Source organism: Periophthalmus magnuspinnatus, chromosome 6, assembly GCF_009829125.3.
Source record: "Periophthalmus magnuspinnatus isolate fPerMag1 chromosome 6, fPerMag1.2.pri, whole genome shotgun sequence".
NCBI classification, from domain to species: Eukaryota; Metazoa; Chordata; class Actinopteri; order Gobiiformes; family Gobiidae; genus Periophthalmus; species Periophthalmus magnuspinnatus.
The window spans coordinates 11387033-11504176 of record NC_047131.1 but is presented as its reverse complement, the minus strand read 5'-3'; the positions used below and the strand labels follow the sequence as shown (position 1 = coordinate 11504176).

The 117144-nt window shown below is 39.3% G+C and overlaps 3 protein-coding genes across 4 annotated transcripts; 1 reads left to right on the top strand and 2 right to left on the bottom strand.

Moving 5' to 3' along the window:
• Positions 1-14229: 14229 nt before the first annotated feature.
• Positions 14230-22011, top strand: fam174b (family with sequence similarity 174 member B). Of its 2 annotated transcripts, XM_033968099.2 has the most exons (4): positions 14230-14433; positions 14509-14847; positions 17939-18070; positions 21116-22011. In XM_033968099.2, the coding sequence occupies exons 2-4, from the start codon at positions 14549-14551 to the stop codon at positions 21117-21119; spliced, it is 435 nt and encodes a 144-aa protein (XP_033823990.1). In that variant the 5' UTR covers positions 14230-14433; positions 14509-14548; the 3' UTR covers positions 21120-22011. The 2 variants fall into 2 exon arrangements, with proteins under 2 accessions (XP_033823990.1, XP_033823991.1); XM_033968100.2 differs by having other exon boundaries at positions 14230-14847.
• An 11600-nt stretch (positions 22012-33611) lies between these two features.
• On the bottom strand, positions 33612-44361 carry st8sia2 (ST8 alpha-N-acetyl-neuraminide alpha-2,8-sialyltransferase 2). Its single transcript, XM_033968383.1, has 6 exons — positions 44264-44361; positions 43976-44017; positions 39695-39823; positions 38547-38804; positions 36489-36782; positions 33612-33930 (listed from the first exon to the last, which is right to left on the bottom strand). The coding sequence occupies exons 1-6, from the start codon at positions 44359-44361 to the stop codon at positions 33612-33614; spliced, it is 1140 nt and encodes a 379-aa protein (XP_033824274.1).
• Positions 44362-46348: 1987 nt separating this feature from the next.
• Positions 46349-98210, bottom strand: slco3a1a (solute carrier organic anion transporter family member 3A1a). The gene is made up of 10 exons (XM_033968501.2): positions 97587-98210; positions 83503-83959; positions 54447-54545; positions 53299-53565; positions 52837-53001; positions 52335-52533; positions 51132-51297; positions 50736-50908; positions 50000-50064; positions 46349-49910 (listed from the first exon to the last, which is right to left on the bottom strand). The coding sequence occupies exons 1-10, from the start codon at positions 97755-97757 to the stop codon at positions 49558-49560; spliced, it is 2115 nt and encodes a 704-aa protein (XP_033824392.1). The 5' UTR covers positions 97758-98210; the 3' UTR covers positions 46349-49557.
• Between the last annotated feature and the right edge of the window lie 18934 nt (positions 98211-117144).

The window sequence follows — 117144 nt, the reverse complement described above, 5'->3', positions numbered from 1 at the left end:
GACCATGAAAAGCTGTTTCTGTATGAAAGTTTAGATCAGTAAACTATTGCATTTAGTTTCATCTGTAGCATTGTTAAAGCTAATGAAATAAAGCCATGGAAAAGATTCGATCATTTACTTTATTAAAAAAATACAGAAATAGTAAATATACAGAGACTGATTTTGTAGTAAAAAGTACAGTCCAAGTTTCACCAAATCCACTTGCAGCAAAGCTTTAAAAGATTCCGCACAAAAAAAAAAAAAAAAAAAAAATCCAAAACGAGAAGCCAGCCCGAAAACATCCCGCCAAAAAAAAAAAATTAGCGGTTTAGCCAACCGCTATCTTCACGTTAATCAACGCGTCTTCCACTCCTCCGTTATCCAGATGGGTTCTTGACGGCATAAAAAGAAGGAAAATGTGTAAGCCCACATACGATCTTAAATGTGCAACCTAAAAACATTTTCACTTGAAACTGAAAAGCCAACATGATTGCGAAGAAGCTAAGCAAGCTAGCTAGCTAGCTAGCATCATATCTCGTACAAACTTTTTTTTTTTTTACATATTCTATTACATCGGTATCTAGACCAAACATCATGGTGTACGTGCAAACCACCACGATCACACATCGTTATCATAATTAACCATTAACACATAAAACTTATTGTACTTCAAGGCCAACCCAGGAGAATTTGAATTCTCAAAATTGGTTGTGAATGATGCATTAAATTTGCACATTTAATAAAGATTTTGTTTTTTGGTCAAAAGATTCCACAAATGACCACTAGGGGTGCAATGCAACATTTGAAAGAGACCAAGATTTATCACTGCTTAGTTGGCATCAGAGGGTTCAGAACATCAATAAGTGCAACTGAATTTACAAATGGCCACAACAGTAAAGTGTTAGCAAATGGACTAAAATTAGCCCAATATTAGTAGTTAGGGATTCCTTTTCTAATCTCCACGTGATTTGAAGTGTCCTCAAATTCAACTACTCATACCACTCATGTTAAGTTTTCGAGCACTTTAAGAAACATGATGCAGGAAAAGCCTTAAACTAAAAAGGTCCATGCGTTGTGGTGGAACATCTCGGCCTTACCTACACAGTTGTCTTCTGTGAGCAGAAGGGCTTGCTGCATTAAAAAGTCTCCCTCTGTGAAAGAAAGAACGAACGACATCAGTCCCTTGTGTACAGTACCAATGAAATGGCACAACAGTTGAATACTGTCGTGTCGTCACTGTTCGTATGCAGTTTCAGCACGATTTTCAAATGTCGTCATTATTTAGACTTGTATTTTAGTTCCATTTTATCAGAGTTCAGTTCTGTAACGAAATCCAATTTCCTGATACTGAACTAATATGCGTGCAATTTGGTGGCTTTCCCCAATGCTTATTGTATTTAGTCCATGCCCTCTGGTGGCCACTTGAGGTGAAAAGATAAACTGCAGGTTGATCTAAAGCAGGTTTATAAAAGTTTTGCATTTTTGAAGACCTTGTGTGCAATTATTTGATATTTGGGACAAAAATTGCCAAATTGATTAAAAAAAACACCTGACATTTATGGCGACATACCGTATTAGTGCACAAATGAATCAATCCCGAAAGTCAGGTAACTCAGTTGGGTGGTTTTAACAAGCGTCAGAAATCCCTGTGGGCTTTTTTTGGATTTAGAAAAATCTTAAAACACACCAACGGAATCTGGGATTTTTACTGTTCAGAGGGAAAAGATGATCACAAAAGTTCTCCAAAGCTCACCTAGGACTTATTAATGTATTGCAATTGCTGTGAACTTGCATTTGACCATCAATAAAACGTTTGACCGTTTTTGTAACTTCTATTTGGCAGTCATGTGCCAATTGTGCATAAAAAGTCATACAATTAACCCCACATGAAGGGTTACTGAAGGATGAATGAACATTTATTTATTATTATTAAAATCAATTAAGCTTATTCAGTAAGGTAATTATGCACAAAAACCTCAGCCAATGAGTGTGTCCATTTGGATGTGACAGGATTCAGAAACAAGTATAATAGACTACCTTCTATCATGGACCTAAGAACTGTGGGTGTCGATCCCAAAACCTGTCACAAGTTACATCAATGGCCATTCCACAGTACTGCGGAGTTTGACCAGTGGACAATCTGTGGTACTGCAGTGTGACTGACCTGTGACCATTCCACAGTACTGTGGAGAGTTTGACCAGTGGTTAGCCTGGCGTACTACAGCGAGTCTGACCAGCGGCCAGTCGTGATATCGATACATTTTTTATTTTATTTTTTAACATTTGCAGACATTGGTTTTGTTATTTTAAATGATTTTTTGGGTGATATTAATATAACTGTGCAATGCTGAATTTAGCTCCCACTTGAATAAAATAGGCCTATTATAACTATTATAAAGAGGCCATTACAAAATGTTTTAAACCCCTCCATAGTATAGCAGCTTCAGAGCCTTATTTTCCCCGAGACATTAGGTGATGTTTTAGCCCATTTCTAAAGTCTTTACAGGCCTCAAACATAAATGGGGAAAAAACTGCCAAATCAGCCTCAGAGCAAATTCTGCCCTGATCTGTTGATGTAGTTCTTTAAGGTTCTGAAGGCATTGCAGAGAAAACAAATACCATCTGTCATTAGCAATGTTTTTTTTTCCCCTCAGTCAGTGGCTGCAGCGTTGTCGACGACGATATTCGCTGTATTGCCCCATCTATTCACCAAATCCGATCCAAGTTGATACACTGAAAGTGCCCAAATCGGTAAATTATACCAGTATCAGATAAGGAGACCCCTAGTCTGGGGTACTGCAGTAACTCTGACCAGTGGACAGCCTGGGGTACTGCAGCAAGTTTGACCAATGGACAGGCTGGAGCACTGCAGTGACTTTGTCCAGTGTACAGTCTAGGGCACTGCAGCAAGTTTGACCAATGGACAGTCCATGGTACTGCAGTGACACTGCAGCGAGTTTAACCAGTGGACAGTCCATGGTACTGCAGTGACACTGCAGCGAGTTTAACCAGTGGACAGTCCAAGGTACTGCAGCGACACTGCAGCGAGTTTGACCAGTGGACAGTCCAAGGTACTGCAGCGAGTTTGACCAGTGGACAGTCCACGGCACTGCAGCGAGTTTGACCAGTGGACAGTCCAAGGTACTGCAGCAACACTGCAGCGAGTTTGACCAGTGGACAGTCCAAGGTACTGCAGCGACACTGCAGCGAGTTTGACCAGTGGACAGTCCAAGGTACTGCAGCGACACTGCAGCGAGTTTGACCAGTGGACAGTCCAGTCCACGGCACTGCAGCGAATTTGACCAGTGGACAGTCCATGACACTGCAGCAAATTTGACCAGTGGACAGTCCACGGTACTGCAGCGACACTGCAGTAAGTTTGACCAGTGGACAGTCCAGTCCACGGCACTGCAGCGAATTTGACCAGTGGACAGTCCAAGGTACTGCAGCAACACTGCAGCGAGTTTGACCAGTGGACAGTCCACGGCACTGCAGCAACACTGCAGCGAGTTTGACCAGCGGACAGTCCACGGCACTGCAGCAACACTGCAGCGAGTTTGACCAGCGGACAGTCCGTAATACTGCAGCAAAAAAACACCTCTTCAGCCATTTTTCCCATGTCACACAATGTTAAAACAAGCAGCTCATGTTCAGCTGGTAAGGCTCTTAATGACTTTCAAGAAGACCAGGTTTTACACATTTTCAAATTAGAGATTGATCTGGATTCTAAACAAGCAGCATCAGGTGTGAAAAACGCGTACATCGATCTCCATATCCGACTACTGATGTTCTTTCACACATTTCACAGAGATTTAGCTCCTCAGTAGCCCGATACCACGGTGATATATCCCAACAGACATGTGGTACGCAAGCCCATTTCCTTGCAGAAGGGTGGATGGTTTGGCATTGTATTTGTAGCACTACTGTGCGTGGCCAGTAGGCTGCACAGATGCTGAATGTACTAAGCCACTAAGGGCCTAATTATTTGTGTGTGCATTTGAGCATGGCCATCTACAAACAGGCCAGGTTATATCACTAGGGCTTGCCTTGTACCAGGTGAATTATAAACAAATTGAACAAATAAACCTTTATGTCATGAAGAACTTTGTACCAAGCCTAAAACCCAAAGTAGCGGGGATAGGCTCCGCCCCTCACAGAAGAAGTGAAGTAAAGATAGCAATTCAGGTTGAAACATATTAGAACTTGGTAAATTAGTGGAGTCGTAACGTAAACAAAGGTATGTTAAGACATCAAAAATATTATACTTACACAGCGGTATTGTGACAAAAATTTGTGCCATCCGTTTACTCGGAAGAACTCAAGTTCAACCCTTGAAACAGACAAATAAAACGTTCACTCAGACAACAGTGCACTCTTGTGGTCATGAATATGTTGCAGTTATTTGAAAACAGTAGTGTGTGAAAATATACATAATTTAGAATTTCACATACCGTTTTAAGTGGGTTAGGTCATCCAACGTCTTCTTTGACAAAATCTATGAGACAGCAAAGGTATACCTGTAAAAAAAAATTTAAAAAACATATTACCAATCTTTTCAAATTCAAAATTAGAACCACCATCTATAGTCATTTCAAAATATTTCTGTAGGAATATATAGTACTATTGACATTTTCAACATAGAACTTTATTTAAAATGATAAGTATTACAACTACAATACAACTGTTGGTTTCGGAGTATTTAAGTATTTAACCATGTTCTGTGTTTGTTTTACAAGTATAAAACTATTAAAAAGTCAAATAAAAAACATCTAATGAAATATTGCTAAGTGAGGCCCCACCAACTTTATAGAGAAAATAACGATTCAAAAGAGGCGGTCTTTTTATACATTTTTTCCATACTTTTTTTTATTTAAAAAAGTATCAAACATGTGTGATTTTAACATGATGCATTGTGGTGTAAACTGTTTAACATGTGTTTTGGGTGAAATGTTCAAAATAAAAGTAAGATTTTGTACCATTTTAAATATGTGCCCTACTCTGTACCTCAAAGGGTTAAAGCCAACACCCTATTTTGTATTTCGAAGTAAATCTAAGCTTGTATGATACATAAACTCCCTATAACATCATCAATAGGCTTACATTACATGTGTTACATTAGAAAGGATAAACTAGTTTGTTTTTGTATTGTTCTGATTTTTATATAAATTTTATTAACTTTTAAATTACACTTAAAACAATGATCCTAAAATATATACATATAAGCCATCAGAGATTGTCCATAACCTGTAACATGAGAAAATCACCACATCTTTATTATTTTATCATTTGAAATTTTCAAAAATCGTCAAAAATGAAAATTTATTAAAATGCACACAATACATCTAAACCTCTTACATCTTATTCCGTATTAACGTCAATACACACTTTCAAAATGACCATGGGGTGATTTTTGTGTTATTTTTACCAATTTTCAAACAAGGACATATGCCCTTTCAAGGACAAAGGAAATTTTAACTGCGTAGCAAGAGAAAAACTCAAAAAGGACAAAAATATTAGGAAACTTTCGACAAAAACACTTGAAAACTTGAAAAACGAACCAAGATATGCACATATAAGACACTAGAGCACAGTACGAGGCACATTATGGTCTAAAAAGCGCTTTTCACTCGACGTAGACGACGACCATGGCCATTTTCGCCTCCCTGCAGTCTGCTGTCGTTTTGCCTCCATATTGCCATGCAGCCCGACTCTCGGTTTTAAAGCGGGAAAAGCTACATTTGAGGAGAATACTTACCCTCTGTCAGTGGTCCGTGTCGTGTTCGGCCCGGGGTGGTGTCGGAGCCCCATTTGTGCGGCTTTTGGGGTGTTTTCGGGGCGGTAGTCGGTGGCGCACCCGCTCTGCAGTGCTCTCCTCGGTCGTCTTGTGCTTGTGTGCGCCTCCCCGCTCCGCCTGAGCTCATATCCTTGTACGGCTCTGCCCCACGGACGTCCCCCCGCTCCACGTAACCGCCGTAACTACACTGCACTTCCTCTCCAGTGTGCGCGAGCCAGCCTCCGCCATGGCCTCTGCTGCTCGGTCTTTGGCTTTTCTCTTATCAATACATTAGACTTTAGTTTGCATATATATTTTAATTAGACTACTACTTTGTAAGACAAAAGAAGAAAAAGAAGCACTTTTTGCCCATTATTATTATTATTATTATTATTATTATTATTATTTCTTTTTTTTTTTTTAAACCATGTAAATCTGAATCTAAATAAAATACTACATTTTCAAGTGTTTCTGTAACAACTGCATTGATACAAGCGTTTTGTGCCTTTTCAACTTATCCCAGGTGTGCTCATTTCCCATAACAGGGGTGTCCAAATATGTCCTTGAGGGCCAAATGCAGCCCACTGCCTACTTTTATTGACCCCCAGGCTCTCCACAGAAATGGCCCAAATTGAACACAGACAGTAGAGGGTTTTTTTTACTGGTTTTCTACTTTAACATCAATAACATCACATTGCATTGTGATACAGACCTGAAATGAATGCCACTAGCCTTATTAAATGTATAGGGGCTCCATCAAAGCTAAATACATCTGTCTGAATGATCCACGGTGTTGAGTAGTCTTTATATCTCTGCTTAAAAATACCCTGTTTTAATAGGCCTATGTGGCCCTCTGTAGAGTGTATGGCCTATTTATCTCATGGCTAAGATCTACATTGTTAGTGTTTAATAAATGCAACAGATTCTGAAGCTGTTGCCTATGTAAAATTAATTCTACTTTTGTTCATGCCGACAAGATACTGACGTTTGTCCCAGTTTTTATTTCATGTGGACAGGTCCGACAATCATAGAAATGAATCATAAATAAATGTAACAAACTATTTGACCCTGATGAAGCTTAAGTGATACTGATGCCACCCAGACCTACGTCAACAACAAAATGTAGCCTACATGTTTCATTTTGATGTAATAATCAGAATCAGAATCAGAAGACTTTTATTGCCATAGTCTGTGAACACAGTTCACAAACTAGGAACTTGATACGGTGAAAAAGTGCAACATAAACACACTGAATAAATACAAATACAAATACAAATAAGGGCATGCACAAAGTTAAAAAGATATGCTTAAAAAAAATCAAATGAAATACTTAAAGGGAGAAAATATGTACAATAGCAGCATCAGAACAACAGTGCAAAGTGGCTTATTAAAGTGACCGGTGTTATAAAGTGTCCAGTTTAGTGCAGATATTATAAAGTGTTCATGAGACAAACAGCAGAGGGGAAGAAACTGTTCTTATGACGAGAGGTTCTGGTCCCAATGGACCGTAGCCTCCTGCCAGAGGGAAGTGGCTGAAATAGTCCATGTCCAGGGTGAGAGGTGTCAGCTGCTATACGGCCTGCTCGCCCCCGAGTCCTGGAGACGTACAGGTCCTGTATAGATGGAAGGCTGCAGCCAATCACCTTCTCAGCAGAGCGCACAATGCGCTGCAGTCTCTGTCTGTCCCTGGCAGTGGCCCCAGCGAACCACACAGTGATGGAGGAGGTGAGGATGGACTCAATGATGGAAGTGTAGACATCCTGCTTTGTCTGGTCCATAACCATCTTCTCTCAGCAGTTCTCTTCTTTCAGTCTTGTTTTGTACTTGATTTCCCAGAGAACACAAACTTGATTAGACGAGGCCATCTAAATGATATGATCATTATTTTAACTATCAGGAATTAATGTGCTTCATTCCCACTGTCATTCCTAATCCAAACCTTCTGCAAGTGCTGTCAGTGCATTTTCCACAGCTAAAGGTTGAAAGTAGGCCTACTTTAAATCTTGTGCTGTGAAATCAAACCAGAATTCTTCATGTTGTTTGTTGAGTATGTCTGGCCCATCTCATGTAGGCGTGAACTAGGCCTATTCCACCCCCTAACTGTCCAATCAGCTGTTGGAGCATCCAATCAGCTAAGGGCCACGTCTGAGCATGCTCAGTACGGAGGAAGATTTCTCTAAAAAGATTCATGACCTAGCAACAGCGGAGCCCAATGTGTGCTCATATACAGCAGTGAACAATGTCCCCCTGTTCTCCTGAGTGCTGAGATCCAATATGCTCCCGCCCCATTTCAAAGTGTAAAACACATGCAGGTCTTTGAAGGCTGCAATAGGCAATCTCCAGGGACTAAATCTGAAGTCATTTTTTTATAACATGAATCACATTCCCGAGGGTGGTCTGGGGTCTTCATTCCTGAAGTCACTGCTTTGCCAACAGTCTCTCTCATCTGTAGCCCACACAGGACCTGCGGGTGCATGTCCACCCTTCAGAGCTGCTGGCCACAGTGACACTCCAAAAGAAACACAAGATAACTAAGGGAAGGAATGTAACAGGCTGTGCTGAGCTGCAGGAGCATGTGTGGACCCGCAACCAAACAACATCAGCCCTCTTCAAACCTGAAGTAAAACAAAATGCAACTGTTTTTTTCTGTATGCCTAATTTTGTTTGAACAGAAAAATCAGAAAAAAAAAGTTTAGTTTCTCCCTTTTTTGATTCTGGATTTTGGGCACAAAAAAAAGCATATACTCTTCCCCGTCCAAATAAAGGATTATTTTACATGCAGACAATCCTCCCACATTTTCTGAATAAACTGGGTGTGTGCATACTAATGCAGTTATACTAGTCCTGCATATTAGTCCTATACAACATGTTATGTTCCTAAACTTCATCACTTTTAAATAACTGATCACAGCAAACTGTTCCTTTGGGTCCAGGACATACAGTCCACTTACGTTTTGCTCATGTTATTTTCTATTTAAAAACAAAAATGAACTCCTTTACTTATTTGTTTTTGCTCATTATTTTTGTGTATGACTGGACCATTCTCCTCCTGCTTGTTTCCATGTAATGTTGTTCGTATGGCTATAGTATCCCACAGTATGGCATCAAATGTGTTTATCTCCATGGAGAATATTCCAAAGTATGCATGTATCAGGTTTTAACTTTCTATTTCCATGGAATCTGACAGGTGACATGCTCAGTGTATGGACAGGCCATACCTCGTGTGAACCTCCAGTATCCCTACTCTGAGCCCAAGAGATCAAATTTCTTTTGGGATTAATAGTCTATCGAGCTAGCAGCAGGTGCTGGGGTTTAAGCAGTGACCATTCAGATCAGAGAGAGTCCTTTTACGTTCAGCAATAAAACTGGCAACCCAAATGAGAGACTCAATCTTCTTTCTGATTGGATAATCTTTGTCTTGAGAACCCAAACAACAAATTATAACATAAATAACTTGTCCATCATGGTTAGTGTATTTGTAATTAAAAATAAATAGATTTTTTTCCCCAATGTTGTTTTTCAAAATGAAAAACAAATTATTTCCATATTTTCAATTTTGTTTTTTGGGAGATTATGGATGTCATGAAAAATATTTTGAAAATGTGGCAACAACATCTAGTGTGGGGCCTGTTCCTTTGTGGACACTAGCCTAATAGAAATGATCACATGTAACACCGTTTGAATAATGTTAAAGGGGTCAAATCCAGTTGACCCCATGTTAAAACAGTGTTCCCTCATCATTATTTACTCAGAGTTGTATTTTGATAGATTCTTTTGTGTTTGAGTAATCCTTTATTATTCTGCATATGAGGGTTGTGTGCTCAAAGAACATTCAGTTTTCACCTACGCCCTCTCCCCGCCCACTGTTCTGTACTAACTTTCAAAACACCACAAAAAAGCCCCGCCCAGGACTCAAACTCAGGATCCTGTTGTCATAAGGTGAGAAGCCACAGTTGAATTTGAGCAGGTTTAGCAGGCTCAGAACACAGATAGGCTATAGGCGACTGAGTGGATGTGTAGGCTTTAGTTTTGGGAGCTACACCTTTATTTACATTGAAAGGGGGCATCGGTTCTTATGTTTTCTTTTTCTTTTTTTCTTTTTTTTTTTATTAATAAAACTCAAGGCAGCACCAGAAACAGACCAAGAAATCTGGACTAAACAGGCTTAAATAGGACAAATATTTAGCCTATAGTTAAAAAAAAAAAAAAAAAAAGACCTAGAGATTAGAGAAATAAGCCTGCTGTACTGCCACTGAGACCTGTAGCTACCACAGTTACAAGAAACACAGCCGTAGACGTCACTTCACTCAAAGAACAGTGGGTAAATAATGGGAGGTCTGCTGGTGAATTTGGATATACTTGCAATAGAAACACTGCCTCCTGGGGGTCAGTGGTAGTACAGTGTTATAGAACTGTTCCATATTGTCCCATATTGAAGGCTGGGATAAGGAAGCACAACCAAGGAGCATACACTTTTTAAACTAATACACTGAAGTAAACGTGCTCAAATCATACATACATTTTGATTTTCTTTCACAATTTGAAAATGCATTTCACATTTTATAAAAGTTGCATACATTTTATTTATTGTGACCGATCAGAAATGATTAATTATGGATGAATTTATTGCACTGAAAAACATATAACACATAGAAAAACATACGTCCTTACTATGAGTGGGCTTGCATCTCCACAAACTTGTCTCTTATTTGTCCTGGAGGGGACCCTCCTCCTGCTTGTTTCCATGGAAATGTTCCCTTACCTCTAATATTCCACTGTATGACATAAACACTGCATGAACTTTTCAGTCTGCCTATAACCTCAACATGTTCAGAGGAGACCTGGAGAATGTGAATTGGTTGTAAAAAGAAAATCATTCAAGTTATATAACCACATGGCCAAAGTATATGTGCTCCACTTTCAGGCAACACTGTGTAAAGAGCCTATTTTATGTCTACTTGTGCCTCAGCTTTGAATCCAAATCCTCACCTTAATCTTATAATAGGTGCCCACAGCCACCCGGAAATACACCAGATAAGAAGGTTTTCCTAATTTCATTTGACTTACACATTCAACACATCAAAACTGGGACTAGACCAGGACTAAACAAGTACAAGGACAGAACCAAACCAAGTCCACATCATTACTAAAATAGCATCAATTTAGAAAAAAGAGGGTATAATTTACTTTTATGGGGTATTAACTGCTAACATACATCAGTAATGTTTTTGGTAGAAAGCAAAAAGCAAATCGATTTGCAATACCCCCTCTTTAATTGAATTTTTTTTTGTCCAAGTGATTACCACAGAAAGCACTTTTACTATGACAAAGTTAGACTGTTATAGAGTTTACCATAAGAGGGCGACCTCTTCCTAATGTTGAGTGCCTCATTGTGGTGCAATGAGCAACTAAACATGGGAGTAACTCAAATGATTCTGGCCCATGATGCAAAAAGCATCACAAACATCATAACACAACTTAACACTGCATAAAAATGCATAACCGTCCCTTTATCTCTACCTTTATTTCTGCCTCAGAGAGAAGAGTCTGGAGGAGGGTTGCAGTGTATTGGAGTTGAATTGGAATTGGATTTGAGATCACATAGCAAAGGCTGAAATTTAGACACAATATAATGTTCTATGCAAAGAAGAAAATATAGGCTCTAGTTTAGAAACATGTTCTGAAATGAATGTGATTCTTGTATTAGTTTCAGTTCACATTTCAATTTTCTCTCAAATGCTGATACTCCTGGAGTTGTTTACAATGTGCACTCTGAGCAGAATCTTACTTTGTAAAATGTAGATTTCAAATCTAATCGAAATATCACAGTAAATGTTTTTCCCCAAAATTGTGCAGCCCTCATCTGCATGTAGCAAAGACATTCTTGTGGTTTTAACAATTTACTCTTTCTTATATAAATGTGTCCTTTAAAGGTACTCTGTGTAGCTTGTACTTCTACAGGTTTCAAAAGATTTACTACACTCACAACTGAACCTGGATTGCCAGTGTCTAAACCTGCAGATAGAGGACACATCCATGTTTTGCTCATTCTCAGTTTATGGACAGGCCTCATGTGGAAGCTCAGAACCTCCAGAATTCACTCACTGAGCTGCAGAGGCTGCACTAGCACTGAGTCATGATTGGCTGCAGGTGCTGGAGCTTAAGTAGTGACCATTCAGATCAGAGAGAGTGCTTTTAAGATTAAACCAACTGGATTTCAACATTGAACGTGAGAAAAAATGAGAGACTCATTGTCTCATTTGGCTTATGAGGATCATTCTGCTTTCTGATTGGATGATCTCCTTGAGAACCAAAACACTAACTAATAACATAAAGAACTTGACCATCATGTCCAGTGTTTTTGTAATTAAGAATAAATCAGCATTAGAACTGTTATCAATAAAACTGATATTGAACTGAATTCATGTCCACAGTATATCACGTTTATGGAATTTAAAATGTAAATCTTTTATACTCTTAATCTAAAAGCTCACAAACATGGGAAAGACTTCAACTGTTTTGGCATTAATTAGTATTGTATTGATAACTCACTCTGTTGCACAAAAATCAGTCCAAAAACTAATAGTCAACTGACCATTTCCCTTCAGAGTGATGTTATCTGGAAGTTCCCTGGAGGCTCAGCGCTGCCCCCTGCTGGTGCGCACACTGCTCTGACTCTGTCTTCTCTGCAGGACAGTCCACACTCCTGATTCATGGTGGGGCTGTCATAGAATGTGGTTTATAAAAACACTTGAAATCACATGATACAATAGGATAAACCACTGTCACATAGTTGTTTTTTTTAGAGAAATTGTTAAAGTGGGGGTATTTTGCTAAATCAATTTTCATTAGCTGTCTACCATGATATAATGTTGTTCCCTCATCAAAAACATGCTTGAAGAGGTTTAACATGTCATCCATGCATGTTTCAGCAATCTAGCGCTCTCTCCCAGGCCCTATTTGGACCCTCCTTTTCATGAGTGGCAGCTCCATAGGTACTACAGCTCCATAGGCACTACAGCTCCATAGGCACTACAGCTCCATAGGTACTACAGCTCCAGGGAACTTCAGCCCAAAACACTCTCCCACAGAGCAATATGCACAGGTCAGGTTTTTTTTTCATCAATAAGCACAGGCCATTGAAAACAACAACATCTTTGGTTCATCTTCCAGATCTTCTTAGACATCCATAGTTAGCAGTTAATACCCCATGGAAGTAAAACACCCCCTCTTTTAGTCCTGCTTTTATTTGGACCCAATTTAGTCCTGATCAGCATTCTGTAGTCCTATACATAATGGTGCGTCATAATCTACCATTTATTCAAATCTAGATGTATCTATTGCTCAAAAATACATTAAAACATCCTAACTGTGAGCAGGGTGACCTCTTCACAGATCTGATTTACAACTTGGGCTGGAGATATCAACTTGACTCCATGGAGATACATAATTTAATCCCATATTTCCAGCAGAGGTGGGTACTTATATTTGCTCAGTTACATTTACATGGGTAATTTTTTATAGAAATGGCAGTTTTCACAGTACTTGTACATAATTTTACTCCTACTATTAAAGGATATATTTTTATTCAAGTAACAGTTACTCAACAACTTACTCTGTGTGTAACTTTACAAGTCACAGAAGTTTTATGTTGACAATATGACATGATTTGAAAATTTATGTTTCTTGCACTGCTCCTACCACATACCAGATACTACCAAATACCATATTTTGTGCTTCATGTGATTTAATATTTAGTTGTTCTAACTGTATTATCTTCAAATTATAAATCAGATGTTAAGTCCAGACAGTTGCTCTGTAAGTTACTCTTATTTGAGTAATAGTTTTCCCAAATACCTCTTTACTAATTTATACTAATTCATTTTTACTTTGTATTTCTACTTGAGTAATATTATTATGAAGTAACCTTACTCTTACTTGAGTAAAATGTTTGGCTACTCTGCCCAACTCTGCATGCCAGGCAACAATGACATCTCAATGGAGACAGTTTGCATAACCCAGAAAAGCTACATAGTGCACCACGTACCTTTTTAACTCCGATTTTGTTGTTTATTCTCGGTTTTCTCCTAATTGAATTTTTGTTTAGTTCATATTTACGTTAGTCTTTTAGTCCTTCTGGTTTAGTTTTTGTTGCGACCTACATACACAGTTTTAATAACTGAAAATTGTTGTGTTGATGTGAGTTCCATGGTAGTATTGGTATAATAAGATATTCATTTATTTTATTTTAATTTTGTATTTATTCATTTATTCAATTTATTTATTTATATTGACGTAACACACATATTGATATAAGCTGTATTCGCGATAAAATGAATTAAATTGAAGGTAATTCTTGATATCTATGACTGTAACTTTAAATAGGGGTCTGGTATTTGAGAATTTTGTTTTATCAACGTGCTCTTTCCCAACTGCTCACCTTGACTTCCGTGTGTGACGTCAGCGCGTCGTTTTACGCACATCCTTGTCCTGGCTGCAGGGTGTTAGGCGCAGACTCGGGAGCTCGGGAGGCTGCAGAGCTCACCTCCATCTCCCTCGCACCACAACCACCACGGACCAAACACCAAACCGAGCCAGCGTCAGGACTACGGGAGAGACACCTTTTCACAGCGTGATTTAGGACCGAAACACGAAGTTTTCTTTCCCGAAAACGCACTAGGGTACGTAACTAACGGCAATATTTTTGGACACATTGGAGTTGCTGAAATGTGACAGCTGTTTCGTATCACTCGCAGTTCTTCGGCAGTAACCATTTAATAATTATCATCCCGCAAAATGTTGACGCACAATTTGGCGCTTACTGTAATCTTGGCGTGTGCGTGGTGCGTCAGTGCTGAGATGAGCCATGTGCCTTCTTCCACCACCGCTGCGCGCTTGAATTCCACCGCCTCCATCCACCATCTGGTCAGCGCGGAGGGACACGGGCTGCAGCCGGGTCACAACGCCACAGACGCGGCCGTGGGCTCCCGGATTTCTACGATCATGACCTACCTGCCCTCGCTGAAGAAGGGCGTGTTTTTCGTGTGCGTGATAACAGCTGGGCTCGTCGTGTGCTTGCTGGTCAAGGTGGTCAGGTAATCGAAATTTATTTATTTATTTTTTTTATGATGATGATGATGATGATGATATTTCCTCATCAAAAACAAATTCAGAGTTGTGTTTTGCTTCATTCACATATGTTTAAACCCTGCATATTTAGGTCGAGTTCTTCTCTCAAACAGAAAAAACACTCTGTTCCACCATGTGATGTCATGTGGTAATACAGGAAGTGCTCCACTGTGTTTTTAAACTACATACACCTTCACTAGGATCATTTGGATGATTTCTGCCCTGGAATTGCCAAGCTCTACTGAACTAAAGGTAAAAGGTAGTGGTTAACAGGAAAACTATTGCATCACAAGGTGGAACAGAGTATTTTGAGCTTTGGAGATGTAGTCAGAATTATAATAGATGATTACTCAAACATCTGCTAATGAAACAAAACACAACTCTGGATATGTTTTTTGAGGAGGTAACAGCATTTTATACAGGGCTTAATGCTCTCAAGAATCCATTTTATGCAATATAGGATCTTTAATGTTTTTAGGTTATGTTTTTGAATCAAGAAGTCTACAGCCAATCCTCTGACAGTAAAAGTATGTGGTTTGGAGCAAAGTTTAGACTTTGGAGGAAGAAATTGTATTTTAGGCTATTTTATGTTAAATGTTAAAACTGTATTGTCATGAAATAAACATTAAAAGTCATTGTTCATTTGTTAAATTTTGTTTAAATTAAATTAAATCGAGATCAATCAAAATGAGGGGGAAAAACCCCATTATATTTCCATATTGTCCAGCCCTATCTATAGCGCTAATAACATCTATCATATTACAAGAACAAGGCCTGTATGGATGTAACAACTAGCCTCGTTATGATTATGAAAATGTCATAATCATAATAATTTTGGGATCCTGTATCCTGTATTCTCACTTCTGTACTTTAAAATGCAGCTATCATTCTGGACTAGGAATAAATATAAAGTCCTGGTTGCTCCTATACCTTATGTGTAGAATGTAACCCTTTTTAGTGGTTTTGATGAACCTGTCTATGTACTCAGGCACCATAGGTTTAACTGTATGTGATTCATATGTAGTAAAAACTAATCTCATGACCTTCATATTTTACATATTAATAGATTAACCAATAAACATGAACTGAACCCAAATAATCATTATGCACTGCTTTAATGCTAACGATAATTTAGTCCTTAATTCCTTGGATCTTGTACTTTGCTCAAAGTGGTGCGCTACTGAAAGAATCGGCTGTTAAAACACCACTGTGTAACATTTATGTGGGTGTGTATGTTACCTATTTAACTGACTGAAAGTACCAATTGGAACATTCTCCACAGAAATAGATATGTTTAATTCCATACTGTGGAAAATCCAATTAAAAACAACAATAATAATTTTTTTTCTGAAATGTTACACAGTGGGGCTTTAGTCCTATTGTGTTGAACATTTTGGAAAAGAGGTAGGCTACTGTAAGTATGTGGCGGTTGATAGCCCGTGGAATGTAATGTGATATTCTGTGCAGGCAAACCTACGGTTTCTTGTTGTTCTTTGTTTACTTAAGATTAACCTTCTAAACTGAAACACCACCCAGCTTCCTAAGTAAATTAAACATTTACCCAAGTTGTCGGCATTTGTGTGAGGATTCTATTGTATCATTATTTAAAGGACATCTATTTTGCAAGAGATTTCAGGGCTTTTAACCATGTTATAGTTGTTTCCTCTCACCATGTAAACTCTAAAAGTTGTATTTGGAGTGGAGGTTTGAACAATCTTTAATTACGTTTTTTCAAGCCATATCGTATCAACTTCAGACCAGATCAACCCCCGTTATCCACATCTCTGGTACACGGCCACTGTTCTTTGCTTACTTTGTTTTCCAATTTTATATTTTGGATCGATGATATGCGTAGGATTCGGCAGCGTCACCTAGTCATTTTGGTACAAATGAATCGTTTGGCCAGTTTCCAATGACAAACAATCACAAATCAGCAGTGTGGTTTGTGCTGAAGCCAGCACCCAATGAACCTAAACAAACATGGCAACACTGACAGACGTGCATTAATGTCCAGAACTATATTCAGAGGGCTACACATATCAATCGGCAAGAGCCAGGTTAATAGATTATAACTACCCTATTTTCCGGACTATATGTAACTCTGGAGTTTAAATCGCACCAGCAAAAAAATGCATAATAATGAAGAAAAAAGCATATATAAGTCACATTATTTGGGGAAATTTATTTTACAAAATCCGAGACCAAGAACAGACATTTTATCTTTAAAGGCAAGTTATAAAAACAAAAATAAAATGGAGAACAACAGGCTGAATAGCAGTACAGCACTCTAAGGTAATGCAATTATATTTATTCAGCTACATGAAGCATAGATAACTGAATGTGTGTCTGTATTTTTACATAAGATATTAACAGTTAATCGGCTATGCTAACGTAACATATGACGGCTTGTCCACAAACACAAGAGGCATGAGAGTTCTTTTCACTGATGTTTACTGTGGTCTTACTTCTTCATCACAGTTCACACCATAGAACTAACAAACACATCAAATATAACATAAGCTCTGGCTCATATACATACAAAACTGCACATGAACGCAGGGAAAATATACAAACCACTTTGGCCTGCTAGTAAACAAACCGGTGAACTGAACTTTATATTTTACTTGTCAATTGATCCTTAAATAGTGCTCTGTTAGGCTGAACCGGAAAACAGGAAGTAGTTTTTATAGTCTAAGGGGAAAAACATAAGGGGAAATTAAATATGAAATGTATAAAAGAAAATGAGTCAAGTCAATTTTCTTACAGGTATTATAAACTCCCCAGCACCATCTAGTGCTGAAATAAGTGAACTGTAACATGTATAGTCAACCATTACATAACATATTTATTCAACTACATGAAGCATTGAACTGAATACATGTCTGGTATGTTAACGTAAGATATTAACACTTAATCACATAACTAAAGCATAAAAAACAAGCTAACAAGTTTACTCTCTTACTTTTGATCTCACTCCAAATCACTAAATCCATTGAATTCTTCATCCTCTGTATCGCTTCTAAACAACTCTTCTGATAAAGTGTCTCCTTCCTTCAGGTCGGGCAGGCGGATCCGAAAAACACGAAAGTATGACATAATTACGACGCCGGGCGAGCGCGTTGAGATGGCCCCTTTGAACCAGGACGGCGAGGAAGATGACGACTCCACGCTCTTCGACGTCAAGTACAGGTCAGGCAGGGGCCAGTCATGAGAGAGTGGGGGGGAGAGAGGTGGGGTCTGGAGATATAAGGAATGGTGTGATTGGTCTAACAGGTATCCATACTTCAAATACCCCTGCAACCAGGTGATGCACCACCCCTGCACCAGAAATACGTGACTGTATAATTAGGGCAGTCCTGTGTGATGTCACATAGTACTTGAAATCGCAGTAGCCACTGACAGCAGCACATACTCAGTTTGATAGTTTTTGAACAGATATGTACTAATTTTACCTACTTTGAAGTAAAATTGCCAAAAAAGGACAAAAAAGTAAAAGGTTACAAAGCTAAATTTTTGGGACTCAAGCGAACCACAGTGAGAGCCATTATCTACAAATGGAGAAAGTGTGGTACAGAGATGGACCTTCTCAGGAGAGGCCGGCCTACAAAAATTACCCCAAGAGCACAGCGACGACTGAGCCAAGAGGTCACAAAGGAACCCAGAACAACATCTAAACTACTGCAGGCCTCACTTGCCTCAGTAAAGGTCAGTGTTCATGACTCAACCATATGAAAGAGACAAGGCAAAAATGGCATGCATGGCAGAGTTGTAAGGCGAAAGCCACTGCTGACAAAAAATAACATAAAGGTTTGTCTCTCTTTTGCCAAAAACATCTTGATGATCCCCAAAGCCTTTGGGAATATGTTCTGTGGACTGATGAAACAAAAGTTGAACTTTTTGGAACAAGTGTATCCCGTTGCATCTGGCGTAAAATGGAAAGAGCATTTGATAAAAAGATCATCACGCCAACAGTGAAACATGGTGATGGTAGTGTCATGCTTTGGACGACTTGCTGTGATTGAAGAAACCATGAACTCTGCTCTCTACCAGCAAATCCTGAAGGAGAACGTCCAGTCATCAGTTCATGAAGTACCCTTGGGTTCTGCAGCAGGACAGTGATCTAAAGCACACCAGCAAGTCCACTTCTGAATGGCTTAAAAAAACTAAATTTGTGTTTTGGAGTGGCATGGTCAAAGTCCAGACCTGAACCCAATAAAGATGATGTGGCATAACCTTAAAAATGCGGTGCATGATCAGAAACATCCAATGTGGCTGATTTAAATCAATTCTGCAAAGAAGAGTGGGTCAAAACTCCACAGCGATGTGAAATACTCATTGCCAGTTATCGCAAACGCTTGACTGCAGTTGTTGCTGCTAAGGGTGGTTCAACCAGTTATTATGTTTAGGGGCAATAACTTTTTCAAATGGGCCATGTAGGTTCAGGTGGCTTTTTCCCCCTTAATAAATAAAATCAGCACTTAACTCACAAGTAAACACAAAATTCAGTTTTATCTTTGTCTATTTAAGTTTGCTTGATCTGAAATGGCTAAGAGTGACAAAGGTGCAGAAAAAGTAAGAAATTTGTGAGGGGGCAAATACTTTTTGACAGCACTGTACACAGTTTAGTTGCAAAAAAAAAAAGTTGATTTCATGTTTTGTTCTACTTTAACACTGACGGCGGACACTCTACAGAGGAGAAAAACACAAATACTGAAATTCTGTGAAATGAAGAAAGAGCTGCAACAACCTAAAACAAATTACCACCAACATGGGAAAGTCCACATTTCTAAAGTGATACCACGATGGCAAGCGTTTTCCTTTACAGTATGATATAACATTTTGATCTTATTACTGTGTCCTGATTTCAGTCTGGATCAGTCTAGGTTTTGTCAGACAGCGAATCAGAAGTATCACATGGGCCAACACAAAGTCCTTTGAAAATGTACAGCATACATGTACTTAATGTAGTTAATTTTAGTGCAAATACTACTGGGCAGTTAATTCAGTTGGTTATTAAAATATGAAAATATATCATACAAATTTGAGTATAAAGTATATTATCAGAAGTAGAGTATGTTTCTGCAGTTAAACTTGAATTTCTCTCAGGAACAATAAAGTATCTCTCTCTCTGATAAAAATTTGAAAATGCATTATAATTTTATAATAATAATGAATGAGAACGATTCACACAGCCTGGAATAGAAGTAACCCTCCCTAAAAGATAAATACCTACATTCAAGTTATATAATGAACCAGGACACAAAACAGCAGACTTCTGTTTCATTTTGAAATGTAAAGTCTGAATGGTGTAAGTCCCCGTCAGGTGTGGAGCTGTTGAAGAACCAGACTGTTACAGAAGCAGACTGTGACTGTGCTGTTGACACACGGCTTCACCCTTCCCTCCATTGTTCCACAGTCAGCCTCTTCCTCCAGGAAACCTAGCGTCCTGTTTACCAGGCATTCCTTTTGGTCTGCTCACTCACTGCAGAAGAGGCCCATAACATTTCAAACAGGAGTTCTGCAGTTTGAGCATTCTGCATCTAAATAATACACAGCACTTTTGTATCTCAAAGGACCCGTGTAAGGTGTTTGACATTTACAGTACAATTCCAAAAATGATTGATATTAATGGTTAAACTGTCGCTATATTTGCATCTTTATGAAAATTTTGGATTGAAAGGAGCTGTCTGCAGCCTCCATTCACAAGAGAACACTGTCTTAAAAAAGGTACTACATTCTCGACTGAACCTGTGTTGCCAGAACCTTAACCTGCAGATCAAAGACATATTGAAGTTTTTCTCATCCTCAGTACATACACAGCCCATGTCTCATGTGAAATCTGAGAACCTCCAGAATTCAGAAACTGGTAACCCAAAAGAGAACCTTGAGAACCAAAACACTAAATTATTATCATGTTCAATGTTTCTGGAATTAATAAATCAACATTATTATTGTTATTAGTAAGGCCTATATTTGATTTGAACATTTTTATCTTGTATCTGAATCTGAGGACGCAGTTACAAAATGAAAATACATTAATGCTACCATCTGTTTTTTATTTTTAATTTTGTTTTACCAGTAGATACCAGTAGTAGGGTGTCATAGATTATAACTAACAGACCCAAGCACAATAGGTTTTCTTTAATCTTTTCAAAATGTGGACTTTTTTTTACATAAACTTGGTGAAATGCGCCCTGTTTCTGTTTTCTGAATCCTCTGTATGTTTTGTTGCAGGTGAACAGACTCTGCTCCACAGAGGATGTCTCTGCTCCTCGTGCCTGATCAATCAGCTGTTACGTGTGTGTGCAGGACTGGGGCACCATGGGTAATGTAGTCAGCTGCTGCAGGAATCCAACCGACAACCCCTCCTTTGAAAACCACTGCGAAGGCTTTGGATGTGCAATGGACTTGTTATTGAGACCATCTGTCCACTGTAAAAAGTCACATCCAAGTCAGTTAAAATTACTTAACTTCAGAGTAATACATTTGTAAGTATTTGTTTTCTTATTTATACTAAACTAGATTGCTGGGTTTCAGATTACTTCTAAACATTCAAATTAATATTGTTAAAATGCTGATTTTTGTGGTAATACAAAAAATGTTCTTGGGTCTAGTTACTAATAGAAATGATCAGGTTTGTGAATTTACTTTTTGAATATTATGTTATCAATAGAAGTCCATTTTAACTGGTAAAACTACTCAAAATGGGCCATTTAATGTACATTGTGAGAAAAAAACAGCTTATTGTAATTTAGAATATATTTTATGAAGAGTATTGTATCACAGGACTGCAGACCATAAATCTGATTGAATTGTTAACATCAGTTTTGCACATCAGAGACAGTACAAGGCACTAGGCTGTGTCTCATCACTACTGTATGGATTATACGTATGAGTGTATATTTTTGTATGTTGTGTAAGACATTCCACTTTTGCTGCTGATTAAATTAATTGTGAATTCTTTGTGATTTTGAAAGACTCTGGACTCATAACTGTAAGTACGCACTGTAGAAAATGGAGATCAAGATCAGTTAAAGTAAAAGCAAAATATTAAACTTGTTTTCAGTTTTGACAAGTGAAGATGCATTTCTTTGATGGATCTGACTGATTATGAATCATTTGACTTGTTTCAATGCATTACTTCTTATTTCAAGACAAATTATTTGACAGTAGGCAGACAAAATACTCACCCCTTACTGGAAGGTATGTTATCTTGGAACCTGTCAAATATGTCTTTAAACCTGTGCAGTATTTTATTTCAGACAAACTATTCAATTTAACCTCGCCTTGTCGGCTCAAGACTAGATTAATATTCTAAATTCTGAATTTCTGGTGTGTGAAAATTTTGCCTAGCAAGTCTAGGCACATATCTCTATTTATTTATTTATTTATTTATTTTTAATCGGTCTGTTCCCCACAGCCTTGGTTGCACTTCGAGCCAGAACCAAACACAATTGTGAAATTAGATTTGTTTATTTCAGTGACCCATGTGACTCAAAGGAGTTTTTATTTATTTTTTTTATTATTTGTCTTGGGCAAATGGACATCTTTTCTCTTTGCATAGCCTAGGCAGCCACAATCGATATCAATCAACACAATGATACAAGAGACAAGGAAAAATAAACAAAAACAGACAAGCAAAACACACACACACAAAAAAGAGTATCTCCGATTGCCCAAAAAGGAGTGGGAAGAAGAAAATTTATTTAATCCCACCCCCTCTGTTATTATTTCTTAAATTTAGCATACTTTACTTCCTTTTCATGATTGTATTGCATGATTACATTGGGGACTATGAGTTAGACTCATGCAACTTAAGTGTTATATCATATTGGATAAGGTGCCAACAAAGGTAAGGAAAGTTATTAATACCAACAATGGTAATGAACAGCAATACAGCAATAGTAATGGACAATAAATACAACAATAGTATGGACAACAAATACCAACAATGGTAATGGACAACAAATACCAACAATGGTAAAGAAATGGTAGATACAAAGCCAGCATTGCAAGATTACTGAAATTATATTAGGACTCTTCCTCTAGATACTGTGACCAGATCATATTTTTATATCGATGCTTGAACGTACTGATACTATGGCATTGCTTGATGTGTATATCCAGACTGTTCCAAAGTTTAACACCACATACCGATACACAGAAACTTTTTCGAGTAGTTCTAACTTTAGGCAATTTGAATTTCTCATATTCTCTAAGATTGTATGTTCTCTCTTTGGCTGTAAACAAAACTTGCAGCTTACTCAGTAGCACATTTATGGAAGCTTTAAATAGTATAGTTAATGTAACATATTTAACAAGATCAGGAATTTTTAGGAGCTTTGAATATATGAATAAAGCATGTGTGTGCTCTTTTTTTGCTTTATTTATTATTGCAAGACTTTTTGAGATTTTGCTTTTTATTTGTCTAATTTGGGCTTTCCGTGATAATTTATTGTCTATTATAACACCCAAAAACTTGACTGAGTTCATGGGTCATCTATCATTTTGAACAAAGTCAAACTTCTGTCACCTCAGATTAACAGAGTTTAGATCTTCACTCATTGATTCTACAGAAATCTGTGATGTTTTTCATTCACATGTATTTTTTTCTACAGACAGACCATGCATGTCCCTGATTGGCCAATTCACTTCAATCACATCCACCTGAACTCAGGGAGATTCACCAGTGACCAGACTCACAGCTTCATAAAGTATTGAAGTGTGTGTCCTGGATCCCAGGCTAGGGTAGATTGTTTAGGATTTGTCTTTTCTCTAAGCCTCAGAAATCAAAGTATCTTAAAACTTTGTCAACACTTCAATTACTTTATCTAATATTGAATGTGTTGGTCAGGTGCAGCTCTGGCTTATATTTATGAATTATATCTTGGTAAAATGGTCCTTCTTCATTGTAATATATTCAGAAGTGTCTCTCCTGGTTTATAACCGTTCCGTCTCATCTTCGTAGTATTCCATGTGTTCAAATGTGGTTAAACCCACTGGGAATATTCTTGGACTTTTACTATTTTTCTCGTAAAACCTGACCATAGTGTCGTCTGTGCTTCCATGTTCCGACCAAAACAAACTGCTCACAATAAAACGCTTTACTCTCATCTTTTATTAGGTTTCCATTCCCAAGCCTATTTTACTTCTGCTATAAAGAGTACATTCACATTGTCATTTATACAAAACATGGGTTATAAGAATACTGAATGTATATGTATGATAAACATGCCGATGTTAATGTTAGCAATGATACAGTAAAGAAGTATGGTGGCCTTTAAGGAACAAGAAAGTCACTATAAACAAAAACTAAAGACTCATGCCGACCAGCACGCAGAGCATTCACACCACTTTTACACTCAATGTAAATCCTGTAGAGATGAAAAAAATATATAAAAAAATGTTGCTATATTTTCAAAGTCATCAAATGAAAACCTTGAAGTGCATTATGTCACTTTTCTGGTAAGGGTTTTGCCGCCTGAGGGTAGCCATGGAGATGTTATTGTCTTTCCTGGAATGTTCCACAGTAAACTAATTAGTCTTGCATTTATTCAGTCACATGTGCGTAGCTAAGAAAATTGGAAAAGCATTGAAAACCATGCATTCACGAGCTGCTTGTCTCTATGGAGATAGGTGTTTTAATGTCACACTGTGCAATGTTCCCGACAAAGAAATAACATCATGGACATGAGGAGGTTGCAAATTCTTCGCCATAAAAACGAATAAACCTTTAAAAATACACACATAGAATATTTAAAGGGCCTGTGTACACTATTTTCTGGTCTGTGTTATAACGTTATCTCATCACAAACACACCTGGACTTGTTTTGTTTCATTCACACAAGTTTAACACACAAACCCTGAACAGGAAACACTCTGTTCCACCTTGTGATGTCACGCGGTAATACAGGAAGTGCTCTGCTGTGTTTTTAAACTCCATACACCTTCACTAGAATCATTTGGATAATTTCAGCCCTGGAATTGTCAATCTCTACTGAACAAAAGTTAAATGGTAACTGTTAACTTGAAATCTACCACTTCATGACATCACAAGGTGGAACGGAGCATTTTGAGATTTGAAAATGTAGACAGTAGTTACTTTTATATGAATGAATGAAACAAAACGCTACTCTAAGTATGTTTTTGAGGAGGTAATAGCATTAACATAACATAACTTAAAGCTCACTGGTCAATTTTGTGCAATATAATACCTTTTTAAAGAGAATGTATCTATTTTTTTAAGTTTTATTTTGATATTTCACATTAGGCCTGTTTGTATTTGTAGTTATTTTCTGTTTTTCAGTAGTTGTTTTTTATGTTGGTTGTTTTTCAATGCGTCTTACTCTACATGCCAGACTAATTATCTGTCACTAGCGCCCTGTTACTTCTAAACCTGATTAGAGTCTCTTCTCCTTTCCGTCTCCTCCCTTCTCAGTTTTGGGTTAATTGATTGCATTAGCCACATGAAGTATATATACGGTGGGACTATTTTTGTCATCCACAAGTGATGCATTCATGGACACAGGCTGCTGACGTCCATGGCACTACTTTCATGTTTATTCTTAACCTGATGTGCGTCGGGATACGTCTGAGTAGGGAGCGCTTTGGTCACAAGACGCCCAGGCACGAAGAGAGTGGACAGAACTCTTCATTTGAGTTGGAAAGAAATGACGTGTTTAAAGGAGACAGATCCCGCTCATCTGCTGTCAGTTTGTTTTGTTTATGTTGTTGTGTTTAGTTTCATTCTTACATGTTTAACACAAACATCCTGCATATTTAGACTGTTTCCCCTTGTGGTGTCATTAAGTGGTGATACAGGAAATGCCCCACTGTGTTTTTAAACTCCATAAACCTTCACTAGAATCTTTTTTGATCATTTCATGCCCAGATTTGCTTTTACTTTGAAGTTACAGCTATTGTTTCAGACTCATTGAAACGGCTTTAATCTTAAAACTACCACCAAATGACATCACAAAGTGGAACAGAGCATTTTGAGTTTGAGGGATCTAGACAGTCTGATAGTCCAGGTTCACTCAATCATGTGTGAATGAAACAAAACACAACTCCAGGTCTGTTTTTGAGGAGGTAACACTATCATAACATGACTTAAAGCTCACGAGTCAGTTTTACATACTATATCACTGCCATTTCAAGTTTTTTAAGACGTTATGTATGAACAGTGTCAATAGAAAACCACCCAAACAATTAATTTACTTTCTGCTGGCGACAGTGGAACATGTTGCAGTTTAAATGAGGCGAGTAATAGGAGCTGTTTTGCACTTTTGTTCAGCTGTTTTGGACTTTTGGGGTTACTAGCAGATAGGATTGTCAAAATTTGGTTGTTGAAAATCAGATACTTATCGATACTTAAACTAATATCAAAATATAGATATAGATATTCACTATGTCTCTTGGCTGGCCTGGGAACACCGTGTCCCACCGGAGGAGCTGGAGGATGTGTCTGGAGTGAGGGACGTCTGGGAGTCCCTGCTTAGACCGCGACCCGGTTCCAGATACGCGGAAGAAAACGGATGGATGGAAATTCATTTGGACAGGTATCGAGCGCTATTTTGTCTGGAATGTTCTGCACGTAGCATTTGTTCATTTTTTAAAATAATTCTATTTATTCTACTAGTGTTTTTATTTTTGAAAAAACATTATTTCATACTGTGAATAGGGTCGCCTCTCCACAGATCTGTACTATAACATGGCCTGGTGGAGTTATTCTAATCAATTTAAGGTGGAATATTCAGGCAAAGAAACATTGTCTTCATTGAGACAAGCAGCTGTGGCATGCCCTCCTCCAGAAAAGTTACATAGTGCACTTTAATAACGCAAGTGAGGACTTCCTGCACAGTGGCTTAGCTGGCACTCTCGCCTCACATCAAGAGGGTCTCAGGAACAACTATTTGCAATGATTTCACACCCGCAAACTGGTCTCCATAGTCACAATAGTAGGTAAAGTAGCTGTGACCGGAAGGGTCAAAAAGTCAACAAAGCCCAAATACATTCAGCAGTTTTTACGATCTTTTCATCATTTCAGAGCTATTGTGAAAGTGTTTGTGAACAGGGCGCTGTTTGATGTTAGCCTGAGTAAACAGACTTCTGTGTATGGCCAAGAACCTCCTCTTTACACAAGTCAAACTGCAGCCAGCATACCGTTGTGCTCTTTTAGCCCTTCTTATTTGTTATTTTAAGTAGGCCTAGAAAATGTTTCAGGCCACTAGTGACATTTTTATAGTTGTAGGATGACAAAAGAGGTAATAATCTTTCACACTTACACTTTTCATGAGCAAGAAAAATCAAAGATGTTAAAAGACTAACCCAATAGCATGAATAGAAAAAAGAAAATAAAATCTTAATAAATCTTAGAATCTTAAACTGTTTGTGAATATTTTTGTAATATTTTGGCAGTGAGTAGAGCTTTGTGTAAAACCCTAAACAGAATATACAGAATAGGCCTACTATCACCCTTTTAATAAACACATGGAAATAAATAGTATAATAGGCTCTGTGCACAGCTAGCTCAGTCAAACTCAAAGCAGTCACTTTCATTAAAATCGGAAAACATAAAATGATCATCCTACTAAAATTCAAATTAGCCTAATTAAAATAGAAACTACCCAATTATTTGTATATGTATGTTAACATGCTGTCAGTGACATCCACCTGCAGCTCCCTGTCCACTGTCTTAACTTTAAATATTTATTCATATTAGCGTGATTCTGCAAAAAACTCATAGAGATACAGTTGGACAGGAAGTAGTGACGCTAACAGTGAGGTTGTCGCGCGCTGTTGTGCACAGACCCAATTGAAAATACATTCATAACACTGGATACAATCAGTCTATGAAAAAACACTATTATTTCCACATTCATAGGCTATACACATGTAACTAATATGAACAACAGTGCAGAATACATAGCCTACATAATTCATACCTGCTTAACACATTCAGAAGTACTGCTATGCACTTTAAAGGTAACTCCTCTGAGGGTACACCACCTGCTTGTCTCCATGGAGATCTTACTGCTTACCTGGAATGTCCCAAAGTGTGGCATTAAATTTGTCTTTGATGACTGGACAATGACTCAAATGTACCTTAATCAAGTCAGTAAATCTGTGGAGAGGCGATAAACCTGCTCACAGTAAGAATTTTGGTGGCATTTCTTTAGCAATTACAACAGCTGTAATTGACTTAATGGATAATAGTTCAGATTAATGCCATACTGTGCCACATTTAAAGCAAAGCAGTATCATCTGGGCTACATGAGACAAGCAGGTGGCTCAAAATGTTACACAATGCACCTTTAAAGATAAGTGCAGACACTGGGAGAACAATACAGATTCAATACTCATCTTGCTATTGCTACCAGCTAAGTTCTATAATTTGCCACTAAAATATGAGTTATAATTGTAAAAGCATATTAATCCAACTATTATTGTTAAATCAACACATGGGTGATTGTTTGATTGGTCTTTTATATTGAAAACACTAGATGAGTTTTGCATTTATAAAAACAATGAAAAGTCTGAAAACAGTAGGTAGAGATATTCTGAAGGAGCTGCCATGGAAGAGCTGGAGGAAGACCAGAGAGAGCCCTATGTACGCAAGAAAAATTAAAGGGCTTTGACAGAAATGTTAACAGTATATGGCACCAAATCTAGTAGTAGTAGTAGTAGTAGTAGTTGATGGGATATAGCCTATCTTCTATGGGTCTGTGGTATTGTAGAGGGTAGTTGAGTGACTTGGTTGAAATATTTCATAAAAATATTAACATATTAACAAATTTCACATACAGCTTGGTACTAAACTGGCGTAGATATATAGGTTTAGTCACATTTCTGTCACAGAGGTAGCTTAGCACCAGTGATGAGACAGAGGAGGGGGATGAATAATGGATTTTTTTTTAGGTTATAAGAACATTATGTATGTCATTTAGTTTTGGTTTATCAGAGATGATTGGTATTCAAAGAGACAACTGCACTGCAAAAATGTTCAGTCTACTTAAGTTAAATTACTCTACATCTTTACCTTATTTTATTACCAATGGAGCAATCTTTTTGTAAAATAAAAGAAAACAAAAGAAACAAAATAAAAATAAAAACACATTCCACTTAAATGAAAAAAGACAATCGTGCTTCAATGAACTAAAAAAAAAAACAACGTATTCCATTAATATACTTCAGTCAGATCTGCGCAAAATCACTTTTTGCAGTGTATGAGCATTGTGTCAGTTTTTGTTTCATGTGGACAGACCCAGTAACTGCAAAGACAAGTGACACTGACAGTGAAACAGCTCCCTCTGCTGGTGATGCCAGGACTACAGTCCCATTAGCCCAGACCCATAAGTGAGCAGAGAGGAGTAAAGAACAGAGGACGACGGCAGGCAGGAGCAGAGAGGAGAGGACAGGAGGAGAGGTGAAAGGACAGAAGCAGACAGGAGCAGAGAGGAGAGGACAGAAGCAGACAGGAGCAGAGAGGAGAGGACAGAAGCAGACAGGAGCAGAGAGGAGAGGACAGAAGCAGACAGGAGCAGAGAGGAGAGGACAGGAGCAGAGGTGAGAGGACAGGAGCAGACAGGAGGTGATCTTCGGTCCAGGGACTTAATAGCCTTTTGGAGACTTCAGAGTTTACAAAAAATAATTAGGGAAAATAAGCAAAATGTCTTTTGTAATGTCTTTTAAGTGTAATTTTGCTTTTTGGACATTCGTCATTTGACTTTCTAATTTCAAGGCAAAATTTGCTGAGGAAAAACACAAAACATAAATCGTTTCAAGTGCAAATTTGGTTACACAAAATAAGAAGGTCTGCAGACTATTTTTAACTTTACTTCATCCTTTATCTTACTGTGGTGTTGATTCAGGCCAGTGAAATAATAGTCTGGGGGAGTCCCAACAAAATGCCTTTTCAGCGGCATAGGTGATATCTTTACTTTTATCAGAACCAGCAGCAATGTCAAATAAGGCATGTAATCAAGATCGACTGACCAAAACATCATAACCCAGACACTAATATACAAGTACTAAAAATAGTACAACTCTAGATACTTGTTTACTCAATACTGAATTTGCTTTTGACAAAAAAATGACACAACTGAACCTTTCCTGCATAGTTGTAGAGTGGTCTTGAGCTATCACAGAAATAGTACAAACACGGTAATAGGGTTGTCAAAAGTATCAAAATCAGATAATAATCTATACTAAAACTAGTACTGAAACTAGATTAAAAAGTCACATTCACAGGACAGAAATGAACCTTTCCTGAATAGCTTTAGAATGATGTTGTAGTATAAGACACATATACTAGTACACACCCATGGACCACTATGGAGCCTACCTGGACCACAGAGGGATTACACACATATAAGGCCACATGGTAATAACAAAGAAAATACTACAGTTTGATATTGAAAGTCACATTCTATTGTCTAAAGAAAGTGTTTTTACAATAGTACTTAGTTTTGAAATCGAGTTTGAACTTGTAATATCGTGACAACACTAAATGCAGACTAACTATGAAACTAACCGTCCAAACAAGATCAATATATTTTAAAAGATGCCCATGTTCATTTTCAGGTGGATGGTCTGAAACTTTCTATTCTCCTTAGTTTTGCTTGGAATGTTCCACACTGACCTAAAACGTGTCTATTGCCATGGACAGTACAAAAGCATACTGTGGAACATTCTAGGCAAAGCTAAAATCTTCATAGAGACAGGTATGTACCCTCCACCGAAAAAGTTACATAGTGCACCTTTAGTACCACTCATTTTATACCAATGAAAAGCATTTATTTTTTCTGGAGTAGACGTCAGACTTTTTGTACATAAATTAGATCATAAACTTAAACGTCCTGTACCCATTTTTCCCCATGTATCAAAATGTGTCTTGCCCCATAAAAAGATATATTGTATAAGCAGCTCTTGAGATCAAAATAAGTACCGTCTGCATCTAATTATGAAGCATTTTATTGTCCGATAATTAGGAAGTGCACGTTAGCATGCTAGTTGTTGCTTTACCATGACCGCACATTCCCACTCTGGCCTCTGAGAGTTGTGAAAAGCTCTTATAAACTCATCACAGTGAATAATTAGGATGCTCAGAATGCATAACGTTAAGTGAGGAATAACTTTGGACCGCTGCAAAACGTTTAAAATGAGCTAGTTCTGATTTTCACATTTTTAAGACAGTAAAAATCAGATTTAAGTTGACTTGACCACTTCCACTTGGGCATAGTAGCGATGAGACGATCCCCTGCCTTCTGAGTGCTCGGTGGTGTATCGTTTACAGACAGGTTAAGGACCAGGCTCCATTCACAAAAGAGCCACTGAGTCCACACAAAGAGCCGACAGATGGTGCTGGCAGGAGACGGCTTATCCAAAAGGCCTTTGTTTGCACACGGTTGCCATAGAAACCTCTTAAAAAGGTAAGCCTCGTGAGCGTCCCGAGCTGCGGGGGAAAATCCTGGGTGGTTTTCCGACAGTAGAATGGCCCTTCCTCAGATGGGAGCATGGGCCAGTATTGTGTGTCTATTGCTTATAAAACATCCAAAAGGAAAATCCACAGATGTACCTGATTAACTGGTCGGCTACTGAAAAACAACATGGCCACTTCCAGCTTTGTGGGGCACTGTACAAAAAGCTGTTTAGGGGCCATTAGTTCAACAAGTTACTCCTTAGTACGGCTGCCAAAAGTATCAAAAATCAGATACTAATCGGTACTAAAACTAATATGGAAACTAGAAACATTTGAACAAGAATTGATACTAAAATGTCATTCACAGGACAGAAATTAGCCTTTCCTGAATATCTTTAGATGTGGAGCTGTAGCAGAACAAGTATAAGACACATAGACTAGTATATGTCCACGGACCACTAAGGAACAAACCTGGAAAAATAAATAAGAAAATATAAACGCATCCTTGCGATAGTCCATAGAGAATACTACGATAGCTGTAAAACACTGGTTTATCACACTTAAAGCTGCACCTTGTAATTTTTCTGCTGGAGGGCCTGCCACCTGTTTGTCTCCATGGAAATATTATCACTTTGCCTGGAATACTGCACACCTGTAATTGAGTAAATGCAAATGTGTAATGTCATATTGTGAAACATTCCAGGTAATACAATAACAACTCAATGGAGACCAGACAGTACTGGACCTACCACCAGATAAAATAGTGCACCTTTAACTAATATTTCAGTAACTTTAGTGGTAGATATCAGAACAAAATGTAAAAATAATATAGAAAAATAAATAAATGAAAAACTTGAGATGAGGCTTAACATTCCACTTGAGCGCCCCTGGTGGTTTGTAGGACCCTGACCATGTGTATAATCTATTCATGAGTTTCAATTATCTATTAAAGCTGACATTTAAATGTCTTATATTACATTGTAAAAGAAAAATATAAAATGAGCAGTGAAATGTCTTCACTCCTACTACTTTTTGTCCAGTTGGCAGATTTTATATTTTTCTTTTATGATGGATCATACCTGGACGACTGAGGGATTACACAGACGTCCTTTATTACAAATTAACTTGTGAGCTTTAAGTCATATTATAATGTTGTTGCCTCATCAAAAACATACCAGGAGTTGTGTTTCATTCACACGTTTGAGAAACCCTTTATTATTATTCTGTCTACACCTCCTAAAATGTCTGTGTAATCCCTGAGTCATCCAGGTCTGATCCAGAGTCAAAGAAAAAATTCAAATCTGTCAACTGGACAAAAAGTTGTAGGAACACGTTTGCTGCTGCTTCTTCAGTTCTGGTCAGATTACTGGAGGACACTGCCTTATGAAGGGAGGAGCGAGCTACACTGAAACTCAAAACACCTATTGTTTACAGTTTCTGTTTGTAGGGTAGGTCTAATACAAGTGTGCCTGAGTCATACCTCATAGCTCCTAATGCATGCTGGCTATCACTATTGTTTTCTTTGTTTAGATATAGGTCTAAGGTCTACAACTTCATCCTTAGACCTATATCTAAACAATGAAAACAGTATGGCTCAGGCACAGTTCACACTTAGTGGAGCTCATTAGACAACAGGTGTGTTAGTTTCACTGTAGTTAGCTCCTCCCTTCAGACAGATACAAGGCAGTGTCCACCAGCAATCTGACCAGAACTGAAGAAGCCACTTGGGTGATATAGTGATAGTTTTTGAGTTAACGATTACCTTTTACCATTAATTCAGTAGAGATTGGAAATTCCAGGGCTGAAATCTACCAAATTATTCCAGTGAAGGCATACAGAGTTGAAACATAGTGGAGCACTTCCTGTATTACCACGTGACATCGCAACAGAGATTTTTTTTCTGTCTGAATGAACTCACCTTAAATATGCAAGATTTGTGTGTTAAATATGTGTGACAGAAAACATAACTCCAGGTATGTTTTTGATGAGGAAACATTATAACATAGATAGAAAATAATGGAATATAGGCCCTTTAACCATTCAAAAGATATAATATTTTGTTGATTGTTAATTGCTATGGCAACGATGCTAAATTCTCATGACGCTGAAATCCAGGTAGCTAAAAACAGCTTTGAGTGCCCAAATCCATCATTTTGTACCTGCCCGTCGAACAAAACACAACTCTGTTTTTGAGGAGGTAACGTCATTCTATCATGGCTAAAAGCTCACACGGGTCAGTTTTGTGTAATACTGGACCTTTAAATAACACTTACACTACTAAAGCCTGTAGTGTCCATGCCTGTATAATCCCTACACCACTAGACCTTCAGTGCGCCCCCCCGTGGTCTCTGCGGGCTCACAGGGCCCCGTGTGCAACTGCAGCGCCCCCTGGCTGTGCAGCGCGCTCAGGGTGCGGTACTCCAGAGGCATGACGTGGGGGCCGGCGCTGGAAGTGTAATGGTAGGTCAACTGGTCGTAGTAGTGGTACTTGACTGGAGCTCCGTGGGAGTCCAGAGGGAAGGGCCAGAAACCATAGAGGTGTAGCTGGGAGCAGAAGCGCGTGGCCAGGGTGTACATGAGCAGACCCGTGCTGGGGCGCTTGATGGGCACGTGCTTGGTCAGCCAGTACCTGCACAGGGGACAGAGAAGAAAGTCAGGCAAAAGTACTGACCTCATTTTGTACATGAGTGACATTTATAACAGTCATGCTCATAGTGTGGTACTGATATTAAAGAGGGGGTATTTTACTTTTATGTGGTATTAACTGCTATCACATAACATATTTAGATCACCATGTTGCCTTTTATTGTACTATATTCACCAAAAACTCATTTATGTTTACATTTTGGTGATTGATGGAAGAAAAAAAAAACAAAAAAACTGTTAAACTGTGCTAAAGTGTCGTATTTATGCTAATTTTGGAGCTAATTGCTATGTCAATAAACTACACAACACAGTGCTCCACATGGCACTGTTTTGTACCTGGATGCTGGTGTTACCCGTGTGTGGTCGAGTGGTTCTTAGCCTCCAAAACATCCTTATTTTTTTGTAGTTTGTGATGTTTGGAGGCTGCATTGGTGCTAATGTAGGAACGGTACCAGGCTTTAGGACGCAGGTGTTCTTCTATATAAAACACTGGAGGGTGTATCCATAGATTTAAGAATGATGAAAAATAGAGCCGTTGTCATAGCAATAATAATACACTATGTCGACCATAACAGGAAGCTGAAACCCATGAGTAGGGCCCACCTTTTCATACTGGCATTTCTAGATTTTTTTAAATGGCTATGAAACATTTTTGACTCATACGTGTTTCACCTGGAGCCTCATTTTTGTTTTTAGAATAATCACAACTAGGCATAGAAAAAGTTTATATGGATCTATTTTTGTCTCTGGTAAAGACTTTGTACAGGCACAGAACCCAGAATACTCTTACATAAAGATCCACTTTGTTTTCACGTAGATAAGTTCTGAGAGTTCTGAGGAGGACAAAATGCTGCCTTTGCTGTAACTGTGAAAAACTCAGTCCTCTTCTACTATTTTTACACCAGTCACATGTAGGCGTTATCACTTTTCATACTTCATATTCAATTATTTGTCTTACGGTCATTAGTTACTACATAGCTGGTTAGGGAGTCTTTTTCTGTGCTGTTCCTGTGTACCAGATGCCCTCCCTGTGTTTCTATGGAGTCTTATTCTGTGTAAAAGCTGCTAACCGTGTAGTTTAAACCTCTACAAACACGTTCTATATGGCATGTGATTCTTGTATTAGCTTAGTTGTTCATATTCATGTCTTCATCCTAATTTTACTGCTCCTGCAATCAAAAATTATAATAAGACATGTTTCCAGAATCATTCCCTAGTACATGTAATATTGTCCAGATGGAGTTGGGAGTCTGGATGTTAGATTGAGCCTCATCTCCTCCTCTGCTCAATGATGAGTGCTCATCCTGGGGTAAAAATAGCCTTATACTGCAGAGGATAGCCCTCCACACACTACTGCATGTTCTAGCACCTCCAAGTGAATAGCTCTATGTATTAACCCCTGGATCACCCTAGCCCTGCTCTGTGATATCGGGCTGTATGATACTATGAATACATTTAAGGAAGTTAGAAGCACTTCTCTTTTATTATACAAACTATTTAAAGAGTCCTAAATCCATTTTTAACATTGTAAAACAGCAAAAAGCAGGTTTAGTGCCATTAAAGGAGCTTTATGTAAGATTTTGATTGTACATTTCATAAACATGAGCGATCTGTGTCCCCAGATGTTTGTGCTCAGACATTTTAAAATCAAATATAGATTTTACTGATAAAAATTCTAAAGCTTCGGAGGTTCTGAGCTTTCACATGAAACATGACCTGTCCATGTTCTGAGAGTGACAAAAATGTGTATATGTCCTGTATCTGCAGGTTAAGGCACTGGCAACACAGGTTCAGTTCTGATTGTAGTACCTTTATAAAAGTGTAAGAATGCAAGCTGCATACAGTTTCTTTAATGTTTTTAACAGTCAATTTATTGCTCCTGGCTTATGGAGAGATTTCTCAATCTTCCACTGTCCATATGTTTCATATGTTCCACTTACATATGTTTTAGAACTAAGCAGTATTTATGCTTTTTCATAAATTGTGTCTTGACTGAAACTGAAACTCTGAATAATATTTACCAACTTAACTAAAGAATAATTACATAAACCTGAAAAAACGGCCATAGGCACTAGTATATCCTAGGGTTGTCAGTAAGTAAGTAAGTAAGTAAGTAAGTAAGTAAGTAAGTAAATAAATAAATATACTAAAACTAGTATCAAAACTATATACTCGGTTGAGGTCACATTCACAGGACAGAAATGACCCTTTTCTGAATAACTTTAGACTGATGTTGAGCTGCATCAGAACAAGTATAAGACACATATACTAGTATACACCCATGGACCACTATGGAGCCTACCTGGACGACTGAGGGATTACACAGATATAAGACACATGGGAATATAAAATAAAGTAATACCATTTAATGCTGAAAATTACATTCTATTGTCTAAATAAAGAGTGTTTTATTATTGTTTTAGTATCTGAATCAACAGTCAGTTTTGAGTCTATTCCTTAGTATTAAAATGGAGTTTGAATGTTAGTATCACGACTAGTACATCCCAGGACTCCCAGTTCTTAGTACCCTCTGTGTCTTACCCCCTGACAGCATGCAGCAGTCTCAGTGAGGGTACAGCAGTCCGCACATCCAGCCCCTGCTCCTGGATCAGCCTCAAGGCCCACTCCACCCGCTCCTCCCCACCTTTGGCCATGAAGGCGGGCACCCACAGCACACTGCTCCCCAGCGCCCGCAGCCTATGGGCGAAGCGCTGTCTCCACTCGTCTGTGAGCAGGTCACCGAACGCACGCTGCACCACCGATGGGTTCATGGTGACCAGGTCTGTCCTGGAGCCCACGTCCACCGAGAACTCCTCCACCGGGGCCAGGTTACATCTACACAAGGGGAGAGAGGAGAGAGAAGAGAGAGAGGGGAGAGAGAGGGGAGAGAGAGGAGAGAGAGGGGAGAGAGAGAGGAAAGAGAGAGGAGAGAGAGAGGAGAGGAGAGAGAAGGGCGGGAGGAGAGAGGAGACATAGAGGAGAGAGGAAGAAGAGAGAGAGAGAGTAGAGAGGGAAGATAAGCAAGAAAATAAAATGTATAGCTTTCGCAAAACAAGAATACAACTAAAATGACAATTTTAACTCAAGTAGTTTGGGCTTTCTCTAAATTTGCTTTAAACAGCCAGTGATTAGCCTAGATCTTTTTTCATAAAGAGGTTTACAGCCAATCCTATACCAGTAAAAGCATGTGGTTTGGAGCAGAGTTGAGACATAGGAGAAGTAGTCAGACTAATATTTGTATTTAAAAGTATGTCTTGTTTCATGAAATGAGGATTGAATTCCATATCTACTTAAGAAGAAAAAATCAAATTGAAAATTGTTAAAATAATTATTCATTTTTGACAAGTCGCTCTGCCATAAATGCCCATCCATTTTCTTTTGCTTATCTGGGGCCAGGTCGTGGGGGCAGCAGTCTAAGCAGGGACTCCCAGACTTCCCTCATCCCAGACACTTTCTCCAGCTCCAGTGGGACCCCCGTTCCAGCGTGTCCTCGATATTCCCTGGGGTTCTTCCCCGTGAGAAATGCACCTCTCTAGGGAGGTGTGCAGGAGGCATCCGGAACAGATGCCCGAGCCACCTCAGCTGGGTAAGAAAGCACCCAGTCACTCTGCAGAGGAAACTCATTTCAACCGCTTGCTTACAACTGCTTCACCGCAGATGCTGCACCAATCTGCCTGTCAGTCTTGCACTCCATTCTTCTCTCACTCATGAACAAGACCTCGAGCTATTTGAACTCCTCCATTTGAGGCAAGGACTCTCCAGTCACCTGGAGAGGGCAAGTCACGTTTTTCCGGTCGAGAACCATTGTCTGCCAGACGTTCCCAAAAGACCTCACATTACACTTGGGTTGGCCAGGTCGATCCGGCTTTCTCCTCCACCAGGTGGTGATCTGTTGACAGCTCTGCCCCTCTCTTCACCCAAGTGTCCAAGACACACGGCTGGAGGTCAGATGACAAGGCTGATCGACACCCTTGTGTTCAAACATGGTGTTTGTTATGGACAAACTGTGACTTGCACTGCTGTTCAGCCCATAGGCCAACACAGCAGTGAGAGCTGAAGATGCAGGGGCACAACCCTCAGCCTCACTGGGGTGAACTCCAATACTGGCTGATATGTGGAGCAATAAGCAAGCCCACACCAGCTCACCGCCTCTCCCCATGTGGATAGTGGAGAGTCCAGCCCTTCTTAAGGAGTTGGGTTCTAAAGCCCAAGAATTATTTGTGTGCTCAAACCCCTCCACCATGTTAAGGTGGCGGTTCAAGGAGGGGTCTGCCATGAATACATTAGCCTATATTATAACTGAAAGTAAAACCAGTTAAGATGTGTTTTAGTTGCATGTTAGCCTCTTTATGACAAAGGAGAGCTGGTCAGTCTGGTGGCTGTTGTTCAACCTTGCATAACACATCCAGACTGTCTCCTGCCATTTTCAATATTCTATGGACTATCTCTGAAACTTCTACAATTCTAGTTACAATGTTTAATTACAATGTTAATTACAGTGCTAGCTATAATGCTAGTTACCATATTAGTTACACTGCAAGTTACCATGTTAGTTACAGTGCTATTTTATGTAAGTTACTATGTTAGTTCCCATGTTACCTGATCACAAAGGGGTGCTGGTCTATCTGGTGCCCACAGCGGCTGTTGAGCAAGATGCCTGAATTGCCCACGATGGCACAGCTGTGGTGGTACTGCCGGCGGAGAGGTGGGTTTGAGGGAAGCAGCCTGTACAGGGTGTCTGAGATGTGGGTGCTGCTGTGTCGGTCCAGCACGTAGTGGACCGTATCTCCAGGACTGACTGCTCCTCTCAGAATGGACATGTCCCGCACGGGGTCCAAGAAGTGCAGGATCTCCTTTCTGTGAGGATACCCAAATATCAACAAACAGGTTCAGATGAAAAGTGAATGGTGGCTGATGCTCTCGTCTCACAGCCACATGGTCTCAGGTTTGATTACAGAGGGGGAGACCATAATAACAGAACAATCAGCTGCTCTTTTTCCCCAAGAGTCCACCCCTAGTCAAGCCAGTGGTGCAGGCAGGAAGAGACTGTAGATTTGTTAAATAGTGAGGGGTCCAACTTCAACTTCACATCTGATTTCTAACTTTGTTTTTTTTTAAGTTTTTTTTTTTTTGGTCACAATGCTGTCTGCCTTGGACCTGAAAGTGACATCACACTTAACAACTGACTGGCTCTTTGGTTGCAATGACACTCGCGCTCAGAACTCCAGACATAGATCTTTGCTCCAAATTAGCCGATATAACTGCTAGCCTCGATTGGCTTCATTTAGCTTGAGCTGATCTCTACGGGTGATATCACACGCACTTGGTCCACTTCCTTATACACTGTCTGGGTGGGTCCCATCTGGGTGGGTGCTCCTGTATCTCCAGGTCTGATCCATCAACCTAAACCATGCATAATAAACTAACCTCACAGGTAAGTAGTCCTGATTAAAAGTAGCTCATGATCTGGAGAGGGGTCTCCGGGTGCTACACTGAGGAAGCCAGTTGCTCCTGACAGGTTGCCCCAGGGACATTGAAGGATGGGTCAAATGCAGAGGACACATTTTTCAGTAATGTTAAGTCAGCCTTCCCCCCTTAGCCCGTCCTTTCAAAAAATGTCTGGTGCCAACAACGAGTGGCATTGACAATGTATGTTATATAAATGATGAATATAAAATAAAAAATAAATTTGCCTATCCTTGAGGCAAATGTCTGTGCTGTTTTGGGAGGACAGTAGAGGACTCGACCTGATGAGATTCGCCAGGGTGTGGTTGAAAGTCCAATTCCCTGCCTGCCTGGAACTGGGTCCCTCTGCACCTGTCACACCTGTCACTGAGGAGGAGCCAGGGGTCGGGTTGATGCGCACAGCAGCCTGTCTGAAGAGCGAGAGAAGGGCAAACACATACATCACCATGAACTATGAAACTACACTGTTGTTACTGTACCTATTTTATGTTTAAAATAAAAGTTGCTTTGATTATTGATTATATGATTATCTATTTCAGACTTAAAACGAGTTTGGTGATGATTTACAGATGCAAAAACTGCACACGACTTCTACCTATGACATCATAATCCCGGGAAATTTCAAACAGAATGTTTGGTGAGGCTCAGAGGCAAAGGAGTTTTTACAGAGTATTATTGAATGAAGCTAAATACAACTAGAAAAGCTAAACATCTTTTTGATGAGGGAATGATATTTTAACCAGGTTAAAATCTCAAAAAAAGCCAATTTAGCATAATGTGTTCTTTAACATAATATACAAATGGGCCATTTCTGCACAGTTTTAACCAATGAGACTCTATTGATTGATGAAATTAAATATTATATTACATTATATTTACAAGATTTTGCTTCCTCCTTATTATAACACGTCCTGAACACTTTGTAGTCTAATGGTGCTAGGCTGCTACCCACAATTGTGCATACATTTGCATAACTAATTAATATAATGCCCTCTGCAGAGGACTAAATGTGTCTATGAGAACTAAGAGAACTTAAGAAAACTCTATAGCTTAAACCACAAACATGTTCTGATAGGATTCCTGTATTAGTTTAGCAGTTCACATTCTAGTCTTATCTGCCCAAAAGGTGCAGTTAGATTCATTTCCTGTAATAGTATCTAAAGTAGGTCAGACGAGCCAACCACTCCTCCTGAGACTCATCAAAAACAATTGATACTTTGCAGTGACATCACGCTGAGGGTGTTCTACATGTATGTGTATGGCGGAGTATTCATCAGTTACCATGGTGATACAATGCACACATTAGCAAGCACTGCCAGAAAGGTTTTAACATAGTCTGAAAACTCACGGAAAAAAATCTAAAATTAATTTAAACAGCACATTCTCAGGAGCCTGTGATCAATACACCCATTTAAGTGTTCGATTTGCAGCAAAAAAGGTGACAGTGACTAACTGTTGGCTAACGCTAGCAAACTGGTGACTGTAATTTTATGTCTAAGAGACTGGCTTAACAGTAAAAATCATCTCATCTGCTATAGTTCCAGCTAATTCAGTTCTTTTGGGTCAGACTGTGTTAAACAAAGCCTCGATTAAAGTCTAGCAGAGCTTTAGACAGAGCAGTGCCAGCAGTTCACATCACACCCATTTCACATTTCACGTTAGGCTAACATGACCAAACTCATATATCACAGCATGTGGTAGCGTCATCAGTGTTACCTGTGTGGTCTGGGTGTCTTGTGGGCCCATCCCGAGCCTCTGAAAGCACATGGGATTGAATTAGACAGTGTAAAAAGATCCCAGAGTGAGAAAGCGGTGCAGAGGAGACCATTACAGCACAAATGGAGCTGTGAGATGTAATGTAACCAGAGAACCTAATCACATCACAGTTTAATCTGGATTACAATCACAGTGCAATCGGAAGAATTACATTACCTGGAGTCCCAATTTGTCAGTAATACAGGAACTTTTAAAAACTCATGAAAAATTACAAACCAATGTTAACTTTTACGTGTACTTAAGTATTGTGATTTTGGTTATGACCTGAATAAATATAGATAGGCTATAACTTTTTAAATAGAGCAGCACTAGTGGTGGGTGATGTTGCAGAAAGAGCCCATGTTCTGACAGATACTGAATAGAAGGGGCGTGTGGGGACAATATACAGTTTAAGCATGGAGCTGTGTTAAAAAAAAAAAGTTATTGCAGTCATATTGTGGCTTGAATAATTATGCTAATAAATTACACAATAATCTTGACATAGTGCAGTCTAAATCTTAAAGAGTTTAAACAGCTAACACATAACATATTTAGATCTTTTTGTTATCTTTATTGCTTTGAAAATGCTGTATTTGCCAAAAACAGCAAATTAACATGTTTTATAAGTTCCACTTTTGTTTCCCGATGCTATGAGTCTTCCCTCCCTTGCTCCCCATGTTTAGTCACACCCCACAATCACAGTGCATCCTGCTCATGAAACTACTGCACATCACATCAGGTTTGTCAAGTCGTAGCGTACAGTTTTGCATCATGCTTTTGAGGAGAATTGTCATGTGGGAGTGTGGGTGATGTAGGCTTGTTGGCTGAGCATTGGACAGGCTTACACTTTCAAGAAATAATTTAAATCTCATCACTATTGCTTTATTTCTCAGAACAATTGATATTTTATGAGTATTTTGCGCATAGCCTTCATATAAAGTCTCCACGAGCTAACTTCTATGTGCCAGCACGTGGATAGAACCCACATCTTCTTGAATCATTTATTTTATTCCCTAATAGGGTTGTCAAAAGTATTGAAAATCAGATACTAATCGATACTGAAACTAGTATTGAAACTAGATACTAATTTGAGCAGAAAAAGTTGCATAATGACAGAAATGACCCTTTCCTGAATATCTTTAGAATGATCTTGAGCTGTTTCAGAACAATTATAAAACCACATAAACTAGTATATACAAAAAAGGGAAACTATTGCTTCATCAGATGCTCTTTTGTGTAGACCTGTAGGCCTTTAGACGTTTAGCTGATTAGTTGTCCGTGGTGTCTTAGTCAACCAACATTTGTATTCAACCGGATGCAGCAGTGTATCAACTAATTATTTAATTTAGATTATAATGAATTATATGGGACAACAGCAGAGAGAAGTGAGTCCTGTGCAGGTGCAGTCTTGTGAGTGAGTTTAGGTCAGATACATAGAGATACCTAACAGTTTTGAGAGTTTTTGCCTTGCCCCCTTTTTAGTCGACTAACCGATTAGCTGAACATCGTCTACTACAGCCCTACATAGGTTCGAGAGTAGTTTTGGATGTGTGGCTGGTATGAAACATGTAGCTGGTCACAAAGGAGTAAAATGAGACTGAGGACTGCCCCCCGCTCTCTTCCTCCCCCTTCCTCCTCTTCAGTGTAAGTGGATCCGGGCCGCGTTGCTGGAGACAGTGTGGTCCTCAGAGACCTGGGCCGCTCCATTTCAACAGCTGCTACTGCCGCACCCCAGGCACGGCCTCACACCCACATCCACTTTAGACCCCAGTAAGTCCCAGCTTAGAGTTTGTTTAGTCCAGCTTTAGTCCTGGTTTAGTCTTTGTTTGAGCCTGTTTACACCGACGTTAGTTCAACTAATTTAGTGTTGGTTTAGGTCTCGATTCGACAGGGCAGTAGTTGACTTAAGAAATTCTTGCTTGACTAAAGACATGCTCCTGAACATGGCAAAAGCTCACAAAATGATATGCCCAGGAATGTAGGATACAAACACTTGCACTAACTAGTCCTATCTTTTTGGTCCATAAAATCCTTATCGCAATAAAATAATTTGTTGACTAATAAACATTGACCGAATGACTCAGACAAGTCCTTGACTTAACCTGGTTTGGTCCAGCGTGAGCCTTAGTGGTACAGTCCAAGTTCAGACTTGGTTTGAGTTCTGGTTTGATCCTGCCTGGTTCTTTCTGGGTTTAGGCCTGGCTGAAGGCAGTCCTGGTTTGATTCTATAAAAAGCAGCCTCAATCCTAGTTTAGACTGAGTTTACACTTGAACTGCTTCAGGTTTTGTCCTCATGGTTACTTATATGCTTTATACGGTGATGGGAAGAATACTGAAAAGATATTTAGTTACAGAATACTGAATACCTGGATTAAAATGTATTTTGTAACATATTCTGTTAAAAGTACTGTATTCTGAATACTTAAAATATGTTTACATTAAATTGCATTATATTATAGAGTAAAAAATCTGACATATAAATACACTTCATTTTTGTTTGAGTCTTTAAGTAATAATTTATGTCTAGTTAGAGAAAAAAAACAAAAAAACAATGCACATGTTTGCGTTACAAGAGCAGTGTTTTCAGTTTTTCTCACTAATACCAGGCTGTACTAAACCCAAAATGGCCTGATGAAGTACCATCATGCATTCTTTTTAATTTTGTAAAGTAACTGTATTCTGATAACCATTCTGAAATAGTAACTGTACCATCATACAGTTACTTAAAATCTATATTCAGAATAGATATTTTCGGTTCAGTTACTTCCCAATACCGGCCTTATAGACCTGGATACTGCTCAGGGCACCTGTTTAGTCCCGTTGAGTCTGGGTTTAGTCTCGGCTCAGTTCTGGGTAAGTGCTGATGCTCAGTCCTGGTTTAATGATAACATCCACAAAAGACCCTCTCTGTGGGAGCTAGAAAACGCCGAGGCCGTGGCTGCGTGCGTCCGGCGGGCTGTTTTCAACTCCCAAACTCACGCACGGACAATATCCCGTGGAAATGAGCCCTTTTCTTTGCGCAAAGTGGCGCCAGGACGAACAATGGTCATTAAAACCGAACAGATGCACACAGACCCGGGCTCAGCGGTACTCACGCGCTCTCTCGTTCAACTTGTGTGATATCATCCACGATCAGGAGCACCACGAGCAGCGTGACCAGCGCGAAGAGCAGAGCGCGCGGTACGAGCGGCATGTTGGAGACACGGGGGTGCACTGGCTCTCTGGACCCGTCCCCCGCCTCCCTCCGTCCTCACACCGCTACATCCAGCTCATCACACCGCTACATCCAACTCTTCACACCGCTACATCAGCTCCTGTCCCGGTGCTCAGACAGCCTCACACCGCTACATCAGCTCCTGTCCCGGTGCTCAGACAGCCTCACACCGCTACATCAGCTCCTGTCCCGGTGCTCAGACAGCCTCACACCGCTACATCAGCTCCTGTCCGGGGGAACACATCTGCCTCTACCCCCCTCACGCCCCCTCACGTCTTCTTTTGTCCGTGCGCCGCCTGCAGCATCTCCTCACCAGCAGCAGCTCTGGCCCCGCTGTAGGCTGCTGGTCTATTCCCCTGTTAAACTTTGAGATGCGGCGCACACGCACGCGCTCTTAAAGGTGCAGGCCCAGTGATGCTTTCAAAGTAGGCTAAAAGTAGCCCTAATTAACTAGATCTATCCGTTCTCTTCTGCTTTATCTGGGGCTGGATCACAGAAGCAGCAGTCTGAGCAGAGATGCCCAGACTTCCCTCTCCACGCACACTTCCTCCAGCGCTTATGGGGGATCCCTAGGTGTTCCCAGGCCAGCCCAGAGACATAGTCCCTACAGTCTACCCTGGGGCCCCCTCCCAGTGGCTCATGCCACCTTCATGAACACCTCCCTGGGGGGGTCCAGGAGGCATCTAGAACAGATGCCCAAACCACCTCAGCTGGATTCTCTAAATGTGAAGGAGCAGCAGCTCTACTCTGAGCTCCACCTGTATGACTGAGCACCTCACTCTATCGATATGGGATCACCCAGAAAAAGCTTTGCCTTTCAATTCAGCTCCTTCTTTACCACCACAGTCCAATACAGGACTAATATGTGGCGAACTGCTGTGTTATAGTATAAAAAATGTGGCATAGGACTGAAACAGCTTCATGTTTGTTGCACTATTTGTTCTGCATTGATTTAAACCTGATCATAGGACAAACCGGGTGGGACGGGTGGGAGTAGTTCCTATTATCTTGAAGTTCTCCTGATGGGTGAGAAGTCACATTCAGTCATCTTCTCAGCTCTCTGCAGCGCCCCCTCTGTCCTGGGCGGAGCAGCGGCCATAGTACACTGTGAAGGACTGGTCTGCATTGCCCACCTCACATGCATAAGGGGAGAGGGGCTCAAGTCTCCTCTAAAGATCCAGTCTGTGATCAAAGAGACTGTTGGGTCTCATTGGGAGGCTGAGGTTCTTTAAAGGTGCACTATGTAACCTGCCTTCCTGCTATTAAATGTTATCGCTGTGCCTCAGATGTTCCACAGTATGGTGATGCCACCCAGCCTAGTTACAGGTCAGATCTGTGGAGAGACATCCCTGCTCACAGTATGCACGTTTCCCAAGTATCTCAAACCTCCACACTTACAGCACCATCACCTTCACAAACCTCCTTCACTTCCAACAGCTCTTTGTAAATCTGAGCTGTCACTGAACAGCCATCTCTCGCTGCATGCCTCGCTGGCCTCTTGCGTATTGCTTCCTTCTGCTTGTTTCCATGGAAGTGTTGTTTTTTTGGCTATATATAATATTCCACAGTGTGTCATAAAACACACCTAGCTCCATGTAAGTGTACACCTTGTAGAATGAGACTCAACATCTGTCCGGGGACTACACATGAAAACAGCCTTCTGTCCAACTCTGGCATATTTGAATGTTGATGTTTACTGGGATGCATTGCACTGCATTTAAATAATTAGGGCTGTACAATCGATCAAATTCTGATCAAGATGGAAATTCTGTCATTTCTGATGGTCACTTTTTTGCAAATTCTCTGTCAGAAGTTCAGAGTTTGGCAAAAAGAGGCATGTGATTTCTCAATATCAATAAAACAATCCTGCATATTTATTTATTCCCCAGCCCTACTTATAATGAAGGTGCGAAGTTCACATCATTAACAAAGACAACAAAGACACCACCAAAGCAAAGGCTCTTTTCTGCAAAATAATTTATTTCCAGAGTAAAATAAACCATATGTTGCCATAGAAAAGAGTAAGAAATTAGCAGATTTGAGGAGTTCCACACCTATGGCATTTACAACTGTGGCAACATGAATACTGAATATGACGATAAACAGCCCCATTTATACATCATACACTATATTTAAAGGTGCACTATGCCATTTGTCTGATGGAGGGTCCATCATCCGGTTGTCTCCATGGAGACGTTATTGCTTTGTCCGGAATAGTCCACAGCATGAAATTATAAATACCTCTGTATAATCCTAGAGTAATAAATACCTTGAATATTTTTCAAAGTAAAAGTGCAGAAAATAATCCCAAACTGTGCAGAGGTGGGTAGATTGGCCAAGTGTACTGACATTACTTCAAAAATATTATTACTCAAGCAGAAGTGCCAAGTAGTGGTCCAAAAAATTACACAAGGAAAAAAAAAAGTATTTGGGAAAAGTACTACTCAAGTAAGAGTCTGTAGTGTTATCTCTGTTCTGCAATAAGTGGTTTATAATTGAATAATTTATAAGCATTAAATAATGCACATGATCTGGTATTTTCAAAGGATAGACCACCAATAAGAGAAAAACAAAATCATATCTGACGGAGCAGTGCAGGAAACACTGCCTGAAAAGTACTCTGAAAAGTACAATTTCTTTAAAAAGTTACTCAAGTAAAAGTAATTGAGTAAATATAACTGAGTACAGTGACCAAAGTAATAACATATCCACGGAGACAAGTACGTGGCAGGCCCTCCATTAGTAACATAGTGCACCTTTGATAATAATAATAATAATATTAATAATAATAATCCTTCAAGTGCTTTCTAATAAAACATTCTGACACAAATATATTACCTCTAATCTCTTAAAACACAAAAATATCATTTTCTTCTCTATATAAGAGAAACATACAACATTCCTGATTACATATTATATCCCTTATTATTATTAAGACAGACATTTTAGGCTGAGTATACACGTGTGAACTGGAACTCTGATCGCAGACAGTATAAATATGGACGTATCAGACAGGAATTGCACATTTTTGCATCTAATAAACGAGACATAGAGAGTCTGGTATCAAAAACGGTGTCTACATCCAGCAAAAAGAATCCGGACAGACAAGTGCATCAAATTCACTAGAATCTCTGGCAGTTTAGGATCTATAGGCCACTAGAAATACCGCCCTCTGCCTATCTTCAGCAGAACTGCAGCTAAAAGTCTGTAAACACTTAGCAACCTTAAAACTTTGAGTTCACAAAGATAGAAAAGTGTGTGGATTTAAGGAACACACATTATGCATTCTTTTGGCTTTAATTTCCTTTTACCCTTGGGATAAGTATTTCATATTTTCTAACTTAAAATAATGTCTGCATTTGTGGAATATACAGTATAAACTTCACCTCCCTTCCCAGTGAGGCATTTTGACATAGGACATCCCTTTGCTGTGAGCAGGGACAGTAAACAATTGAAGTCCTTATGCCCTGTGAATGCTACGCTAATAGAGCCATGCATTTGTGGTGAGCACAATTTAATCCCAGAATGAATCCAGTGATGGTTTATGGAGCTTAAAAACTGCATAGGAGGCTGGAGTTCTTACCTGTTTAACAACAATCCAGGGAAAATGTCAACAGAGAATCTTTTAGGCTCAAATGACTTTGGATGAATGGATTCATGAAAAAGTGTGAATGAAACAAAATTACAACTCCAGGTATGTTTTTGATGAAGGGACAACACTATAACATGGTTAAAAGGTGAAAAAAAAGTATTTTTTTTTTTTGCATAATATGTGTTCTTTAAATAGAACATCGTGCTAAAGACAATATGGCAACTAGTAGTTTCAAGTCCATTGGCTAGTTCTCCTCTACCACCTGCACACAGTCAATAAAGCGCTACATGGACCCTTAGGGAGGTCGGGCTGAGGAGGGCATTCTGCTGTCCACTGAGGAGGGGGAGGTAGAAAGAAGGGGGGAGACTGGAACTGGAGTCAAAAACACAAGTTAAATAAAGGTATATTTGCATATACATTGGGACAAAGCAGAAAGTCAGAGGTTTGATTCCTGCTCTGAAGAGTGCATACTGTCAATGAGTCCTTGAGCAAAACACTTCACCCACTCTGTCTGGTGTGAATGTGGTATGTGAGTGATTGGTCACTTCAGTTAGTCTACCCCAGGACAGCTGTGGCTATCAATGTAGTAGTTCCTATTATTAAAGGAGACATGATACTAGATTCTGGCTTTTAAAATTTGGTGAGACATTTTGCAGTGGCATGATGTTTTTTTCATGTATATTACATGAAAAAAGTTGTCTGTTGCTGTCAAGTTTCAGACTGTTCAATCAGATCTGTCACCCTCTGCAGGTGACAGTGGGGAGTGCACCATGTTAAAAAAAACAGACTTCTGTTTGGCAACATAACTGCTCTGCTCTGCAGACAGATGCTGCATTTATCAGAGAAATGTGTCTTAAATGTGATGAAGTAATTCTAAATGTAGGGCAAGAAGCAGTTTCATAAAAACTATACAAAAAAGCACAAATGTTGAATATGATCATTTCAATTACAATATTTTATATATAGTGTTATTTTATAGTCTCCATATAGAATATAGTGATCAGCTTTATAAGACACATGTGCTAGAATATGATGATGTCAGACCCCCAAATTATATAGTATTTTCAAAAGAATAATCCAAAATGTAAATTGACATATCACCCCCTTAGAATTATATGGTTCTATTCATGTCGTTGTGGTTTAAAGTTTTGACCGATCATTGGGAAATTGGATTTAACTCATATAAAAATGTACACATATTATTCTGGAAGAAAATACAAAAAATACTCAATTTTCACAAAAACATGAGATAGAACCTAATAATTCCAAGAGGATGAAGTTGAACCTGATAATTTCTATTAGGGATTGTATAATAACAAATGTTATATCATCTAAAACTCAACAAGACAACAGTAATACAAATTGAGTGAATGGTGTTTGCTTCGACAAGCCGCTTGTATTAACTTCTGGGGCACATTTTTGAGTGGTCCCCATATCCTGATGCACCCCTCCGCAGTGGAAAGTGCCCTCACTGCACCCCGATCTGAACAGGCCTAGAACAGACTGTCTATAAAACAATTCATCCTTTCAATACAATAAGTAAATTCTTGATGCTCCCATTGGCGTGAGTAGCGTCCCATAGTCTATAGCACAGACTCCATGTTCTCGCAGTACTCGTGCTCCTCCAGGCTATAGATAAACTTGGTCCGGTCCACGGTGGGCGGTCCTTCGCTGAGGTTGGGGTAGAACTGGGCGGGGCTAAGGTGGCTCTCCTGCCCGTGTATATACTTCCTGTAGTTTTTACGCAGACAGTACCAGGTGGTGGCGTAGAGTAAGAAAGCCACACCCTTCAGGATGATGGCCAGACTCACGTACAGGTGTCGGTATTTCACGTTGTCGTAGAGGAGGCACGCCCCCCGCTCGTCGCACTCTGAGCTCCAGAACAGGCAGGTGGAGTCGATGCCCGCTCCGAAGATCAGGGGAGGGGGGATGAACCCTGGGGAGAGGCAGGCAGTGCAAGTTGAGTCAAAATGAACCCAGGGTAAAGGACATGGGCCTAACTAATCTAATATATATCGAGCTTACCCAGCAGCCGCAGCAGCAGGAACAGGACTCCCAGTGCATAGGATTTGAGTTCAGGGCTCACTGTCCTGTGAGAGAGAGGGAGACAGAGAGAGGTAATGTTTCACTCATAATGTGTAATACAGTACATCTTAATACTTACAATCATTTACTTAAAAATAAGAAAACAAAACAAACATGGTGGATATTCATCTGTTTCAGCTTCAATTGCATGCAACAATTTAAGGACTTTTCCCCAAAGGTTTAATATTTAGTTTTGATATGATGGTCCTAATTTTTCACCATTCAGAAACCCATGGATAGCACAGATGCCTTCACAGGGCAGACAAAGAGATTTTAATTTTTCATTGAAAAAATAATAAATAAGATGTTGCTTCATAACTTAACCTCTCACAGAGGTATGTGTGCGTGGAGCTGATGAGGAGGGAGTGTTTGAGTGGGTGAGTATTTATCACAATGAGGGGCTAAAATCTAGAGTACACACAATCAATTCATGGGGACGCAAAATCTGGTGATGACGTACATCCTTTTCTATGAGATAAAAAACATGATTTGAAGTTCATATGTGGGTTAAATAGGTTAATGTTAGTGTTTGGTTAAAGATAGGCAAGTTGTGACTATGGTTAAGGTTAAGATCAGTCTCCAAGAAAATCAGTTCAGTTTTACATAACTGCTTGCTTGTGTCCTCAAAAAGTATGGAAACCCATCATGAGAGTGTGCGTTTGTGTGTGTATCAGACCTGATGAGTATGATGACAGAGGGCGTCTGTGCCATAGCTCCCACCAGGCTGCACACACAGATGACACAGAGGAAGATATAGAAGGTCTCCCGACAGCCGGGCGCTGGGCACTTCCCTGACACTGCTGTGGCTGCCTCAGAGAGCGGCGACACACAGCCACAGTCACTCAGGTTCTGTGTTGGACACACGGACACATTTTACACACAACTCTTAGACATGGCACATGTATACATGCAAGGGTCACGCAAGTGTAAGTTTATATAGGTAAACAGTGTAAACGTTATCTACTTGCTGCCATTATACTTTTCTGTTATTCTAGTGTATAGGTTATAGTGGAGCAGTCAGCAGAGAGGGCTGGGGCTCTGCAGTACTATATGGTACTACTGTCCGTTTTACCTGAGCGCTGTCAGAACTCTGACCGCGGTCGGAGGTGGTGCACCCGGCAAAGCAGGACGACAGGTATGTGACTCCGTTCGAGCCACAGACGGGGCTGATGGAGGAGATGAAGCAGTGACACTGGGACAGACATGCTGCGTCAGGCTTCTCTCCAACCTTCAGAGTCCTGAGGAGAGGCAGCAGAGGGTTTAATTATTCTATAGTCTGTTTGATGCAGTCATGGTGTGATTGTGCTCCAGTATATTTAGGTTATTCTAATAGCTCATAAAGTGGAATGTCATTTTCTTATCCTTGGCCAATTACAATAATTAAATTCATTGAGTGATTTCTGCAATGCAAATGTATGAGGTGAAATATTTTCTTCTCATAAACTCATGTTTGTGCGTATTGTACCTGTACATTCAAATTCAAATATATGTATTGTTTCATTGATTCTATGTATTCATTTTTAAAGAGTGTTTTTATACTGATGAAAGACGGCCTTTATGAATTATGTTGCATGTTGTTGTTACAGAACAACACTTCTTAAGTCTTAAAATAGACACATCCCATTATATCCTTTGTTCGTAAGATTACAATGCACACTTTAAATAGCTGTTTTCTAAAATTAGTGCTTCTTGGGAGTGAGGTGGCGCCTCTAAGGCAGCAACATAATTTGTGGCCTCCATTTATAACACATTTTTTACATGTCTATTACACATCTAGGCGGACTATTAAAGTGCATATGTCAAGAGACCAGTCATTTCACTAGTTAACATCAATAGATTTAATTTTATTTTACAAAAAATCTTGGCTAGTTTTTTTCAATTTATTTTTGATTTTGATGAAGTTTATAATTGTTCTTCCTGGTTGGACATGGGCAGCTGATATGACATGCATAAAGGTAATTCTGTTACTGTTACATAGCACCCATAATGTTAACATAGGCTAAAAACTAAATTGCACAATAGTTATGATTAGTAGAATATAATGAACAATAAATAACAGCACCTTTATTTTGTTAAATGAATGTTTAAACTGACAGAATAATGCCTTCCTTGCCTGTAAATTGTCTCTACATTTTGGATGGAGCTTTCTGTGTTGATGTAAAACTATGATGAATATAGACCATAGGTACTATCCCACCAAACCAAATGATAATTAGAAAAAAAATGAAAATCTGTCATATGCACTTTAAAGCAGCATCTGGTCCATTGTCCTTACTGGTTGCCGTAGGGTATGGTGACCCCAGCCACGGGCCCGGTGTCACAGCCCAAAAAGAGGAAGGAGACGTAGCAGGCGGAGGACAGCAGGTTGACCAGCATGGCCATCCTCACAGCCCCCAGAGCAGACAGGTCCAGCTTCTTCACCAGGAGTCCACCCATGAAGATGCCCAGGCACGCGCACGGGATGGCCGTCATGCCTGCGGAGGAGCACAGAGGAGTCAGGAACACTACAACAACAACAGCAAACACTAAAACTAAACCACATAATAACCTATTTATCAGAAGGACTAAACCAGGTCTAAACTAGGACTTTACCAGGTCTAAGGAGGTTTATGACATTACTAAACCATGATAACCATCTCTAACCCAAGACTGAAAACAGGACAAACTTTAATTTAACCAGGTCTAAACAAGGACTTAAGATTTGCAGAAGTGAATAAGGCACACATCACATTTCTCTATGTCTGTAAGAAGAGGAGGTGTTGTCATGTGACACAGACCGAGCAGCTGATTGGCTGAGGTTGTGGTGAGGTTGAACTGCTGCTCAAGGTACTTTCCCAGAAAGGCGGCGAAGCCTGCGACCACAGCGATCTCCATGCACGCCGCCAGGATGATGCAGGTGAACACCGGGTTAGACAGGAGCTGCCTGGTCACTCCAGGGATCACTGTGGAGGCAACACAAACCCAGGAAGATTTACAACAGTAAACTTTAGGAGTGCATATAAATGCTATAAAATCTTAATTGGCTTCATTTTCAGATAAATGTAAAGTGTATTTCTTCTCTATGTGATTTTTGATGTGGAAAAGAAACAGTATTTTGTATTCTGAGCTAAACCTTTCTAATTGTTTTGGCAGTTTAAATCATTGTCTGCTTCATGTTTATATATATATATATATATATATATATGCTGTACTTTTCCTTCTTCTAACCCTCTAGTACAGTGTAGATTCTGAAGGCTCACCCCTGAGTTGCTGACAGCAGGTGGGGCTGTTGGCTGCTTCCAGACCGGGCACTGCTCCGTTGCTGGCTTTAGGAGCCTGGTAGTCTGAAGGGGGAGGCAGCATGACCTGCTGAGTGTCCCCCGCCTCGTCCCTTTCACCCAGGGGCAGGGACTGAGGGAAGCCGAACATGGGCAGAGCTGAGCAGAAGAGTAAGGCACCACAGAGGAGGAAGCCTGCCCACCACGCCCCGATCCAGCCTGGGTCCTCTGGCCTGATGCCCAGCTTAGCTGAGGGCACAAGGCACAGGGCAGTCAGAGAATGTGGTAATGAGGAATATTACAGCAACACAAAATAATGTCTATGAAAATAAGCATAGAATAAGGACTTAATGTCATGTACTATCCTGAATCTGCCAAAGTTCTGCCTGTTTTCATGTTTATCCCCAGTCCAGCTCTGTTTCCCAGCCTGTTAGAGACCATCTTCTGCTTCCTCCCTGTTTTCCTGCAGCTGCCATTCATTTCCTAATCAGCGGAGGGTAGCCTATATATACTCTCTCTGTTCATTCAGTCCATGCTAGAGTGCTGACCAGTCAAGAGAGACACCCGAGTGTTACATTTGAACTACCCTGTCGTTTGCATTTCTGCAATTTTGTATTCTGAACCTGCATTTATCTCTGTTTGAGGGACCTGTTCCTGAGTTTATTTTCCCAGCCTGTTTCTCATATTGATTCCCCTAAGTGGAAGAGATTTTAGTTGATATTAAACAAGACATTCATTCCTCCGTTGTTTAGTACTTGATTTGTCATATTAAGAATTACCTGTTTAAAGGACACCCTCTGTTGAATTTACTAAGACTAAGTTTAACTGTATTCTTTGTGTTGCATTTGAGTCAAGTTTACCTGCATGATAGAATCTTGACAGGTAGAACGTGTATGTGACACTGATGTATGTAACATGGCTCACAAAGCTCCTTTATGTGAGAAGAGGCTCACTGCTCTACACCTGCACACATGTGTGGACGTCTGACTCTGCAGAGTCATTTTGTGACAAAGCTCATGAGGATCGTGTATGTGACAGAGGCTCACTGGTCAACCCCTGCACACATGCACAGAGGTCTTTGACTGGGTCTGTGACAGAGCTCATGCTCACAGGTTTGTGGAGTGACTCACTGGTGTCGATGAAGATGGCGTCCACGTAGAACTTTGTGCAGACGGAGCCCAGGATGAAGCCACAGGCCGGACCGAAGACCAGCGTGGAGAACAGGATCCCTGCAATAAACCCAAGGCATTGCTATTACGCCTATGAAGTATTTCATCTTTCACAAGAATAAACACATTTACACATTCAGGGCTCCAGACTACTGATTTGAGTTGAGTGCACCAGTGTGCCTAAGATTTTCATTTGGATGCACCAAAACCCACCACTTATTTAAGTCATCTTAATATATTGTCTTTAAATTGCTTCAACAATAAGGGATAAATAAATAACTTGGTTAGTTACTTTTCTCCAGATATACAATTCATACTTTACACTGCACATTTATTAAAGAAAAGAAAAAATATAAATATTTTCTCTAAGTCTCTATACAAGGTTTATTTGACCAAATAACATTAAGAATTTACCGTTTGTTTCAGTTAAAAAACAAAATTAGTTGGGTGCCAATAAGTCTAATTAAAAAGCTATTAAATAAATATTGGCTTCACAAACTAGTCCGAGTGAGAGGTCTGTGTGTTTAAGGATCTTTACACTATAGTATGTGCAGAGTGAGACCTCTTTCACTTAGTTGATCTTTGGCACCTTTTGCCATCTAGATGTATTTTCTTTTACACCCACAGCTTCATTTAAGTAACTAAACACAGGATCTGCACTTCTGATGCTTCACTTTGAAGTTAAATACTGTGTCTCATTCACAAATGAAAAAAAGTCAAACTTAGGAGCTCTGTGCACCAGAGTGTGACCTGAGTGCATCGGCTTCAGCTCCCACTGGCTTTAGCTGTCGCAAGAGCAAGTGAATAAATGCTTTTTTTTGTTTAGTTGTCAAAATAATAATTTAAATGTGCTCTATACCATTTAATCAGTTTTTTATAATGACGATAGAGGACACAGGAGAAGGAATATGGTGTGGATCTGCACTGGTGTGCTCAAGGAAAATTTGAAGCATATGTGCATCCAAATTGGTCGCACTCTGGAGCCCTGCATTTAACACACAGCACAATACACATAAAGCATTATTACTATTAGACCTATGAAGTATCTCACCTTTCATTAAAAATTAACTCACTTATGTGAGGTTTAGGTCACTTTGACTGCTCTGCTTTTCCATCACAACAATATTATTAGTGTTATTATTACGGGCATGGATTGGATCAATAGAATAATACTAACAATGACCATTAGTCTAGAAACTGTAGTCCACAGTTTGCAGGCTGAGAGCCTAAAGAACAAGCATCAAATCAAGTAACTGTTTTTAATGTTATTTTTAACAACCATTCATGATCATTAAAAGGTCCTGTATTACGCAAAATTGACTCTTGTGAGCTTTTAATCATGTTGGAATGTTGAATTTCTGATCAAAATCATACCTGGAGTTGTGTTTAAGATATAAGATTTTAGTCTCATTGTCATGGAAAACAACAAAATTACGTTTAGAGCGTCACACGCTACATAGCTTTGATGTAAAGTGCAATACAACAGGTGCAAGAACCCATCCAAAAATCCCATAAATAACCCCAGTGCAAACATTAGCACAATAATAACATTCAGTGCAGCACATGTGTGATAAACACTAGCAGTTTTCTTTCATTCAATATGGGCCCTTTAATAAAGGTTGTCTTTATAAAGTGTAATGTACAATGAAATAAAGCCAGAGTTCAAGAGTTCATAAGTATTTGTTGTATGGAGCAGCAAAGACTTCTGTTTGGAGTCAGAGCTGTTCAGAACCTGACACAAACTACAGCATTTAATGATTCGTCTTATATTTAGTCCCATTCTAATTTCCGTGAATCACTGTCAAAACAAAGGTTCACATAGAAACAGTGCAAATGTGTTGTTTTTTTCTCATCTGTACTGTTTAATGCAAAAGTATCTGTGGTAAACATTTATCATCATTTTGCATTAGTCCAGTTAAGAAGTTTATGTTAATATATAAGTTGGAAAAACTGTCTAAAATAGTAGTCATTATAAAAGAAATCTAGGCCTTTTTCTTCACAAACTGCCACTTAAAGTGAAGTTAAATTATGATAAATATTTACCACAGGTACTATCCCACCAAACCACATCAAAGTTACAAAAATATATGAATCAAAGTTAGAAAAATATATTAATGTCTGAAATGCACTTTAAACAAATGATGTTGATTATCTTTGATATGATATGTACTTTAGGTTAGACTGCAGTTTTGTATAAAGTGTATTATTTGAATCAAAAGTGTAAAGTATTTGTCTTTGTGTGGTTTCTGTGGTGGACTCTTTCCGAACACATGCTCAGTGTGTTTACAGTGTTTCCATAGTAACACACTGTTGTCTGTGCCTAGCAACAACATCATAATACGGTCACTAAGGTAACCAGCTGAGAAGGACAGGTTGTGAAACTGCTGCTGGAGATGATGGAGCTAGGACAGGAGACAAGTATTGTCCCAGCCAGATTTAGACCAGGTTTAGACCAGGTTTAGACCAGGTTTAGACCAGGTTTAGACCAGGTTTAGACCAGGTTTAGACCAGGTTTAGACCAGGTTTAGACCAGGTTTAGACCAGGTTTAGACCAGGTTTAGACCAGGTTTAGACCAGGTTTAGATCAGGTTTAGATCAGGTTCAGATCAGGTTCAGATCAGGTTCAGATCAGGTTCAGATCAGGTTCAGATCAGGTTTAGAGCAGGTTTAGATAGGGGTTAGAGCAGGGATAAAACAAGGTTAGACCAGGTTTAGACCCAGTTTAGACCAGGTTTAGGCTAGGGTTAGACCAAGGTTAGACCAGGTTTAGACCAGGTTTAGACCAGGTTTAGACCAGGGTTAGACCAGGGTTAGACCAGGGTTAGACCAGGGTTAGACCAGGGTTAATGCAGGGTTAGACCAGGTTTAGAAGAGGGTTACACCAGATTTATACCAAGATTAAACCAGGTTTAGACCAAGGTTAGACCAGGTTTAGAGGGAGGTTAAAATAGGCCGTATCTTATGCCTATGGAGACTTTCACACATTAGAAACATCATGCTAGTCCACCTTAGTTGTTGTATTATTGATGCAAATGTTTGTAATCTTGCAGTACAATCTATGATGTTCATTATCATTCAGTGCTGATGATTCACATTTTCTCACATTCTCTCTCACAACAATGTTAACGCACTAAAAAGCAAACAAGACTAAATCAAAATCCCAGAAATGACTGAAACTCTATTATGAAGGCAAAGCCAACACGACATAATAAGTTTAACAGGAAGTCAGTGGACCCCTTTCTAGTAGTTGTTGTTTTAGATGTCCATAGAGTTATATAGGCCCCTGCCCTCAATCTGAAATTAAGACATCATTAAAGTGAACACAACCTACTGTATTAGACACAACACAGTGCTTTGCGTTGAGACTGCCCCAGCCTCTGGTCTGTGCTCAGGGAAATGTCGCTGTAATGTAATCATAACGCTGGCTTCTGCTCCTGATCAGTTTACAGGCCAGGGCTGGACAACAGGGCTCATCAGGGAGGACCAAAAGCCATAGGAACAGTTTTGTCCCATCAGCAGCCATCCTTATGAACTAAAGAGATTTATTAATAATGTATTTATTATCATCAATGTTTTAATGTCTGACTATGCATCTTATTGTCCTAAATATGTACTGATGTCAAACCTGAAAATTGCTGCAAAACAAATCAACCAAAATGGACCATATTTGGGACATATAGATCTGAAAAATGGACAGAGACAGGCTTAAATTTTCTTGGTTAATTTTCTTGAAAATTAATGCAAAAATACTGAATGGATTTTGGACATTTACTTTACTTATTTAGCATTTGAGTCAGTTAAATTTGACTTGAAATGGCCTTTTTTTTTCCCTTTTAAGGGCCCATATTACACAATTTTTCTATCTGTTATAATGTTGTTTCCTCATCACAAACAGCCCTGGAGTTGTGTTTTGTTTCATTCACACATGTTTAACACAAACCCTGCATATTTAGGCTGAATTCTTCTCCCAAATAGAAAATACTCTGTTCTTGTGATTTAATGTGGTAAAACAAGAAGTGCCCCATTGTGTTTTTAAAATCCTACACCTTCACTGAAATCATTTGGATAATTTCAGACCTGGAATTGCCAATCTCAACTGGATAAAAGGTAAGACTTGGATGTAGATAGACTAATAGTAAACTGTTACTCCATGGTATGAATGAAACAAAAGACAACTCCAGGACAAAAAGTTGTAGTAGTAGCATCTCTCTCCTTAAAATAAATTTGTTTTATAGAGAATAGAATGTTCTCATGAGTGCTTTGTTATTTGCACAATTTTAATTGAGTAAAAATCTAAACCAAAAGCAGATGTGCACATATTGACTTTCACTATCCATTCTGGGAATCAAACCCAGGTACTCCTTGTTATGAGGCGAGACTCTTAATAACTGTTCCACTATGTCACCCCATAAACCTCATTTCAAATTGCTTCTCTGCTTTGGTGTTACTCTGCTCATGTCCCCCAATACAACTTAAAAAGAAAATCTCTTCTGTCAGATTATAGTCTGAACGCAGCCCACTCCTCCATAAATCCCCACTGCTTACACTGCACTCAGCCTACACACATCAGCTGCAGTAGGATCCAAAATGCAGATCCCAGTGCATTCGGAGATTACCAACCTGTCAGGTAAAACCCGTGAGCTCCTTTAACCATGGCCCCTCTCATCAGCTCCACCGCTCCAGTATACAAAACTGTCAAACCAGTGCACCAGATTACACAAATCCTCCAGATTACAGAGGGGCAGAGGTGTTTAAAGTAGTCAAAATTGTACTCAAGTAAGAGTAATGTTACTTCAAAATAATATTAGTAGAAGAATAAAATGGCAGTCGAAGAAATGACTCAAGTAGGAGTAAAAAGTATTTGGGAGAGTGTTACTCAAGTAAGAGTAGGGCTGGGCAAAATAAGATTTTCGATACCTTTTCGATATCTTTTCAGTATCTACATGTTAGTACAAACATCCTTAAAAAAATACTGTTCAATAATGCTATAGCTATGTTAATTCATATTTTAAAATACTGGGCTATATGATGACCAGTAATAACTCAATACAAATGTGCAAACCAGAGCACACAGCTGATCCTCACATGGATTCACACACTCTTAAGTTTCACTTTTAGTTTTTTCGCATATGACACTTTGGATCAGAGGCAGTGCTGCCCAGCACATGCTTTTTGTTTACGCTTTTTGTGTACACTTTTACTACTCGGTTATCGGAGCAGAGGAGAAGGATTATAGGGAACTTAACACCGACTCGCTTGGATACATCTTTATGCACATGTGCTCCACACTGGATATATTTACTACACCACATTTACTTGGGAATTAAGCCAAGGCCGATGAGGAGGAGGTTTTTGGCAGAGTTTGGTTCATATTATATGTTTGACTTCAGTGGACACTACAGGCTGTGACTAGAGGTGGATTTATTATTGCACACAACACTTTGCGACACTGTAAAGGTTCTGCACTGGAGACTGGATGTGCTTTTGAGTGAATACATTGTAGCTCTGCTAGCTGTTTCTTCATCTCTTCTGTTTTATGGTAAGATGACACACTGCTCTTTATTTCAACATATGTAGGCCTATGCTAAGAGTGCCATTGTCTTATTGTCTCATTGACACGGGCATTTAAAGTCAAGGAAACAAAGGGGATTTAAGGGATTTTCTATTGTATTTCACTGCAATATGTTTAAGTTGCCTCTGGGGAATAAATAAAGTGATATTGATTGATTGGTGAAAGTAAAACTTCAGTAGACCATCTGGTACCATGAGCTGGTTCCTGTTTGGGACTGCGGTTTGTGGCTTTTTGTACAATCTCACTCTGCAGAGGAAACCAGGAGTCCAACCGTAAATGTAAAGTATTTTCAGTTAACCCCAAGCAGACATTCTGTTAGTTACAGATGGCTGAAATTGTGATCATTTATGTGTAAACTCCACTGGGGTTGTGCTCTGTCTGACGAGACGATTAGTCCACAGCCGTGTGTAGTGTACACTGTATATTGTATGGTGTATGGTGTGTGACGTATGATCTAAGTCAGGGGTGTTCATTACGTTGATCGTGATCTACCAGTCGATCGCGATCTACCAGTCGATCGTGAAGGCATTTTGGGTAGATCACGTCCCGTCATCCATCCAGTCACATGACTAATTTACAGGACAACCAGTCAGATTACACCTGACCCTAGGTCACATCATGGGCGCTGCATAAACAAGCGCGAGTTAGTTTAACCCTATAGCGTCGGATCTTATCGTGGCCGATAGAGCGCGGTTGCGGACTTTCCAGCAGCGTAACTCCATGCCCAGTCGTGCTCTCATGTAAATTCAAACGGCGTCTCAAAGCGGAGACATGGGGCTATCTAAATATTTTACCATCATTACGGTTATCTGCCTCTGTTGTCCCTCAAAGGTGACGAATGAGAGCGCGGGTGCTGCGGGGATTTTCCCAGTCATTTACTCGATGCGTAAAATAAAAAATACGGATGGATGTGTAAAATAGAAGTAGTTGTGTGAAAAAATGCAGTAAATTCTGATACTTCGTTTAACATGATTTTTTTTGGCTATAAAAAAGACAAAACCGTAATCAACATGATTAGCTCTTGTATCGCTTTCAAATGAAAAATGCTATTTTACTCCTGGCTGTCAGAAGCTACGGCCCGAACTGTGCATCCCTCACTGATTCTATTCAGTGCAAGTCAGAGCAGTAATCATCATTCAAGTAATTATGAACATGTAGAAAGTTCAATTGTGTTGTGCAGTATTATCTCATGACGTTGTGCACATCAAAATGCACTGTGCATGTAAGAATTCATAATACATTTACAAATAAATATATGTTTAACATTTTTGTATTAGGTGGTAGATCTTTCAGACACGATCATTTTAAAAGTAGCTCACATACTGAAAAAATCCGAGCACCCCTGATCTAAGTTGTATTACTTGTGGTGTATGGGGGAGTGTGTGATGTTGTAGCTGAACTGAAACTTGTCTTCGTGCAGGAACCGGACACTGTGGTTTTGAGACATCTGAGGTGTGAACTCACTCGCTCACAAAGGAAAGAACAACTATGACAAAATCTATTCAAAAACTCAAGAAGATTCTGTTTTTGCACCTTTCAAAATATTAAAGCAAGGACTGAACAGTGGCATGGAAAACTCAAAGAGTAAAAATCTATGCATCTCCATATTGTCCTTGGATAAAATATGACACAATAAAACTGTATTGATGTCGCAATAGAGGAACTACTATAAAAATAGTAAAATTATTTATTTTAAAATTCTTAGTGCAATATTAGTGTAAAAAAGCACAGTGGCAATAGTGCATGCATGCTGCATTCAGGTGAGTGGTGTGTTCAGAGTCTGCTTTGTTCTCCGTGATACACTGAGGGTCCGCTCTGTTCTGTGTAGTGCTTCCACTATGTTGATGTCAGTGGTGTGTTCAGGGTCTGCTCTGTTCTGTTCTATGTGGTGTGTTCAGGGTCTGCTCTGTTCTGAGGTGAGTGGTAAGTTCAGGGTCTGATTTGTTCTGTTCTGCGTGCTGTGTACAAGGTCTACTCTTTTCAGAGGCGAGTGGCACATTCAGGGTCTGCATGGTGCGTTCAGCGTTTGCAGCGTTTGTTTTGAGGTGAGTACTGCATTCAGGGTCTGTTCTTTTATGAGGTGAGAATGGTGCATTCATGGTCCACTGTACTGCATAGTGCGTTCAGGGCCTGCTCTGTACTGCGTGGTGTGTTCAGGGCCTGCTCTGTACTACGTGGTGTGTTCAGGGCCTGCTCTGTACTGCATGGTTTGTGTTCAGGGCCTCTCTGTTCTGAGGTGATCCATTCATTCATTCATTCATCCAAAATGGAGGTGTTAGCTCCAGGTTCAGGCACCTCCGGGTCTCCAAGCCAAAGCCCGGAGCAGGAAGAGGGCGGCCCATTGTTCCTTTGTGTGAATAAAGCAGATCAGGCTGGGATTGGAGATTAGCTGGTACAGTGTGGGCCGAGCTGTTCCTGTCGCAGCACATTAAACACAGGGACATGTTTTGAACTTCTGTAACCCTCTGTCTTTGAGGACCTTTTCCCATTCAGAAGATATATGTTGTTTTCAATTATCAATCACTATGGCAATGGACCTCATTTCTCATCATTCTGAAACTCATATAGATTCACTTGCACTGTTATGGTTACAGTATTCGTGACAGTAGTGGCTAGTAGCAATGATAGAAGTAGTCATAACAGGAGTTCTACTACTGGTATTAATAGGTGTAACCTTTTATAAGCTTTAACCGTAACATAGAAAGATGCACATTTACAGTAAGAATGTTGAGGTTCTTGTTTTAGAAATTCTAGTAATCAATACTGTTTCAATTTTTTATTTTATTATTTATTTCTTATTATCAAAGGGCCAGTACCCGTTTCCCATCTAGTTGAGTAAAATGTGTCTTGGGCCCAGTACAGAAATATTATAAAAGCAGCTCTTGAGGTCAAAATAAGTCTGCTGTGTGCTGTCTACATCTAATTATAAAGTGTTTTATTGTCCAATAATCAGGAAGAGCATGTTAGCATGTTAGTTGTTGTTAGCTTTACTGTGATGGTAAAACTCCAGACTGGTCTCTGAAAGTTGAGAAAAGCTCTTATAAACTTATCGTAGTGAATAATCAGGATGGTCTGAATGCATAAAGTAAGTGAGGAAAGCTTTAGACCAAAAATTAGGTACAGCGACGTTAACATCTCGTAACACAAAGTACTACTACGTACTACCTACATTCCCGTCTTGGAGATCCTTTATAACTATGACCATTTGACCCTGTGGTTCAGCAGTGGGGTGCTCTTGTCACCCTGGGGTGCTAAGCCGAGTCATGGCACTCAGAGGCACTGCCAAGAACCTCTGCACAACAGGCTATTAATACACAAGTCATATGTGAGTGCCACGGGCAGCCCAAACGGAGATCAGGTTACTCCTCAGGCTGCACGACCACTGCTTTGTCATGGTCACAAATACACTGACTTAAAGTACATATGACATATGGTTTTCTTGTTTTTCTCATTATGACTTAGTTTAGTGGGATAGTACCTGTGCTAAATATGAAGCATACTTATACATCAGTAAAGTGGCAGTTTTTTTGGGAAAAAAGGACAAAAATATAGGAAGTAGTGGGGAGTTCTGAAACAAAATCCCTCAAAACTAAATCCATAATGCAGAGGGAATTTATGCAAATCACTATCACTATTTTGGCCCTTGTTTACATTATGGTTGCTAGGTAACACTAGGTAAGAAGAAAAAACAGACAGGAAGTGACGATATGTAGTAATATCTTGAGTATAATTATGTTAACTATATATTATTGAATATATCACGTACTTTGATGTGCTCAAACATAGTTGTCAATGACTATGCAGTGTGCACTACAGTAAAGGTTCAGTTCATTTTGTTGGCTTTTAATAGTTTAATTTAATCTTTATCTGAAGGGAGAGTGAAATATGTGACAATTGTATTTAGAATTTGAGTGTGATTAACAGGTATCACGGCCTGTCTGTATCTGAACAAACATGGCTGCTCACAAGAAGAGGAAAAAACAGCAGTAGGCCAATAGTTAGCCGTGTGCTGTTTTCGCTTCGAAAAGTTATCACTATGCATGTCAGATCCTTTGGCATCAGCCAATAAGGCATCTAAAAATATTATCATGCCCACTCAAGTCCCACCCACTTGTTCTTCAACCTTTGCCGTGCTCTGAACCATGAGCGAAGATATACTCCAAGTGGCTTGGCATAAACGTGGGTAGTGGTATCATTGATACTTTCCCCTTTTATGTGATAAGCTTTCTGGGACTTAGCAGTGCATCTGTCTGTACACTGCACCCTCACAGTTTACAAACAAAACTATGGTGTAACAGTGGACAAAACAATATTGCATATTTCTGTAGAATCAATGAATAAAGCAGTGAACACTGTTAATCTGAGGTAAGAAAAGTTTGCGTTTGTTCCAAATATTACGTGACCAATGAGCTGCTCTGTTTCCCATGTGTCACTGAAATAAACAAACCTGATTGGATGGCTCAGGCTCTGAGTTTGGCCTGAGACACAGAGGTGGAGGTGGGGGTATTAAAGAGAGAAGACTTTCAAATACTCATAATTAGGGGGTGCAAAAATATTGAAATATTGACGTATGACATTGTTTAATTTTACAATACAGTATCAATATCAAGAGCTGCTGTATCAATATATCACTAAGAGGAGTACTTATTTTGTGAGAGCTAGAATTTTGTTGCTTGTTTAGAGGATGCAACTCATTTGACATATTCAACATGTTTATGCAACACATTTGACACATTCACTGTTTTGATGATTAAACGTGGTGTATTTCAGATGAACTTTGCACAGGTAGTGGTTTAACAGAGACTTTTTGTGTGTGAAAAACGGGGCAAATCATTAAATAAGGGGCCAAAAGCTTTGTTTTTTTGTGTTTTTTAACTGAACTGCACTGAAACAATCTGAAATACATAGATTCAATGTCTACTTTTTCTTTCATTCTTTAAAAAAGGTCATTCTTTATTATCAAATGGACAAAGTAAAAATTTCTTTTTACTATCTTGAATTCCATTTCTCACCTCATTTAAAAGTTAAATTATTTGCAGAAAAAACAGTCAAAGAAAACTGAAAACTGCAAATATACTTGAGTGGTACATTTGGAGCACGTTGAATAATTGACAGCGTGACAAGCAGCTGCCTCTTCACATGAGCCCAGCGCAGGCTGAAGACACAAACGCCACTTAGAGGGACAAGTAGAACTGGACGATATGGACAATAATGTACATCTCAATATCTTTTTAATGTGAAATACATCCTTTCCCTACAGGCTGATGGTTAAACATTTAAAAAATGTGAACACCAGCCTTGTTTTAGTGATGCCTGTTTTAAAATCCAACATAAGATAATAGTATTATGCATCAACAATTTAGTTGCCCTCAGTGTTTTCCCCAGGTTTATATATGTAGCACTTGTGCATTTCTGAGACAGGGTTTATTTTAATGTTGGTGGAAAATGGAAAAAAAGGCAATAAAACAACAGCCCAGTATACAGCGTAGTCATGTGTTAGCAGCCTCTAATGCTAATAATTTAGCTATTAGTAAACTTTTATGAGAGAAATTACAGCCCACACAGCCCTTTCTTTTGTGGAGACACAGTGTGGAGTTAGTTTGGGACAGTCTGAATGAATTTTTGCAATAAATGCTGAATAACAGGAAGCTGTCTGCAGCAGACATGGAAAAAAACATTTGAAAGACACTAATGGAGCGGCGCAGCTCGAGTTGTTGCATGGGAAACCTGGGGAAACAAACTGGCTGAGCAGCAGCATGATTCTGTTTTCACAGGATTACATTATATCGATACTTATGATATGGACAAATTTATATCTTGTGTAAAATTATATAGATATATTTTAAATATTGATATATTGCCCTGCCGTAGGGACAAAACTATGACATTGGAGACATCCTGCTGTGGAATATCTGTGCTTATGTAAGACCAGAGAACACAGAGCACCAGCCCACGAGGAGAGAACAGAGAGGAAAGACGACTGTGGAGGCTTTAGCCTGATCCAGTCCAGAGATGGCAAGAGTATACAAATATACAATACTACAACACTGTATGAGTGATGGTCTGAACACATCATCTGATTTCTGATGTATAAATCATATGGCAGATTTTTTTCAGCAGAAATTGTGTTTAGAGGTCTAAACTACAGGGTTACCCACTTTTACACAGAGCTTGGATGGGAGACCAGGTGCCACAGTGAGGCAGCAGTGGCAAAAACTGTCCTTCTTAGGAAAGACACTTGACTTACATTGCCGTATGAATGTGGTATGCGTGAGTGTTTGTGGTCAGAGGGACCAATGGCACAGATTGGAAGCTTTGCCCCAGGGCAGTTGTGGCTCCAATAGTATCTTACCACCACTGAGTATGGAGTGAATGAAGAATGCATCAACTTGTGAAGCAACTTTGAGCATCTGCTATATAAGACAAATGCATTATTATATCTGACAGACAGGGAGGGCATCTGACACACGGGCATTTCAGAACATGTTTGTAGAGGTCTAACCTACAGGGTTAGTAGCTTTTACACAGAATAAGACCCCATGGAGACACAGGTCAGTGAACACTAGGCCAGTCTTAGACCTAATCTTTAGTCCACTTAACCTTGTGACGCTATTCCTGGAAACAGACCAAGCCCTCATTAACCTAAATGGCATATTAGCAAAAGAACATGTTTAATTATAATCTACACGACAAAGACGCCAATATGCCTTTAATTTCCTTATTGTCAAAAAATAAGTGATTGTCTACTACCTGCTCTTCTCAATTGAGATATGTGAGAATAGTATTTGGAAGGGCTGATTGTAATAACCATGAGAAGGCAAATGGGTGTGATGACAAATAGATGAGCCAATCAAGGACAAGCATGGTCTGTCTGTAACAAAACAAAGATGGCTGCTTACAAGGAGAGGAAAAAACAGCAGTGGGCCAATAGTTAACTTTTCTATTAACTCTTCACTTTTGAAGCGAAAACAGCAGACAGTTATCACTACGCATGGGGTATTGTGTGCTATGCTCTGAACCATGACCAAAGATATACTCCATGGGGCTGGGTATAAAAGTGAGTAGTTGGTGTTTTTATTGCTCAGAGTACCTTAACAAACTGTAACTAGGGACGTAACCTGCGTGTTTCAATTACCGGTAAGATACTTTTATGCTATACTCTGGAATGTTTCAGGTAAAGCAAAAAGAAGAAGGTAGAATCACCTTTAAAAAGTTACATAATGCATCTTTTTAAATACTTGTTTTTATGATAAATGTACTGTAAACAGGGGCCTATTGTAACCACTCTGCCAGTGCCATAAATGTAGGCCAATCAGTGAAAAATGTGCCCTGGCCTATATAAAATGTCCTGTTTTAGCTGTGGGCTGGTGGCTTATATTCATGACACACTTGGAGCTAAGAAATCAGACCACCACTGCTCCTACAACTGTATCTACTGATGTACAATGGAGACGCATCCTGCAAACTCCACTTTTCATAGCTTTTATCCATGTCATAGCTGTTTTCCTGCTCATTTACACTCAAAGTTGTATTTAGAGTGATTCATGCATGTAATCTTTATTCTCCTATCTTGGTCTCCAGTCTAGCACCCGTTTTCACCTCCACTGCTACAACACGCCTACTGTGATGTACTTACTTCTGTCTCTAGTTTTATTTTCACTTATTTTATTAATTTTATTTTTATTGTCCAAAAAAAACAAAAACAAAAAAAACCCAACAAAAAACAAACTAACTACTCGCTAGAGTGATCTACAGATATCTATCAGAGGTGCCACCAGCTGCATGATGTTTATGTTTATCAGCTCCGCAATTTTCTAGCCCAGAAGTCAGTGGACTTTGTTATTTGTTTTAGATTAATATTGCTACTTAAAATATCCAAATTATAACATACTGATCCAAAGGTGTCATAGATTATAACTGTATGGCAAACACAAGGCCATGTCTTCAAGTAAACCTACAATATTCTTAAAACCACATCTGATTCTACCAAGTCCACCTGGTGCCATGAGCTGTGGCTCCCTTAATGCAAACTGTATTTAAAACAAACAAGAGCTTATGTCTGACTATTGATTTGATTAGTGGGGTGGAGGAGGATATTTGAAAACTTAAAGAGGGGGTATTATGCAAGATCTTTTTTGAGTAATTTAGTAATCTCTCACACGCCCTGTTTGAACCCTCTTTACGATGAGCTATAAGATTCTGTGCAATGCTCCGCCCACAAACCCAAGTCATCCTTGCTCTGGCATGACAATGCTCAATAAATTTACAAAAACAAACTACAAAATTGTGCACAACATGTACACAAACCTGATGAGACGTGCAGTAGTTTCATTAGAGGGATGCACATTGTTTGTGATAGCGCTCTGAAAGGGAAGTAACAAAAAATGTATAAAACTTGTTAACATTGTTTTTGGGGAACATAGAATTTTCAAAACAATAAAAGTTGTTATGTATGTTATGTGTTAGCAGTTAATACCACATAGAAGTAAAATTAAAAAATGTAAAAGAAAATTTAAATGTAAAAGATTTCGTATGTAAAGGAATGAGACACTTTCATTTGGTTCTTTTTTAATTATGTAAATCTAGTGACATAGGCATAGACAGCATAGTGACAGAGACATTAGGTGATGTTTTATCTCACAAAGGCAAATTTGCTTTTGCCATATTATTTTTGCTTGAGGTGAGTATAGAGTATAAGCCTGCCCGAAGTACACGGCTACTTAACATGTAAACAAGTTGACGCATTTGGCTCTGCAGCTGCACTGACTCTGTTTCGTTTTCACTCTTAAGGCTCTGTGACGCCATTGTGGAGCTCAAACAAATAGTATCTCTGTCATTAATAATGTTTAGGCTGTTGTAGAGCTTCCTCAGTCAGTGTTTAAGCTGCTCTGGGTGTTAGCTGTGGCATTAGCTGCAGTGTAATGTGGAGGACTCTATAATATGCACTGGCCCAATCTATTCACCAAATCCGATCCAAGCTGATACTCTAAAAAAATGCCTAGATCACTACTGAGCGTTACACAGGATCTGACAGTTAACTGCAAGGAGGTTTTGAATAGAAGAGATCGCTGAAATACTCAAACATGCATGGATAACATATGAAACCTCTTTCGGCGTGTTTTTGATGGGAATAGGGAATAGTGTTATAACATGGCAGAAAATAAAAAAAAAATAAAAAAAATACTACCTCTTTAAAATATTCAGGAACGGTTCTATTTGATACTAAACCTGCACAAATGAGTATCTAGTTTTGATTATTTTCTCCATCATTGTAGTAAAAGTCTGGGCACTGCTTCAAACTTGGCACCGGGGAGCGGACCCAAAGGGGGCCCTCATCCGCTGTACAAGCCCACCCTCGAGTACTTCCTCTGGGCTGAGACACTGCTCGCTTTGTGGAGCAGTGATGCAGAGGGCTGGACACAGGACCAGGAAGGATACAACATCTACACTGAAGAGGGACATCTGCTGCTTTACAGAGACGAGGAGACCAGAAGAGGAGATAAGGAGGCAAGAACTGAAGGAGAGGAAGTAAGGAAAGAAGGCAAGGAGACAAGGAGGAGAGGAGGCAACTATTGGCACCTCCAATGGATAGCTGCACATCACGCTAGCAAGTAACACATGTTTTATTTTTTTAAATTGTACCAAAATTACTTCCTGAGGCTGCCGAAACCTTGGCGCATCACAGATTAATTATTACAAAGCTCTAACTGCTGCTGTCAGGCTCATCATTTTGGTCTTAAAATGTTCGTATTGACCCGCTCTACATGACTCTGGTCGTTTTTATTTTGCTATTGTGTCCGTAAATCAAGGTACGAACATTAATAACAGACAAATCAGGTGCCTTCTTTCCCCGAGGTCGCTCTCTCTAGCATTAGCAAGATTGACAGCATTGCTAAGTGAAAACAGACATTTTCCAAACACGCAAACCTCAAATGCAGGACAGGATTACTCAAACGGATGACTTAAACTGAGGAGGCAACATTATTATAACATGCTTAAAGGTGCTGTACCTGATTTTTCCAATGTATTTGAGCAAAATGTGCTCCAACACAGATATATTGTATAAGCAGCTCTTGGGGTGAAAATAAATCTGTTGCTGTCTGCATCTAATTATAAAGCCTTTTATTGCGCGAGAATCAGGAAACACACGTTAGCATGATACTTGTTGTTAGCTTTACTGTCACTGCAAAACTCCGCACTGGTCTCTGACAGCTGTGAAAATTGCTTATAAACTCATATAATAATTAGGGTGTTCAGGATGCAAGGTAAGTGGGGAATACCTCTGGACCACTGCAAACCGTTTAAAATGATGAGCTAGCTCTGTTTTCCACATTTTTAAGACAGTAAAAATCAGGTTAAAAGCTCAAAAAAGTCAATTTTGCAGAATATATCTTAAATACAAGAGACTGACCAGAAACAACTTACTAAAAACAACCTGCAGAGCTCTGATAGGTTGATATTTTCCATAGTGCCCGCCCTCTTCAGGATGACTCCATGTCCAGTGCATCACAGTCCCGTTTTAGCTCTGTGATGTGGGAATATGAATCCTTATCAACATGAGACGCTTCAGCTAGCCTTAACTTAGATCACACTTGAACATTCCAAAACAGTCCAATATACAATCCCTCCCAACGCAATTCATCAGCTTTCTGACCACAACCACACAAAGAACTCATTCAAACAGGTAAAAGTGGGTCAAATGTCTCGCTCAAGGTTAAGCACTGACACCATTTTATTTGAAAAATGGTCCGACTGAGTGGCACAACAGACAAAATGTGTTTATTTGCTTTGTATTAACTAATTTTGATCCATGGCGATACTGTTCAGCTGTGTCTGATCCAGAATTTGTATCAATATTTATCAGTTGAGTTGTACAGTTTTATATTTCTTATCAGTCTGTAGCAGTTCTTTCCAAATTGGATGTGTTTTGAGCTCTTACTGGAGAAAACTTCACTGACACTCATACCTTTGCCACTCATTAATAAAGTCCCAAAGCATGCCAACCGCACATTTCCTGATTCTTGAACAAAACAAACACCCCAAAACGTTATAATTTGAAGCAGAGTACAGGGCTTTAATGCCACACTGAAACCTTCCAAACAAAGCACCTCACCATAGAAGTTTACACAGTGCATCTTTAAAGCAGCCACAGTAACAGGCTCGGTTGTTACACTTTGTCTGCGATACGGTGTCCTGTAAGACTCAAACCCCAAACAGCAGAGGTCGAATCCCATTTCTCACCTTTAGAGAAGTGCTGCGGCCGGGCAAACCACAGCTTATGTACGAACGCGTATAGAGTCTAATCCCTCAAGACGACATTAGCGTGGGAGACCTAAGGAGCTTATATAACGGCGAACCTCACTGTTAGCCACCAGCGCTAGTGCTACAGCTAATGACAGGGGCAGGATTAGCAAACAGGATTGCTGACTCTTTTATTGGACAGTAGCAAAGACAGTTATAGGTGTGGGCTGTAAAATTCAAATTAAAACCACTTTGCGAAGCATTTTTCATTCACTTCACTGTCATTTTTTAAATCATGGTTTTAATCACAATTTATGCAGTGGGTATGTTTCTATAAGCTTTTAAGAGGTAACAAAAGATGTCTACAGCTTCAGAGACTCAATATAATAAATATAGTAAAAAGGAGTGCGTCCAAAACTGAGCCTTGGGGTGCTCCTTTGGTTAAAGTTTAAAAATCTGATTTAAACCCATCAGCATCTACAGCCTGGGTTCAGTTTGAAAGATAATTTTAGAACCAATTACATGTAGCATTGTCAAATCCAATATGCTTCAGGCGCTTCAAGATGATTTTATGATCTACTGAATCAAAAGCTTTAGTTAAATCAATTTGTCATCAAAGGCTGTGAAAATGTAATTTTAAACTTTTGTGGTTGAAATTACAGTACTATGCCCTTTCTGAAACACTTCAAAATTGAGCATTTATTTAAATAAATTGTAAGTTTTCAAAAGACAACATCATTTAGATATTGGCTGGAAATGTAAAGGCAAAACATGTGAATGAGCACAGAGTTGCTCATGTACATGCTGAATACCCTACACTGCCATTTATCTCTTATTATTAGTTTTGCTCTAAACTTGTGCTCCCTAAACTACTGTGTGCAAAATTTACAGAAGTGGTTTGCATTTGTGAGTCTGAGGAAAGGAAATGGGTTGGCAGAGAAGGAGGGGAGGCAGGGGGGGGCTTCCTAATGACACTTGTGTGATGACAATTCACACCTCCAACACGTCATGCAAACACCAACAGTAAATATAATCAGTCCCTTTTGCATGAGGGTGTAATATGTGAAAGGTTTATGAAGTCAGATGAGACAACTGTTATGGCCTGTCCTTACATGTCCTTTCATTTGAGTTTATCAGTGTGGGGGAACTTGTTTCTTATCTCTAAGTACTTCCTCCACTCTGCAAAATCTCCTCCTGCTCCTCCTGCTCCTCCTCACACACCATCAATGTGAAATACATGTTAGAAACTGGAAGATTTTTCTATGCATTTTATTAAAAAAGAGGAAAATTTGTCAGTTTGTTTTGGTTTGTTTAAGAGCTTTATCTTTGGCTTTTGCCCAAACTACAAAGCTGCCCTGCGATAGGCTGCACCCCTCCCAATGATGGGTGGATTCATCAGAATTAAAATAAAAAATATATTATCCAGTCGACTAAATTAGCATTACATTTTTCGACAATTATTTGATTCTTGGCTAAACTGAAAATATCATCTAGCTAGCCTCTAATCAGAAAAATAAAGCATTTTAGGTGTTTTATGGTAAATGATCACAGTTTTATATAGCGTTTTTACATCTTCAAGGCACTTTACATTACCAATTCACAGACACATTCATACACCAGTGTACACAGACACTGGGCGAGGGGGGTTAAGTGTCTTGCCCAAGAACACGACGACAGTATGACAGTATTCATCTATGGGAGCTGGAATTGTGGATCTGATCGCTCTACCAATGAGTTGTTTTTTTTATGTCGAGAGCGGGATTCGAATCACCAATCTTTTATTTAGAATTCCATTACATCCTACTGAAACTGTGAAACATTTGCTTTGTTTTAGGAGGTTTCTAATCGTCAATAAATGAGGCTGAACCTCTATTTTCTTAAGCCTATCACACATCCAATATTACCACAATCTGCACATAAGTAAGAGGTAACTACAACTATCATCTTCTTCTAAGAGTTCACACTTGGCTTTGATTGGCTAAATCTGTAATAATTATCGTGATATAACCATTATTTTAAATTATTTTGACCATGTTAATAATTACACCTAATTTCAATATCGTTCCATGCCTAGTAGTAATAAGCAGAAGTACTGAATCAGTCTCAGGAATCAAATAACTATCAACTATCAACTTTCCCGTTGTATTACCCAGTCCCGTTGTATTACCCAGTCCCGTTTGAAGTTATGTTTTCATTTGTGCACACATATGGATGGAAGTTGATTCAGGGAAAAATGTTATGCAAATGATCAGGGCTGAATAATTATGAAGAAATACATATATATATATATTTAGCACTTTCTGTTTTAATAATAGGATTCTGTTCAAAGTTCACATTTTAAACACTTCCAGAAGACAAAAAGACTGAAACATGAACCGACAAACTAACACAAGAATCACATTTCAGAACATGTTTGTACAGATCTAAACTACAGGGTTAGCAGTGCTGACGCAGAAAGAGACAGGATATTTTGTTTGTGGAGGAAATTATGCTACTTCAAAAACTGCAGCCTTTTCCCAAACCTAAAAATAGAATGTTGATTGTAAACGAGGCCGGTTTTGACTTTAGCTGGTCCTACTGCTTGTTTCCGAGGCTCCCATGCCTCACATCGGCGCATAGTTCTGATGCTATAAATACTCAGGCCAAGTGCAAACATGTCCCAGTGTAAAGCTGCCAGCAGAGTGCTCACGTGAGGCCACATCATTTAAACTCCAACACTACAAACCATGACCGTACAACACAGTAAAGCTGCAAGATTAGCTGCAATTAAAGGGCCCATATTATGCTACTTTCTGAGCTATGTTATAATGTTATTTCCCCATCACAAACAGACCTGGAGTTGTGTTTTGTTTCATTCACACATGTTTAACACACAAACACTGCATATTTAGGCGTAGTTCTTCTCTCAAAATGGAAAACATGGATGTTATGTGGTAATACAGGATGTACTCAATTTGGATAATTACATGTGTGAATGAAACAAAACAAAACACACAACTCCAGGTATGTTTTGATGAGGTAACAACATTCTAACATGGCTCAAAGTCTCAAAGTGTTGAAGGCTGAAGGACCAGTGAAAAATGTCTACTTTTAGATGATTAGATTCATGTTTTAATGAAAGGAATCTGTTCAAAGTTCATAATTTGAACATGACCAGAAGAATTGAAAAAAAGACTGAAATATGTACTGACAAATGAATACAAGAATCACATTTCAGAACATGTTAATACACATCTGAACTACAGGGTTAGCAGTATTTATGCAGGATATTTTGTGGAGGAAATGATGGTACTTCAAATTTGAACTGTGATAAATGTAGCCCTAATCACAATCGAAATAAAATTACAATTTCAACTGATATAATTAGCAAATTGCCAAGCCTGCAATTTTTGTACCATTATTTCCTCCACAAACAAAATATCTTGTCTTTTTCTGCATAAAAACAGTTAACCCTGCAGTTTAGATCTGTGCAAACATAATTATGAAATGTTAATCAGTTCAGATTTCAGTCTCTGTGTAAGTTTTTCTGGATGTGTAAAATGAAAACGCTGAACTGAATCCTAATACTAAAACATAAATCGCAAATCTAATCGCACTCACAATGCACAATTTGTAAGTCATATTGTAATAAAATACAGGTATGCATGAAAATAAGCTTTGACTGAATGTAATAAAACGTGGAAAACTAGTCAAGATTTGTGATTTATGTTTTAAAGGCAGAATGCTGTTCAAAGTTTACATCCATGTCCAGGGACTATAATATGAACTGCTAAACATCTAACCCAAGAATTACATGAATTTCAGAAAATGTACGTCTAAACTGCACGTTATATTTTGCTGTCTGCAGAGAAAATTGTGTTACTAGTAATTTGACAAGTTGATTGGCAATTTCAAGTTTACTGCAGTATATATTGCAGCCATCTTTTTAAAGTTTAAAGAAAACACCAGCAGAGGGGGCAACTACGAGGGATGCACCGATACTCATATTGGTATCAAATATCGGCACCAGATTGGGTTTTGGTTTCATGATATTGGTTAGGCCAATATCCTGGTTCAGCGTTTAATTACATGTAGCAAGACTCGTTAAGCAACTCATGTTGACCAAGAACGTCTCATAATGTTTGAACTTTTTTTCATACAAAGCTTTTCAGTGGTTATTTGAAGGATAAGTAACAGTTGCAAAACACAATTGGCTCTCTTGTGTAATACGTTAACTCTGTTTTAAGGAAATAATAATAATGAAATAAAAGTAATAATGTTTTAAGGAAATAAGTGCCATTTTCTGTCCCTACACTGGTATCTGCAAATATTGGATATTGGCAGATACTTCATCAGTGTAGGAAGTGAAAACCTGGAAGGGTGCATCCCTAGCAACTATTTCTAAAATTAAAAAAAAAATGGAAGGATTTAAATAGATTTTAAAAACATGGAAAAGCACTTTAGGAGTAATATTATGTGTCAGATCTCTAATAAGCATGAAACTCTAGGCTTGCATGTTTTTCAGGGAAACTAAATTATGAAAACCCAAAAAGCAGTTGAGCATATTTAAGCATATATAGCACATTTAAGCTAATGCTAATTGCTTATGATTAAAATTAAATGAAATATTGCATAACAGGACATACTTAGTATTGCATAACCCCTACTTCTCCTTTAAAAGCCTGTTTTCACCAAATCATGCACGGGCTGCCTGTACAGGTCACGTTCTACAATGTAATGATGCCATAATCTCAGATGGAGGGTCGGAGCCTGTACTATAACAGATTCACTGTTTTTGAAAAGAAAAAACAGTGAGAAATATCAAATCTTATGACCCACAAATGTTAAACTGTATCAGTATTTGTTTGGGATTAGATAGATAAATGTGACATATGAATCTTACTGCTCAAAGTCAATTCAACTGACAACGACCACATCTTTAGGGTTAAATAAGGGCACCAATTTCTGAAGCCACTGTGAAAAAATAATTTTATTTTTGCGTATTTTCGCTGACAAAAGAGACATTTAATTGCCCTGTACCAAATTTTTCTCCACATACAATGCATCTTGCCCCAGTGCAGATATATTGTATAAGCAGCTCTTCAAAGGTCAAAATAAGTCTGCTGTGTGCTGTCTGCATCTTCTGCTTCGCCTGTAATTATAAAGCATTTTATTATATGATCAGGAAGTACACAGTAGCAAGCTAGTTGTTGTTAGCTCCGGACTGGCCTCTGAAAGTTGTGAAAAGTACTTATAAACTCATCGCGGTGATTAATTAGAACGCTCAGAATGCATAAGCAGGTCTCCAGACTTATTTTAAGCACTCGCACATGTGTAACCAGATGTGCTTTTTTTTAGATATTTATTTGAGGTGAATAAAAAGACGCTCACACGCAACGCCATGCTGTGCTGCCCGTTTCCTTTTTTAATTGCTGAAGTTTTATAATGTGCTCAAAGAGGAGCTTTAGTAAGATGAACGCACACAGTGACCTTTGTAAACTCACTCCACACTGTCCACACAGAGAACACATTATGAATGAATTATGGTGAGAATATTGACAAAAAGTCTATAGTAAACTTACATTCACTCAATATATGATTTTTCTTCAAGCCAGATCTGTTTTACAGATGACTTGTTTCTTACTCATAAAGAAATCTGTCTGCATAAACATCGATTTGTTGGTTTCATTACAATTAAACATTAATAAAGCATATGCATTCGGTTAACTACAGTTAATATTATAGTTTAAAACGGTTTAAAAATGTGAAAAACAGGACTAGTTCATTTTATCTTAATTTTAAAGTAGGGATTCAAATAGGGATTCAAGAATATTGCGATGTCCATGTTTGTCAAAAGTATTGAAAAGAGATCTGACAAGATCAAGCTTAGACAAGCTGGTATGGAAACACTGGGTGGAGCTGGGACTGTGAGAACACGATTGTACCCAGGACCTGCCTGGGTCCACAGAGAGAGGCCAGAATTAGCCTCCAGGCGGGCGCTGAGGTCGGGCAGTGGTGGGAATGGACATCCAGATGACGCAATTGGATCATTTGGATTTGTTTACATAGACCAGGGCACATTCAGAGCTAAGAATATACAGTGACATGACTGCACAAAATTGGGTTATATAAATGAGCCTATATAAATGTTCCTTTGGAATTATAAGGCTTTTCTTCAGGGGCGACAGTGGCTCAATGGTCAGAGCTGTGGTCCCCCCAACCCGAAGGACCAAGTTGTGTCATTGTGTTGATAGGTAAGACACTTCACCTGTATGAAAGTGGTGTGTGGGTTATTGGTGGTGTCAGAGGGGACAGTGGCACAGATTGGCAGCCTTGCTTCAGTCAGTCTCTCCCAGGGCAGCTGTGGCTACAGTAGGAGCTTACCACCGAGTGTGGAGTAAATGTATAATTACGACAGTGGAGAGCTTTGAGAGGCTTTAACAAATCTGTAAAGTGCTTATTATTATTATTACTATTATTATTATTATTAGACACACATACACAGATGCACAAACAGACACACAAACACAGAGAGACACACACATGTTTTGAGGACATTACACTGCCTAAATCACTGACTAAGCGTTTGATTTAATACCAAAGGATTTATGTCCTGTGGACCTGTTTTTTGTGATGTGAGTGTGAGTGCAGATTTTAGTCCTCAAAATGCGTTAAATACTCACCAACAGACACACACAGACACACACAGACACACACAGGCTCCTGGTATTTAAAAGGCCCCACCTCCCAACAAAGGCCCTCTGTGTAGAATTTGACAATGGGAGAGGGTGTAACGCGACTGAGAGGAGCACAATACAGCAGAGTGAAACAGGTTGTGCAGAAGTGAACACAGCCAAGTCTGAACAGTTAGAACTAAGAACAGACTGGTTTTCTCTTCTACAAGGAAAATGTTTAAACTGTTGACAACTTCTCTGAAAAAATGATTGAGGTGACCTTAGACTGTATACATAAATGGACATAACTAACCTGCAAGCTGTCGCGTTCCAACTAGGGAGTGATCATGGGTGCGCTTGCGGCTCCATTCATTCTGGCTCCAATTCACTTTATATTGGAAAATTACATATCTCTGGCCTCTCTCTCCGCAACTGCTGCTGTCACACTCGTCATTTTGCTCATAAAATGTTCGCATTGACCCGCTCTACATGAGGCTCATATTTTTATTTCACTATTGTGTCCATAAATCAACATATGAACATTAATAACAGAGAAATCAGGCCCCTTCTTTCCCCAAGGTCATGCCCTCTACAATTAACAACAGGCTTAATTGATAGCACTGCTAAGCGCCCGCTTCCTGGTAAACCAGTGGTGCAGGGCGTTACCTTCACAGCCTCGCTCCGGGTTGGCTCTTTGGTTGCAATGATACCTGCTGTCGGAAGTCCTAATATGCAACTTGGCTCAAAATTTGCACCTACAACTGCAACCTCGATGAGTTTCTGACTGGAGCCAAACACTATGGGTGACGTCACACTCACTTAGTTCACTTCTTTATACAGTCTATGGAGGTCAGTCTGTGGGTTTGCCTAATTGCCCCTTCTCTGTCCTTCTTTGGAGACTTTCTTGTTCAAACATATCGAAAATCAGATACTAATCGATACAGACACTAGTATTGACACTAGATAGTAATTTGAGCAGGTATCTTTACTAAAAAAGTCACACTCGAAGGACAGAATTGAACCTTTCCTGAATAGCTTTAGAATGATCTTGAGCTGTAAGAGAACAAGTATAAGACACATATACTAGCATACACCCATGGACCACTATGGGACCTACCTGGACGACTGAGGGATTACACACATATAAGACACATGGGAATATGAAAGAAAGTACTACCATTTAATGTTGAAAATCACATTCTATTGTCTAAATAAATCATTGTGGTATCAGCATCAGCATCAAGTATTGAATCTATTCCATAACTATTGAAATTGAGTTTGAAATTTTAGAATTAACACTATTCAGAGCTACAGTGGAAATAATGTAGTCCACTTTTAGACCTGGTTTAGCTCTAGATTATACCTGGAATAGTCCTGTTAAAGACCTGGGATAGCTCTGGCGCTACCTGGAAAGCAAAATCTTCTTCTGTGGGAGCTGGTGTGAAAACATTGGGAGCCATTGGTCTAATAAATAACAAGATACTATAACAATTCATCTAAATATAAAAACAAATTATTTCCAAAATATATGATTAAAAAAAACCCCAAAACATTACTATTACTTTTTTCTGAATTAAAAAAAAAACCCAAAAAACTTGGTAGTATCCAGTCTATAGTGACTATAGGATTACAAAGCAGTTTTTCATGCGCCTGTCTGCCTGTCGACACAGTGTTGTTTTTCTCAGATCTGTGTGGTATGTTCTCCAGCCTCCTCTGTCACTCCATCTGCCCCAGGCCTCTGCACTCTGCTGGGGTCATAGTACAGGTCCAAACAAGAAGTAAAATGGGATCTGAACAGGTACAACATACTCGGACTAAACCAGTCTTAAACCAGGATTTAAAGTGCATATACCCACATTTTTCTACATATACTTTGCAAAGTGTGTCTCGCCCTAGTACAGATATATTTTATAAAGCAACTCTTGAGGTAAAAGGAAGGAAGTGTGCGTTAACATGCTAGTTGTAAGACAGTAAGACTCATCATGGTGCATGAGGTAAGTGAGGAACAACTTGGACCACTACAATTTCATAATGAGCAAGTTTTCATGTTTTAGTAAAAATAACAAACTAGATTAAACCAAATGTAAGACCAAGAACAAATAAAGATACGTTCACACTTAAAAATTGGGACTCAACTGTGATTAAACCCAGAGTAAAGCAGGATTAAATCAAGTCTATACCAATATTAAACTGAGATCAGATGAGAACCGAACTAAGACACAATTTAAGGCATGCTAAGACTACAATACAACTACATCAAGACTAAAAAGAAGAAGTACAACCAATGCAAACCAGGTCTAAACCACGACTTCAGGAGAGACGAACAGGACTGTCATTATGAACCAGGTCTTAACCAGGTGTAAACATCTCACCTGGACTAGCCTCTCATTAGAGTCACAGACAGCTCAAATGACAGGGTGGCGGCGGTAGGAGGCTTGCTCAACAGGCTCGTCGGTGTGAGCATTTCAAGTGCTGCTCAAAGTGTGGGAAAATGCAGCGCTGGAGGTGTAAATGCATCATGTCACAGCTTCCAGATAGACCCCACTCATCTGGCACCGCGCTAACAGCTCATTTCAATCAACAGAGCAGGGACCATGCAAGGATTAGGTAATTATGTGGAATATAAAAGACGTTTTTTTCTATACTAGTTATATGGTACAGTTGGTCTTTCTATGTTGTAACTATGCAAACTGAAAAGCACCAGTGATCCCATTTGTATACCAATTTTTAGCAACAAAATCATCAATACAAATAGAGTAATCATTCTTTTTGACAAAATCTATTTAGGACGACATATTGGCAGGTGAGAATTAGAGGTAATGAATAGAATTGAGTCAGATTTTGGCATTTATAGACAACAATTTATCTTAAAACTTAACAGATTAAGCATTAGTGACCATTACGTGTGCACGGGTGTGATTTTTAGATAGTTAGTTTTAGTTAGATGGATTCATCTAATTTTGCACTCATCGTTTTGCACTGTTGTTCTGCCCATACTGCATATTTTATATTTGTATATCAATTCTAATATTTAGTTTATATTTACTATTATTATGCATTGTAAATGTTGCAGCATAACACTGAAGCAAGATCCTAATTTATGAATTTTGTTCACTGAAAATGGCAATAAAACTTATTCTGATTCAGAACCACTCTCTCTCTCTGTGTTTTGTTTTAACATATTTTATTAGCTCTTTGACTTACTTACTTTTATTGGTGACCAGGATTGGTGGCATTGTAAACTAACAAAACCGCTCAGCTCAATAACGTGAACTCATGTCAAGTCTTATGACGTTCAACATGGAGGCATGCAGAAACATTTGTGCAATGGACAGAGCTGTTTGAGTCTGCTGAGTGCTCATGAATAACCCATAGCCCAGAGGAGAGAGAGAGAACTCATGGTACAGACAGACACTTCATTCATGCAGCCGGGGCACATGACCGGTGGGCAGCGCAAGGATTACAACCATCTGTGCGCCTTATCAGACATGCTCAATACTTGACCTGAGCCAGACCTGTGCCAGACCTGGAGCTAGGGTGGTGAAAAGTATCGAAATCAGATACTAACTGATACTAACTTGGGACGGTCCAACCACAGCCACTAATTTGTATCATGTGTCTCTCAAATGCAGAAGACATCTCCTCTCCAAAATTCTCACATCATTCATAAAAAAAAAAAAAAAAAAAAAAAATTCTTTTACCTGAGATAAATAATAGTTTGGTGCTACTGTTTGGTGGTGAAATCTGCACTGTTTCTAAGTCCTCTGTGTAGTAAGCCGCTATATTTGAACGGACCATGTGTTTCTCTGATTGGTTAATCTGTCTGTCAATCACATCCAACTGAATTCAACAAGATATGGCTCCAGACCCACTCATCTTTGTAAAGTTTTGTCAAAGCGTGTGGTTCTGGCTGGACAGGCGACCACAAGTGCATCAGACCTGAGCCAGACTAATGTCAGATCTGTGCCAGAGCTGAGCCAGTCCAGAGTCAGTCCCCAGGCACAGCACAGCCCACGCTGCTCAGTAACAACTGAAAACAAGCATAAATAGAGATGGGGAATTTGCCTTCTACTCTACAAGATAATAGTAGAATTTCACAGTCTATACATTTTGGACTCAAACAAGAATTGATCTGGTTATCATAGAGACAAATAGGTGACTCACGCTCCAATATAAAAGCTACACAGTGCTGTTTTAATACTGTTAGGCCTATATAGAAGGACTTATAGCTGAAATATATACTGCTTGTACACCCTTGGAAACCTGATCAAGTGTATGTTAGTCTATAAATGAATGTATATAAGCAGACCCATCCACAACATAAATGCCACGGTATAAAACCAAGCTGTGTAAACAAACAGTATGTCCAATAGGCACAGCTTGGTATTGTTGTGAAGAGGGAAAGACAAACATGTTGAGGAGGAGCAGACATCAGCACTGAAGAGCTGGTATGGCAGCTATGTGTGCCGCGTCAGCCTGTTCCGCCCTCTACGGCTCCTCTGTATGGCTCCTGTACTCAGGCTACACACAGACTGTACCGTCAGACTGTACCGTCAGACTGTACCGTCAGACTGTACCCCCACACTGTACCCCCACACTGTACCCTCACACTGTACCCTCACACTGTACTCTCACACTGTACTCTCACACTGTACTCTCACACTGTACCCTCACACTGTACCCTCACACTGTACTCTCACACTGTACTCTCACACTGTACCCTCACACTGTACTCTCACACTGTACTCTCACACTGTACCCTCACACTGTACCCTCACACTGTACTCTCACACTGTACTCTCACACTGTACTCTCACACTGTACCCCCACACTGTACTAGGACTGTACATACATTGTACTCAGCAAAAGTGTGGAGTCAGCTGCACATGGCACCTGGACTGATGAGCTAAGCATAAACGCCTCACTGTGACCAAACGCGTCCCAGGAAAGCAGACAAAGCAGTGCGACTGTGCAAAACTATGCAAATAATAAAATAATAATAATAAAATGTCCTTAGGATTACTCAATGTCCTCCGTTAAAGGTTTGAAACATACTGAGAACTGCAGGCATCGTAACTGCCAAAGAATTATTATGAACAAATTCTATACATGTCTGTAAAAACGGACAGCAGGTAGAAAACTTCTGGAGAGTTCTACAATATGGCATTAAGCTTGTCTATCTTCACAGCAACAAGCAACTGACACCACCAAGCTGCAGGTCAGAGTTATTGTAAGAATATGTTTTGTGAGGTATTCTTTTCAACAATAAAAACACGAGCAATTACAGCAATGAAAGTTAAAGCCATACTGTGGAACATTACAAGCAAAGAAAAAAAATACTTTTTTTTTTCCACCAAGTTTGAAATTGTAGTATCATGACAAAACGATTGCACATTAATTAAAGGCCAAAAAGGCATATTAAGAAAATACATTTAGAAAATGTCTATGATCAACATTTGTGGATTTGCTGATTATTCCACTTATTACACTAACGACATTATTAAAGCCCATCTCTAAGCATCAGTCCTGGTGTAGTGTACAGTGTGCATACCTATATAAAGTGAGGAGTCCTTCTTGCGGACGTGGTCGTCGATGTAGGACACGCCCAGTGGCTGCACGGGCGTGGCCCCGATGCCCAGTAGCACCTGTGCTCCGATCAACAGCAGGTACATCATGTTTGTGTTGGCCTTGTTCTGACACACACTGTCCTCTGCCTCCTGGGCCTGTCTGCTGCTGCTGTTTGAACACACCTCTCGCCCAATGTCCGTCCTCCACATCTTCCCCATCTCGTACTGACTGGTCAGAAACTCTGGGAGGGCCGACAGTAGAGCCCCCAGCGCCATGACGATGCCCCCGCAGCCGATGAGCCGAGGCCGGTGCGCCCGGGCCCCGAAGTAACTCACAAACAGGATGAGGGCAAGGTTCCCGATCTCAAAGCTGCTGGCGATCACGCCCACATCAGCACTCTGAAGGTTGAAGCGCCGCTCCAGAGTGGTTAGAACACTCACCTGAGAGAGAGAGCACAACCAATGTCACTGAGTTTCACAAATGTGAATGTGAGCTCTATGAATAAGTTTCTGTTTCACCATTAATGGTGGAAAAAAAACATTTTTATCTGCTTAAGAGACAACCTCACCAACCTCCCAATGCCTGGCTTCTGTAAATAAGTTTCTTTTGCTTTGGCTTCATACTCCAGTCACTCACATGTGGCTCCTTCACTGGGATTATGGAGTTTACGGCCCTCTGCATTTGACATTGTAACATTTTTAAAAATAAAACAAAATGCCCCTACTCTTCAGATGTATAAGTTGATTTAAGGAGTTACAGATGTCTCATTTCCTTTTATAACAATGCATTATTGTTGGCAATGTTCTATATTTACATTTACAAGTTATGTGACTAAATCAGTTGAGCCTGATTTAGTCACATAACTTCTCACCAATGTTTAACTGAGGATCACACAACAGCACATTCACATTTAGATCTCAGACTAAACTAAACAGAACTAAAAAACACTTTTGAGGATTTACATGGCACAGCTTGTGTTTATTCATCTGGTTTTAATTAAATAATTTGCATGTTGTTATCAAGGACTGTCAAACAGCCTGAAATAAACAACTGTCTTGACCTCTTTGCTTTGTAGCATAGCAGCACTAACTATGCCCCTGGTGTGCTGTACATATGTCCATGTGATTGTGTGATAATGTAGCTCAGTTTGTGTCACATTCGAAGAGTACTATTTTCAGATGTGCCCCAAACACTCCCTGAAAGTCATTTTCCATTTCCAGTGGGCTGGAAAAAGAACACTAACATAAACATCCTTTCAGGCATTTCCCAAACAGGACGATGACAGCGTACATACCGTCTCCATGGTGACGTCAGCCTTTCTCTAGTACTGTACATAAGAGCACATGTGGACTGTTTTACTTATAGGTACTGCATTTCATTTACATACAACTGCAATTTACCCATATATTTCTATAGGCCATTAAAGTGAGGGTATTACACTTCTATGGGGTATTACCTGCTAACACATAACATATTCAGATCATCAAGTTAAGTTTTTTAAATGCTATATTTGCCAAAAATAACATTAATATGCTAAATAAGTAACACTTTTGTTTTTGAAGCTGAGTCCCTCCTCCCATTGCTCTCTGTGCTAAATCACTCCCTTCAGAGCTCTATTACATTACAATCGACATGGTTTACACTAATGAAACTGCTGCACATTACATCAGGTTTGTGAAGTTGTAGTGCATTGTTCTGAATCATGCTTTAGTCTATTTATGGAAAATTGTGTGGGAGCATGGATGATGTAGGCTTCTGGGCTGGGCTTTGGATAGGATTGTAATGCATAAGGAGGGTTTAAATAGTGCCCATGAGAGATCGCTACATTACTCAAACATGACATAAACAAACATAATCCTCTAAAAGACTATTTCTATTGTGATGTTGTGGTATAAAAAGTTTAAATTCTATGTTCAGACTACAAAGCACTGGGCTTTTTGACATTACTGCAGTTTCCAGTGAAGTTTGTTCAGATTGAGGAGTTCATTTCTAGCCCGTCTCTAAACTTGTGGTTGGAACATTTGAGAATGACTCATGATCCTGGGCAGCACTCTCATTTTTTCTGAGCTCACTGGACAAACTGACGGGGCTGAAGCAGGGGTAGGTAAGACGTAGATATATATCTTTTTTTGCTGTTTAAAGAAAACAAAGTTTCATATAAACTGCACATGACAGGTTACACTACTCATTTCCTTAAAACAAAAGTAACATAATTATATTTAGAATTTGACATTTTAATGAAGTTTATAAATTTACTTCCTGGTTGGACACAGGCAACAAATCTGGCATACACAGAGATTACCTAGCAACGATAATGTTAACACGGGCCAAAACCTGTCTAAATTACGTAATAGTTATGAATACTTAGCAACAACACCTTTATTTTGTTAATGAAGGTTTATATTACCAGAACAATACCTTCCTTTAGCGTAAATTGCCACTGCATTTTGGATGTAATTTTCTGTGTTGGTGACACAGGCAGAGATATTCCTTTTTAGACCTCAGTCTTACTTCCTGTATTTTGTATTTAACTTCTCAACTTTTTTCCCACAAACTGCCTCTTTACTGATATTTTACTATCTTTACTAAATATTTAACCACAAGTACTATTGCACCAAACCAAGTCATAAAAAAGCATGAAAACCTGTTTCAAAAGCACTGTAATATCACCAGTAGTGTCCATTAATAAGAAAGTGGCTTAAAACTACATGCCAAAAAAGTATCTGGTTTCTTGATAAGAACAAGAGGTGGGAATGTTTCACTTACTCAACTACACATGAGTAAGTTTGATAAGGGTAGTTTTCAGATCCCTTAGTGTTGGTTCCTCTTCCCACTGTGAGTTAGTTTACAAATGACAAAAGCTTTATGTTGACAATATGAAATCATTTGAACATTTAGGTTTCTTGCACCACTTTATCATCATCATTATTATTATTATTATTTAGTGTTTTGTCCTTCCACTTGTGATTCTCAAACAGTGTGTACTGTAAGTGACTACTAATCAGAAAACATACTACGTAACTTATTTTCCTTATAAATGCTATTGACTTTTAATCTTTTAAAGCCACAAGAATCCCACAATAGGTCCACAAAAGACGAGCTCATATACGTACATAGCATGCCTTACTGTTGCATAGTATACATTCCTATCATATGTACATTTCTATCTCGTACTGGATTCTTTGCGCTCCTGGTTAGACCATTACAGCAACGACAATACAGTTGAATCTACCGGTAATCTAATTTCTTGGAGCAACATTACGTTGTATTTCCACTTGTGTAACTGCTGAGTTTGATGACATCATAACATGCTATAGTTCAATAACATTTGATACAGGGGGAAGAGGGGGAAGAGGAAGGGGGGATGAACCTTTCCTGAATATCTTTAGAATAATCTTGACAACTGAGGGATACCTGGACGACTAAGGGATTACAGATATAAAAGAAGTTACTATGATTTATGATGCTGAAAATCACACTGTCGTTTAAAATGTATTTTTAATTATCATTGTGACAGCAGAATCGGTATTGAGTATCAAGTCTGTTCCTTTGTATTGAGCGGATATCCGATATTTGGCCAGCTGCTGTGGCTGATAACTGCTTTTTGGCAATACCGATGTTTAGCTTTTTAAATCCATTATTTTAAGTTGAAGTAAAGATCACAAATTAACTTTCCACTTTAAAAAAAATAATAAAATGTATTTATCTGGAAAATGAAATAATTTGTTACATCTTTGTATAAAAATAGAGCCATACAACACTATTTCCATGTTTTCTGTTCAAAAAGGGCTCTTAGGCAAAACAAACAAAACAAACAGTATCAAAAATCAGTATCGAATGGCGATATCAGCTAATACTGGAATTGATATAAGGCCCGTTCCTGACCACAGCTCTAGTGTTCAGACTCCACTGCTGATACTTAACATTCTCCTGTTCATTCTGGATGAACCTGTCGCTATGAGGATCCAGCACATATTTCACTGGTATTTGGTAGAGGCCATGTTTCTCACTGACAAGAGCAGCACCGTTGTTGAATCTGTCGCCTGGCAACCAAACAAACTCCTGCGTCATGTGACTCGTTTCCCACAGATGTGCGCTGAGACAGACATGCCACCAGCGTTTAGAGCTGGGACTCCCCAAATGTTCGGCATCTGTCTGGGGCGGAGCTCAGCAGTCCACATCAGTCAGAATTAAATAATCTGAGTGCTCCAGGGAGAGGCAGAACACTTCATATTTACCAGAAGCAATTATTGTTAACAATATGGCCCAGAGTCATCCCTCAACTAGCAGTTCACTGACACCTTTATTTATGTTGTTGTGTACACTAAAATGGGAGCTCAGGAGGCTGTTTATAGAGTTGTAGCCTGGTTAAGTAGGATCATTCAGTTATATTATCCCTGTATGAGAGCCCCGCATGGGGTTATATAACTTTGACTTATAGTCCGGAAAATACGATAAAATAACACTTCTTTTCATAGTTTGGCCGGGGGAAAAATTTTAATTTCTACATTACAGTAATTTAAAAGATCTCTGAGAAAGACTGAACAAAAATGCCCCCTAAAAGAAAATTGTATTCTGTCGAGTCTGATGACAGCCACGTCGGAGTGGCGCTTCATCTACCTCTGGAGTTGGTGGAGTTGTTCAGAAGTGACACTGAGGATGAAGAATTCAATGGATTTAGTGATTTGGAGTGAGATAGAGAGTAAACTTGTTGGCTTGTTTTTTTATGCTTTAGTTATCTGATTAACTGTTAATATCTTATGTAAACACACCAGACACATTCAGTTCTGTCTCTGCTTCATGTAGAATAAATATAAATGTGTTACGCTAGCGTGCTGCACTGATATTCAGTCTGATATTCTCCATTTCATTGTTATTATAACTTGCCTTTAATGATAAAATGTCTGTTCTTGGTCGTGGATTTTGTAAAGTAAATTTCCCAAAAGAAATGTGACTTATAGTCCAGTGCGACTTATACAATTTTTTGTCTTTATTATTCTGCATTTTTTGGCTGGTGCGAATCATACTCCAGAGCAATTTATAGTCTGGAAAATTTGGTAGTTACAAAGTGTTTTACATGCAACAAGTTCAACATGTTCTAAAATGTCAACAGAACACAGGCATTAAAAAAAAACATCCAACAGGTCAGACATGTTTTAAACTTCCAACTGAACGCACAGACTAATTGAAAAACAAATAAAAAAAAAATCCTACTGCTACTTCTATATAAAACTGCTTTGTGTAAAAGTTTAGTTCTAAAATCAATTCTGAAGCTCCTGTGTAAAGAGACTAATAAAAAGATACACAAGCACATTATACGATACTAGTCAACAGTCTTGGAGCCGAGAGCTGAGTTCTGTACAATTTGAAGCCATTTCAGAGATTTCTGACTAAAGCCTGTGCACAGTGCATTATAATAATGTTGTCTTTTAAGAGACTAGGGTGTGAACATTTTCTTCAACATTAGCGGGTGAAAGAAAACTTTCCATCACTTAACTCTGCACAGTTACACCATGAGAACCTGCAGCTATAATGATTGTGGTCAGTTTTATCTTGATACAAACTGCCTCTTCTTCCTGCATGATACAGGAACGTTAAGTATTGCTGAAAACACCACATTCAAGAAGACATTTCTTTTGAACGCAGTATGAAAGTGGAGAATCAGTGGGAGTGTTGCTCATTAATCCAGAGGCTGGCAGTTTGATCCCTGCTCTGATGTGCTCTTGGGCAAGACACTGTGCACACTGATTTATGAATATATGTTTATTGTTTACAGACAGATCAATAGAAAAGAGCTCACTGCTTCAGGTGTATATACGTGTAAGTTTCTGATTCTGAAATGTAGATCAAGGCTCATTTTTCACATACCAGTGAGAAGAGCCATTGTGTTCATTAAATCCAATCAGTCCTGTGACCTCCCATGAAATATCTTTAAATCAAAATAAATTTCACTGATATCAAATGTAATGTTGATTTATTCACAACTACAAAAAACCTTTTACAAAAAACTGTTCCCAGACTAGTCATCCTTTCACAAATGCCACACACTTTTGGGCTGCCCGATGGCATTGGCTTATTAACCACTGTATTTGTTTGTGTTGGCAGCCATCTGAATTGTGATGTTTGTATTTCTAAACCAATGCAGGTTAATAAAAGAATATCTTAAAGAACAGTATGTGAATGTTCTCTTTCTTTTGCAGTGGCATTTGGAATATGAGGAAACCTTCACAGCCACAGTTCGGAGAACTCAGACCTCATTTGCATTATCCCATTGTGATGTCAGCTTTGGGAGGTAATGTAAAACACAAGGTAATGTTCAAATCCAGCAGCCACACACAGGACACAGACAAACATGAAGCACAAAATCAAATGACGCACTATTTTCAAAGGATGGACACAAAAATTTAGAAAAAAACCAAATCATATCCAAATGAGCAGTGTGAGAAACACAAATGTTCAAATCATTTCATATTTTTAACATAAAGTTTTTGTCACTTGCAGACTTACTCACAGTGAGAAGAGTAACCAAACCTTTTAGTCAAGAGTACTGTTACTTCAATAAAAAATATTACTCGTATAGGATTAAAAGCATGCTGCTTATAAACGTACTCAAGTAAATGTAACTGAGTACTACCAGCCTCTGCTAATAACACAGCATGTATTATGATTATATTTTGTGTTTGCAAAATACATAAGTAAACTGCAAACATGGTCTGAACTACAGGCTTATACACGTTTTATACAATTAATTCTTTGCAAAGAATAATATATTGCCATTTCAGTGCTGACGTAGACAGACTTGAGCATTCGCCAGTACAAAGCTGTGGTCGGAGCGGTCAGTCTGACATAAACAGCTCATAAACTGGACATGACCTTTGACCCTCACTGCCAGTGCTAGGCTAGCAGAGCGCTAGCACATGTTAAATGTTAAGGAGTATGCTGTCAATAGACTAGTGATGTCGTGATACTAAAATTTTCAAACTAGATTTTGATACTAAGGAACAGACTCGATACTCAATACTGATTCCAATACCACAATCTAAATCATTCTTTTTAGTATTGATACTTGCATATCTAGTTTAGATACTAGTTTCATTATTGACTAGTATCTGATTTTTGATCCTACTGACACCTTATATTGTTAATAGACTTATTTTATCAAAAAAATGAATAACCAGATACTGATACTAAATGCAATATATAGATTCTCATTTGAACAAGAATCATTGCTGAAAAAAAAAAGAAATCACATTCTATTGTTTTTTTTATAATTGGAGTGTTTTTTATAATCATTGCAGCATCGAAATAGGCCTTGAGTTAAACATTTGTATATTGACAGTAAACATCTTTAAAAACCTGAACATGTATTTGAAATAAAACACAGCCCAGAGAACGACGCGTTTGTTTTTGTCGGGCACTCGGGTACAGCACACGTCCAAATCCACAGGCACTCTCATGTGTACTCGCACACTTTGAACAGCTGTCTCAAACACAGGCCTCCAAATGTCAGTAATGACTAACAGCAAATACATAGACAATGAATTTCAATACAATGAGATCACTATTGACGGAATCTCTAATAAAAACAAAAACAAATATTTAAAAAACACAAACGCATTGAAAGCACCAGGCTGCCTGCTGGGATAGTCAAAGGTATCGGAAATCAGATGCTAATCGATACTAAAACTAATATCGAAACTAAATACTCATTGGAACAAATATCGATACTAAAAAAGTCACATTCACAAGACAGAAATGAACTTTTCCTGAACAGTTTTAGGATGATATGGAGTATAAGACACAGACTAGTATACGCACATGGACCACAATGTACAACTGAGGGATTACACAGATATACTGTAAGACCAGGTGGTAATACAAAAGAAAGTACTATGATTTAATGCTAAAAATCACATTCCATTTTCAAAATAAAGACTGTTTTTATTATCATCATGGCATCTTAATATTAAAATTGAGGTTGCAGTTTTAGTATTATGACACTACTGCCTGGATCCTTCTTGCAGTAAGGCAGAACTGGCACCAAGTCAAATTTATTTGGACCACTATTTTGTACTTTTTTGAGTAACATTATTTTGAAGTAACAATACTCAGTACAATTTTAGCTCCTCTTCCCACAGCCAGCACCACAGTGTGTCATTGTTAAAAATGTGAATCAAATTCTCGAGAAAAAGACATTTTAGTGTGTCCAAATTAGGAGTTATATTTTATCACAGCATGTTTTATTAGACAAGACAAATAAGTCAGAGAGAGTTTATGATAGGACTGCTCGATTATAAACCAAACTCAATGGTGATAGTCTGATAGTGTCTCCTCTGCCGCTGTCATCTGAGCACTGATGCTCTACAGACGCTCTCACAGAACACAACCAGGCCTAATATGGACAAGGCATTTCCCGGCACTGAACTGGGCCGGTGGCTGTATGGGGCTGGTTGCAATGTGGAGCTTGTTGTCGTGTTGGCGGCTGTGTGGCTGGTCATCTATAGGGCTGAGGGCTGTTTGTCGTGTTGAGGCTGGTTATTGTATGGGCTGTATGGGCCTACTGGGCTGATTGTTGTATGGGGCTGGTTGCCTATGGGGCTGGTTGCCTATGGGGCTGGTTGCCTGTGGGGCTGGTTGCCTGTGGGGTTGTGTGCCTGTGGGGTTGTGTGCCTGTGGGGTTGTGTGCCTGTGGGGTTGTGTGCCTGTGGGGCTGGTTGCCTGTGGGGCTGGTTGCCTGTGGGGTTGTCTGCCTGTGGGGTTGTGTGCCTGTGGGGCTGGTTGCCTGTGGGGCTGGTTGCCTGTGGGGCTGGTTGCCACATATGGTTGGTTGCTACTGGGGCAACAGTAGCTCAGATGGTAGAAAGTTTCTCCACTGATCCAAAGGTTGGACATAAAGACAGATCGACTGGTTGGTGGTGCAATTCTATCTCGCACAGATGAATGCTGTGGTTGTGTCCTTGGGCAAGACACTTAACCCATTTCACTCGAACTGTCTATGTACACTGGTGTATGAATGTGTGCATGAATGGTTCCTTAATGTAAAACACTTTGACTGCCTTGAAGGTGGAAAAGCGTTATATAAATGTGTGACCGTTTAGAATTTGCCGTGTATGGCTGGTTGCCTATGGGGCTGGTTGTTGTGGGGCTGGTGGCTGTGGCTCTGAGCAAAGAAGAACAATGCAGACAGTGTAGTGGCACATGCTGACGACAGCTGGCCGTGCCTCCGCTCCTCTGTGCTCCACATAAAGACTGTTTATGTCTGTGCATCAAGAGCTGCATCAGGAGCTAACCTGGCTCACACCAGAATGATATGTGTAGGGCTCTGAATAGAGTTCTACACTTTAATCTGGGATGACTCTTTTGCTTAAAACGATCAGAACCAATGATCAGAGCATTCAAACTAATCCGTCATGGTGACTGGTCGAAAGTGTAACTGCGAAACAAGGCCACAAATCAAACTTTAGTTAAATCCACTGGTGTCTTACCCATCCACAAATGCACAATGCGCTTCCCTCTGCATGTTTTTTTCAGAAACAACTGTATTTTCAGCCTGAAGAATACCTCTCGCTGTTGCCATGTTTGTTTTGGTTTGATCCATCCAAACCATGGAACCTATCACAAGCGAACACTTCAGCTTAAGCCGAAAAAGGCACAGCACAGTCACAATGTTAGCCCTACGACGAAGCATATTACGATGAACCGGACGGACGACAGACTCCAGTTTAAAGTTACAATAACCGTGAGAAGAGACACAACGATTTTACATTCTATATCAGTTTTGTTGTATTTTGTACCATAATAGTAAATATCTATACTGATTACTGACTTCAGTCTAAAAAAGTTAAACCATTAACTCATTTTCATTTACATTGTCCAAGTTCACCATTCCTTTATCGTGTGACCAGCTTTATCAAAACAACCTTTGTCAATGTTCAAGTCACGTTAATGAATAGCACTTTGAGATAGGTTTACTTTTTTGGAGTGTAGACTGACTCCTTCTAAAATTCTCACCATCAGATGATCCTTTGACTCCCCTAACATAGACTAAAATGACTAATACCAACAGGTCTGGCTCCTCATTCATAGGCACGTTATACTGACTGGGACAATCTGCACAGCTCCTCACATCTCCATTCCCCACACAATCATTTACACACGAGTGTCTTTGCACAAGAACATGAAGAGTCTTAATCTATTGTCAGTGGGGATAGTAACAGTATAACAATATTTTATTTTGACTCGTACCTAGACCATATTTGGTACTCGCATCTGACCAATATCTTTTCCATGTCAAAGCTGCATTTATCATTACTAAGAATTATCATACACTTCAAGATGCACTATGTTGCTTCTCTACCGAGCTCACAGTAAGAATGCATGTTTTCAAGACATTTTGGGCAACAAAAACTGTAAGTGATAAAATGCATGGTTCACAGGTTTAAGGGCTCAAGGGATTGAACAAACAACAGGAATGTCATACACAGTTTTAGAGCCACAAGATACAAAATCTGAAGACAGTCATTTCAAATCCACTGTCTACAGCTGAATCTATAATCAAATTAGATTTAGATCAGATGTAGACCAATTTATGAACCAAAATGTATCCATTTTCATCAAAGACACTGTAGTGACCGAGCTTTTAAACTGTCAAAAAGAGTTCAACGTAGAGATACACAATAATATTGGTTATCATAATTATTGGCCGATATGGTCAATTATGACATCACACCAATGATTCTGATCATAAAAATGGTCATTGATAATTTAGGCAGATAATTAAAAGCCCAAAATAAATTCCGCCCACTGCTCCAGCCGCACACAGAGCGGCCCCAGGTCAGAGGCAGAGAGCGGGGAACATATGTTTACAAATACGGGCTTACGTATAAGAGCTTCTCTTAGGTTTGGAGGAAAGATAATTCAGCAAAACAACTTTGTACCAGCTCCACGACTCGGAGAGGGGCGCAGACTTCAAACATTTAATCTAACAAGACATGGAAAAGTTTTTACCACAACAACGAGGAAAATACGAGGCAGCCCCAATGTTCAGTCGAGACTGCAACAGTCCATGCATTAGCGCTGTAGCTGGACAAAGATGCTATTGGGCTGACGGGCTAGGACTTTGTGAGGATTTAGTTGCGTTTTGGTTCTCGATCAAACGAGGACATGTGGTACAGCAACAGAAGTTTGTTGGTGCTGCTGCTGTGACTATGTGACCATGTGCTGTGTGTGCAGACAAGAAAACACGTGGGTCACACACAGACGTCTCACTAACCGCCCAATGCAGACGGACCGAGTACAGGACTGTCTGTCTGCCTTTTTATTCACCATATATATTCACAATACACAGTGTCTGCTTTGAGATTGTGTCACTCAGAATCCATCTCCATTTTTTTTTTAATATCTGTTTTTATGTTTTTAACTTGTTCTGTAGAGTGGCCCTGGATGTTTTGAAAGGCTTTAATCAATAAAATGTATTATTATTATTATCTCATGTTAAAGGAGCAGCCATGGTACTGTGGCCCGTCCCTTTCCCCTGGGATGTACTGTAGCCACTCCTCCAGTTTAGGGGTCACTGCCCCAAGTGCTCTGATGACCACGGGCACCACTGATGCCTTCACCTTCCAGGCCTTCTCCAGCTCTTCTTTGAGCTCCTGGTATTTCTCTAGTTTCTCAAGTTTGGCAAACAATGCAGGATGGCCGTCTCGCAAATGTACATGCAAGTTGCTCGTGTTTGCCCTTGGAGCCTCAACTTTTTTTCGGGCAGGCTCTGCAGATTGACGGCTCATTACCTTGTTGGTCTTGTGTTACAAAGCCATAATAATTCCACACATCAGACTTCACCTTCTTGAGTGGAAGATATAAATGTGTGGTGTCATCCAGATGCAGATCCACTGCCTGCCCACTAACCATGACGGTGACTGACAGTGGTGAAGAACTACCCCCAAATCAGAATAGGCACAAAAGCTAAAAAGTTTCATTGTTAAGATAAATGCCTGACATGAGCGTCCATGTTGTGAAGAGACAGGTTAGTGGCCCATAGTTGGATAGTACCTTGAACTTTGAGGGATCCTCCTGGATTAGGATCATACACACTTTGGTTAGCCATTCAGGGTGAGTCCATCAATTAGCAGCTGGTTCATTTGTGCTGCCAGACGCTCATGGAGAGCAGTGTGTTTCTTTAGCCACTAGCCATGCATTGTGTGAGGGCAGGCCTTGTCCAGTTCAGTTTTTCATACCTGAGACTCTTTTCTGGATGTCTACCACTGTGACGGCGACTGGATTCTGTTCAAGGAGGTTGCTTTGGTCTGTTTTGTGGTCTTCTCTCAGTGATGCCTCCTTCTCCCATATGCCTTTCAGTTTCCAGCCTTGGTGGGTCTGCTCTGGTGTTACACTGTTGGCTCCCAAACATCTCCAGGATCACTGTGATGGTTGAGCTACTAGTTGCTTAGTCGTAAGCTTGGACTGTGGGTTTCAAAGTAACCATTTTTCCCATATTTTATATATATATATATATATATATATATATATATATATATATATATATATATATATATATATATATAGCACAACAGTCTATTTAATGTCTCTTTATCCACATGAAACATACAAATAAAAGGGTTATATGGTAAATGTGTGAGTCCAAGTCCTTACACATTATGATAAGGTTGAATATGTGGATCATCTTTCAAAAGTTGATTAAATACTATAGCAATAGACAGATAGACGACATCAACTTCGGCTCCTCTCCACAGCAGCTGGAGGCAGTACTCGACCTTGAATCATTTAGTTAAATGAGCTAATTGCATCCTGCACTGTTCAGACTGAATGGTGACATTATTCCAAACAAAGCCCCCGGGAGCCCGGCCATCTCTGGCACATGGCACATGGACTGGAGAAAGGACACAAGCGTTCACTAAATATACACTTAAAATAACTACAATAATGTCTCCATTCTTCACTGGTCCTGATGCAAATGAGCATGCCAGTTCATCTATGACATTTTTACTGAAATCAATTGAGATTCTAAATTTAAAGAGCCCATATTAAGCCATTTTCATAATGTCATAATGTTGCTTCCTCATCACAAACATACCTGGAGTTTTTCTGTTTCATTCACACATCATTTACACACAAACTCTGCATATTTAGCCTGAGTTCTCTCAAAAAAATAAAAAAAATAGAAATTAACAGAATTTTAGAAGCAAACATATGTCAGTCAAATTTAATATTTACTCCCAAAATGACAACCATAATTTAAGATGTCTTTCAATATCACATTAACTTTGACTGACTGTACCATTTAGAAAGTCTGATTTCAAAGCTGGTTACATAACAGAGGAATGATCACAATGGGAATAAAAATAATAAATGTTGTTAGGTCATGGTATCAAATATTGTGAATTTTGAAAACAAATATTTGATATACTGTAGTAAGTAGGTAGCTATTGTTCTCACTTTATTTATTTATTTATAATTATTATTTATTTTTTTACTAATAAATTATTTGCCTAGTTTTTGCTAATTATTTATCGCAATATCCAATAAAAGCCGTTTTCCTTATGCCCAGTACAGCACTGTCCACTGGTAATAAACTGGTTACACACAGGCGCCAGTCTACCTCAGAATTTATAGAATATTTGTGAAATTATCTTGCGTTTGTGATTTAGAGCAGGCTACACAATTAAAAGTGTATTTAACTTATTTTAATAGGCTTTAGGCAACTAGTTTCCTAAATCAAGATTAAATTATTCCAAAACTGTAACTGTAACACTGACACAGGACAGTTCGAACAGTGTTGAGCCAGATATTTCTCTTATTTATAGTGCACATTTCTACTCTCCTGCTGTTTTTGAACTTTGTATTGCAACACTGGAATGTCCCCATTATGGAACAAATAAAGGCTCTCTTATTGTTGCAGACGAATGGCCAAAGCGAGTCATTTTCGTGGGTCATTATCCAGTTATCCACTTATCCAGCGCCTAAACCTCTCTGCCACTTTAGTCCCGGGTCAAGTCCTGGTTTGGTCCCGCTGTAAAACAGAAATAATCTAAAGTGATGCGTACGTACCAGGTATGCCCCCACGGTGCCCTGTGCCAGCATGAGCGCGCATTCTGAAATCAGGAAGATCTTGATATTTGAGAAACATGAGGAGTTTTTGCGCAGGCCGTCTCCCTGTAGAGTGTCCCCGGCGCTGTCAGGCTCCGAGACCCGCTGCTGCTGCTGCTGCTTCACCTGCATCCTCCTCCAGACCTCCGGAGCTCCAGCACCACCACCGCTCCACACACAGCCCCGCACTGCGAACACAAGAGCCGAGCACAAGAGACGAGGACAGCCGAGCACAGCACTCTCTCAGCCCGCTACACTGCGCTCTGCTTCAGCCCAACATTCGCCACGTTTCTCCGTGTGAGCCTCGCCGGTTGTTTTTGCTTCGTTAGCTTGTGTCTCTGAGCTAACACATCCGAACTCCCGGCTTCAGCATTGCCTCCTCTCCTTCCCCGCGTGAACAAGTCCCAGGAGGTGTCTCCAAACGCACCAGAGCGAAGCCTCGGCCGTACACTGCGCGCTCACAGCTCATGTTTCCCGGTGTTCAGTGGAGTTTGAGCGGCAGCAGCGGCGGTAGAGTCCCGGGGCTCGGTCCGTTTGGGAGTGCCATGCTGCAGGGTTGAGGAGCACACGTTGAATGAGCGGCTGCTGCTGCCCCACGTGTCACTACTGTTCACTCCGCCTCCTGCGCGCACGGGCCGGGAGGCGCTGTTCGACTTGAATCGCGAGGTTTCTCCCAAACAGACAACAATTTTCCTACATCAACGACAAGACTTTTCCAATTGTAACGTAGATTAACGTGTGACATTTCTAGTGGTGATTCATCGGGATGACACAAAGGAGAATGATAGAAAGTTAAAGCCAACCACTGGAACATTCTCCGTGGAGACTGAAATCGTGTCATGCCATCTTGGGGAACGTCCTTGCTGCCAAAACAAGAATATATCCATGGAGACAAGCAGGTGTTAACCTTCAGCCCATGATGATCCTATACAACAAATATGTAGCCTATTCCCTAAACTTTATAGGAAACAGAAGGAAACTTAAAAAGTAGCCCATGAGCCTGTTCATATTGTGAGCTGTAATAGGCCTCATGGCGTGACTATTGTTAAATGTCACCAGCCAAATCAATGTGCATATTCTGTTTATGACTGAGTTAAAATTAGCCTAATAATAAGAGGGCTCTTACTTTTAATACATTCTTGGCTGTGCTTGTTACATTCCGAAGGGCAGAGCACCTGGAGAACAGGCCACCACACGTTTATGGAATATGAAAATCAGAGTCCAGTCACTCTCCTGATGTGACAGAGTGGGCTGAGACAGGACCACAGAAACAAGTGCTCAGGATGGGCTTAGGCTTTGTTCTCTAACACACAAGTGTGAAAGCACAGATATAAATCAGATTACTCATGACATATTTTGCTGTTTACACAGCTTTTCAATAATCCTCAGAGCTGCAGAACTCAGATCATGATAAGATTTGTGGTGTGGCATTTACATGCAGATCAAAAATCTGATCATTGTCTTATTTAAGGAGTTGTCTGATTATGTTACTTTGAAAAACTTTCATCCTTACTGAGAGCAGTGTGGCCTCTCTACAGATCTGATCTGTAACTTGGCCTGGTGCATCTCCTCTAATGCCATACTGTGGAACATACTGTTGAATGCTCCCACCAAAGCAAAAGCATAGCAACAAAAGTAGGCCCTCCATCAGAAAGGTAACAGAGTGCACCTTTAAATAACTAAATATGTAAACAGGCCATTGTGGTGTGTGCTCCGTCAGTGCCGCCTTCAGGATGTGAGTCTAATACTGTGTAATCTCATTAGAGGGATTGTCTTGGCTTTACATTAGACCAGAGCAGACATTTGACATGTACATGTGCTCAGGCTGCTCTATTGGAAATGTGCAATACAAAGCTATAACAAGAGAATTGGAGTATAAAATACTGTTTCAAAAATTAATTGTGGGTGATTGCCGGACCACCCAGACCTTCCTTTTCAAATGTTGCATCTGTCTGGGTTCTCATTGAATATGCTCCTGACAGGTTGTCCCGGTGGCGCTGGTTGAAGGACGGATCAGATTCAGAGAATGAATTTCCCTCATAAGGGATCAATAAAGTACAACTTAACCTTAATATTACATCACACTGAAAAGCACTTACCCACAGCTTGTGTGATAGCTCCATTATTGAGTCTTTTCATGGTGACAGTAGCATCAGAGTTTAACACAGCAGTTTCAGTTTGTCACCTGTTACAGTTTCAGACAAGTGACAAAAGTAAACTTCTGCTTTTCAACCATCTCAGCGTCATATACTGCTGCCTCCTGACCAAAGTCCACTCCGCTGTCTGAGGAGCACTCCCGTATCCAAAAAATCCACTTTATTTTTTATCTTTCTATCCTGTTATAACATTGTTCCCCCACTCAAAACATGCCTGAAGTGGTTTTACATGTGATCCATCCATCCAGCCCTGTTTGAACCCTCCTTACATTTACTAGAACGGGTCTGTGCAAGGTTCATCCTACAAGCCTCCATCACCCATGTTCACGCACAACAACTGAGCATCAAAAAAGTATTGTATTTTTGCTTCTTAAGTGGTCACTACTATTTTATTTCTTATAATGTGGCATGAACAGTTACGATTAACCAAATAATCAACAGCAGCTTATATTTCAGGTTATAAGAATCCCTCATGTTGCAATGATCAGACATGACTGGTAAATCCTCAGACTCCAAACTCCCTTACACTGCACTTTTAACTGACGTGTGCAGCTGTAATATGCAGGTTTTTGCAGAAGGATTTTGTGGGCTAATCCTTCGTCCTGGTTTATCTCCTGTGTAAGTTTATGCGGTAATTCTAGTGTCTCGCCTCAGGTAATTAAGTGTCTATTTTCAACTTCTACTAAAATCACTGTACTTAGGTATAATTCCAGTGGAGAAGTATTGAGTATTTTCTACTCCTTCTGACTGAGCTCCACACTAACTGAACAGTGAGTGTTATCGTACTTACCATACCAACATGATCAAAGTGTACGTCTCTAGATTTGTTTGTCAATTACAGTAAGACAATGCAGGCACAAGTAAAGCCCACTACTCTATAAACACAAGCACTGCAATGATCCTTTGTGAACTATAAAAATCCTCTAAGAGTCCTAAACATTTTCATAGTCAAATAAAGTAAAGTATCTATGTATGCTATAGCTTAAAAGACCTGCACCCAATTTTTTTCCATGTATTTGAGTAAAATGGGTCTTCTCTCTAGTACAAATACACTGTATAAGCATGCGTTTTACTGTCTGATAATCAGGAAGTGTGTGGTTAGCATGATAGTTATTGTTAGCATTACTGTGATTGTCAAACCTTTGCTTTGGCCTCTGAAAGGTATGCTCTGCATGCATAAGGTAAGAGAGGAATAACTTTGAACCACTGCAAACCGTTTAAAATCAACTAGTTCTTTTAATACCTGAAAACAGCTTAATTCCTCTGGGCTTATGAGTGAGTTTTTCTGTGAGTGACTCATGCATGTTTGGGTATTCCCGCATTGTACATTTGAGGTTAGAGTACTGAGAAAATTCCCGTTTTCACTACCTACCCCACCCATGGCTTTGTATTAAAGTTATTCCTCACTTACCTTATGCATTCTGAGCATTTTAATTATTCTCGCTGATGAGTTTATAAGCTCTTTTCACAACAGTCAGAGACCAGACACAGCTGAATTTTGTTGTCATGGCAAAGCTAACAACAACTAGCATGTTAGCGTGCACATCCTGATTATCGGACAACACAACACATTATAATTAGATGTAGACAGCTCAGAGCAGACTTATTTTGACCTCAAGAGCTGCTTATACAATATATCTCTACTGGGGATTGACGCATTTTGCTCATATACATGGAAATATACTGGGTACAGGCCTTTTAAAACAGTGTCTGATCCAAACTACACTCACAAGACACATCTGCATGGGAGTTAAACTTTGTATTTGTATAAAGAGAGATTAAACTTGTGAGTCATGAGTTTAATCTGCCCTTTTACATATAAATACCAAAAAATACCACATCTTCAGCTAACACACTCACTAACGTTTTGCCGTTTTCCCATATAAATTCTCATAAATTACATAAAATAATTAGTCGACTAAAAAAATTGTATTGACAAGACACCTTGACCGATCAACTAAAGGATTGTAACCTTAATTAATGCCATATTATGAGACATTCCAGGCAGGCAACAGCATGTCCATGGAGAGTAATAGGGTGGACCTTCATCAGAAAAACACCTCAAATGTAATCCAGTGTAACAGAGCATACATTTCACAGACTTATTGCCTGTGTCACTGTTGCCTCACCATGAGCCTGAGGTTGTGTTGGCATGAGCGGGGGGCAGGGGCAGTAAACCTGGGGTGTGGTGCTTTCAGTGCGTGGCATTGTTCTGTTTGGAGCAGAGGAAAGGGAGTGTCCCCCGCAAGCTCCACAGACACTGGCCACCAAGAAGGCCAGCCAAAGCACACACACGCACAGCCACACACACACACACCCCGACACGCATATGCACACACAGTGTACTCTGACACACACTGTTTCCTGTTTGGACTTCTGAGGAAAGCTTTCTCCATGCGCACAATGTTTCGTCTGAGGTCCTCTATGAGCTTTGTGAGGCAGGGTCAGGGCTACGTGATGAGCCAAACATAAACCTGGATGCTGCGCTTTTTTCAGTATGGCATTTTAAGTTTATAATTTTACCTCCTGGTTGGACACGGGCAGCAGATGTGACATACAGTTGAAACTAGAAACTTACATACACAAAAGACAAAAGACACATATGTTTTGTTTTTGTTTTTTTTGTTTTTTCTCACTGTCCAACAAGAAATCAGAGTACATTTTTTCTTGTTTTAGGTCAAATAGTATTACCAAAATTATTTCCATTTGCTAAATGCCAGAATAATGTGACAAGGATTTTTAAAATATATTTTTTCATTACTTTCTTCAGAGTCAGAAGTTTTCATACATTTCAGGAGTATTTGGTACCATTGTCTTTAAACTGTATGACTTGGATCAAAAATTTTAGATATCTTTCCACAAGCTTCTTACAATAGTTGGCAGGAATTTTGGCCCATTCTTTCTGACAGAACTGGTGTAACTGAGCCAAGTTTGTAGGCCACCTTGCTCACACATGGCTTTTCAGGTTAGCCCATAAAATCTCAATAGGACTGAGATCAGGGCTTTGTGATGGTCACTCCAAACATTGACTTTGTTATCCTTAAGCCACTTTGTAACCAGTTTGGCAGTATGCTTCATGCCATTGTCCATTTTTAAGACCCATTTCCACCAAAGCTTTCACTTCCTGACTCATGTCTTGAGATGTTGCATCAGTATTTCCACATAATGTTCTTTACATCATCTATTTTGTGAAGTGCACCAGTCCCTCCTGCAGCAAAACAACCCCACAACATGATGGTGCCACCTCCATATTTCACACTTGGTATGGTGTTCTCAGGCTTACAAATTCCCCCTTTGTCCTCCAAATGTAACAATGCTCATTATGATCAAACATTTAATTTCTATTTTTGGCCAGACCATATGACATGTCTCCAAAAATGAAGGTCTTTGTCCCTGTGTACATTTGCAGACTGTAATCTGGCTGTTTTATGTTTCTTTTGGAGTAATAGCTTCTTTCTGCAGAGTGGTCTTTCAGTCCATGTTGGTACAGTACTCGTTTCACTGTGGATAATGATAATACAGCTTCAGCAGCATCTTCACAAGGTCTTTTGCTTTTGTTCTTGGGTTGATATGCACATTTTGGACCAAAGCACTTTCATCTCTGGGACACAGAACCCATCTCCTTCCTGAGCGGTGTGATGGCTGGACATTCTCATGGTGTTTATACTTGTGTATAATTGTCTGAACAAATGAACGTGGCACCTTCAGGCATCTGGAAATTGCACCCAAGGATGAACCAGACATGTGCAAGTCCACGATTCTCTTCTTGATATCTTGGCTGATTTCTTTTGACTTTCCCATGATGTTACACAAAGTGTTTCAGGTGTACCTTCAAATACATCCACAGGTGTGTCTCTAATTAACTTAAATGTTGTCAATAAACCAATCAGAAGCTTCCAAAGACATGACATCATCAGCTGGGTTTTCCCAAAGCCATAGTAATCTTTCTATATGTAAACTTCTGACTTTGAAGAAAGTACTGAAAAATTGTCTAAAAAATCCTTCTCTCATTATTTTGGCATTTAGCAAATAGAAATAATTTTGGTTATTCGAATTGACCTGAAACAGGAAAGGGTTTGTCTGATTTCATGTCAGTGACAAAAAAGCACACGTGTCTTTTTACATAGTTTATGTAAACCTCTGGTTTCAACTGTATGTAGAACGTAGATGTAATTCCATAACTCCTACCTATGAAGTATAATGTAAAGAAGACATAGTGTGTTTGTGTCTGCTGTATAGTTACAATCTCAGTCACCAGTGAAGCATCATGTTATAACTGGACACTTTAAGTCTGAGTCAGAAAACTGTTGTACCTAATGAGAAAAGTTATCACAACAAAGAGCCGTGCAGCTGTCAGCCCCTCCTATGGACACATTAGTGAGTAGCGGATTTTTTAAATTTTTACTAAAATGATGCAACACTGTTGAATCCTACACATATCACTGATTAAGAAAATAAAATTGGAGAACTGAGTAAGTACAGAGCAGTGGGCGTGAACCAGTGGTGGTGAAAATATTGCAATATAGCTTCATGAAAATAAGCAATTAAAGATTGCTCCAACAATCACTCCAAATATCTTTGTGTGAGTAAATGATGAGGGGAAACAACTATAACATGGTTAAAAGCTCTGAAAAGTCTATTTTGTATAATAGATTTAATTTAACAGGTCAAAACTTGTCTAACTTGCATAATAGTTAAAGCAATTGTCTTGCCTGGGATCCAAAACACACACTTAAATACTTTCTGAAGATGTGAGTCTGGTCACTGGTGAATCTCATTGAGTTCAGATGGGTGTGATTGACAGGTGGATTAGCCAATCAGGGGCACACATGTGCCCATCAGTAACTATTACAGGGGACTGAATTGATTTGATTTCATCAGAAATCTTAAATCATAGGTAGCCAATGAGCTTCTTTGTTTCACAGCTCTGATTGTGTGAAATATACAGAGATGTTCTGGATTTAAAACAATTGTTTGCATTTTGGGTGGAATTTTTGGTTTTGATGACACAAGTAGAGTTTTTCTGTTTTAGAAGTCATCGCTACTACTGTTTGCTTTTTTTGTACTTTTTTTTGCAACTTTTCCCCCCAAAATTATGTAAAACTATGGCTCTAAATTTTTCCTTGGCTTAGTGAGATAGTGCCTGTGGTAAATATTTGTCAGTTTGTCTCCAGAGATAAATCAGTTCATTGTCTGACTGGCTGAGAAATATTTGCTTATTGAATGATTCAGAAGATGAAGCTGGGGTTTTATGCAACAACCTTTTGTGATCTTTTAACACTAATTTGTACTGTTTAAGCAGTCCCTGATTTCATAAAAGTTTGCTTGTAAACTTCTACTATTAAAATGAATGAGGGATAATGCATTGGTCGCTGTGACGTTAGATCTAAAAGTGGACCTATTATGAAAATTGACTTTTCAGAGCTTTTAACAGCGATGTACTTGTATTTGGAGTGATTCGTGCATGTTTGAGCAATCTTTAATGGCTTATTTTGAAGATGCCATTATACCACTGGTATACACTGCTCTGTACTTGCTCCATTCTCCAATTTTATTTTATTTTTTATTTTGGTACAAATGGAAAACAAAAAAAACAAAAACAATCTACTACTCCTTAGTGTGATCTGCAGCTGCACGGCTCTTTGTTGTGATGATTATGGCCGATGTCAGCTCCCATTGGGGAGTCGAGTCAGAGGACTTTTCTCTTTTATTATGTCGATTTAGATGAATATTACAATTTAAAATGTCCAGATTACAACATAATGATCCACGGGTGTCACAGATTATAACTGTATAACAGATTCAAGCACAATATGTCTTCTTTAAGTGTTCTGGTGTAGGTGTACGTGCAAGACAGGCAGCAATCTGATCTGTTTTGTTTGTTTGTTTTACTTTGCACATGTGTGGTGCTTCTTGAGGAATCGGACAAATTGTTCCAGAGTTTGTAGTTTCTGGAGACATATGTCCTCACCATTGTTAGTGCTTCAGGTTCTCTTCTCTTTTAATGTAAATTTTATGATCATTATTTGTGATTTATGTTTTGATTTGTGTGATTTTAATGTCCTTCTTATTCTGTAAAGCACTTTGAATTACCTTGTGTATGAATTGTGCTATACAAATAAACTTGCCTTGCCTTGCCTAGGTTTGGCAGCACGTTTACAACCCAGTAACAATGAAATGATCCATGTGCGTGGTATTATATTCTACACCAACACTTAATGCACTTACTGAATGTAGTTTATTTTTTATACTGTTGTAATTCATACATGTGCCTTTTTCTAATGATATATTGTTCATATAAAATGGTAACTAATGTTTTAATAACGCGTGAGTTATTAGTCTGAGGAAAGAGGGGAAAGGTGTGGAACTGTGAGACCTGGAGTGTATACATATGTTTGTGTTTCACAGTAAATCTCCTGAATGGCAAACCTCTGTGTTAATGATTTGAGGTGTTTACTTCTTCCAGCAGTTGCACAAGTTTGGTTTGCTGCAGAGATACTTCTGGCATGACAATTCATTTATTTCCTCCATCTCTTCCTCTTGCATTTTGGGTGTCATTGGATGCATAATAATACTACACTTGTAATGTTCTTTACACAGAATAATTCAGTGTGATTCAGTGGGTGACAGTGGCTCAGTTGGTAGAGTGTCCACTGATTCGAAGGTCGGCGGTTCGAATCCCGCTCTCCACATAAACATCATTGGTAGAGCAGTCTGAGCCACTGACCCAGAGGTTGGAGGTGCGATTCCAGCTCCCACAGTTGAATGGTGTCGCTGTGTCCTTGGGCAAGACACTTAACCCACCTCGACCTTTTATTTCAGAAAAGTAGGTTCAAGGCGTAAACAGTTTTTCCAATGACTTGACTCATGGTCTGAGAATTCATAAAGCTGCATGACAGGTTAGTCCTGGTTTAGTCCTGGTTTAGTCCTGGTTTAGTCCTGGTTTAGTCCTGGTTTAGTCCTGGTTTAGTCCTGGTTTAGTCCTGGTTTAGTCCTGGTTTAGTCCTGGTTTAGTCCTGGTTTAGTCCTGGTTTAGTCCTGGTTTAGTCCTTTCTTTTGGTCTGTATAGTAGAAGCAGGCCCGCTCTACACTGTTAGGGGTTCTCACATCACCTCAAATCATAGAAGAGTGGAGCAAAACAGTTGTTATGTTTACATGCACACTACAAAAACCGGAAAACCTAGTCCAGTTTAAACCGATTTATCAAAATGCAAATAAAACCAGGAACTACGATTTATGTATGTTAACCCAGGAACTATGATTTGAGGCGTTGTGGTTTGAAACTCCCAGATCCAATAACACATATGTAGTGTCCATATGTACTTGGATACCTGCTGCATGTAACACTGCAGTCCAATTTACATCAGGAACAGTCTACAAGAGGCATTCAACTGCATGATGTAAGAAACCGACAGGAAAATATTAGCCATGTGTTTGGATGCAAATAACAGTTTGTACCATGTCTGAAAATCAAATGCTCAACGTATATGAGATGTCACTTATCTGTGCCTGATAAAAGTGTAGTTATAAGCATGATAGCGGTCTTTTTAGCATGTATAGCTGCAAATTTCAAGTGCTTATGCTAGACTGTATAGACTTATGTAGACTTATGAGATATATGGAATTATGTAGCAAAGAAAAAGAAAGATAAATAAGTCAACTAAATATGTTTTATATTTTATATTCAAATGCTCAAAGTTGCCACCATTTGGTCTGTTGGCAGCGCTGCAAACCCTTGGCCTTCTCCCATTGAGCTTCAGTTTTGCCTCTTAAAAAGTTTGGACTTATTTTCAGCTGTGATGCCTTCAGTGAGAATCAACAATGTAAATACTTATACTCAAATAAGTAAGAAACATAAATTAATGAAAAAGTGTGCCAAATGTTTGACTGGTGGTGTACGTGGTTTGCTCTTCCTTTGGGTGATACAGGTGGGGGTTTAGTGGAAATCCCCTGAGTGAGAGCACGCTGTAAGAATGTGGTTGTGTTCTGATAATACAGGTTTAAATAGCACGTTACAGGGTAGACTAGTAATTTTGATGAAACCTACTGGCAGAAAATTTCCCTGGTTTATTAGTTCTGGTGAAGTAAATCATTGTGCTTTCTGATTAGATGTGGGACACATGTGACAAGTGCAGGTAAAGGTTACTTAAAATATAGGAATTTTGACTTTAAATGCCTGTTTTTTGTTTTGTTTTGTTTAGTTTGTTGGGTTTTGTTTTTTCTCATTTTGGTTGTTTTTATTGCATTGATAAACTTGACTCTTTACTGTGAGTGGACTTCATCTCCACAAACCTGACTCTTATTTGACCTGAAGGAAGACCTTTTGTTTCCATGGACCTGTTCCTTTGGCCATAATCTGTCACGGTATGGCATAAAACATATTTATCTCCATGGACAAGTTTTAACTTTCTATTTCCACCTCCAGAACGTTACATATTGTACTTTTGATTTCTTCATAAACTGCCATTTGACTGGTAAATGATTTAGATAACCCCAGCTGTTATCCCTCCAAAGTGTGACAGTTAGAAGACCTGTAAGTCTGTCATATGCACTCGAGGAGGCAGGAGGGTGAGACTCTTGACTTGGGTCAATATGTAAACTTATATTTTGTCATTTTGTCCTAGTCATTATTTATTCAATATTTAAACTTTTTGTAAGACCCAGCCTTTGTCACCTGCAATTTCCGTATCCTTGAATCCCAGAGAGTGAATGCTGCCTGTTGCTGAATCCACTTCCCTTTTCTCAGAAAGGCAATAGTTCATGTCATGTTCAAGTTCCACAAATGAAGTGAGGGTTCCTATGAAACTGTCCTGCTCTAACTGTCAAACCGCTCTGTGTTTCACTTCTGTCACATGGTCCTTCCTTTAGTTTACCCCAAACCACATATTTCTTGCAATTAGAGCTTTTCTAACAAAATAAAAAAAGAAATCCTTGAAAAACACTTTCTTACAGTGAGTGGGCTTGCCTCTAAGGGTGTACAAAAATACTGAAATATCGATATATCGTATTTTTAAATTTAATGATAGAGTAATGATATTGTGGGCTGGAGTATTTATATATCACCAAGAGTAGTTTTTCTATATTTTACCACATTATTTTTTGACAGCGTAATCTCATTTATGAAACTAATTTGATCCACTGACGGTTTTGATTATTAAAATTGGTGTATTTCAGATTATCTTTACGTAGGTAGTAGTTTAAAAAAGCATGTGAATCTTTATAGCAGTTAAACTGCATGTCGCTTTGTAAGTAAATGTTGAGCTTGTACAATGACCATTGATGTATTTCTCTAGTTCAGGGGCAAACTTTTTGACACATGGGCCACAGTGGGTTCAGGCCAGGATATATATATGTGTATATTACATTAGAGATTTGGACTGTGACATGCATGAATATGCAGGGCTCATTGTACAAATTGTTTTCCAAATGCATTAATTAAACTAATAATTAATGTATTAAATTTCAGTTAAATAAACACAGCAGAAAAACTTTGAACAAGGTTTACCCTTACCTATTTTAATATAATTTGGACTCGTTTGGCGGGCCAGATTAACAAGGCCAAAGGGTCGTGTTTGGTCCCTGGGCCGTAGTTTGTCCATGTCTGCTCTAGTTTGTAACATACACTAAGCAAAACGCACTTTATGTTCATTAAATGGAAGATAAATGCACCATTCATCTTTTTTCTGTGAAAATGGGGTTGATCATCATACTGCACCGTATCAAATCGATTTATCATATTGAATTGTATCAAATCGAAAGTTGAGATACATATTTTATCTTGGCCTATGTGTCAAGGTCTGTATTGTATCAGAAACTGCTTAATGATACTCAGCCCTGCTTGCATCTCCACAGATCTGACCTTTACATCTGCCATCTGCTGGTAAACAAAAAACAAATAAACTTACAGATAGTAGCTTTAATACATTCAATAAAATATGTTTAATTAAATAATTGTGTCCAAGTCATTTGGTGGAGATGTTCTCACAGTGTGCAGGCTCTTCCTCCTCCTCCTCCTCCTCCTCCTCCTCATTGGGGATCTGAAAATCACAAGAGCCTTTTGTCATACTGTCCTGTCTAAATGTACCATGCCTGTCTGGTCTGTTTAAAAACTGCATTCTGCTCTGTACTGCTGGTATTTTTAGCTGGCTATCACTGGAGCGTTCCCTGAAATAGAGTGAGGGGCCTGTCGTCTGCTGGGGTTCAGGTCTTGACTAAGTGCACCACCGTGGACTGTTCAGCTCTCCGGTCTTAAAACACTACTATCATGGTCAATTGACTTTGATGAAATATATTCTAATGTATCTTCATGAAAAACATACCTGAAGTTGTGTTTGGTTTCCTTGAGCCAGTTTTCAGCAATCCTGCAGAGATCCCTCACCACCTCTTGCCTGGAATGTTCCACAGTATGGCATTAAACTTACCCATCCTCATGGAAACAAGCAGGTGGTGCCAGCAAGTTACAGATCATATCTTACCTGGGATTCTGAAAACACACTTCTTCAATACTTTATGAAGATGTGAGTCTGGTCACTGGTGAATCTGCCCATTTTCAGATTGGTGTGATTGACAGGTGGATTAGCCAATCAATCAATCAAAATACCACAGGGGACTGAATAACATAGTGGATTTCTGCAGAATCTATGAACAAAGCACTAAACTCTACTAATCTGAGGTGAGATACATTTGATTTTATTTATAATTCATAGGTGACCAATGAGCTCCTTCATTTCATATGTGGCACTGAAAAAAAAAAAATCTGATTGCATGATCACGTTTGAACGGGATTTGCCAGGCAAGATCAGATCTAGAAGACCCGTTAGAGTATGAATGTGTTTGTCAAGGCATTATTTAAGCAATGAAAACATCTGAAGTTTATTAAATGCAGGATTAATGCAATAATGTGGAACATTCCAGGCTAACCAATAATGTCTTTGTGGAGATAAGCAGGTGGTGAACCTCCACCTGAAAGTGATGGCACTGTTTTCCAAGTTTTACTTGTTTATTCAAGACAAACTGGTTATAACTTTTCACTTTTGCAAACATCAGCAGGTGTCTGGAGATTCTATTCAAAAGAAGTGAATGCTGTAAGACCAGTTCTGCTGCACAAGGTGTACCAGCTGATCACATGAAACAGAGGCGTGACTCTGGAGCATACCCAGGGGAGAGGGCACAAAAGGGTGGGGCTCTGGAGTGTACCCAGGGGAGAGGGCACAAAAGGGTGGGGCTCTGGAGTGTACCCAGGGGAGAGGGCACAAAAGGGTGGGGCTCTGGAGTGTACCCAGGGGAGAGGGCACAAAAGGGTGGGGCACTGGAGTGTACCTCTGGTGCATACCTCTGGAATGTACTCAGGGGTGAGGGCACAAAGAGGGCTCTGGAGCTCACCCAGGGGAGACGGTACAAAGGAGTGTGACTGGAGCGTACCTCTGGAGCATACCTAGGGGAGAGGGCACAAAGGGGACCTGGCCCTGGAGCATAACCAGGGGAAAGGGCATAAAGACGGAACGAACAGTGACCTCAGCGGCAGGACGGGTGTGCCTGCTGGGTCTGTTTGGGTTTGTGTGCTGAGCCATGATGCTAACACAGCCGCACCAGGATGCTAACACAATGTCTAAACAGCAGAAAGACTCCCTACAGAGAGGCCGGAGTTAGCGACCCTATCAGCCCTCTGATATCACACACTTTCTCATAGAGCTGGAACGCGGAGTTTAGGTTCCACCCAAAGACATGTTTACAAGTGAACAATGGGCCATTTACAAGTAAGAAGAAAAGTTCATTCTAGTCACAAAGACTCATGCGTAAAGAAAGAATTTTATAGTACACAATTCTCAGGTCCCCAGATGACACGTAGTCATTGCAGCTCTACAATGACTACAGTGCCCTCCTGAGTGTCCTGAGAAACTAGATGAAAGATGGGTCAAATGCAGATGACAAATTTTCATTCAGTGACAATAAAGTATACCATAGAAATAATGATCCCCTACCTGTGATGTCACAATTCTGAGAAAAGTGTAATCGAGTGAGTGCTCAGTGGGAGCAAACAGTGCACAGGAATCATCAAGAGTTGTTACGACCTGGGTGGATCAAACCTATTAAGAGAGAACACAGGAGTCAAACGGGTTGCGAAAAGTTAAATAGTTTATTTTAAGTTCATTTGAATTTACTTTAAGATGCCCAAAACCCCCTCCCATGCCCAAAACAGGGTAACAACAGAAAGGCGAACCCGATGAGCCGGCCAAACAGAACAAAAGGATGCAGAACCGGGCCAACCCTGTACAGGGTTGTAGAAGCTGGTGACGACATCACTACCTTAAAACCAAAAACTAACCTTATCAAACAAAAGGCAAAAACAGGACAGCCAGTCCCACCAAGTCAAACACAAAAAGGCTAACTGCAGCTAACAGGTGTGGATCATGGGATCCTCTTACAGAGATTAGAGGACTGGGTGGGCATCTCTCATCTGGTACGGCAATAAACTGGTTGAAGTCCTATCTAGAAAACAGGAAGTACTTTGTTGAAATTGGAAAAGGGGTCAATTCTGGGACCCCTATTGTTCAATCTCTACATGCTGCCGTTAGGCCAATTAATACGCAGCAATAATGTGTCCTACCACAACTCTGCAGATGACACTCAGATCTATGTCTCACTGGCAGCAGGTGAATATGGACCAGTGGATTCACTCTGCCACTGCATCCAACAGATCAGTGTGTGGATGCAAAACAACTTTCTCCAGCTAAACTCAGACAAGACTGAAGTCATAGTCTTTGGCCACAGAAACATAGAGAAAGTATCAGCAGTCACCTCTAGTTTCTCTCTCTAAAACCTTCAAATCAGGCTAGAAATCTAGGGGTAATAATGGACTCAGACTTGAACTTTAACAGCCACATCAAATCAATAACATCTGCAGCTTTTTTACCACCTAAAAAACATTGCAAAAATCAAAGGTATACTGTCAAAGTCAGACTTAGAGAGACTTATCCATGCATTTGTCTCCAGTAGGTTAGACTACAGTAATGTCCTGCTCACTGGCCTCTCCAAACAAGCATTAACACAGCTGCAGTACATCCAGAACACTGCTGCTCGAGTGCTGACCATAACCAGGAAGTACTTCACACATAAGTCCTGTGCTCAGGTCTCTGCACTGGCTCCTGTGGCTCAGAGAAAAGACTTTAAAGCAGCTCTGCTTGTGTATAAGTCTCTCCATGGACCAGCACCAAAGAACATCTCCCACATGTTAGTGCCATATGAACCAACTCTGAGGACTTCAGGGACCGGCCTCCTGCTGGTGCCCAGAGTCAGGACTAAACATGGGGAATCAGCGTTTAAATTTTATGCAGCTAAAACTTGGAACAGTCTTCCTGAAGATGTGACACAGGCCTCTACTTTGACAATGTTTAAATCCAGGTTCAAAACAGTTCTGTTTAGCTGTGCATATGACTGAAAGCTTTTTATTCTGCACTCTTCTGTTTTAATGTTAATTTTATGATGATTATTTGTGATTATTTATGTTTTGATTTTTGTGACTTTAATGTTTTTCTTATTCTGTAAAGCACTTTGAATTACTTTGTGTACGAATCGTGCGATACAAATAAACTTGCCTTGCCTTGGTGTGGCCTGCACCGAGCAGCAGTCAGAGCCATGGAGCGCGCATGACGACGAGCGCACACCCCAGGTGTGGAGGGCAAGGCGGGGCAAGAACGCAAGAGAGCGCGCCATGGATAGGCGGCCTATTTATACTGCGACAAGCCACACCCCAAAACAAGCATAAATATAAAACGCACCAAGATAATGGGGCAAAGGGAAACCAGCATGTAACAAGAGTGAATGTAGTGAGAAATACAGCTCCAGGTATGTTTCTGATGAGGGAATAATGTTATATAAATAAATAAGTGTGCTTTAAACCCAAACAGGCCAGCAACCCCACACTGCCCATGGGCCTGTACCGTCTGCTGAAGAGATGTCCCAGTCATGTGGACGTTATAGGTGCTGAGTGCCGTTGGTGTCACATTTCATGTGCCCTGCTCACACTCCATCTATAGGTCTGCAGTGCTGACTCCAGATGGAAACAGGGTAAATGATTGATGTTGATCTGCACCTGTTTGGATTCAGTTAATGAAACGTTGGACCTTGTCAGGACAGGTGCTTCAGAACTTTTGCATATAACCTCTTTAATCTCCTGAGACCTGGCGTTCTCATGTGTGGACAACACATTTTGGGTCATCTAGGCCAGTGGTCCCCAACCTTTTTATCACCGTGGACCGGCCAACGCTTGAAAATTTTACCGTGGACCGGTAAGACATTTTGCTAATTTGTGGGTTAAAAACCCCTTAGCATTCCGGGTCATTTTGGTGAAATTGCCTTTGTTCTGACCTCTCCAAATTAAAATAATCACCATTATTGAACCCTCAGTAGTAAATACACAAGTTTGGGGTCATAGTAAAGGTAACACCCTATAGTTTTACCCACAATCATCAGAATCACTGTAAGTTTGTCTGCTGAGCATTTATACACTTTGGAACACACATTTAAAAAAAACGTTCTCATCCTCGCCAAAAACTTTTTGTGAAAATGAAGGTGTAGAAAGCTGCAGTAGGGAGCTGGGGCCAAAAATGCACTATATCTCAACTGACAAGATTGTTGACCACTTACATTTCAAATTTGAGGTCAATACCTATAAAAATGAGAGTTTTACAATCATTTTATCATGAGTAAGTCCAGGCCTCTCTAAACCTATCCAAATGAAGACATTTGGAGAACGTTTGGAAAAAGTGCAATAACTTTTGAATGTTTCAACCCACAGATATCAGTGAGGCTCAACTGAAAACTCACACTGAGAGGAATCTGTATCTGCACCTGCTCTATTACTGTACATTTATATATCATATCAAAACACAATATAAAATGTATATTTGTATATAAAATACAGTCAAAACAAGTTATATGGGTCAAAATAAATATATATTTACAAACCACACACCGCAAACAGTGAACAAACACACACACTTTAAAATGTAAACAAACACACACTGGAAACTAAGAACACACTGTACATGATTGTACAGTGAGACAGTCATTCTGCAACAGTGGGTCAGTGGTTAGAGCTTTTAGCCAAGACACTCCACCCAAGTGGTGTGTGCGTGATGATTGGTGGTGGGTGGTGGTCGGAGGGGGAGGGGCGCAGATTGGCATTAGCTAATGCTAATAATTACACATGATACACATTTGAACCACAATTACGTTAATAGCAGAATAAACCACGCTTACCGATCAGGAACAGCATCCAGTCCATCAAATCATCAGGTCCTCTGCTCCTCAGTCCATCATGAGATCTTCACTCGGTTCCACGAACCGCTCCGGGTCCGAGATGTCTCTAGTTTAACTTGTACAAACATCCACAGTGTCCTCGGTCGCGTACTTCCTTTGTTTTGTCCGTTTCGTCATGTTTAAAACGCAAAACTGCTTCGTAAAATTGCGCAATACGCGCCCGCGGGCCGTCGGAACACTAAGTGGTTAAGTTGTCGGCGCTCAAGTGACGGAAATGTAACCGAGAGAATCCGGTCATTTTTCAAAATAAAATATTTTTCAAAATAAACGATTGTTCAGACTCAGATAATAAATACAACGGAAATAATTAATTATTTCTTAGACGGCCGGTGGCCCGGTACCAATTGATCCACGGACCGGTACCGGTCCACAGCCCAGTGGTTGGGGACCACTGATCTAGGCCACAATGCAAATTATTAGAAGAAGAAGAAGAAGAAGAAGAAGAAGAGCATACAATAACAGCAACAATGCAAATATATTCAATTTAGAATTTTTTTTTAACAGTTTACAATGTGTGTGTGTATATATATATATATATATATATATATATATATATATATATATATATATATATATATATATATATATATATATATATATATATATATATATATATATATATATATATATTTTTTTTTTTTTTTTTTTTTTTTTTTTTTTTTTTTTTTTTGAGACACATTGTTCCAAGAGGCACAATTGTTGTTTCTCATTTTGTTTCTTGTTTCTTGTTTGTTTGTTTGTTTGTTGTTTCTTGTTTTGTTTACATTCAAGACAAATGTTGCTGTGTTCAGGGTCTTAACAAATAGTTTTTGCAAATCACTATTCAAATGTTCTATCAAAATGATTAAAATGTCCACATATGAGGACATCTGATTTACATATTTTTTTTCAGAAACTACATAAAGTAAAAAGATAATTCTTTGTATTTACACTCATCAGAGAAATTAATAAAGCATGTCATGCTAGAGCTCGGGTCTCAGGAGGCTATTTTGATGTAGCCAGATACAAAATTTATAATACATTTTAAAATTTGGGTTTTAAACAAATTGTATATATCCCATTCTCTTGAGGCTCATTTGCATTGGTTCACTTTAGACTGGATCAGTACAGTGCTCAAATGTCTCCACAGTCTGAAGTGAACTGTACTGCCCCATTTGAGATGTCTCAAACCCCTGGAGGGTACTAGCTCCCAGAGTGAGCCAGCGTGGTACGGCTCCCAGATCTCTTTAGCTAAGGCATAGCTACGTAAGAAATGGGATCAGCTGCCAAGACAGAACAAGACAAAACAAGGCAGCTACAAGCGAACTGTGCCAATGGAAACAAGGCTATACTGTTTTTTTTTTTTTAAAAGGCAATACAATCACAACTGAACCTGGGTTGCCAGTCCCTTAACCTGCAGACAGAGGACACATGTATTTTTTCTCATTCTCAGTATTTGGACAGGTCTCATGTGGAAGTTCAGAACCTCCTGAATTCACTCACTGAGCTGCAGAGGCTGCACTAGCACTGAGTCATGATTGGCTGCAAGTGCTGGGGTTTAGTTAGTGACGACTTTGATCAGAGAGTCATTTTAGGTTTAAACCAACTGAATTTAGCAACACAAACTACACAAATCATGTGAGGCTCATTCTACTTTGTGATTAGATAATAAAAGTCATCATGTCCAATGTTTTTGTAACAAAGAATAAATCAGAATTATAATTGTTATTAATAAGAGCTATATTTCTTTACCTTGTCTTATAAATAAAAATGTATTTAATCCAATAATTTGGCAATATGAAAAGGTATAAGGTGTATATATATATATATATATATATATATATATATATATATATATATATATATATATATATATATATATATATATATATATATATATATATATATATATATATATATATATATATATACATATATACATACATATACACACACACATACATACATAGCAATATTCTGTGTAAATGCTATATTGTGCAAAACTGACTTTTTAAAGCTTTTTTTCTGCTGCCTCCTTGTGAATTATGCATACTATAGGGGCT

Coding starts and splice junctions, on each gene's coding strand:
- st8sia2 (XM_033968383.1), bottom strand. CDS start 44,361: ATGCCGCTCGTACCGCGCGCTCTGCTCTTCGCGCTGGTCACGCTGCTC. Junction 44,018..44,263: donor CAAGTTGAACGAGAGAGCGC/GTGAGTACCGCT, acceptor GCACTTACCCAG/AACTGAGCCGAGACTAAACC. Junction 39,824..43,975: donor GACTCAACGGGACTAAACAG/GTGCCCTGAGCA, acceptor CTCGCTCTTCAG/ACAGGCTGCTGTGCGCATCA.
- slco3a1a (XM_033968501.2), bottom strand. CDS start 97,757: ATGCAGGTGAAGCAGCAGCAGCAGCAGCGGGTCTCGGAGCCTGACAGC. Junction 53,566..54,446: donor CGCCATCTTCATCGACACCA/GTGAGTCACTCC, acceptor TTGTGCCCTCAG/CTAAGCTGGGCATCAGGCCA. Junction 50,065..50,735: donor TCTGTCATCATACTCATCAG/GTCTGATACACA, acceptor TCTCTCTCACAG/GACAGTGAGCCCTGAACTCA.
- fam174b (XM_033968099.2), top strand. CDS start 14,549: ATGTTGACGCACAATTTGGCGCTTACTGTAATCTTGGCGTGTGCGTGG. Junction 14,848..17,938: donor TTGCTGGTCAAGGTGGTCAG/GTAATCGAAATT, acceptor TCCTTCCTTCAG/GTCGGGCAGGCGGATCCGAA.